At 38.4% G+C, this 121896-nt stretch overlaps 10 protein-coding genes across 11 annotated transcripts in view; 9 read left to right on the top strand and 1 right to left on the bottom strand.

The window, feature by feature from the left end:
• The window catches only part of LOC131459145 (putative gonadotropin-releasing hormone II receptor), a 7240-nt gene extending 6891 nt beyond the window's left edge, over positions 1-349 (top strand). For both annotated transcript variants that reach the window (XM_058628609.1, XM_058628610.1), the window contains one exon: positions 1-349. This exon is cut by the window's left edge and continues 1608 nt beyond it. The gene's annotated coding sequence lies outside the window, so the exon portion shown is untranslated.
• Positions 350-53361: 53012 nt separating this feature from the next.
• Positions 53362-54265, bottom strand: LOC131459697 (high choriolytic enzyme 1-like). The gene has a single exon (XM_058629754.1). The coding sequence runs from the start codon at positions 54139-54141 to the stop codon at positions 53362-53364; it is 780 nt and encodes a 259-aa protein (XP_058485737.1). The 5' UTR covers positions 54142-54265.
• An 811-nt stretch (positions 54266-55076) lies between these two features.
• On the top strand, positions 55077-55899 carry LOC131459684 (high choriolytic enzyme 1-like). The gene has a single exon (XM_058629726.1). The coding sequence runs from the start codon at positions 55117-55119 to the stop codon at positions 55894-55896; it is 780 nt and encodes a 259-aa protein (XP_058485709.1). The 5' UTR covers positions 55077-55116; the 3' UTR covers positions 55897-55899.
• A 1889-nt stretch (positions 55900-57788) lies between these two features.
• On the top strand, positions 57789-58674 carry LOC131459681 (high choriolytic enzyme 1-like). The gene has a single exon (XM_058629723.1). The coding sequence runs from the start codon at positions 57822-57824 to the stop codon at positions 58599-58601; it is 780 nt and encodes a 259-aa protein (XP_058485706.1). The 5' UTR covers positions 57789-57821; the 3' UTR covers positions 58602-58674.
• A 1764-nt stretch (positions 58675-60438) lies between these two features.
• LOC131459682 (high choriolytic enzyme 1-like) lies at positions 60439-61323 on the top strand. The gene has a single exon (XM_058629724.1). The coding sequence runs from the start codon at positions 60472-60474 to the stop codon at positions 61249-61251; it is 780 nt and encodes a 259-aa protein (XP_058485707.1). The 5' UTR covers positions 60439-60471; the 3' UTR covers positions 61252-61323.
• A 1765-nt stretch (positions 61324-63088) lies between these two features.
• LOC131459689 (high choriolytic enzyme 1-like) lies at positions 63089-63992 on the top strand. The gene has a single exon (XM_058629745.1). The coding sequence runs from the start codon at positions 63122-63124 to the stop codon at positions 63899-63901; it is 780 nt and encodes a 259-aa protein (XP_058485728.1). The 5' UTR covers positions 63089-63121; the 3' UTR covers positions 63902-63992.
• Positions 63993-65791: 1799 nt separating this feature from the next.
• Positions 65792-66604, top strand: LOC131459690 (high choriolytic enzyme 1-like). Its single transcript, XM_058629746.1, has one exon. It carries the CDS (start codon positions 65825-65827, stop codon positions 66602-66604), a length of 780 nt encoding a protein of 259 aa, XP_058485729.1. The 5' UTR covers positions 65792-65824.
• Positions 66605-68499: 1895 nt separating this feature from the next.
• LOC131459678 (high choriolytic enzyme 1-like) lies at positions 68500-69340 on the top strand. Its single transcript, XM_058629719.1, has one exon. The coding sequence runs from the start codon at positions 68530-68532 to the stop codon at positions 69307-69309; it is 780 nt and encodes a 259-aa protein (XP_058485702.1). The 5' UTR covers positions 68500-68529; the 3' UTR covers positions 69310-69340.
• A 3677-nt stretch (positions 69341-73017) lies between these two features.
• Positions 73018-97886, top strand: LOC131459468 (solute carrier organic anion transporter family member 3A1-like). Its single transcript, XM_058629339.1, has 10 exons — positions 73018-73616; positions 77087-77546; positions 88213-88311; positions 88481-88750; positions 88865-89029; positions 89141-89339; positions 90337-90472; positions 90593-90765; positions 92390-92454; positions 92643-97886. The coding sequence occupies exons 1-10, from the start codon at positions 73455-73457 to the stop codon at positions 93017-93019; spliced, it is 2106 nt and encodes a 701-aa protein (XP_058485322.1). The 5' UTR covers positions 73018-73454; the 3' UTR covers positions 93020-97886.
• A 4938-nt stretch (positions 97887-102824) lies between these two features.
• On the top strand, positions 102825-110564 carry LOC131459469 (COUP transcription factor 2-like). The gene is made up of 3 exons (XM_058629340.1): positions 102825-103883; positions 105643-106167; positions 108893-110564. Exons 1-3 carry the CDS (start codon positions 103391-103393, stop codon positions 109165-109167), a joined length of 1293 nt encoding a protein of 430 aa, XP_058485323.1. The 5' UTR covers positions 102825-103390; the 3' UTR covers positions 109168-110564.
• The last annotated feature ends 11332 nt before the right edge of the window (positions 110565-121896 follow it).

The raw sequence follows: 121896 nt of genomic DNA on the forward strand, positions 1-121896 counted from the left end.
TTTTAATGAAATGCAAAAATACTTTTTTTAATTATTGTACCTCATCATGCTAGGAGGCCACAAGGTTGGTGTTGTGGTTAGCGCGTTTCCTTTGCACCAAGAACACCCGGGAACAAGGGCCTTTCTGCGTGGAGTTTGCATGTTCTCCCCATGTGTGCACGCTTATTCTCCAGTTTCCCCCCCACAGTCCAAAAACATGCAGATACGAAGATTTGAAGACACTCTAAATTGACCATAGGTGTGAGATTTCATGGTTGTTTCTCTCTATGTGGGCCTGTGATGGACTGGTTGGTTGACAGCTGTTCTTTGTCAGCTGGATTTGATGGATGGATAATGCTTGGATCTTCTCTGTGCATAATCAATTAAAAAAAACATTTGATTGATTGAATCATGTCCCTAATTCTTTAATGAGCTAATCTCAATATTTATATCTCCTTTACATATTTGACGATGAGGATGTGTATATGGACGTGTACCAGCCTGAAGCTTACTTGAAGTTTACAGAGGAGAATGTGAAATCATGCATGGATTGCAAATATCATTTGTATATTAGTGTGATTTAAGCAGTGTTTAAGCATAGAGAGAGAGAGAGGTAGAGAGGGAGAGAGAGAGAGAGAGAGAGAGAGAGTTCTTGTAAATCCTTTGAATTATTACATATCAGGTTCCCTATAAATGTGGCATTAAAACTACTGAATCTATGTCATTATTGGTAGCAGAATGGAAGGAGAGAGGAACGAGTCGACACAATATCAAATCAAATATACTGTAACAAAGATCTGGGTGAAAGCATTTGACTGTGGTATAAATGTAGGAACAAGGTAAGGAGAAAAAGTATGGGAAATAATGTAGGTCACATATGAGAGTTGATCAGAAAACAGCAGGACTGCACGCAGAAACAAAGAACAGGAAACTGGATAAAAAAACAATATTGCCTTTGATCTGAAAGCTGAATACAAATTCAAAAAGCACCAGTTTCGTTAAAAGGAGCAACAGACAACCTCTGTGTCCCCAGCGGTTCCTGTTTGATGTCTGATGACGGAGACATAAAAACGTAGCAGTGGCAAGACACTTGATACTGGTGCATTACCATTTGACGTTTTTTCTAGGATACAATATAGTTTATTGTCCCATGAGGAAATTAGTTTTGGACTCAAATGCTGTGCACTTAACATAGACTTATGTGTATTTGTTGACACTCAACTGAGCAGGATAGCTAATTGTGGTTTTATTTGACCTTTATTTTACCAGACAAAACATGTGTAGGGGTATAAGAGAAGAGGGAGAAAACCACATTTACCGACATCAAACACATTCAACAGTAACACAAGTATCATTAAGAATTGCCTTTAGACGGCAAGTTCCAACCATTCGATGCAGCAAATGAAAAGGACAGTTGTAGTGTAATATTATTATTGTTATTGTGTTTTTTGTTTGTTTGTTTGTTAAAGACACCTCTATTTTTATTTGCCTTACATGGTGGGACACTGTCCCCATTGGCTGCTCTGATGAGTGATAACATGACACTCATGTCACTCATGGTCTCTGAGGACACTTGCAGGCTCAGAACATTTTTATCACTGATGTTGCCTCCTAGCAACCAGTCCCACTGAATTATCTGGAGAGTCTGAAACTAGGTCCCTGTCATCAGAGTGGTCCAGTGCAGCATCACTGGTGAAGGATTGACTCTGGTCTGATTAACTCAAACAATGAATCCATTAGTAACTGCCTACTAAATGAATTGCCTAAATTCATTTGAGGGATTTGTTTGTTTTGGTTTTAATAAAGGTTTAGTATTGAATTGAATTGGGAAAAAAGCTACTCCTAACAGTGTTTTGGTCTTAGCCAACATTCTTTTATCATCTGTCTCTCAGCTGAAGAACATAAACTCATTCACTGCTCTTTCTCCTCAGTCTTGTCCTTTCCTATCACATCACCTCTAGTGAGACAGGGACTTACTGTCTCATGGGTGTACCATCACGCTGGCCTTAGTTGTACACTCACATGGCAGAATAGTAGCTTGCACTGTTGCCTACTAAATTAATTGCCAACAGCAAGAAAGTCACTAGTTCAAATTCAGGTTTGATCAAGGGCCTTTCTGCGTGGAGTGTGCGTGTGTGTTTTCTCCAGGTAACTTCCTCCCACAATCCAGAAACTTGCAGAGATGTGAATGAGAGGGTGAATGGATCTTCATCTCATCATCTGTGTGTTGCCTATGCAATGGACTGGTACCCCTCATTTCACCCACTGTCAGCTGGGATTGGCTCCAGCCCTCTGTGACCCTCATATGGAGGATAAAGTGGTAGACAATAAGTGAGTAATTTAGAGTCTGTTTGATAGCTATGAATAGTTGTTTGGCCTGACCTTTTAGCGTCTGGTGAAATCACCACCGCTCCTGCTTCTCTCTCACGTTAGGTCGGCCAGGTCAGTCAGGTCAGTCAGGTCAGAAGGTGTCTTTTAGCGAGATAACAAGCTTTTTCATAGCAGACATGTTTTAGCAGGAAAAGCACAGGTGTTACTGATAACACCAACAACTGCTTGGCTCACTTCATGCACGCTAGACAATTGGTGCCTTCAAATGGGGTTGGTGCTTCCGTGATTGCGAGATGAGTCCACTGAACATCCCTCTTACATCATATTCATTGTACAGTAAGTGAACGTTTCTGAAAGCTCAGAGTTCAAGAGTTTGCAAGTTCAAGTTGAAAACATGTTTGAAACATTGCATGAGCATGGCTGTAGCTCTCTTACCTTTCTCTCTCTACTATGCGCGAGCAGCACCTTGTTATGCTGCGTTCACACCAAATCCGAATTTACTCTCCGCAGGATCACCTTAGTCTATTTCTGTTGCGGAAGTCTGCATATTTTGGCCGTAAGAGAAGACAGAAGTAATGGGCTTTTCTTTAGTTTTCACCGTCAACCATGGCTAATATCAGACACATTGTTGCACTCTTTTGGAAATGTCTGGAGACAACACCATCGAGAGCCAAACACAACTTGGTGAGTTCCACTGTTTACTTCAGGAGCTCCATATGGATGAGAACTGCTTCCAGCGGTACTTTCGCATGACCAGCAGATGCTCTGCAGCTGGGGCACAAAACGCCAGGAAATCCTGGCCTGGCCTCGTTACAAGCAAGTAAGTCGTCAAAATGAGCTGCTCATGATGAAATACTGTTTTCCTCCATCGTTGATAACTTGTTTTTGAGCACTTGTGTTCTCACAACTTTGAAGTTCACAAGTCTCACTTGGAAGCACCAAGTGTGACAGTGATCCAGAGGGTCACATGGATTCACACCTGTCTGCCATTGTTAGCTGAACTTCTTTATCTAACACTGGCAGACAGGTGTGTAAAGTCCATGTGCTCTCATTGTGTCAAATGAAGTACATTATCTCACAAGTGCATATATAATAACCTGACCTCTGTTGACTCTGCTTACTATCATGTTACGTATCTTTTTTTTTTTTTACAGGTATACTGTAACACTGTTGCCATGTGGAGCAGAGGCATCAACAGCATGCTGCTATTTCTCATGACAAAGTATGATTCAATTTCTTTGAATATTACCTGAAACAGTTTTTAACTTTATGCTGAGAGAGAAGAGTCTATAAAAAGGCAATTTCTTTTGTGCCAGCTAAACGGCTGCCTCTTTTTCTTAGCAAGAAAACAAATTTGAGCCAAACCTGCATTTGTTGCAGTTCAACCACTTAACTACACAAGCTGATGCGATTTCCTCTTGTCAAACATTGTGTCCAGATAAAGTGCGGCGATAGCTGAAACCCATTAAAGGCACTTTAGACAATAAACCACATTCGACCCCCAGATAAAATAGCCAAAATCAGTACTAACTTATTCTCTCATATCAATAAAGAGCAATTTTGGACACATCCATTGCGACTTTTTTTGAAAACAAACACATTTGAAGCTTGAAACTTTAAGTTTAATGTACCAAGATTTTTTATTTCTGCATATTTAACTGAGTGATTATTAATGGTACTATACAATAAGTATGAACAGTATTTATACTGAGGAAATAATGATGGAAACAAGGCAAAGAAAGCACATTCTTGCAGCATCTCCTCTACATAGATGGAGCCTAATAGAAGTTTGTTTTTGCTATAAACTGCAATATACTTAATGTGCTGATGTCTATACCCTCTATATTGCCTCAGTCAGTATGGAGAAGCTCAGCTGCAACAGCTGGACTGACAGGATGTCTAACAGCAAGGTTTTCCACTTTGTTACTTCTGTGATGTACACAGAATCATTAAATTAGTTTACTTATCATGTATTCTTGATCAAGCTTACATTAACCAGTAAGTCCGTGTTTAAAGGATAACTGTTCACTGGTTACGTTGGAGGTTCAGATCATTAATACAGAATATAATTAGCGATGAATAAATATGATAATACTGACTTCTTAACTGCTCTCGTTAACGATGTCTCTTGAGCAAAGACATCGTTGCTGAATGCATTTAGTGAAGGATGCCATCTATTCACTTCTCTCTTTCTCGGTCAGGCTTATTCACCGGTGAAAGTATCGAATGGATTCTTTAGAGAGATAAAGGAAGATAAACGTGAAGCCCTGAAGAGCATCCTCATCTCAGTGTGTATGAATTATTTATCTCATAATTAATCTTGGGTTGGTTTTGCTTGACGATGAGTGCAAAAGTCATAATACATTCATTAAACTCATTGAAATACAATTCTGTTACAATGACATTGAAATAAGACTTTCCATTTACTCTGAGTGTGGTAGATGTCATGCAGTAGCAACAATCAGGACAGATTGTCTGCCTTATCCCACATACAGACTGTAAAGCCCTTCGAGACTAATTGTGTTTGTGACGTTGGGCTATTTAATTTAAATAAAAACTGAATTTGATTAATTTAGTGCCTGTATTTATAAGAAAAGTTGTTAAAAGGATTATTGTTGTTATTATTAGTAGTAGTCGTATTAGTATTATTATATTATTATAAGTGATTTGACAGTGGAGTGATACGTGTACTTGAATTAGCATGTAAACAGTAAAGATACATTACTATCAAGTGGTTTCAATCATCATTATTTACTGTTAAGAAAGTGAAAAAATAAATCTAACGCCCATCTGATTTAAAAAAAAAGGTCATTCACATGGATGTTTTTAGCAAAAGGTCAGGGAGGGAGCATTATTGATGACACTTCTGTTTAGAATAATTGGTATCTAACCTGCTCACAGTTTGGCATTGAGACAAGTATTGGAGTTCAACACGTGACTCTATAGATAGTTTGCAGATTGACATCTGGCCGCTGCTGAGTTAAAATGTCTCCTGCAGCTTACCACTGAAAGACAATGTATATAGAGTGTTATGTAAAAATTGCAATATGATATAGAACAGCATGTGTTGAGGGATGAGGGGATGGGTTTCCAATTTCCTCTTGGTCTCTTAGGGGATTTGAAATAGTAACCTTGTGTCGTCTCTGGACCAGGATATGACAAAACACAATTCAATTTTAATAACAGAGTAGAGTCTTGGTAAGAAACTATCAATGCAGGCACAAATCATGAAAACAAAATGACACAGTACAGATATCAGTGTGAGGGTGATGCAGTAGGACAAACAGGTATGTTATGCTTTGCTGCCATCTGCTGTCACAAAGTACAACATGCAATCGTGTCAATCTAGTAGTTAGTTGTAATAGTAGTATACTGTATTATATATTAATAGCCTATTTTCTAGACGTTTTTGTGCATGCATGAAATTGTAAATACAATTCATGAAATTCAGTTCATGGGTTTCAGTTTGCTTTAAAATATCTCACTCTCCTGTTCAGTTTTTCTTTTAACTACTAAGTAACTAAGTTAAAACTAAGTTAAAATCCCCCACAACCAGTATGTTTTGATAGAGGCAAAATTTTTGACTCTTAGAGAACCCTTCCAGGTGACGAGCTCATGTTTGAGAGAATTCCAAGAGTGTTCAGGGCTGTCATCAAAGCAAAAGGTGGCTACTTTGAAGAATCGAAAATATAAAACATATTCTGGTTTCTTTAATACTTTTCTTTACTCATAATTCCATATGTGTTCCTTCATAGTTTGGATGTCTTCAGTAATCTACACATTGAGAAAAAACATTGAATGAGAAGGTATGTCCAAACCTTTCAATGGTACTATATATAAAAGTATTTTGTATTTCGCAAACACAGTCTAATAAAAAAGACGCAACAGCAGTCATGTGGTTTTACCTTTATTATGAACATTTGAGGCGTGTTGGTGTCATATGTTATGTGGTAAAAAAATTTTTATAATAGATTATAGTTGATTTTATTAATGACAAGGGAAAAAAGAACACAAACAGGACATTTAATATTAGCATTATTAGCAGCTGTAGAGTGTGTTGATCCTGCTGTCTCTGGCCGATCTGGACATTGGGGTTTGGGATGGAAGTGATTGTATCCCCCCGTGCTGGAGAGTAAAGGCTATTCTTCCATAGTGCATGATAGAGGAGGAGTTTTTGATGGGGGACAAAGCAGATCTTTGTCCTCCTTGACAGACCTAAGTTTAGTATGTTGTCCAAAATGGCTTAAAAATGTCATAGTCTAGTATGACTTCCAAAATCGCTCAAAAAAAGTCATAGTATCATACGTTGTCCAAAATCAGTCAAAAAAGTCATAGTATAGTCAGTCAGTCAGTCATCATCTACCGCTTTATCCTCAACCAGAGGGTCGCAGAGGGTCATAGTATAGTATGTCGTGCAAAATCACCCAAAAAGGTCATAGTATAGTATGTCGTCCAAAATGGGTCAAAAAAGTCATAGTATAGTATGTCGTCCAAAATCATTCAAAAAAGTCATAGGTTAGTAGGTCGTCAAAAATCTGTCAAAAAAGTCATATTATAGTATGTCGTCCAAAATTATTCAAAAAAGTCATAGATAATATTGTCGGCCAAAATCAGTGAAAAAAGTCATAGGTTAGTATGTGGTCCAAAATAAGTCCAAAAAGTCATATGTTAGTATGTCATCCAAAATCAGTCAAAAAAAGTCATAGGTTAGTATGTCGTCCAAAATCAGTCCAAAAAGTCATATTAGTATGTCGTCCAAAATCAGTCCAAAAAGTCATAGGTTAGTATGTCGTCCAAAATCAGTGAAAAAAGTCATAGGTTAGTATGTCGTCCAAAATCAGTGAAAAAAGTCATAGGTTAGTATGTCATCCAAAATCAGTGAAAAAAGTCATAGGTTAGTATGTCGTCCAAAATCAGTGAAAAAAGTCATAGGTTAGTATGTGGTCCAAAATCATTTAAAAAAAGTCATAGGTTAGTATGTGGTCCAAAATCAGTCAAAAAAGTCATAGTATAGTATGTCGTCCAAAATCAGTCAAAAAAGTCATAGGATAGTATGTGGTCCAAAATCAGTCAAAAAAGTCATAGGTTAGTATGTGGTCCAAAATCAGTAAAAAAAGTCATAGGTTAGTATGTGGTCCTAAATCAGTCAAAAAAGTCATAGGTTAGTATGTCGTCCAAAATCAGTCAAAAAAGTCATAGGTTAGTATGTTGTCCAAAATCAGTCCAAAAAGTCATAGTATATTATATAGTCCAAAATGTCATCTAAAATCACACCAACACATGTTCCAACCAGGGCTTAAACACGGGAATTCTTTGTCAAAGGTGAGCGTGTTAACCGCTACACCAACCTTGTGGAGAGATACTGCTGTATGTTGTTCTAAATAGCACCAAAACATCATAGCATAGTATGTCATGCAAAATCACTCAAAAAGGTCATAGTATAGTATGTCGTACATAATGGGTCAAAAAAGTCATAGTGTAGCATGGCGTTCAAAATTGGTCAAAAAGTCATAGGTTTGTATGTCATCCAAAATCAGTCAAAAACAGTCATAGGTTAGTATGTCACCTAAAATCAGTCCAAAAAGTCGTAGGTTAGTATGTCGTCCAAAATCTGTCAAAAAAGTCATAGGTTAGTATGTCGTCCAAAATCAGTCCAAAAAGTCATAGGTTAGTATGTCGTCCAAAATCTGATAAAAAAGTCATAGGTTAGTATGTGGTCCAAAATCAGTCAAAAAAGTCATAGGTTAGTATGTGGTCCAAAATCAGTCAAAAAAGTCATAGGTTAGTATGTGGTCCAAAATCAGTGAAAAAAGTCATAGGTTAGTATGTGGTCCAAAATCAGTGAAAAAAGTCATAGGTTAGTATGTGGTCCAAAATCATCTAAAAAAAGTCATAGGTTAGTATGTGGTCCAAAATCAGTGAAAAAAGTCATAGGTTAGTATGTCATCCAAAATCAGTGAAAAAAGTCATAGGTTAGTATGTCGTCCAAAATCAGTGAAAAAAGTCATAGGTTAGTATGTGGTCCAAAATCATTTAAAAAAAGTCATAGGTTAGTATGTGGTCCAAAATCAGTCAAAAAAGTCATAGTATAGTATGTCGTCCAAAATCAGTCAAAAAAGTCATAGGATAGTATGTGGTCCAAAATCAGTCAAAAAAGTCATAGGTTAGTATGTGGTCCAAAATCAGTCAAAAAAGTCATAGGTTAGTATGTGGTCCTAAATCAGTCAAAAAAGTCATAGGTTAGTATGTCGTCCAAAATCAGTCAAAAAAGTCATAGGTTAGTATGTTGTCCAAAATCAGTCCAAAAAGTCATAGTATATTATATAGTCCAAAATGTCATCTAAAATCACACCAACACATGTTCCAACCAGGGCTTAAACACGGGAATTCTTTGTCAAAGGTGAGCGTGTTAACCGCTACACCAACCTTGTGGAGAGATACTGCTGTATGTTGTTCTAAATAGCACCAAAACATCATAGCATAGTATGTCATGCAAAATCACTCAAAAAGGTCATAGTATAGTATGTCGTACATAATGGGTCAAAAAAGTCATAGTGTAGCATGGCGTTCAAAATTGGTCAAAAAGTCATAGGTTTGTATGTCATCCAAAATCAGTCAAAAACAGTCATAGGTTAGTATGTCACCTAAAATCAGTCCAAAAAGTCGTAGGTTAGTATGTCGTCCAAAATCTGTCAAAAAAGTCATAGGTTAGTATGTCGTCCAAAATCAGTCCAAAAAGTCATAGGTTAGTATGTCGTCCAAAATCTGATAAAAAAGTCATAGGTTAGTATGTGGTCCAAAATCAGTCAAAAAAGTCATAGGTTAGTATGTGGTCCAAAATCAGTCAAAAAAGTCATAGGTTAGTATGTGGTCCAAAATCAGTGAAAAAAGTCATAGGTTAGTATGTGGTCCAAAATCAGTGAAAAAAGTCATAGGTTAGTATGTGGTCCAAAATCATCTAAAAAAAGTCATAGGTTAGTATGTGGTCCAAAATCAGTCAAAAAAGTCATAGGTTAGTATGTGGTCCAAAATCAGTCAAAAAAGTCATAGGTTAGTATGTCGTCCAAAATCAGTCCAAAAAGTCATAGGTTAGTATGTCGTCCAAAATCTGATAAAAAAAGTCATAGGTTAGTATGTCGTCCAAAATCAGTCAAAAAAGTCATAGGTTAGTATGTGGTCCAAAATCAGTCAAAAAAGTCATAGGTTAGTATGTCGTCCAAAATCAGTGAAAAAAGTCATAGGTTAGCATGTCGTCCAAAATCAGTGAAAAAAGTCATAGGTTAGTATGTGGTCCAAAATCAGTCAAAAAAGTCATAGTATAGTATGTCGTTTGAAATCAGTGAAAAAAGTCATAGGTTAGTATGTGGTCCAAAATCAGTCAAAAAAGTCATAGGTTAGTATGTCATCCAAAATCAGTGAAAAAAGTCATAGGTTAGTATGTCATCCAAAATCAGTGAAAAAAGTCATAGGTTAGTATGTGGTCCAAAATCATTTAAAAAAAGTCATAGGTTAGTATGTGGTCCAAAATCAGTCAAAAAAGTCATAGGTTAGTATGTCGTCCGAAATCGGAAAAAAAAGGTCATAGGTTAGTATGTGGTCCAAAATCAGTCTAAAAAGTCATAGGTTAGTATGTCGTCCAAAATCAGTCCAAAAAGTCATAGGTTAGTATGTCGTCCAAAATCAGTCCAAAAAGTCATAGGTTAGTATGTGCTCCTAAATCAGTCAAAAAAGTCATAGGTTAGTATGTCGTCCAAAATCAGTCAAAAAAGTCATAGGTTAGTATGTTGTCCAAAATCAGTCCAAAAAGTCATAGTATAGTATATAGTCCAAAATGTCATCTAAAATCACACCAACACATGTTCCAACCAAGGCTTAAACACGGGAATTCTTTGTCAAAGGTGAGCGTGTTAACCGCTACACCAACCTTGTGGAGAGATACTGCTGTATGTTGTTCTAAATAGCACCAAAACATCATAGCATAGTATGTCATGCAAAATCACTCAAAAAGGTCATAGTATAGTATGTCGTACATAATGGGTCAAAAAAGTCATAGTATAGCATGGCGTTCAAAATCGGTCAAAAAGTCATAGGTTTGTATGTCATCCAAAATCAGTCAAAAACAGTCATAGGTTAGTATGTCACCTAAAATCAGTCCAAAAAGTCGTAGGTTAGTATGTCGTCCAAAATCTGTCAAAAAATTCATAGCATAGCACGTTGTCCAAAATCAGTTAAAAAAGTCATAGTATAGCATGTCGTCCAAAATCGGTCAAAATAGTCATAGTATAGCATGTCGTCCAAAATTGGTAAAAAAGTCATAGTATAGCATGTCGTCCAAAGTCGGTCAAAAAAGTCATAGTATAGTCTGTCGTCCAAAATCGGTCAAAATAGTCATAGTATAGCATGTCGTCCAAAATTGGTAAAAAAAAAAGTCATAGTATAGTATGTCGTCCAAAATCTGTCAAAAAAGTCATAGGTTAGTATGTTGTCCAAAATCAGTCAAAAAAGTCATAGGTTAGTATGTGGTCCAAAATCAGTCAAAGAAGTCATAGGTTAGTATGTTGTCCAAAATCAGTCCAAAAAGTCATAGGTTAGTATGTCGTCCAAAATCAGTCAAAAAAGTCATAGGTAAGTATGTCGTCCAAAATGAGTCAAAATAGTCATAGGTTAGTATTTCGTCCAAAATCAAACCAAAAAGTCATAGGTTAGTATGTCGTCCAAGATCAGTCAAAAAAGTCATAAGTTAGTATGTTGTCCAAAATCAGTCAAAAAAGTCATAGGTTTGTATGTCATCCAAAATCAGTCAAAAACAGTCATAGGTTAGTATGTCACCTAAAATCAGTCCAAAAAGTCGTAGGTTAGTATGTTGTCCAAAATCTGTCAAAAAATTCACAGCATAGCACATTGTCCAAAATCAGTTAAAAAAGTCATAGTATAGCATGTCGTCCAAAATCGGTCAAAATAGTCATAGTATAGCACGTCGTACATAATGGGTCAAAAAAGTCATAGTATAGCATGGCGTCCAAAATCAGTCCAAAAAGTCATAGGTTAGTATGTCGTCTAAAATCAGTCAAAAAAGTCATAGGTTAGTATGTCGTCGAAAATCAGTGAAAAAAGTCATAGGTTAGTATGTCGTCCAAAATCAGTGAAAAAAGTCATAGGTTAGTATGTCGTCCAAAATCAGTGAAAAAAGTCATAGGTTAGTATGTCATCCAAAATCAGTGAAAAAAGTCATAGGTTAGTATGTGGTCCAAAATCATTTAAAAAAAGTCATAGGTTAGTATGTGGTCCAAAATCAGTCAAAAAAGTCATAGTATAGTATGTCGTCCGAAATCAGTGAAAAAAGTCATAGGTTAGTATGTGGTCCAAAATCAGTCAAAAAAGTCATAGGTTAGTATGTGGTCCAAAATCAGTCAAAAAAGTCATAGGTTAGTATGTCGTCCGAAATCGGAAAAAAAAGGTCATAGGTTAGTATGTGGTCCAAAATCAGTCTAAAAAGTCATAGGTTAGTATGACGTCCAAAATCAGTCCAAAAAGTCATAGGTTAGTATGTCGTCCAAAATCAGTCAAAAAAGTCATAGGTTAGTATGTCGTCCAAAATCAGTCCAAAAAGTCATAGGTTAGTATGTGGTCCTAAATCAGTCAAAAAAGTCATAGGTTAGTATGTCGTCCAAAATCAGTCAAAAAAGTCATAGGTTAGTATGTTGTCCAAAATCAGTCCAAAAAGTCATAGGTTAGTATGTGGTCCAAAATGTCATCTAAAATCACACCAACACATGTTCCAACCAGGGCTTAAACACGGGAATTCTTTGTCAAAGGTGAGCGTGTTAACCGCTACACCAACCTTGTGGAGAGATACTGCTGTATGTTGTTCTAAATAGCACCAAAACATCATAGCATAGTATGTCATGCAAAATCACTCAAAAAGGTCATAGTATAGTATGTCGTACATAATGGGTCAAAAAAGTCATAGTGTAGCATGGCGTTCAAAATTGGTCAAAAAGTCATAGGTTTGTATGTCATCCAAAATCAGTCAAAAACAGTCATAGGTTAGTATGTCACCTAAAATCAGTCCAAAAAGTCGTAGGTTAGTATGTCGTCCAAAATCTGTCAAAAAAGTCATAGGTTAGTATGTCGTCCAAAATCAGTCCAAAAAGTCATAGGTTAGTATGTCGTCCAAAATCTGATAAAAAAGTCATAGGTTAGTATGTCGTCCAAAATCAGTCAAAAAAGTCATAGGTTAGTATGTGGTCCAAAATCAGTCAAAAAAGTCATAGGTTAGTATGTCGTCCAAAATCAGTGAAAAAAGTCATAGGTTAGTATGTGGTCCAAAATCAGTGAAAAAAGTCATAGGTTAGTATGTGGTCCAAAATCATCTAAAAAAAGTCATAGGTTAGTATGTGGTCCAAAATCAGTCAAAAAAGTCATAGGTTAGTATGTGGTCCAAAATCAGTCAAAAAAGTCATAGGTTAGTATGTCGTCCAAAATCAGTCCAAAAAGTCATAGGTTAGTATGTCGTCCAAAATCTGATAAAAAAGTCATAGGTTAGTATGTCGTCCAAAATCAGTCAAAAAAGTCATAGGTTAGTATGTGGTCCAAAATCAGTCAAAAAAGTCATAGGTTAGTATGTCGTCCAAAATCAGTGAAAAAAGTCATAGGTTAGCATGTCGTCCAAAATCAGTGAAAAAAGTCATAGGTTTGTATGTCATCCAAAATCAGTCAAAAACAGTCATAGGTTAGTATGTCACCTAAAATCAGTCCAAAAAGTCGTAGGTTAGTATGTCGTCCAAAATCTGTCAAAAAAGTCATAGGTTAGTATGTCGTCCAAAATCAGTCCAAAAAGTCATAGGTTAGTATGTCGTCCAAAATCTGATAAAAAAGTCATAGGTTAGTATGTCGTCCAAAATCAGTCAAAAAAGTCATAGGTTAGTATGTGGTCCAAAATCAGTCAAAAAAGTCATAGGTTAGTATGTCGTCCAAAATCAGTGAAAAAAGTCATAGGTTAGTATGTGGTCCAAAATCAGTCAAAAAAGTCATAGGTTAGTATGTCGTCCGAAATCGGAAAAAAAAGTCATAGGTTAGTATGTCGTCCAAAATCAGTCTAAAAAGTCATAGGTTAGTATGTCGTCCAAAATCAGTCAAAAAAGTCATAGGTTAGTATGTCGTCCAGAATCAGTCCAAAAAGTCATAGGTTAGTATGTCGTCCTAAATCAGTCAAAAAAGTCATAGGTTAGTATGTCGTCCAAAATCGGTCAAAAAGTCATAGGTTACTATGTCGTCCAAAATCAGTCTAAAAAGTCATAGGTAAGTATGTCGTCCAAAATCAGTCCAAAAAGTCATAGGTTAGTATGTCGTCCAAAATCTGATAAAAAAGTCATAGGTTAGAATGTCGTCCAAAATCAGTCCAAAAAGTCATTGGTTAGTATGTCGTCCAAAATCAGTCTAAAAAGTCATAGGTTAGTATGTCGTCCAAAATCAGTCAAAAAAGTCATGGGTTAGTATGTGGTCCAAAATCAGTCAAAAAAGTCATAGGTTAGTATGTCGTCCAAAATCTGTCAAAAAAGTCATAGGTTAGCATGTCGTCCAAAATCAGTCCAAAAAGTCATAGGTTAGTATGTCGTCCAAAATCTGATAAAAAAGTCATAGGTTAGTATGTCGTCCAAAATCAGTCAAAAAAGTCATAGGTTAGTATGTGGTCCAAAATCATCTAAAAAAAGTCATAGGTTAGTATGTGGTCCAAAATCAGTCAAAAAAGTCATAGTATAGTATGTCGTCCGAAATCAGTGAAAAAAGTCATAGGTTAGTATGTGGTCCAAAATCAGTCAAAAAAGTCATAGGTTAGTATGTGGTCCAAAATCAGTCAAAAAAGTCATAGGTTAGTATGTCGTCCGAAATCGGAAAAAAAAAGTCATAGGTTAGTATGTCGTCCAAAATCAGTCTAAAAAGTCATAGGTTAGTATGTGGTCCAAAATCAGTCCAAAAAGTGATAGGTTAGTATGTCGTCCAAAATCAGTCAAAAAAGTCATAGGTTAGTATGTCGTCCAGAATCAGTCCAAAAAGTCATAGGTTAGTATGTCGTCCTAAATCAGTCAAAAAAGTCATAGGTTAGTATGTCGTCCAAAATCGGTCAAAAAGTCATAGGTTACTATGTCGTCCAAAATCAGTCTAAAAAGTCATAGGTAAGTATGTCGTCCAAAATCTGATAAAAAAGTCATAGGTTAGTATGTCGTCCAAAATCAGTCCAAAAAGTCATTGGTTAGTATGTCGTCCAAAATCAGTCTAAAAAGTCATAGGTTAGTATGTCCTCCAAAATCAGTCTAAAAAGTCATAGGTTAGTATGTCGTCCAAAATCAGTCAAAAAAGTCATAGGTTAGTATGTCGTCCAAAATCAGTCAAAAAAGTCATAGGTTAGTATGTGGTCCAAAATCAGTCCAAAAAGTCATAGGTTAGTATGTCGTCCAAAATCTGTCAAAAAAGTCATAGGTTAGGATGTTGTCCAAAATCAGTCAAAAAAGTCATAGGTTAGTATGTCGTCAAAAATCAGTCCAAAAAGTCATAGGTTAGTATGTCGTCCAAAATCAGTCAAAAAAGTCATAGGTTTGTATGTCGTCCAAAATCAGTCTAAATAGTCATAGGTTAGTATGTCGTCCAAAATCAGTCCAAAAAGTCATAGGTTAGTATGTCGTCGAAAATCTGATAAAAAAGTCATAGGTTAGTATGTCGTCCAAAATCTGTCAAAAAAGTCATAGGTTAGTATGTCGTCCATAATCAGTCAAAAAAGTCATAGGTTAGTATGTGGTCCAAAATCAGTCAAAAAAGTCATAGGTTAGTATGTTGTCCAAAATCAGTCAAAAAAGTCATAGGTTAGTATGTCGTCCAAAATCAGTCAAAAAAGTCATAGGTTAGTATGTCGTCCGAAATCGGAAAAAAAAAGTCATAGGTTAGTATGTCGTCCAAAATCAGTCTAAAAAGTCATAGGTTAGTATGTGGTCCAAAATCAGTCCAAAAAGTCATGGGTTAGTATGTGGTCCAAAATCAGTCAAAAAAGTCATAGGTTAGTATGTCGTCCAAAATCAGTCCAAAAAGTCATAGGTTAGTATGTCGTCCAAAATCAGTCAAAAAAGTCATAGGTTAGTATGTCGTCCAAAATCAGTCCAAAAAGTCATAGGTTAGTATGTCGTCCAAAATCTGTCAAAAAAGTCATAGGTTAGGATGTTGTCCAAAATCAGTCAAAAAAGTCATAGGTTAGTATGTCGTCAAAAATCAGTCCAAAAAGTCATAGGTTAGTATGTCGTCCAAAATCAGTCAAAAAAGTCATAGGTTTGTATGTCGTCCAAAATCAGTCTAAAAAGTCATAGGTTAGTATGTCGTCCAAAATCAGTCCAAAAAGTCATAGGTTAGTATGTCGTCGAAAATCTGATAAAAAAGTCATAGGTTAGTATGTCGTCCAAAATCTGTCAAAAAAGTCATAGGTTAGTATGTCGTCCATAATCAGTCAAAAAAGTCATAGGTTAGTATGTGGTCCAAAATCAGTCAAAAAAGTCATAGGTTAGTATGTTGTCCAAAATCAGTCAAAAAAGTCATAGGTTAGTATGTGGTCCAAAATCAGTCAAAAAAGTCATAGGTTAGTATGTCGTCCGAAATCGGAAAAAAAAAGTCATAGGTTAGTATGTCGTCCAAAATCAGTCTAAAAAGTCATAGGTTAGTATGTGGTCCAAAATCAGTCCAAAAAGTCATAGGTTAGTATGTCGTCCAAAATCAGTCAAAAAAGTCATAGGTTAGTATGTCGTCCAGAATCAGTCCAAAAAGTCATAGGTTAGTATGTCGTCCTAAATCAGTCCAAAAAGTCATAGGTTAGTATGTCGTCCAAAATCAGTCAAAAAAGTCATAGGTTTGTATGTCGTCCAAAATCAGTCTAAATAGTCATAGGTTAGTATGTCGTCCAAAATCAGTCCAAAAAGTCATAGGTTAGTATGTCGTCGAAAATCTGATAAAAAAGTCATAGGTTAGTATGTCGTCCAAAATCTGTCAAAAAAGTCATAGGTTAGTATGTCGTCCATAATCAGTCAAAAAAGTCATAGGTTAGTATGTGGTCCAAAATCAGTCAAAAAAGTCATAGGTTAGTATGTTGTCCAAAATCAGTCAAAAAAGTCATAGGTTAGTATGTCGTCCAAAATCAGTCAAAAAAGTCATAGGTTAGTATGTCGTCCGAAATCGGAAAAAAAAAGTCATAGGTTAGTATGTCGTCCAAAATCAGTCTAAAAAGTCATAGGTTAGTATGTGGTCCAAAATCAGTCCAAAAAGTCATGGGTTAGTATGTGGTCCAAAATCAGTCAAAAAAGTCATAGGTTAGTATGTCGTCCAAAATCAGTCCAAAAAGTCATAGGTTAGTATGTCGTCCAAAATCAGTCAAAAAAGTCATAGGTTAGTATGTCGTCCAGAATCAGTCCAAAAAGTCATAGGTTAGTATGTCGTCCTAAATCAGTCAAAAAAGTCATAGGTTAGTATGTCGTCCAAAATCGGTCAAAAAGTCATAGGTTACTATGTCGTCCAAAATCAGTCTAAAAAGTCATAGGTAAGTATGTCGTCCAAAATCTGATAAAAAAGTCATAGGTTAGTATGTCGTCCAAAATCAGTCCAAAAAGTCATTGGTTAGTATGTCGTCCAAAATCAGTCTAAAAAGTCATAGGTTAGTATGTCCTCCAAAATCAGTCTAAAAAGTCATAGGTTAGTATGTCGTCCAAAATCAGTCAAAAAAGTCATAGGTTAGTATGTCGTCCAAAATCAGTCAAAAAAGTCATAGGTTAGTATGTGGTCCAAAATCAGTCCAAAAAGTCATAGGTTAGTATGTCGTCCAAAATCTGTCAAAAAAGTCATAGGTTAGGATGTTGTCCAAAATCAGTCAAAAAAGTCATAGGTTAGTATGTCGTCAAAAATCAGTCCAAAAAGTCATAGGTTAGTATGTCGTCCAAAATCAGTCAAAAAAGTCATAGGTTTGTATGTCGTCCAAAATCAGTCTAAATAGTCATAGGTTAGTATGTCGTCCAAAATCAGTCCAAAAAGTCATAGGTTAGTATGTCGTCGAAAATCTGATAAAAAAGTCATAGGTTAGTATGTCGTCCAAAATCTGTCAAAAAAGTCATAGGTTAGTATGTCGTCCATAATCAGTCAAAAAAGTCATAGGTTAGTATGTGGTCCAAAATCAGTCAAAAAAGTCATAGGTTAGTATGTTGTCCAAAATCAGTCAAAAAAGTCATAGGTTAGTATGTCGTCCAAAATCAGTCAAAAAAGTCATAGGTTAGTATGTCGTCCGAAATCGGAAAAAAAAAGTCATAGGTTAGTATGTCGTCCAAAATCAGTCTAAAAAGTCATAGGTTAGTATGTGGTCCAAAATCAGTCCAAAAAGTCATGGGTTAGTATGTGGTCCAAAATCAGTCAAAAAAGTCATAGGTTAGTATGTCGTCCAAAATCAGTCCAAAAAGTCATAGGTTAGTATGTCGTCCAAAATCAGTCAAAAAAGTCATAGGTTAGTATGTCGTCCAAAATCAGTCCAAAAAGTCATAGGTTAGTATGTCGTCCAAAATCTGTCAAAAAAGTCATAGGTTAGGATGTTGTCCAAAATCAGTCAAAAAAGTCATAGGTTAGTATGTCGTCAAAAATCAGTCCAAAAAGTCATAGGTTAGTATGTCGTCCAAAATCAGTCAAAAAAGTCATAGGTTTGTATGTCGTCCAAAATCAGTCTAAAAAGTCATAGGTTAGTATGTCGTCCAAAATCAGTCCAAAAAGTCATAGGTTAGTATGTCGTCGAAAATCTGATAAAAAAGTCATAGGTTAGTATGTCGTCCAAAATCTGTCAAAAAAGTCATAGGTTAGTATGTCGTCCATAATCAGTCAAAAAAGTCATAGGTTAGTATGTGGTCCAAAATCAGTCAAAAAAGTCATAGGTTAGTATGTTGTCCAAAATCAGTCAAAAAAGTCATAGGTTAGTATGTGGTCCAAAATCAGTCAAAAAAGTCATAGGTTAGTATGTCGTCCGAAATCGGAAAAAAAAAGTCATAGGTTAGTATGTCGTCCAAAATCAGTCTAAAAAGTCATAGGTTAGTATGTGGTCCAAAATCAGTCCAAAAAGTCATAGGTTAGTATGTCGTCCAAAATCAGTCAAAAAAGTCATAGGTTAGTATGTCGTCCAGAATCAGTCCAAAAAGTCATAGGTTAGTATGTCGTCCTAAATCAGTCCAAAAAGTCATAGGTTAGTATGTCGTCCAAAATCAGTCAAAAAAGTCATAGGTTTGTATGTCGTCCAAAATCAGTCTAAATAGTCATAGGTTAGTATGTCGTCCAAAATCAGTCCAAAAAGTCATAGGTTAGTATGTCGTCGAAAATCTGATAAAAAAGTCATAGGTTAGTATGTCGTCCAAAATCTGTCAAAAAAGTCATAGGTTAGTATGTCGTCCATAATCAGTCAAAAAAGTCATAGGTTAGTATGTGGTCCAAAATCAGTCAAAAAAGTCATAGGTTAGTATGTTGTCCAAAATCAGTCAAAAAAGTCATAGGTTAGTATGTCGTCCAAAATCAGTCAAAAAAGTCATAGGTTAGTATGTCGTCCGAAATCGGAAAAAAAAAGTCATAGGTTAGTATGTCGTCCAAAATCAGTCTAAAAAGTCATAGGTTAGTATGTGGTCCAAAATCAGTCCAAAAAGTCATGGGTTAGTATGTGGTCCAAAATCAGTCAAAAAAGTCATAGGTTAGTATGTCGTCCAAAATCAGTCCAAAAAGTCATAGGTTAGTATGTCGTCCAAAATCAGTCAAAAAAGTCATAGGTTAGTATGTCGTCCAAAATCAGTCCAAAAAGTCATAGGTTAGTATGTCGTCCAAAATCTGTCAAAAAAGTCATAGGTTAGGATGTTGTCCAAAATCAGTCAAAAAAGTCATAGGTTAGTATGTCGTCAAAAATCAGTCCAAAAAGTCATAGGTTAGTATGTCGTCCAAAATCAGTCAAAAAAGTCATAGGTTTGTATGTCGTCCAAAATCAGTCTAAAAAGTCATAGGTTAGTATGTCGTCCAAAATCAGTCCAAAAAGTCATAGGTTAGTATGTCGTCGAAAATCTGATAAAAAAGTCATAGGTTAGTATGTCGTCCAAAATCTGTCAAAAAAGTCATAGGTTAGTATGTCGTCCATAATCAGTCAAAAAAGTCATAGGTTAGTATGTGGTCCAAAATCAGTCAAAAAAGTCATAGGTTAGTATGTTGTCCAAAATCAGTCAAAAAAGTCATAGGTTAGTATGTGGTCCAAAATCAGTCAAAAAAGTCATAGGTTAGTATGTCGTCCGAAATCGGAAAAAAAAAGTCATAGGTTAGTATGTCGTCCAAAATCAGTCTAAAAAGTCATAGGTTAGTATGTGGTCCAAAATCAGTCCAAAAAGTCATAGGTTAGTATGTCGTCCAAAATCAGTCAAAAAAGTCATAGGTTAGTATGTCGTCCAGAATCAGTCCAAAAAGTCATAGGTTAGTATGTCGTCCTAAATCAGTCAAAAAAGTCATAGGTTAGTATGTCGTCCAAAATCGGTCAAAAAGTCATAGGTTACTATGTCGTCCAAAATCAGTCTAAAAAGTCATAGGTAAGTATGTCGTCCAAAATCTGATAAAAAAAGTCATAGGTTAGTATGTCGTCCAAAATCTGTCAAAAAAGTCATAGGTTAGTATGTCGTCCATAATCAGTCAAAAAAGTCATAGGTTAGTATGTGGTCCAAAATCAGTCAAAAAAGTCATAGGTTAGTATGTTGTCCAAAATCAGTCAAAAAAGTCATAGGTTAGTATGTGGTCCAAAATCAGTCAAAAAAGTCATAGGTTAGTATGTCGTCCGAAATCGGAAAAAAAAAGTCATAGGTTAGTATGTCGTCCAAAATCAGTCTAAAAAGTCATAGGTTAGTATGTGGTCCAAAATCAGTCCAAAAAGTCATAGGTTAGTATGTCGTCCAAAATCAGTCAAAAAAGTCATAGGTTAGTATGTCGTCCAGAATCAGTCCAAAAAGTCATAGGTTAGTATGTCGTCCTAAATCAGTCCAAAAAGTCATAGGTTAGTATGTCGTCCAAAATCAGTCAAAAAAGTCATAGGTTTGTATGTCGTCCAAAATCAGTCTAAATAGTCATAGGTTAGTATGTCGTCCAAAATCAGTCCAAAAAGTCATAGGTTAGTATGTCGTCGAAAATCTGATAAAAAAGTCATAGGTTAGTATGTCGTCCAAAATCTGTCAAAAAAGTCATAGGTTAGTATGTCGTCCATAATCAGTCAAAAAAGTCATAGGTTAGTATGTGGTCCAAAATCAGTCAAAAAAGTCATAGGTTAGTATGTTGTCCAAAATCAGTCAAAAAAGTCATAGGTTAGTATGTCGTCCAAAATCAGTCAAAAAAGTCATAGGTTAGTATGTCGTCCGAAATCGGAAAAAAAAAGTCATAGGTTAGTATGTCGTCCAAAATCAGTCTAAAAAGTCATAGGTTAGTATGTGGTCCAAAATCAGTCCAAAAAGTCATGGGTTAGTATGTGGTCCAAAATCAGTCAAAAAAGTCATAGGTTAGTATGTCGTCCAAAATCAGTCCAAAAAGTCATAGGTTAGTATGTCGTCCAAAATCAGTCAAAAAAGTCATAGGTTAGTATGTCGTCCAAAATCAGTCCAAAAAGTCATAGGTTAGTATGTCGTCCAAAATCTGTCAAAAAAGTCATAGGTTAGGATGTTGTCCAAAATCAGTCAAAAAAGTCATAGGTTAGTATGTCGTCAAAAATCAGTCCAAAAAGTCATAGGTTAGTATGTGGTCCAAAATCAGTCAAAAAAGTCATAGGTTTGTATGTCGTCCAAAATCAGTCTAAAAAGTCATAGGTTAGTATGTCGTCCAAAATCAGTCCAAAAAGTCATAGGTTAGTATGTCGTCGAAAATCTGATAAAAAAGTCATAGGTTAGTATGTCGTCCAAAATCTGTCAAAAAAGTCATAGGTTAGTATGTCGTCCATAATCAGTCAAAAAAGTCATAGGTTAGTATGTGGTCCAAAATCAGTCAAAAAAGTCATAGGTTAGTATGTTGTCCAAAATCAGTCAAAAAAGTCATAGGTTAGTATGTGGTCCAAAATCAGTCAAAAAAGTCATAGGTTAGTATGTCGTCCGAAATCGGAAAAAAAAAGTCATAGGTTAGTATGTCGTCCAAAATCAGTCTAAAAAGTCATAGGTTAGTATGTGGTCCAAAATCAGTCCAAAAAGTCATAGGTTAGTATGTCGTCCAAAATCAGTCAAAAAAGTCATAGGTTAGTATGTCGTCCAGAATCAGTCCAAAAAGTCATAGGTTAGTATGTCGTCCTAAATCAGTCAAAAAAGTCATAGGTTAGTATGTCGTCCAAAATCGGTCAAAAAGTCATAGGTTACTATGTCGTCCAAAATCAGTCTAAAAAGTCATAGGTAAGTATGTCGTCCAAAATCTGATAAAAAAAGTCATAGGTTAGTATGTCGTCCAAAATCTGTCAAAAAAGTCATAGGTTAGTATGTCGTCCATAATCAGTCAAAAAAGTCATAGGTTAGTATGTGGTCCAAAATCAGTCAAAAAAGTCATGGGTTAGTATGTGGTCCAAAATCAGTCAAAAAAGTCATAGGTTAGTATAAGGTCCAAAATCAGTCGAAAAAGTCATAGGTTAGTATGTCGTCCATAATCAGTCAAAAAAGTCATAGGTTAGTATGTGGTCCAAAATCAGTCAAAAAAGTCATAGGTTAGTATGTCGTCCGAAATCGGAAAAAAAAAGTCATAGGTTAGTATGTCGTCCAAAATCAGTCAAAAAAGTCATAGGTAAGTATGTGGTCCAAAATCATCTAAAAAAAGTCATAGGTTAGTATGTGGTCCAAAATCAGTCAAAAAAGTCATAGTATAGTATGTCGTCCGAAATCAGTGAAAAAAGTCATAGGTTAGTATGTGGTCCAAAATCAGTCAAAAAAGTCATAGGTTAGTATGTGGTCCAAAATCAGTCAAAAAAGTCATAGGTTAGTATGTCGTCCGAAATCGGAAAAAAAAAGTCATAGGTTAGTATGTCGTCCAAAATCAGTCTAAAAAGTCATAGGTTAGTATGTGGTCCAAAATCAGTCCAAAAAGTGATAGGTTAGTATGTCGTCCAAAATCAGTCAAAAAAGTCATAGGTTAGTATGTCGTCCAGAATCAGTCCAAAAAGTCATAGGTTAGTATGTCGTCCTAAATCAGTCAAAAAAGTCATAGGTTAGTATGTCGTCCAAAATCGGTCAAAAAGTCATAGGTTACTATGTCGTCCAAAATCAGTCTAAAAAGTCATAGGTAAGTATGTCGTCCAAAATCTGATAAAAAAGTCATAGGTTAGTATGTCGTCCAAAATCAGTCCAAAAAGTCATTGGTTAGTATGTCGTCCAAAATCAGTCTAAAAAGTCATAGGTTAGTATGTCCTCCAAAATCAGTCTAAAAAGTCATAGGTTAGTATGTCGTCCAAAATCAGTCAAAAAAGTCATAGGTTAGTATGTCGTCCAAAATCAGTCAAAAAAGTCATAGGTTAGTATGTGGTCCAAAATCAGTCAAAAAAGTCATGGGTTAGTATGTGGTCCAAAATCAGTCAAAAAAGTCATAGGTTAGTATGTCGTCCAAAATCAGTCCAAAAAGTCATAGGTTAGTATGTCGTCCAAAATCAGTCAAAAAAGTCATAGGTTAGTATGTCGTCCAAAATCAGTCCAAAAAGTCATAGGTTAGTATGTCGTCCAAAATCTGTCAAAAAAGTCATAGGTTAGGATGTTGTCCAAAATCAGTCAAAAAAGTCATAGGTTAGTATGTCGTCAAAAATCAGTCCAAAAAGTCATAGGTTAGTATGTCGTCCAAAATCAGTCAAAAAAGTCATAGGTTTGTATGTCGTCCAAAATCAGTCTAAATAGTCATAGGTTAGTATGTCGTCCAAAATCAGTCCAAAAAGTCATAGGTTAGTATGTCGTCGAAAATCTGATAAAAAAGTCATAGGTTAGTATGTCGTCCAAAATCAGTCCAAAAAGTCATAGGTTAGTATGTCGTCCAAAATCAGTCAAAAAAGTCATAGGTTAGTATGTCGTCCAGAATCAGTCCAAAAAGTCATAGGTTAGTATGTCGTCCTAAATCAGTCAAAAAAGTCATAGGTTAGTATGTCGTCCAAAATCGGTCAAAAAGTCATAGGTTACTATGTCGTCCAAAATCAGTCTAAAAAGTCATAGGTAAGTATGTCGTCCAAAATCTGATAAAAAAAGTCATAGGTTAGTATGTCGTCCAAAATCTGTCAAAAAAGTCATAGGTTAGTATGTCGTCCATAATCAGTCAAAAAAGTCATAGGTTAGTATGTGGTCCAAAATCAGTCAAAAAAGTCATGGGTTAGTATGTGGTCCAAAATCAGTCAAAAAAGTCATAGGTTAGTATAAGGTCCAAAATCAGTCGAAAAAGTCATAGGTTAGTATGTCGTCCATAATCAGTCAAAAAAGTCATAGGTTAGTATGTGGTCCAAAATCAGTCAAAAAAGTCATAGGTTAGTATGTCGTCCGAAATCGGAAAAAAAAGTCATAGGTTAGTATGTCGTCCAAAATCAGTCTAAAAAGTCATAGGTTAGTATGTCGTCCAAAATCAGTCTAAAAAGTCATAGGTTAGTATGTCGTCCAAAATCAGTCAAAAAAGTCATAGGTTAGTATGTCGTCCAGAATCAGTCCAAAAAGTCATAGGTTAGTATGTCGTCCTAAATCAGTCAAAAAAGTCATAGGTTAGTATGTCGTCCAAAATCGGTCAAAAAGTCATAGGTTACTATGTCGTCCAAAATCAGTCTAAAAAGTCATAGGTAAGTATGTCGTCCAAAATCAGTCCAAAAAGTCATAGGTTAGTATGTCGTCCAAAATCTGATAAAAAAGTCATAGGTTAGAATGTCGTCCAAAATCAGTCCAAAAAGTCATTGGTTAGTATGTCGTCCAAAATCAGTCTAAAAAGTCATAGGTTAGTATGTCGTCCAAAATCAGTCAAAAAAGTCATGGGTTAGTATGTGGTCCAAAATCAGTCAAAAAAGTCATAGGTTAGTATGTCGTCCAAAATCTGTCAAAAAAGTCATAGGTTAGCATGTCGTCCAAAATCAGTCCAAAAAGTCATAGGTTAGTATGTCGTCCAAAATCTGATAAAAAAGTCATAGGTTAGTATGTCGTCCAAAATCAGTCAAAAAAGTCATAGGTAAGTATGTGGTCCAAAATCATCTAAAAAAAGTCATAGGTTAGTATGTGGTCCAAAATCAGTCAAAAAAGTCATAGTATAGTATGTCGTCCGAAATCAGTGAAAAAAGTCATAGGTTAGTATGTGGTCCAAAATCAGTCAAAAAAGTCATAGGTTAGTATGTGGTCCAAAATCAGTCAAAAAAGTCATAGGTTAGTATGTCGTCCGAAATCGGAAAAAAAAAGTCATAGGTTAGTATGTCGTCCAAAATCAGTCTAAAAAGTCATAGGTTAGTATGTGGTCCAAAATCAGTCCAAAAAGTGATAGGTTAGTATGTCGTCCAAAATCAGTCAAAAAAGTCATAGGTTAGTATGTCGTCCAGAATCAGTCCAAAAAGTCATAGGTTAGTATGTCGTCCTAAATCAGTCAAAAAAGTCATAGGTTAGTATGTCGTCCAAAATCGGTCAAAAAGTCATAGGTTACTATGTCGTCCAAAATCAGTCTAAAAAGTCATAGGTAAGTATGTCGTCCAAAATCTGATAAAAAAGTCATAGGTTAGTATGTCGTCCAAAATCAGTCCAAAAAGTCATTGGTTAGTATGTCGTCCAAAATCAGTCTAAAAAGTCATAGGTTAGTATGTCCTCCAAAATCAGTCTAAAAAGTCATAGGTTAGTATGTCGTCCAAAATCAGTCAAAAAAGTCATAGGTTAGTATGTCGTCCAAAATCAGTCAAAAAAGTCATAGGTTAGTATGTGGTCCAAAATCAGTCAAAAAAGTCATGGGTTAGTATGTGGTCCAAAATCAGTCAAAAAAGTCATAGGTTAGTATGTCGTCCAAAATCAGTCCAAAAAGTCATAGGTTAGTATGTCGTCCAAAATCAGTCAAAAAAGTCATAGGTTAGTATGTCGTCCAAAATCAGTCCAAAAAGTCATAGGTTAGTATGTCGTCCAAAATCTGTCAAAAAAGTCATAGGTTAGGATGTTGTCCAAAATCAGTCAAAAAAGTCATAGGTTAGTATGTCGTCAAAAATCAGTCCAAAAAGTCATAGGTTAGTATGTCGTCCAAAATCAGTCAAAAAAGTCATAGGTTTGTATGTCGTCCAAAATCAGTCTAAATAGTCATAGGTTAGTATGTCGTCCAAAATCAGTCCAAAAAGTCATAGGTTAGTATGTCGTCGAAAATCTGATAAAAAAGTCATAGGTTAGTATGTCGTCCAAAATCTGTCAAAAAAGTCATAGGTTAGTATGTCGTCCATAATCAGTCAAAAAAGTCATAGGTTAGTATGTGGTCCAAAATCAGTCAAAAAAGTCATAGGTTAGTATGTTGTCCAAAATCAGTCAAAAAAGTCATAGGTTAGTATGTCGTCCAAAATCAGTCAAAAAAGTCATAGGTTAGTATGTCGTCCGAAATCGGAAAAAAAAAGTCATAGGTTAGTATGTCGTCCAAAATCAGTCTAAAAAGTCATAGGTTAGTATGTGGTCCAAAATCAGTCCAAAAAGTCATGGGTTAGTATGTGGTCCAAAATCAGTCAAAAAAGTCATAGGTTAGTATGTCGTCCAAAATCAGTCCAAAAAGTCATAGGTTAGTATGTCGTCCAAAATCAGTCAAAAAAGTCATAGGTTAGTATGTCGTCCAAAATCAGTCCAAAAAGTCATAGGTTAGTATGTCGTCCAAAATCTGTCAAAAAAGTCATAGGTTAGGATGTTGTCCAAAATCAGTCAAAAAAGTCATAGGTTAGTATGTCGTCAAAAATCAGTCCAAAAAGTCATAGGTTAGTATGTCGTCCAAAATCAGTCAAAAAAGTCATAGGTTTGTATGTCGTCCAAAATCAGTCTAAAAAGTCATAGGTTAGTATGTCGTCCAAAATCAGTCCAAAAAGTCATAGGTTAGTATGTCGTCGAAAATCTGATAAAAAAGTCATAGGTTAGTATGTCGTCCAAAATCTGTCAAAAAAGTCATAGGTTAGTATGTCGTCCATAATCAGTCAAAAAAGTCATAGGTTAGTATGTGGTCCAAAATCAGTCAAAAAAGTCATAGGTTAGTATGTTGTCCAAAATCAGTCAAAAAAGTCATAGGTTAGTATGTGGTCCAAAATCAGTCCAAAAAGTCATAGGTTAGTATGTCGTCCAAAATCAGTCAAAAAAGTCATAGGTTAGTATGTGGTCCAAAATCAGTCAAAAAAGTCATAGGTTAGTATGTCGTCCAGAATCAGTCCAAAAAGTCATAGGTTAGTATGTCGTCCTAAATCAGTCAAAAAAGTCATAGGTTAGTATGTCGTCCAAAATCGGTCAAAAAGTCATAGGTTACTATGTCGTCCAAAATCAGTCTAAAAAGTCATAGGTAAGTATGTCGTCCAAAATCTGATAAAAAAAGTCATAGGTTAGTATGTCGTCCAAAATCTGTCAAAAAAGTCATAGGTTAGTATGTCGTCCATAATCAGTCAAAAAAGTCATAGGTTAGTATGTGGTCCAAAATCAGTCAAAAAAGTCATGGGTTAGTATGTGGTCCAAAATCAGTCAAAAAAGTCATAGGTTAGTATGTGGTCCAAAATCAGTCAAAAAAGTCATAGGTTAGTATGTCGTCCAAAATCTGTCAAAAAAGTCATAGGTTAGCATGTCGTCCAAAATCAGTCCAAAAAGTCATAGGTTAGTATGTCGTCCAAAATCTGATAAAAAAGTCATAGGTTAGTATGTCGTCCAAAATCAGTCAAAAAAGTCATAGGTTAGTATGTGGTCCAAAATCAGTCAAAAAAGTCATAGGTTAGTATGTCGTCCAAAATCAGTGAAAAAAGTCATAGGTTAGTATGTCGTCCAAAATCAGTGAAAAAAGTCATAGGTTAGTATGTCGTCCAAAATCAGTGAAAAAAGTCATAGGTTAGTATGTGGTCCAAAATCATCTAAAAAAAGTCATAGGTTAGTATGTGGTCCAAAATCAGTCAAAAAAGTCATAGTATAGTATGTCGTCCGAAATCAGTGAAAAAAGTCATAGGTTAGTATGTGGTCCAAAATCAGTCAAAAAAGTCATAGGTTAGTATGTGGTCCAAAATCAGTCAAAAAAGTCATAGGTTAGTATGTCGTCCGAAATCGGAAAAAAAAAGTCATAGGTTAGTATGTGGTCCAAAATCAGTCTAAAAAGTCATAGGTTAGTATGTCGTCCAAAATCAGTCAAAAAAGTCATAGGTTAGTATGTCGTCCAGAATCAGTCCAAAAAGTCATAGGTTAGTATGTCGTCCTAAATCAGTCAAAAAAGTCATAGGTTAGTATGTCGTCCAAAATCGGTCAAAAAGTCATAGGTTACTATGTCGTCCAAAATCAGTCTAAAAAGTCATAGGTAAGTATGTCGTCCAAAATCTGATAAAAAAGTCATAGGTTAGTATGTCGTCCAAAATCAGTCCAAAAAGTCATTGGTTAGTATGTCGTCCAAAATCAGTCTAAAAAGTCATAGGTTAGTATGTCCTCCAAAATCAGTCTAAAAAGTCATAGGTTAGTATGTCGTCCAAAATCAGTCAAAAAAGTCATAGGTTAGTATGTCGTCCAAAATCAGTCAAAAAAGTCATAGGTTAGTATGTGGTCCAAAATCAGTCAAAAAAGTCATGGGTTAGTATGTGGTCCAAAATCAGTCAAAAAAGTCATAGGTTAGTATGTCGTCCAAAATCAGTCCAAAAAGTCATAGGTTAGTATGTCGTCCAAAATCAGTCAAAAAAGTCATAGGTTAGTATGTCGTCCAAAATCAGTCAAAAAAGTCATGGGTTAGTATGTGGTCCAAAATCAGTCAAAAAAGTCATAGGTTAGTATGTGGTCCAAAATCAGTCAAAAAAGTCATAGGTTAGTATGTGGTCCAAAATCAGTCAAAAAAGTCATAGGTTAGTATGTCGTCCAAAATCAGTCAAAAAAGTCATAGGTTTGTATGTCGTCCAAAATCAGTCTAAAAAGTCACAGGTTAGTATGTGGTCCAAAATCAGTGAAAAAAGTCATAGGTTAGTATGTGGTCCAAAATCATCTAAAAAAAGTCACAGGTTAGTATGTGGTCCAAAATCAGTGAAAAAAGTCATAGGTTAGTATGTGGTCCAAAATCATCTAAAAAAAGTCATAGGTTAGTATGTGGTCCAAAATCAGTCAAAAAAGTCATAGTATAGTATGTCGTCCGAAATCAGTGAAAAAAGTCATAGGTTAGTATGTGGTCCAAAATCAGTCAAAAAAGTCATAGGTTAGTATGTGGTCCAAAATCAGTCAAAAAAGTCATAGGTTAGTATGTCGTCCGAAATCGGAAAAAAAAAGTCATAGGTTAGTATGTCGTCCAAAATCAGTCAAAAAAGTCATAGGTTAGTATGTGGTCCAAGATCAGTCCAAAAAGTCATAGGTTAGTATGTCGTCCAAAATCAGTCCAAAAAGTCATAGGTTAGTATGTGGTCCTAAATCAGTCAAAAAAGTCATAGGTTAGTATGTCGTCCAAAATCGGTCAAAAAGTCATAGGTTACTATGTCGTCCAAAATCAGCCTAAAAAGTCATAGGTAAGTATGTCGTCCAAAATCAGTCCAAAAAGTCATAGGTTAGTATGTCGTCCAAAATCTGATAAAAAAGTCATAGGTTAGTATGTCGTCCAAAATCAGTCCAAAAAGTCATAGGTTAGTATGTCGTCCAAAATCAGTCTAAAAAGTCATAGGTTAGTATGTCCTCCAAAATCAGTGAAAAAAGTCATAGGTTAGTATGTCGTCCAAAATCAGTGAAAAAAGTCATAGGTTAGTATGTCGTCCAAAATCAGTGAAAAAAGTCATAGGTTAGTATGTGGTCCAAAATCATCTAAAAAAAAGTCATAGGTTAGTATGTGGTCCAAAATCAGTGAAAAAAGTCATAGGTTAGTATGTGGTCCAAAATCATCTAAAAAAAGTCATAGGTTAGTATGTGGTCCAAAATCAGTCAAAAAAGTCATAGTATAGTATGTCGTCCGAAATCAGTGAAAAAAGTCATAGGTTAGTATGTGGTCCAAAATCAGTCAAAAAAGTCATAGGTTAGTATGTGGTCCAAAATCAGTCAAAAAAGTCATAGGTTAGTATGTCGTCCGAAATCGGAAAAAAAAAGTCATAGGTTAGTATGTCGTCCAAAATCAGTCAAAAAAGTCATAGGTTAGTATGTGGTCCAAAATCAGTCCAAAAAGTCATAGGTTAGTATGTCGTCCAAAATCAGTCAAAAAAGTCATAGGTTAGTATGTCGTCCAAAATCAGTCCAAAAAGTCATAGGTTAGTATGTGGTCCTAAATCAGTCAAAAAAGTCATAGGTTAGTATGTCGTCCAAAATCGGTCAAAAAGTCAAAGGTTACTATGTCGTCCAAAATCAGTCTAAAAAGTCATAGGTAAGTATGTCGTCCAAAATCAGTCCAAAAAGTCATAGGTTAGTATGTCGTCCAAAATCAGTCCAAAAAGTCATTGGTTAGTATGTCGTCCAAAATCAGTCTAAAAAGTCATAGGTTAGTATGTCGTCCAAAATCAGTCCAAAAAGTCATAGGTTAGTATGTGGTCCTAAATCAGTCAAAAAAGTCATAGGTTAGTATGTCGTCCAAAATCGGTCAAAAAGTCATAGGTTACTATGTCGTCCAAAATCAGCCTAAAAAGTCATAGGTAAGTATGTCGTCCAAAATCAGTCCAAAAAGTCATAGGTTAGTATGTCGTCCAAAATCTGATAAAAAAGTCATAGGTAAGTATGTCGTCCAAAATCAGTCCAAAAAGTCATAGGTTAGTATGTCGTCCAAAATCTGATAAAAAAGTCATAGGTTAGTATGTCGTCCAAAATCAGTCCAAAAAGTCATAGGTTAGTATGTCGTCCAAAATCAGTCAAAAAAGTCATAGGTTAGTATGTCGTCCAAAATCAGCGAAAAAAGTCATAGGTTAGTATGTCGTCCAAAATCAGTGAAAAAAGTCATAGGTTAGTATGTCGTCCAAAATCAGTGAAAAAAGTCATAGGTTAGTATGTGGTCCAAAATCATCTAAAAAAAGTCACAGGTTAGTATGTGGTCCAAAATCAGTGAAACAAGTCATAGGGTAGTATGTGGTCCAAAATCATCTAAAAAAAGTCACAGATTAGTATGTGGTCCAAAATCAGTGAAACAAGTCATAGGGTAGTATGTGGTCCAAAATCATCTAAAAAAAGTCATAGGTTAGTATGTGGTCCAAAATCAGTCAAAAAAGTCATAGTATAGTATGTCGTCCGAAATCAGTTAAAAAAGTCATAGGTTAGTATGTGGTCCAAAATCAGTCAAAAAAGTCATAGGTTAGTATGTGGTCCAAAATCAGTCAAAAAAGTCATAGGTTAGTATGTCGTCCGAAATCGGAAAAAAAAAGTCATAGGTTAGTATGTCGTCCAAAATCAGTCAAAAAAGTCATAGGTTAGTATGTGGTCCAAGATCAGTCCAAAAAGTCATAGGTTAGTATGTCGTCCAAAATCAGTCCAAAAAGTCATAGGTTAGTATGTGGTCCTAAATCAGTCAAAAAAGTCATAGGTTAGTATGTCGTCCAAAATCGGTCAAAAAGTCATAGGTTACTATGTCGTCCAAAATCAGCCTAAAAAGTCATAGGTAAGTATGTCGTCCAAAATCTGATAAAAAAGTCATAGGTTAGTATGTCGTCCAAAATCAGTCCAAAAAGTCATAGGTTAGTATGTCGTCCAAAATCAGTCTAAAAAGTCATAGGTTAGTATGTCCTCCAAAATCAGTGAAAAAAGTCATAGGTTAGTATGTCGTCCAAAATCAGTGAAAAAAGTCATAGGTTAGTATGTCGTCCAAAATCAGTGAAAAAAGTCATAGGTTAGTATGTGGTCCAAAATCATCTAAAAAAAGTCATAGGTTAGTATGTGGTCCAAAATCAGTGAAAAAAGTCATAGGTTAGTATGTGGTCCAAAATCATCTAAAAAAAGTCATAGGTTAGTATGTGGTCCAAAATCAGTCAAAAAAGTCATAGTATAGTATGTCGTCCGAAATCAGTGAAAAAAGTCATAGGTTAGTATGTGGTCCAAAATCAGTCAAAAAAGTCATAGGTTAGTATGTGGTCCAAAATCAGTCAAAAAAGTCATAGGTTAGTATGTCGTCCGAAATCGGAAAAAAAAAGTCATAGGTTAGTATGTCGTCCAAAATCAGTCAAAAAAGTCATAGGTTAGTATGTCGTCCAAAATCAGTCCAAAAAGTCATAGGTTAGTATGTCGTCCAAAATCAGTCCAAAAAGTCATAGGTTAGTATGTGGTCCTAAATCAGTCAAAAAAGTCATAGGTTAGTATGTCGTCCAAAATCGGTCAAAAAGTCATAGGTTACTATGTCGTCCAAAATCAGTCTAAAAAGTCATAGGTAAGTATGTCGTCCAAAATCAGTCCAAAAAGTCATAGGTTAGTATGTCGTCCAAAATCAGTCCAAAAAGTCATAGGTTAGTATGTCGTCCAAAATCTGATAAAAAAGTCATAGGTTAGTATGTCGTCCAAAATCAGTCCAAAAAGTCATTGGTTAGTATGTCGTCCAAAATCAGTCTAAAAAGTCATAGGTTAGTATGTCGTCCAAAATCAGTCCAAAAAGTCATAGGTTAGTATGTGGTCCTAAATCAGTCAAAAAAGTCATAGGTTAGTATGTCGTCCAAAATCGGTCAAAAAGTCATAGGTTACTATGTCGTCCAAAATCAGCCTAAAAAGTCATAGGTAAGTATGTCGTCCAAAATCAGTCCAAAAAGTCATAGGTTAGTATGTCGTCCAAAATCTGATAAAAAAGTCATAGGTTAGTATGTCGTCCAAAATCAGTCCAAAAAGTCATAGGTTAGTATGTCGTCCAAAATCAGTCAAAAAAGTCATAGGTTAGTATGTCGTCCAAAATCAGTGAAAAAAGTCATAGGTTAGTATGTCGTCCAAAATCAGTGAAAAAAGTCATAGGTTAGTATGTCGTCCAAAATCAGTGAAAAAAGTCATAGGTTAGTATGTGGTCCAAAATCATCTAAAAAAAGTCACAGGTTAGTATGTGGTCCAAAATCAGTGAAACAAGTCATAGGTTAGTATGTGGTCCAAAATCATCTAAAAAAAGTCATAGGTTAGTATGTGGTCCAAAATCAGTCAAAAAAGTCATAGTATGTCGTCCGAAATCAGTGAAAAAAGTCATAGGTTAGTATGTGGTCCAAAATCAGTCAAAAAAGTCATAGGTTAGTATGTGGTCCAAAATCAGTCAAAAAAGTCATAGGTTAGTATGTCGTCCGAAATCGGAAAAAAAAAGTCATAGGTTAGTATGTCGTCCAAAATCAGTCAAAAAAGTCATAGGTTAGTATGTGGTCCAAGATCAGTCCAAAAAGTCATAGGTTAGTATGTCGTCCAAAATCAGTCCAAAAAGTCATAGGTTAGTATGTGGTCCTAAATCAGTCAAAAAAGTCATAGGTTAGTATGTCGTCCAAAATCTGTCAAAAAAGTCATAGGTTAGTATGTCGTCCATAATCAGTCCAAAAAGTCATAGGTTAGTATGTCGTCCAAAATCAGTCCAAAAAGTCATAGGTTAGTATGTCGTCCAAAATCAGTCAAAAAAGTCATAGGTTAGTATGTCGTCCAAAATCAGTGAAAAAAGTCATAGGTTAGTATGTCGTCCAAAATCAGTGAAAAAAGTCATAGGTTAGCATGTCGTCCAAAATCAGTGAAAAAAGTCATAGGTTAGTATGTGGTCCAAAATCATCTAAAAAAAGTCATAGGTTAGTATGTGGTCCAAAATCAGTGAAAAAAGTCATAGGTTAGTATGTGGTCCAAAATCATCTAAAAAAAGTCATAGGTTAGTATGTGGTCCAAAATCAGTCAAAAAAGTCATAGGTTAGTATGTGGTCCAAAATCAGTCAAAAAAGTCATAGGTTAGTATGTCGTCCGAAATCGGAAAAAAAAAGTCATAGGTTAGTATGTCGTCCAAAATCAGTCAAAAAAGTCATAGGTTAGTATGTGGTCCAAAATCAGTCCAAAAAGTCATAAGTTAGTATGTCGTCCAAAATCAGTCAAAAAAGTCATAGGTTAGTATGTCGTCCAAAATCAGTCCAAAAAGTCATAGGTTAGTATGTGGTCCTAAATCAGTCAAAAAAGTCATAGGTTAGTATGTCGTCCAAAATCGGTCAAAAAGTCATAGGTTACTATGTCGTCCAAAATCAGTCTAAAAAGTCATAGGTAAGTATGTCGTCCAAAATCAGTCCAAAAAGTCATAGGTTAGTATGTCGTCCAAAATCTGATAAAAAAGTCATAGGTTAGTATGTCGTCCAAAATCAGTCCAAAAAGTCATAGGTTAGTATGTGGTCCAAAATCAGTCTAAAAAGTCATAGGTTAGTATGTCGTCCAAAATCAGTCTAAAAAGTCATAGGTTAGTATGTCGTCCAAAATCAGCCAAAAAAGTCATAGGTTAGTATGTCGTCCAAAATCAGTCAAAAAAGTCATAGGTTAGTATGTGGTCCAAAATCAGTCAAAAAAGTCATGGGTTAGTATGTCGTCCAAAATCAGTCAAAAAAGTCATAGGTTAGTATGTGGTCCAAAATCAGTCCAAAAAGTCATAGGTTAGTATGTCGTCCAAAATCAGTCAAAAAAGTCATAGGTTAGTATGTGGTCCAAAATCAGTCCAAAAAGTCATAGGTTAGTATGTCGTCCAAAATCTGTCAAAAAAGTCATAGGTTAGGATGTTGTCCAAAATCAGTCAAAAAAGTCATAGGTTAGTATGTCGTCCAAAATCAGTCAAAAAAGTCATAGTATAGTATGTCGTCCAAAGTAACCAAAAAAGTCATAGTATAGTATATAGTCCAAAATGTCATCTAAAATCACACCAACACGTTCCAACCAGGGCTTGAACACGGGAATTCTTTGTCAAAGGTGAGCGTGTTAACCGCTACACCAACATTGTGGAGAGGTACTGCTGTATGTTGTTCAAAATAGCACCAAAACATCATAGCATAGTATGTCATGCAAAATCACTCAAAAAGGTCATAGTATAGTATGTCGTCCAAAGTCGGTCAAAAAAGTCATAGTATAGCACGTCATACATAATGGGTCAAAAAAGTCATAGTATAGCATGGCATCCAAAATCGGTCAAAAAGTCATAGGTTAGTATGTCGTCCAAAATCAGTCAAAAAAGTCATAGGTTAGTATGTCGTCCAAAATCAGTCAAAACAGTCATAGGTTAGTATGTGGTCCAAATTCAGTCAAAAAAGTCATAGGTTAGTATGTCGTCCAAAATCAGTCCAAAAAGTCATAGGTTAGTATGTCGTCCAAAATCAGTCAAAAAAGTCATAGGTTAGTATGTGGTCCAAAATCAGTCCAAAAAGTCATATTATGTCGTCTAAAATCACACCAACACATGTTCCAACCAGGGCTTGAACATGGGAATTCTTTGTCAAAGGTGAGCGTGTTAACCGCTACACCAACCTTGTGGAGAGGTACTGCTGTATGTTGTTCTAAATAGCACCAAAACGTCATAGCATAGTATATCATGCAAAATCACTCAAAAAGGTCATAGTATAGTATGTCGTCCAAAGTCGGTCAAAAAAGTCATAGTATAGCACGTCATACATAATGGGTCAAAAAAGTCATAGTATAGCATGGCGTCCAAAATCGGTCAAAAAAGTCATAGGTTAGTATGTTGTCCAAAATCAGTCCAAAAAGTCATAGGTTAGTATGTCGTCCAAAATCAGTCTAAAAAGTCATAGGTTAGTATGTGGTCCAAAATCAGTCAAAAAAGTCATAGGTTAGTATGTCGTCCATAATCAGTCAAAAAAGTCATAGGTTAGTATGTGGTCCAAAATCAGTCAAAAAAGTCATAGGTTAGTATGTTGTCCAAAATCAGTCAAAAAAGTCATAGGTTAGTATGTGGTCCAAAATCAGTCAAAAAAGTCATGGGTTAGTATGTGGTCCAAAATCAGTCAAAAAAGTCATGGGTTAGTATGTCGTCCAAAATCTGTCCAAAAAGTCATAGGTTAGTATGTCGTCCAAAATCAGTCAAAACAGTCATAGGTTAGTATGTCATCCAAAATCAGTCAAAAAAGTCATAGGTTAGTATGTCGTCCAAAATCAGTGAAAAAAGTCATAGGTTAGTATGTCGTCCAAAATCAGTGAAAAAAGTCATAGGTTAGTATGTGGTCCAAAATCATCTAAAAAAAGTCATAGGTTAGTATGTGGTCCGAAATCAGTGAAAAAAGTCATAGGTTAGTATGTGGTCCAAAATCAGTCAAAAAAGTCATAGGTTAGTATGTGGTCCAAAATCAGTCAAAAAAGTCATAGGTTAGTATGTCGTCCGAAATCGGGAAAAAAAAGTCATAGGTTAGTATGTCGTCCAAAATCAGTCAAAAAAGTCATAGGTTAGTATGTGGTCCAAAATCAGTCCAAAAAGTCATAGGTTAGTATGTCGTCCAAAATCAGTCCAAAAAGTCATAGGTTAGTATGTCGTCCAAAATCAGTCAAAAAAGTCATAGGTTAGTATGTCGTCCAAAATCAGTCCAAAAAGTCATAGGTTAGTATGTGGTCCTAAATCAGTCAAAAAAGTCATAGGTTAGTATGTCGTCCAAAATCGGTCAAAAAGTCATAGGTTACTATGTCGTCCAAAATCAGTCTAAAAAGTCATAGGTAAGTATGTCGTCCAAAATCAGTCCAAAAAGTCATAGGTTAGTATGTCGTCCAAAATCAGTCCAAAAAGTCATAGGTTAGTATGTCGTCCAAAATCTGATAAAAAAGTCATAGGTTAGTATGTCGTCCAAAATCAGTCCAAAAAGTCATTGGTTAGTATGTCGTCCAAAATCAGTCTAAAAAGTCATAGGTTAGTATGTCGTCCAAAATCGGTCAAAAAGTCATAGGTTACTATGTCGTCCAAAATCAGCCTAAAAAGTCATAGGTAAGTATGTCGTCCAAAATCGGTCAAAAAGTCATAGGTTACTATGTCGTCCAAAATCAGCCTAAAAAGTCATAGGTAAGTATGTCGTCCAAAATCAGTCCAAAAAGTCATAGGTTAGTATGTCGTCCAAAATCTGATAAAAAAGTCATAGGTTAGTATGTCGTCCAAAATCAGTCCAAAAAGTCATAGGTTAGTATGTCGTCCAAAATCAGTCAAAAAAGTCATAGGTTAGTATGTCGTCCAAAATCTGATAAAAAAGTCATAGGTTAGTATGTCGTCCAAAATCAGTCCAAAAAGTCATAGGTTAGTATGTCGTCCAAAATCAGTCAAAAAAGTCATAGGTTAGTATATCTTCCAAAATCAGTGAAAAAAGTCATAGTTTAGTATGTCGTCCAAAATCAGTGAAAAAAGTCATAGGTTAGTATGTCGTCCAAAATCAGTGAAAAAAGTCATAGGTTAGTATGTGGTCCAAAATCATCTAAAAAAAGTCACAGGTTAGTATGTGGTCCAAAATCAGTGAAAAAAGTCATAGGTTAGTATGTGGTCCAAAATCATCTAAAAAAAGTCATAGGTTAGTATGTGGTCCAAAATCAGTCAAAAAAGTCATAGTATAGTATGTCGTCCGAAATCAGTGAAAAAAGTCATAGGTTAGTATGTGGTCCAAAATCAGTCAAAAAAGTCATAGGTTAGTATGTGGTCCAAAATCAGTCAAAAAAGTCATAGGTTAGTATGTCGTCCGAAATCGGAAAAAAAAAGTCATAGGTTAGTATGTCGTCCAAAATCAGTCAAAAAAGTCATAGGTTAGTATGTGGTCCAAGATCAGTCCAAAAAGTCATAGGTTAGTATGTCGTCCAAAATCAGTCCAAAAAGTCATAGGTTAGTATGTGGTCCTAAATCAGTCAAAAAAGTCATAGGTTAGTATGTCGTCCAAAATCGGTCAAAAAGTCATAGGTTACTATGTCGTCCAAAATCAGCCTAAAAAGTCATAGGTAAGTATGTCGTCCAAAATCAGTCCAAAAAGTCATAGGTTAGTATGTCGTCCAAAATCTGATAAAAAAGTCATAGGTTAGTATGTCGTCCAAAATCAGTCCAAAAAGTCATAGGTTAGTATGTCGTCCAAAATCAGTCAAAAAAGTCATAGGTTAGTATGTGGTCCAAAATCAGTCAAAAAAGTCATGGGTTAGTATGTGGTCCAAAATCAGTCAAAAAAGTCATGGGTTAGTATGTCGTCCAAAATCTGTCCAAAAAGTCATAGGTTAGTATGTCGTCCAAAATCAGTCAAAACAGTCATAGGTTAGTATGTCGTCCAAAATCAGTCAAAAAAGTCATAGGTTAGTATGTCGTCCAAAATCAGTGAAAAAAGTCATAGGTTAGTATGTCGTCCAAAATCAGTGAAAAAAGTCATAGGTTAGTATGTGGTCCAAAATCATCTAAAAAAAGTCATAGGTTAGTATGTGGTCCGAAATCAGTGAAAAAAGTCATAGGTTAGTATGTGGTCCAAAATCAGTCAAAAAAGTCATAGGTTAGTATGTGGTCCAAAATCAGTCAAAAAAGTCATAGGTTAGTATGTCGTCCGAAATCGGGAAAAAAAAGTCATAGGTTAGTATGTCGTCCAAAATCAGTCAAAAAAGTCATAGGTTAGTATGTGGTCCAAAATCAGTCCAAAAAGTCATAGGTTAGTATGTCGTCCAAAATCAGTCCAAAAAGTCATAGGTTAGTATGTCGTCCAAAATCAGTCAAAAAAGTCATAGGTTAGTATGTCGTCCAAAATCAGTCCAAAAAGTCATAGGTTAGTATGTGGTCCTAAATCAGTCAAAAAAGTCATAGGTTAGTATGTCGTCCAAAATCGGTCAAAAAGTCATAGGTTACTATGTCGTCCAAAATCAGTCTAAAAAGTCATAGGTAAGTATGTCGTCCAAAATCAGTGAAAAAAGTCATAGGTTAGTATGTCGTCCAAAATCAGTCCAAAAAGTCATAGGTTAGTATGTCGTCCAAAATCTGATAAAAAAGTCATAGGTTAGTATGTCGTCCAAAATCAGTCCAAAAAGTCATTGGTTAGTATGTCGTCCAAAATCAGTCTAAAAAGTCATAGGTTAGTATGTCGTCCAAAATCAGTCCAAAAAGTCATAGGTTAGTATGTGGTCCTAAATCAGTCAAAAAAGTCATAGGTTAGTATGTCGTCCAAAATCGGTCAAAAAGTCATAGGTTACTATGTCGTCCAAAATCAGCCTAAAAAGTCATAGGTAAGTATGTCGTCCAAAATCAGTCCAAAAAGTCATAGGTTAGTATGTCGTCCAAAATCTGATAAAAAAGTCATAGGTTAGTATGTCGTCCAAAATCAGTCCAAAAAGTCATAGGTTAGTATGTCGTCCAAAATCAGTCAAAAAAGTCATAGGTTAGTATATCTTCCAAAATCAGTGAAAAAAGTCATAGTTTAGTATGTCGTCCAAAATCAGTGAAAAAAGTCATAGGTTAGTATGTCGTCCAAAATCAGTGAAAAAAGTCATAGGTTAGTATGTGGTCCAAAATCATCTAAAAAAAGTCACAGGTTAGTATGTGGTCCAAAATCAGTGAAAAAAGTCATAGGTTAGTATGTGGTCCAAAATCATCTAAAAAAAGTCATAGGTTAGTATGTGGTCCAAAATCAGTCAAAAAAGTCATAGTATAGTATGTCGTCCGAAATCAGTGAAAAAAGTCATAGGTTAGTATGTGGTCCAAAATCAGTCAAAAAAGTCATAGGTTAGTATGTGGTCCAAAATCAGTCAAAAAAGTCATAGGTTAGTATGTCGTCCGAAATCGGAAAAAAAAAGTCATAGGTTAGTATGTCGTCCAAAATCAGTCAAAAAAGTCATAGGTTAGTATGTGGTCCAAGATCAGTCCAAAAAGTCATAGGTTAGTATGTCGTCCAAAATCAGTCCAAAAAGTCATAGGTTAGTATGTGGTCCTAAATCAGTCAAAAAAGTCATAGGTTAGTATGTCGTCCAAAATCGGTCAAAAAGTCATAGGTTACTATGTCGTCCAAAATCAGCCTAAAAAGTCATAGGTAAGTATGTCGTCCAAAATCAGTCCAAAAAGTCATAGGTTAGTATGTCGTCCAAAATCTGATAAAAAAGTCATAGGTTAGTATGTCGTCCAAAATCAGTCCAAAAAGTCATAGGTTAGTATGTCGTCCAAAATCAGTCTAAAAAGTCATAGGTTAGTATGTCCTCCAAAATCAGTGAAAAAAGTCATAGGTTAGTATGTCGTCCAAAATCAGTGAAAAAAGTCATAGGTTAGTATGTCGTCCAAAATCAGTGAAAAAAGTCATAGGTTAGTATGTGGTCCAAAATCATCTAAAAAAAAGTCATAGGTTAGTATGTGGTCCAAAATCAGTGAAAAAAGTCATAGGTTAGTATGTGGTCCAAAATCATCTAAAAAAAGTCATAGGTTAGTATGTGGTCCAAAATCAGTCAAAAAAGTCATAGTATAGTATGTCGTCCGAAATCAGTGAAAAAAGTCATAGGTTAGTATGTGGTCCAAAATCAGTCAAAAAAGTCATAGGTTAGTATGTGGTCCAAAATCAGTCAAAAAAGTCATAGGTTAGTATGTCGTCCGAAATCGGAAAAAAAAAGTCATAGGTTAGTATGTCGTCCAAAATCAGTCAAAAAAGTCATAGGTTAGTATGTGGTCCAAAATCAGTCCAAAAAGTCATAGGTTAGTATGTCGTCCAAAATCAGTCCAAAAAGTCATAGGTTAGTATGTCGTCCAAAATCAGTCCAAAAAGTCATAGGTTAGTATGTGGTCCTAAATCAGTCAAAAAAGTCATAGGTTAGTATGTCGTCCAAAATCGGTCAAAAAGTCATAGGTTACTATGTCGTCCAAAATCAGTCTAAAAAGTCATAGGTAAGTATGTCGTCCAAAATCAGTCCAAAAAGTCATAGGTTAGTATGTCGTCCAAAATCAGTCCAAAAAGTCATAGGTTAGTATGTCGTCCAAAATCTGATAAAAAAGTCATAGGTTAGTATGTCGTCCAAAATCAGTCCAAAAAGTCATTGGTTAGTATGTCGTCCAAAATCAGTCTAAAAAGTCATAGGTTAGTATGTCGTCCAAAATCAGTCCAAAAAGTCATAGGTTAGTATGTGGTCCTAAATCAGTCAAAAAAGTCATAGGTTAGTATGTCGTCCAAAATCGGTCAAAAAGTCATAGGTTACTATGTCGTCCAAAATCAGCCTAAAAAGTCATAGGTAAGTATGTCGTCCAAAATCAGTCCAAAAAGTCATAGGTTAGTATGTCGTCCAAAATCTGATAAAAAAGTCATAGGTTAGTATGTCGTCCAAAATCAGTCCAAAAAGTCATAGGTTAGTATGTCGTCCAAAATCAGTCAAAAAAGTCATAGGTTAGTATGTCGTCCAAAATCAGTGAAAAAAGTCATAGGTTAGTATGTCGTCCAAAATCAGTGAAAAAAGTCATAGGTTAGTATGTCGTCCAAAATCAGTGAAAAAAGTCATAGGTTAGTATGTGGTCCAAAATCATCTAAAAAAAGTCACAGGTTAGTATGTGGTCCAAAATCAGTGAAACAAGTCATAGGGTAGTATGTGGTCCAAAATCATCTAAAAAAAGTCATAGGTTAGTATGTGGTCCAAAATCAGTCAAAAAAGTCATAGTATAGTATGTCGTCCGAAATCAGTGAAAAAAGTCATAGGTTAGTATGTGGTCCAAAATCAGTCAAAAAAGTCATAGGTTAGTATGTGGTCCAAAATCAGTCAAAAAAGTCATAGGTTAGTATGTCGTCCGAAATCGGAAAAAAAAAGTCATAGGTTAGTATGTCGTCCAAAATCAGTCAAAAAAGTCATAGGTTAGTATGTGGTCCAAGATCAGTCCAAAAAGTCATAGGTTAGTATGTCGTCCAAAATCAGTCCAAAAAGTCATAGGTTAGTATGTGGTCCTAAATCAGTCAAAAAAGTCATAGGTTAGTATGTCGTCCAAAATCGGTCAAAAAGTCATAGGTTACTATGTCGTCCAAAATCAGTCAAAAAAGTCATAGGTTAGTATGTCGTCCAAAATCAGTCCAAAAAGTCATAGGTTAGTATGTGGTCCTAAATCAGTCAAAAAAGTCATAGGTTAGTATGTCGTCCAAAATCGGTCAAAAAGTCATAGGTTACTATGTCGTCCAAAATCAGTCTAAAAAGTCATAGGTAAGTATGTCGTCCAAAATCAGTCCAAAAAGTCATAGGTTAGTATGTCGTCCAAAATCAGTCCAAAAAGTCATAGGTTAGTATGTCGTCCAAAATCTGATAAAAAAGTCATAGGTTAGTATGTCGTCCAAAATCAGTCCAAAAAGTCATTGGTTAGTATGTCGTCCAAAATCAGTCTAAAAAGTCATAGGTTAGTATGTCGTCCAAAATCAGTCCAAAAAGTCATAGGTTAGTATGTGGTCCTAAATCAGTCAAAAAAGTCATAGGTTAGTATGTCGTCCAAAATCGGTCAAAAAGTCATAGGTTACTATGTCGTCCAAAATCAGCCTAAAAAGTCATAGGTAAGTATGTCGTCCAAAATCAGTCCAAAAAGTCATAGGTTAGTATGTCGTCCAAAATCTGATAAAAAAGTCATAGGTTAGTATGTCGTCCAAAATCAGTCCAAAAAGTCATAGGTTAGTATGTCGTCCAAAATCAGTCAAAAAAGTCATAGGTTAGTATGTCGTCCAAAATCGGTGAAAAAAGTCATAGGTTAGTATGTCGTCCAAAATCAGTGAAAAAAGTCATAGGTTAGTATGTCGTCCAAAATCAGTGAAAAAAGTCATAGGTTAGTATGTGGTCCAAAATCATCTAAAAAAAGTCACAGGTTAGTATGTGGTCCAAAATCAGTGAAACAAGTCATAGGGTAGTATGTGGTCCAAAATCATCTAAAAAAAGTCATAGGTTAGTATGTGGTCCAAAATCAGTCAAAAAAGTCATAGTATAGTATGTCGTCCGAAATCAGTGAAAAAAGTCATAGGTTAGTATGTGGTCCAAAATCAGTCAAAAAAGTCATAGGTTAGTATGTGGTCCAAAATCAGTCAAAAAAGTCATAGGTTAGTATGTCGTCCGAAATCGGAAAAAAAAAGTCATAGGTTAGTATGTCGTCCAAAATCAGTCAAAAAAGTCATAGGTTAGTATGTGGTCCAAGATCAGTCCAAAAAGTCATAGGTTAGTATGTCGTCCAAAATCAGTCCAAAAAGTCATAGGTTAGTATGTGGTCCTAAATCAGTCAAAAAAGTCATAGGTTAGTATGTCGTCCAAAATCGGTCAAAAAGTCATAGGTTACTATGTCGTCCAAAATCAGCCTAAAAAGTCATAGGTAAGTATGTCGTCCAAAATCTGATAAAAAAGTCATAGGTTAGTATGTCGTCCAAAATCAGTCCAAAAAGTCATAGGTTAGTATGTCGTCCAAAATCAGTCTAAAAAGTCATAGGTTAGTATGTCCTCCAAAATCAGTGAAAAAAGTCATAGGTTAGTATGTCGTCCAAAATCAGTGAAAAAAGTCATAGGTTAGTATGTCGTCCAAAATCAGTGAAAAAAGTCATAGGTTAGTATGTGGTCAAAAATCATCTAAAAAAAGTCATAGGTTAGTATGTGGTCCAAAATCAGTGAAAAAAGTCATAGGTTAGTATGTGGTCCAAAATCATCTAAAAAAAGTCATAGGTTAGTATGTGGTCCAAAATCAGTCAAAAAAGTCATAGTATAGTATGTCGTCCGAAATCAATGAAAAAAGTCATAGGTTAGTATGTGGTCCAAAATCAGTCAAAAAAGTCATAGGTTAGTATGTGGTCCAAAATCAGTCAAAAAAGTCATAGGTTAGTATGTCGTCCGAAATCGGAAAAAAAAAGTCATAGGTTAGTATGTCGTCCAAAATCAGTCAAAAAAGTCATAGGTTAGTATGTGGTCCAAAATCAGTCCAAAAAGTCATAGGTTAGTATGTCGTCCAAAATCAGTCAAAAAAGTCATAGGTTAGTATGTCGTCCAAAATCAGTCCAAAAAGTCATAGGTTAGTATGTGGTCCTAAATCAGTCAAAAAAGTCATAGGTTAGTATGTCGTCCAAAATCGGTCAAAAAGTCATAGGTTACTATGTCGTCCAAAATCAGTCTAAAAAGTCATAGGTAAGTATGTCGTCCAAAATCAGTCCAAAAAGTCATAGGTTAGTATGTCGTCCAAAATCAGTCCAAAAAGTCATAGGTTAGTATGTCGTCCAAAATCTGATAAAAAAGTCATAGGTTAGTATGTCGTCCAAAATCAGTCCAAAAAGTCATTGGTTAGTATGTCGTCCAAAATCAGTCTAAAAAGTCATAGGTTAGTATGTCGTCCAAAATCAGTCTAAAAAGTCATAGGTTAGTATGTCGTCCAAAATCAGTCCAAAAAGTCATAGGTTAGTATGTGGTCCTAAATCAGTCAAAAAAGTCATAGGTTAGTATGTCGTCCAAAATCGGTCAAAAAGTCATAGGTTACTATGTCGTCCAAAATCAGCCTAAAAAGTCATAGGTAAGTATGTCGTCCAAAATCAGTCCAAAAAGTCATAGGTTAGTATGTCGTCCAAAATCTGATAAAAAAGTCATAGGTTAGTATGTCGTCCAAAATCAGTCCAAAAAGTCATAGGTTAGTATGTCGTCCAAAATCAGTCAAAAAAGTCATAGGTTAGTATGTCGTCCAAAATCAGTGAAAAAAGTCATAGGTTAGTATGTCGTCCAAAATCAGTGAAAAAAGTCATAGGTTAGTATGTCGTCCAAAATCAGTGAAAAAAGTCATAGGTTAGTATGTGGTCCAAAATCATCTAAAAAAAGTCACAGGTTAGTATGTGGTCCAAAATCAGTGAAACAAGTCATAGGTTAGTATGTGGTCCAAAATCATCTAAAAAAAGTCATAGGTTAGTATGTGGTCCAAAATCAGTCAAAAAAGTCATAGTATGTCGTCCGAAATCAGTGAAAAAAGTCATAGGTTAGTATGTGGTCCAAAATCAGTCAAAAAAGTCATAGGTTAGTATGTGGTCCAAAATCAGTCAAAAAAGTCATAGGTTAGTATGTCGTCCGAAATCGGAAAAAAAAAGTCATAGGTTAGTATGTCGTCCAAAATCAGTCAAAAAAGTCATAGGTTAGTATGTGGTCCAAGATCAGTCCAAAAAGTCATAGGTTAGTATGTCGTCCAAAATCAGTCCAAAAAGTCATAGGTTAGTATGTGGTCCTAAATCAGTCAAAAAAGTCATAGGTTAGTATGTCGTCCAAAATCTGTCAAAAAAGTCATAGGTTAGTATGTCGTCCATAATCAGTCCAAAAAGTCATAGGTTAGTATGTCGTCCAAAATCAGTCCAAAAAGTCATAGGTTAGTATGTCGTCCAAAATCAGTCAAAAAAGTCATAGGTTAGTATGTCGTCCAAAATCAGTGAAAAAAGTCATAGGTTAGTATGTCGTCCAAAATCAGTGAAAAAAGTCATAGGTTAGCATGTCGTCCAAAATCAGTGAAAAAAGTCATAGGTTAGTATGTGGTCCAAAATCATCTAAAAAAAGTCATAGGTTAGTATGTGGTCCAAAATCAGTGAAAAAAGTCATAGGTTAGTATGTGGTCCAAAATCATCTAAAAAAAGTCATAGGTTAGTATGTGGTCCAAAATCAGTCAAAAAAGTCATAGGTTAGTATGTGGTCCAAAATCAGTCAAAAAAGTCATAGGTTAGTATGTCGTCCGAAATCGAAAAAAAAGTCATAGGTTAGTATGTCGTCCAAAATCAGTCAAAAAAGTCATAGGTTAGTATGTGGTCCAAAATCAGTCCAAAAAGTCATAAGTTAGTATGTCGTCCAAAATCAGTCAAAAAAGTCATAGGTTAGTATGTCGTCCAAAATCAGTCCAAAAAGTCATAGGTTAGTATGTGGTCCTAAATCAGTCAAAAAAGTCATAGGTTAGTATGTCGTCCAAATCGGTCAAAAAGTCATAGGTTACTATGTCGTCCAAAATCAGTCTAAAAAGTCATAGGTAAGTATGTCGTCCAAAATCAGTCCAAAAAGTCATAGGTTAGTATGTCGTCCAAAATCTGATAAAAAAGTCATAGGTTAGTATGTCGTCCAAAATCAGTCCAAAAAGTCATAGGTTAGTATGTGGTCCAAAATCAGTCTAAAAAGTCATAGGTTAGTATGTCGTCCAAAATCAGTCTAAAAAGTCATAGGTTAGTATGTCGTCCAAAATCAGCCAAAAAGTCATAGGTTAGTATGTCGTCCAAAATCAGTCAAAAAAGTCATAGGTTAGTATGTGGTCCAAAATCAGTCAAAAAAGTCATGGGTTAGTATGTGGTCCAAAATCAGTCAAAAAAGTCATAGGTTAGTATGTCGTCCAAAATCAGTCCAAAAAGTCATAGGTTTGTATGTCGTCCAAAATCAGTCAAAAAAGTCATAGGTTAGTATGTGGTCCAAAATCAGTCCAAAAAGTCATAGGTTAGTATGTCGTCCAAAATCTGTCAAAAAAGTCATAGGTTAGGATGTTGTCCAAAATCAGTCAAAAAAGTCATAGGTTAGTATGTCGTCCAAAATCAGTCAAAAAAGTCATAGTATAGTATGTCGTCCAAAGTAACCAAAAAAGTCATAGTATAGTATATAGTCCAAAATGTCATCTAAAATCACACCAACACGTTCCAACCAGGGCTTGAACACGGGAATTCTTTGTCAAAGGTGAGCGTGTTAACCGCTACACCAACATTGTGGAGATGTACTGCTGTATGTTGTTCAAAATAGCACCAAAACATCATAGCATAGTATGTCATGCAAAATCACTCAAAAAGGTCATAGTATAGTATGTCGTCCAAAGTCGGTCAAAAAAGTCATAGTATAGCACGTCATACATAATGGGTCAAAAAAGTCATAGTATAGCATGGCATCCAAAATCGGTCAAAAAGTCATAGGTTAGTATGTCGTCCAAAATCAGTCAAAAAAGTCATAGGTTAGTATGTCGTCCAAAATCAGTCAAAACAGTCATAGGTTAGTATGTGGTCCAAATTCAGTCAAAAAAGTCATAGGTTAGTATGTCGTCCAAAATCAGTCCAAAAAGTCATAGGTTAGTATGTCGTCCAAAATCAGTCAAAAAAGTCATAGGTTAGTATGTGGTCCAAAATCAGTCCAAAAAGTCATATTATGTCGTCTAAAATCACACCAACACATGTTCCAACCAGGGCTTGAACATGGGAATTCTTTGTCAAAGGTGAGCGTGTTAACCGCTACACCAACCTTGTGGAGAGGTACTGCTGTATGTTGTTCTAAATAGCACCAAAACGTCATAGCATAGTATATCATGCAAAATCACTCAAAAAGGTCATAGTATAGTATGTCGTCCAAAGTCGGTCAAAAAAGTCATAGTATAGCACGTCATACATAATGGGTCAAAAAAGTCATAGTATAGCATGGCGTCCAAAATCGGTCAAAAAAGTCATAGGTTAGTATGTTGTCCAAAATCAGTCCAAAAAGTCATAGGTTAGTATGTCGTCCAAAATCAGTCTAAAAAGTCATAGGTTAGTATGTGGTCCAAAATCAGTCAAAAAAGTCATAGGTTAGTATGTCGTCCATAATCAGTCAAAAAAGTCATAGGTTAGTATGTGGTCCAAAATCAGTCAAAAAAGTCATAGGTTAGTATGTTGTCCAAAATCAGTCAAAAAAGTCATAGGTTAGTATGTGGTCCAAAATCAGTCAAAAAAGTCATGGGTTAGTATGTGGTCCAAAATCAGTCAAAAAAGTCATGGGTTAGTATGTCGTCCAAAATCTGTCCAAAAAGTCATAGGTTAGTATGTCGTCCAAAATCAGTCAAAACAGTCATAGGTTAGTATGTGGTCCAAATTCAGTCAAAAAAGTCATAGGTTAGTATATAGTCCAAAATGTCGTCTAAAATCACACCAACACATGTTCCAACCAGGGATTGAACACGGGTATTCTTTGTCAAAGGTGAGCGTGTTAACCGCTACACCAACCTTGTGGAGAGGTATTGCTGTATGTTGTTCTAAATAGCACCAAAACATCATAGCATAGTATGTCATGCAAAATCACTCAAAAAGGTCATAGTATAGTATGTTGTCCAAAGTCGGTCATACATAATGGGTCAAAAAAGTCATAGTATAGCATAGCGCCAAAATCGGTCAAAAAGTCATAGGTTAGTATGTCGTCCAAAATCAGTCTAAAAAGTCATAGGTAAGTATGTCGTCCAAAATCAGTCCAAAAAGTCATAGGTTAGTATGTCGTCCAAAATCTGATAAAAAAGTCATAGGTTAGTATGTCGTCCAAAATCTGTCAAAAAAGTCCTAGGTTAGTAAGTCATCCAAAATCAGTCAAAAAAGTCATTGGTTAGTATGTAGTCCAAAATCAGTCAAAAAAGTCATAGGTTAGTATGTCGTCCAAAATCTGATAAAAAAAAAGTCATAGGTTAGTATGTCATCCAAAATCAGTCAAAAAAGTCATTGGTTAGTATGTCGTCCAAAATCTGTCCAAAAAGTCATAGGTTAGTATGTGGTCCTAAATCAGTCAAAAAAGTCATAGGTTAGTATGTCGTCCAAAATCGGTCAAAAAGTCATAGGTTACTATGTCGTCCAAAATCAGTCTAAAAAGTCATAGGTAAGTATGTCGTCCAAAATCAGTCCAAAAAGTCATAGGTTAGTATGTCGTCCAAAATCTGATAAAAAGTCATAGGTTAGTATGTCGTCCAAAATCAGCCAAAAAAGTCATAGGTTAGTATGTCGTCCAAAATCAGTCAAAAAAGTCATAGGTTAGTATGTGGTCCAAAATCAGTCAAAAAAGTCATGGGTTAGTATGTGGTCCAAAATCAGTCAAAAAAGTCATAGGTTAGTATGTGGTCCAAAATCAGTCAAAAAAGTCATAGGTTAGTATGTGGTCCAAAATCAGTCAAAAAAGTCATAGGTTAGTATGTCGTCCGAAATCGGAAAAAAAAAGTCATAGGTTAGTATGTCGTCCAAAATCAGTCAAAAAAGTCATAGGTTAGTATGTGGTCCAAAATCAGTCCAAAAAGTCATAAGTTAGTATGTCGTCCAAAATCAGTCAAAAAAGTCATAGGTTAGTATGTCGTCCAAAATCAGTCCAAAAAGTCATAGGTTAGTATGTGGTCCTAAATCAGTCAAAAAAGTCATAGGTTAGTATGTCGTCCAAAATCGGTCAAAAAGTCATAGGTTACTATGTCGTCCAAAATCAGTCTCAAAAGTCATAGGTAAGTATGTCGTCCAAAATCAGTCCAAAAAGTCATAGGTTAGTATGTCGTTCAAAATCTGATAAAAAAGTCATAGGTTAGTATGTCGTCCAAAATCAGTCCAAAAAGTCATAGGTTAGTATGTGGTCCAAAATCAGTCTAAAAAGTCATAGGTTAGTATGTCGTCCAAAATCAGTCTAAAAAGTCATAGGTTAGTATGTCGTCCAAAATCAGCCAAAAAAGTCATAGGTTAGTATGTCGTCCAAAATCAGTCAAAAAAGTCATAGGTTAGTATGTGGTCCAAAATCAGTCAAAAAAGTCATGGGTTAGTATGTGGTCCAAAATCAGTCAAAAAAGTCATAGGTTAGTATGTCGTCCAAAATCAGTCCAAAAAGTCATAGGTTAGTATGTCGTCCAAAATCAGTCAAAAAAGTCATAGGTTAGTATGTGGTCCAAAATCAGTCCAAAAAGTCATAGGTTAGTATGTCGTCCAAAATCTGTCAAAAAAGTCATAGGTTAGGATGTTGTCCAAAATCAGTCAAAAAAGTCATAGGTTAGTATGTCGTCAAAAATCAGTCCAAAAAGTCATAGGTTAGTATGTCGTCCAAAATCAGTCAAAAAAGTCATAGGTTAGTATGTCGTCCAAAATCAGTCAAAAAAGTCATAGTATAGTATGTCGTCCAAAGTAACCAAAAAAGTCATAGTATAGTATATAGTCCAAAATGTCATCTAAAATCACACCAACACGTTCCAACCAGGGTTTGAACACGGGAATTCTTTGTCAAAGGTGAGCGTGTTAACCGCTACACCAACATTGTGGAGAGGTACTGCTGTATGTTGTTCAAAATAGCACCAAAACATCATAGCATAGTATGTCATGCAAAATCACTCAAAAAGGTCATAGTATAGTATGTCGTCCAAAGTCGGTCAAAAAAGTCATAGTATAGCACGTCATACATAATGGGTCAAAAAAGTCATAGTATAGCATGGCATCCAAAATCGGTCAAAAAGTCATAGGTTAGTATGTCGTCCAAAATCAGTCAAAAAAGTCATAGGTTAGTATGTCGTCCAAAATCAGTCAAAACAGTCATAGGTTAGTATGTGGTCCAAATTCAGTGAAAAAAGTCATAGGTTAGTATGTCGTCCAAAATCAGTCCAAAAAGTCATAGGTTAGTATGTCGTCCAAAATCAGTCAAAAAAGTCATAGGTTAGTATGTGGTCCAAAATCAGTCCAAAAAGTCATATTATGTCGTCTAAAATCACACCAACACATGTTCCAACCAGGGCTTGAACACGGGAATTCTTTGTCAAAGGTGAGCGTGTTAACCGCTACACCAACCTTGTGGAGAGGTACTGCTGTATGTTGTTCTAAATAGCACCAAAACGTCATAGCATAGTATATCATGCAAAATCACTCAAAAAGGTCATAGTATAGTATGTCGTCCAAAGTCGGTCAAAAAAGTCATAGTATAGCACGTCATACATAATGGGTCAAAAAAGTCATAGTATAGCATGGCGTCCAAAATCGGTCAAAAAGTCATAGGTTACTATGTCGTCCAAAATCAGTCTAAAAAGTCATAGGTAAGTATGTCGTCCAAAATCAGTCCAAAAAGTCATATGTCGTCCAAAATCTGATAAAAAAGTCATAGGTTAGTATGTCGTCCAAAATCAGTCCAAAAAGTCATAGGTTAGTATGTGGTCCAAAATCAGTCTAAAAAGTCATAGGTTAGTATGTCGTCCAAAATCAGTCTAAAAAGTCATAGGTTAGTATGTCGTCCAAAATCAGCCAAAAAAGTCATAGGTTAGTATGTCGTCCAAAATCAGTCAAAAAAGTCATAGGTTAGTATGTGGTCCAAAATCAGTCAAAAAAGTCATGGGTTAGTATGTGGTCCAAATTCAGTCAAAAAAGTCATAGGTTAGTATGTCGTCCAAAATCAGTCCAAAAAGTCATAGGTTAGTATGTCGTCCAAAATCAGTCAAAAAAGTCATAGGTTAGTATGTGGTCCAAAATCAGTCCAAAAAGTCATAGGTTAGTATGTCGTCCAAAATCTGTCAAAAAAGTCATAGTATAGCATGGCGTCCAAAATCGGTCAAAAAAGTCATAGGTTAGTATGTTGTCCAAAATCAGTCCAAAAAGTCATAGGTTAGTATGTCGTCCAAAATCAGTCCAAAAAGTCATAGGTTAGTATGTCGTCCAAAATCAGTCAAAAAAGTCATAGGTTAGTATGTCGTCCAAAATCAGTCAAAAAAGTCATAGGTTAGTATGTGGTCCAAAATCAGTCAAAAAAGTCATAGGTTAGTATGTTGTCCAAAATCAGTCAAAAAAGTCATAGGTTAGTATGTGGTCCAAAATCAGTCAAAAAAGTCATGGGTTAGTATGTGGTCCAAAATCAGTCAAAAAAGTCATGGGTTAGTATGTCGTCCAAAATCTGTCCAAAAAGTCATAGGTTAGTATGTCGTCCAAAATCAGTCAAAACAGTCATAGGTTAGTATGTGGTCCAAATTCAGTCAAAAAAGTCATAGGTTAGTATGTCGTCCAAAATCATTCCAAAAAGTCATAGTATAGTATATAGTCCAAAATGTCATCTAAAATCACACCAACACATGTTCCAACCAGGGCTTGAACACGGGAATGCTTGTCAAAGGTGAGCGTGTTAACCGCTACACCAACCTTGTGGAGAGGTACTGCTGTATGTTGTTCTAAATACCACCAAAACATAGTATAGTATGTCATGCAAAATCACTCAAAAAGGTCATAGTATAGTATGTCGTCCAAAGTCGGTCAAAAAAGTCATAGGTTAGTATGTTGTCCAAAATCAGTCCAAAAAGTCATAGGTTAGTATGTCGTCCAAAATCAGTCTAAAAAGTCATAGGTTAGTATGTCGTCCAAAATCAGTCTAAAAAGTCATAGGTTAGTATGTCGTCCAAAATCAGTGCAAAAAGTCATAGGTTAGTATGTCGTCCAAAATCAGTCCAAAAAGTCATAGGTTAGTATGTCGTCCAAAATCTGTCAAAAAAGTCATAGGTTAGTATGTTGTCTAAAATCAGTCCAAAAAGTCATCGGTTAGTATGTCGTCCAAAATCTGTCAAAAAAGTCATAGGTTAGTAAGTCTTCCCAAAATCAGTGAAGAAAGTCATAGGTTAGTATGTCATCCAAAATCAGTGAAAAAAGTCATAGGTTAGTATGTCGTCCAAAATCAGTCCAAAGAGTCATAGGTTAGTATGTCGTCCAAAATCGGTCAAAAAAGTCATAGTATAGTATGTCGTCCAAAATTGGTCAAAAAAGTCATAGTATATAGTATGTCGTCGAAAATCGCCCTAAAAATTCATGTTGTCCAAAATCACTCAATAAAATCATAGTATAGTATGTTGTCCAAAAAAGTTCTAGTCTTGTATGTCTTCTAAAATCACTCAATAAAGTCATAGTATTGTATGTCATCCAAAATCACTAAAAAAAAAAGTCGTAGTAAAGTATGTCTTCCAAAATCACTCAATAAAGTCATAGTATTGTATGTCATCCAAAATCACTAAAAAAAAGTCATAGTAAAGTATGTCTTCCAAAATAATTCAAAAAAGTGTTACGACATACAAGTGTTGTATGTCGTCCAAAATTGCAACAAAAGTCAGTTATGTTGTCCCAAAAGTCACAAGAAATGTCATAGTTTCGTAGGTCGTCCAAAATCGCACCAACATGACACTGTAGCTTTGCATTAATTCCCAGTTAGATATTCAATTTATTATTCAACCAGAATTCAGTTAAACCATTACACAAAAACATAAATCCAAAGACATCAGTATGGCTGTTGACATCTTTGTATAACATTTTCATGATATATGATTTTACAAAAACTCTATTGTGAGACACATCAAACACTCTTGGGTGACCCTTTGTGGCCACAGTGGCCCAACACTTAGTTGGCCTATGCTTTGGGTCAGCTCTTTGGCACATGTGTAATGGTGACAGAAAAATGACACCATCCATGTTTATATTGATCTCCTATGAGCCTTGTTGTCATTATGTCACTCTGCTGACCACTGGGATTGATGGGCTTTATGAAAAAAACTGATGACTTGATTCATGACACAAATAAACTTTAATATTCCATATCCAAAAATCATGAATATGATTTACCTTGTCACCATTGTGTTTAGTTTGCTATGACACAGGGATGTTTGCTATGACACACAACAACACAGGGCCACAGGACTGGACAGTATGAACTTCTATATCAAGCATTGATATTCGTCAATTAGGGGAACAGAAGTTTTCTGTTGCCTCTTTAAAGACAAACACCCAGCTTGTGTGTTATTTTCACCTATTAGTAATAAATAAATAATAAACAAATTAATATTAGAAAGAAATTAAATATTTCTTCATATTTTGGGTTTTAAACATTTCATATCGAGTTAAAATTGGCTCCATGCCCTCACAACGCAAGTGGTAGAGTTAATAGCATCATAATCAGTAAGTTGTAGGCAACTAATTATTTGATAAATGAAAAGTTAAAGAGAAAAAGAAAAGGTGACATCACAACACGGATTTTTAAGAAGTGAAGCTTCCTACCCAATGTATTATTATTTTATTTACAAATGTTTAACAATTATTTGGCCATCCTTCCTTTGCTCAATGATTGTATTTAGGTGAAGATGACTTCATGTATATATGAAAGTATACAGTAACAGCAGTCGTGTTGTTTTACCTTTATTTTTGAAATTTGTTGGGGTCATATATTCTGTAGTAAACTTGACCATTGTTTATCATAGATTATAGTTGCTTTTATTAATGACAGGATAAAAAGAACACAAACAGGACATTCAACATTAGCATTATTAGCAGCCATAGAGTGCGTTGATCCTGGTGATGTCCCAGCGTGACATGCCCCGCCTCTGGCCGATCTGGACATTGGGGTTGGGGATGGGAGTGATTGTATCTCTCCCATACTGGACAGTGAAGGCTGTTCTTCCATAGTGCATGATGGAGGAGTAGTCGTAGGGAGTGTTCAGGTTGTTGGTGTCCTGCTTGTAGAAGTTGTAGGCATTCTGTGGGTTAATGTACTCCCAGTTGATCTTGACATAGTTGTCACGGTCGCTCCTGGTCTGCTCATGCTGGAAGCCCAGAGCGTGGTTGATCTCGTGCAGGACGACACCGTGGTAGACGCAGCCCTGTCTGTTCAGAGAGAGCACCTGTCTTCCTCCCACTCTGCCCAGAGCGGAGAAACATCCAGCTCTGTTCTCGATGCTGATGTAGTCATACTCGTTCTGACGGGGGACAAAGCGGATGCAGGTACTGCTGTGGTAGACCTTCAGGGCAGAGTCGATCTTCTGCTTTTCCCAGCTGGTGAACTGACTGCTCACAGTGAATGGGATTGTCACCAGACCATTGTTTCCTTTCTTCCACTGGCAGCTCTGATACCAGCACTTCATGGCGTTTCTGGTTTTGGGAGCAAGCAGGTCACCTTCCAGCAGGATCTCATCTGTGGCGTTGTTGGAGGTTAGAATCCTGGTGGTGATGTCAACGTCGTCTTCATCTTCATTTCCTTCATCTTGGAGAGGATGAGCCTGAGAGAGGCCGAGCAGGAGCAGCAACAGCAGGCTGACAGTGGGAGTCATCTTCAGGTTTGGTCTGGAGGCTGTGGAGCTTCTGTGGAGAGACTCCTGATGATCTATGTTTGACTCAATGCTGTCCAGAGTCTTTATACTCTTCACAATAGGTGTGTCTACTGGAGGATTATGGGCTGGGGTCCACACTGTCAGGGCTAAATAATCATTGGATGAAAGGACTAAACAGAAAAACCTTTAAAAAAAAAAAGAAAAAACATGTATCTATGCCATCTTTTCTTTTTCTCTTTAACTTTTCAGTTGTCAAACGAATAGGAAAAATTTTGCCTATACCAAAAATTACTGATTATGATGAATTACACAAGTTACATAAATCATCCACCAGTCCATCAATTAATTAACTCTACCACCTATCCTTTGTGGGTTGTGAGGGCATTTCTTTGGTGAAAATGTGTGATAATAATTTCTTAATAAGTGAAAATGAAGTGCAAGCCAAGTATTTGTCCTTAAAGAGGCAACAGAAAATGTCTGTTCCCCTAATGATTTGTGCTTGATACAGTTTAAAAAGTTCATACTATAAAAAATTAGAAATGAGAAAATGAGAAACCAGATTAGCATCAAAGTGTATGCTCATTATGACAGCTGGGCAGTTTGTTACAAGGGAGGTCTCAAGGAAATATTACATTAGTTTAGATTAGATTAGATTAGATTGCTTCTTCAAAACAAAAACCAGGTCTAACTGGTTGAGGACCATGTAAAGTGTTTAAGGTAAAATCTTGCCTTGGTAAGCTTGTGTTCATCAGACCTACTGACCAACGATAACAAAACATGTTGAATCAGGAGGTTTGTCTGTGGAGTCCTCCCTGAAAAGGTTTATTTAGTGCTAACAGTTTGGACCCAACCCATAATCCTCCTGTAGACACACCTGTAGAGAAGAGTATAAAGACTGTGGACAGCACTGAGTCAAACATAGATCATCAGGAGTCTCTCCACAGAAGCTCCACAGCCTCCAGACCAACCCTGAAGATGACTCCCACTGTCAGCCTGCTGTTGCTGCTCCTGCTCGGCCTCTCTAAGGCTCATCCTCTCCAGGATGAAGGAAATGAAGATGAAGACGACGTTGACATCACCACCAGGATTCTGACCTCCAACAACGCCACAGATGAGATCCTGCTGGAAGGAGACCTGCTCGCTCCCAAAACCAGAAACGCCATGAAGTGCTGGTATCAGAGCTGCCAGTGGAAGAAAGGAAACAATGGTCTGGTGACAATCCCATTCACTGTGAGCAGTCAGTTCACCAGCTGGGAAAAGCAGAAGATCGACTCTGCCCTGAAGGTCTACCACAGCAGTACCTGCATCCGCTTTGTCCCCCGTCAGAACCAGTATGACTACATCAGCATCGAGAACAGAGCTGGATGTTTCTCCGCTCTGGGCAGAGTGGGAGGAAGACAGGTGCTCTCTCTGAACAGACAGGGCTGCGTCTACCACGGTGTCGTCCTGCACGAGATCAACCACGCTCTGGGCTTCCAGCATGAGCAGACCAGGAGCGACCGTGACAACTATGTCAAGATCAACTGGGAGTACATTAACCCACAGAATGCCTACAACTTCTACAAGCAGGACACCAACAACCTGAACAGTCCCTACGACTACTCCTCCATCATGCACTATGGAAGAACAGCCTTCACTGTCCAGTACGGGAGAGATACAATCACTCCCATCCCCAACCCCAATGTCCAGATCGGCCAGAGGCGGGGCATGTCCCGCTGGGACATCATCAGGATCAACGCACTCTATGGCTGCTAACAATGCTAGTGTTGAATGTCCTGTTTGTGTTCTTTTTATCCTGTCATTAATAAAAGCAACTATAATCTATGATAAACAATGGTAATGTTTACTACAGAATATATGACCCCAACAAATGTCAAAAATAAAGGTAAAACAACATGACTGCTGTTGCGTAATTTTTACGTGACTGTGTTTGAGATTAGAAAATACTTTCATATATACATGAAGTCATCTTCACCTAAATACAATCACTGAGCAAAGGAAGGATGGCCAAATAATTGTTAAACATTTGTAAAGAATAATAATAATAAATTGGGTAGGAAGCTTCACTTCTTAAAAATCCATGTTGTAATTATGTCACCTTTTCTTTTTCTCTTTAACTTTTCAGTTTTTAAAAGATTAGGAAAAAATGTTGCCTACAATTTACTGACTGTGATGCTATTACTCAAGTTAAATATATCATGCACCAGTTCATCAATTAATTAACTCTACCACTTTTCCTTTTTGCGTTGTGGGGGCATGGAGCCAATTTTAAGTTCATATATTTAAATACCAAAATATGAAGAAATATTTAATTTCTTTCTAATATTATTTTATTTATTATTTATTTATTACTAATAGGTGAAAATAACACACAAGAAAGATGTTTGTCTTTAAAGAGGCAACAGAAAACCTCCGTTCCCCTAATGATTAGTGCTTCATAGAGTTTAAAAAGCTAATACTGTACAGTCCTGTGGCCCTGTGTTGTTGTGTGTCATAGCAAACATACTGATGTACAAAAACACAATGGTTACCAGGTAAATAATATCCCCTATATTGTTTTGGATATAAAATATCAGAGTTACTTTGTGTCATGAATCAAGTCATCAGTTTTTTTCATAAAGCCCATCAATCCCAGTGGTCAGCAGAGTAACATCATGACAACAAGGCTCATAGGGGATCAATATAAACATGGATGGTGTCATTTTTCTGTCACCATTACACATGTGCCAAAGAGCTGACCCAAAGCATAGGCCAACTAAGTGTTGGGCCACTGTGACCACAAAGGGTCACCCAAGAGTGTTTGATGTGTCTCACAATAGAGTTTTTTGTAAAATAAATAATATATCATGAAAATGTTATACAAAGATGTCAACAGCCATACTGATGTCTTTGGATTTATGTTTTTTGTATAATGGTTTAACTGAATTTTGGTTGAATATTATATTGAATATTTAACTGGGAATTAATGCAAAACCACAGTCTCTATGTAAATGTGTATGTAACGGTTAAAATTGAAGCTAGGTTGAGAAGTGTTATATTGAATAAAGACGCCTGAGGCTAAAAAAGCAGTTAATCTCTCTTGAGCAATTTTTAGATGGTCCAGAACGATAGCTAAAATGTTTCACATCTGCTGTTAAGCCACACAGAAAGCATCTTTACACATGTTTCAGTTTTGGATGATGACATAAAAATGATACAGGTGTAACATCAGTCAGATTTAAGTTGGACTAAATAACACATTTGGTATAAACTGATTGTGTTTGTGACAATAAATCCCAGTGAGACATAGCACCAGTTTCATGGTTCTTTTGTGTCACAGAGCTGAGCCTCTAATATTTTCAAACATGAAAACAGTAAAAATCAGTCCCATATGTTGGCTAGCATCTCCCAATCACATAACTGGTTGAAGACCATGTAAAGAAGAACAATTTAGCCTTGGTAAGCTCGTGTTCATCCACTTACTGACCAATTATAACAAAAAATGTTGGATCAGTAGGTTTGTCTGTAGAGTCCTCCCTCCAAAGGTTTATTTAGTCCTAAGAATTTGAACACCAGCCCATAATCCTCCTGTAGACACACCTATAGTGGAGAGTATAAAGACCCTGGGCAGCACTGAGTCAAACATAGATCATCAGGAGTCTCTCCACAGAAGCTCCACAGCCTCCAGACCAACCCTGAAGATGACTCCCACTGTCAGCCTGCTGTTGCTGCTCCTGCTCGGCCTGTCTGCGGCTCATCCTCTCCAGGATGAAGGAAATGAAGATGAAGACGACGTTGACATCACCACCAGGATTCTAACCTCCAACAACGCCACAGATGAGATCCTGCTGGAAGGAGACCTGCTCGCTCCAAAAACCAGAAACGCCATGAAGTGCTGGTATCAGAGCTGCCAGTGGAAGAAAGGAAACAATGGTCTGGTGACAATCCCATTCACTGTGAGCAGTCAGTTCACCAGCTGGGAAAAGCAGAAGATCGACTCTGCCCTGAAGGTCTACCACAGCAGTACCTGCATCCGCTTTGTCCCCCGTCAGAACCAGTATGACTACATCAGCATCGAGAACAGAGCTGGATGTTTCTCCGCTCTGGGCAGAGTGGGAGGAAGACAGGTGCTCTCGCTGAACAGACAGGGCTGTGTCTACCACGGTGTCGTCCTGCACGAGATCAACCACGCTCTGGGCTTCCAGCATGAGCAGACCAGGAGCGACCGTGACAACTATGTCAAGATCAACTGGGAGTACATTAACCCACAGAATGCCTACAACTTCTACAAGCAGGACACCAACAACCTGAACACTCCCTACGACTACTCCTCCATCATGCACTATGGAAGAACAGCCTTCACTGTCCAGTACGGGAGAGATACAATCACTCCCATCCCCAACCCCAATGTCCAGATCGGCCAGAGGCGGGGCATGTCCCGCTGGGACATCATCAGGATCAACGCCCTCTATGGCTGCTAATAATGCTAATGTTGAATGTCCTGTTTGTGTTCTTTTTATCCTGTCATTAATAAAAGCAACTATAATCTATGATAAACAATGGTCAAGTTTACTACAGAATATATGACCCCAACAAATGTCAAAAATAAAGGTAAAACAACATGACTGCTGTTGTGTCAATTTACATGACTGTGTTTGAGATTATTAAAATACTTTAATTTATACATTAAGTCATCTTCACCTAAATACAATCACTGAGCATAGCAAGGATGGCCAAATAATTAACTTCACTACTCAAAAATCCATGTTGTAATTATGTCACCTTTTCTTTTTCAGTTATCAAAAGATTAGGAAAAAATGTTGCCTACACCTTACTGACTGTGATGCTATTACACAAGTTACATATATCATGCACCAGTTCATCAATTAATTAACTCTACCACTTATCCTTTTTGCATTGTGGGGGCATGGAGCCAATTTTAAGTTCATATATTTAAAAACCAAAATATGAAGAAATATTTCATTTCTTTCTAATATTATTTTATTTATTATTTATTTATTACTAATAGGTGAAAATAACACACAAGAAAGGTGTTTGTCTTTAAAGAGGCAACAGAAAACCTCCGTTCCCCTAATGATTAGTGCTTCATAGAGTTTAAAAAGCTAATACTGTACAGTCCTGTGGCCCTGTGTTGTTGTGTGTCATAGCAAACATACTGATGTACAAAAACACAATGGTTACCAGGTAAATAATATCCCCTATATTGTTTTGGATATAAAATATCAGAGTTACTTTGTGTCATGAATCAAGTCATCAGTTTTTTTCATAAAGCCCATCAATCCCAGTGGTCAGCAGAGTAACATCATGACAACAAGGCTCATAGGGGATCAATATAAACATGGATGGTGTCATTTTTCTGTCACCATTACACATGTGCCAAAGAGCTGACCCAAAGCATAGGCCAACTAAGTGTTGGGCCACTGTGACCACAAAGGGTCACCCAAGAGTGTTTGATGTGTCTCACAATAGAGTTTTTTGTAAAATAAATAATATATCATGAAAATGTTATACAAAGATGTCAACAGCCATACTGATGTCTTTGGATTTATGTTTTTTGTATAATGGTTTAACTGAATTTTGGTTGAATATTATATTGAATATTTAACTGGGAATTAATGCAAAACCACAGTCTCTATGTAAATGTGTATGTAACGGTTAAAATTGAAGCTAGGTTGAGAAGTGTTATATTGAATAAAGACGCCTGAGGCTAAAAAAGCAGTTAATCTCTCTTGAGCAATTTTTAGATGGTCCAGAACGATAGCTAAAATGTTTCACATCTGCTGTTAAGCCACACAGAAAGCATCTTTACACATGTTTCAGTTTTGGATGATGACATAAAAATGATACAGGTGTAACATCAGTCAGATTTAAGTTGGACTAAATAACACATTTGGTATAAACTGATTGTGTTTGTGACAATAAATCCCAGTGAGACATAGCACCAGTTTCATGGTTCTTTTGTGTCACAGAGCTGAGCCTCTAATATTTTCAAACATGAAAACAGTAAAAATCAGTCCCATATGTTGGCTAGCATCTCCCAATCACATAACTGGTTGAAGACCATGTAAAGAAGAACAATTTAGCCTTGGTAAGCTCGTGTTCATCCACTTACTGACCAATTATAACAAAAAATGTTGGATCAGTAGGTTTGTCTGTAGAGTCCTCCCTCCAAAGGTTTATTTAGTCCTAAGAATTTGAACACCAGCCCATAATCCTCCTGTAGACACACCTATAGTGGAGAGTATAAAGACCCTGGGCAGCACTGAGTCAAACATAGATCATCAGGAGTCTCTCCACAGAAGCTCCACAGCCTCCAGACCAACCCTGAAGATGACTCCCACTGTCAGCCTGCTGTTGCTGCTCCTGCTCGGCCTGTCTGCGGCTCATCCTCTCCAGGATGAAGGAAATGAAGATGAAGACGACGTTGACATCACCACCAGGATTCTAACCTCCAACAACGCCACAGATGAGATCCTGCTGGAAGGAGACCTGCTCGCTCCAAAAACCAGAAACGCCATGAAGTGCTGGTATCAGAGCTGCCAGTGGAAGAAAGGAAACAATGGTCTGGTGACAATCCCATTCACTGTGAGCAGTCAGTTCACCAGCTGGGAAAAGCAGAAGATCGACTCTGCCCTGAAGGTCTACCACAGCAGTACCTGCATCCGCTTTGTCCCCCGTCAGAACCAGTATGACTACATCAGCATCGAGAACAGAGCTGGATGTTTCTCCGCTCTGGGCAGAGTGGGAGGAAGACAGGTGCTCTCGCTGAACAGACAGGGCTGTGTCTACCACGGTGTCGTCCTGCACGAGATCAACCACGCTCTGGGCTTCCAGCATGAGCAGACCAGGAGCGACCGTGACAACTATGTCAAGATCAACTGGGAGTACATTAACCCACAGAATGCCTACAACTTCTACAAGCAGGACACCAACAACCTGAACACTCCCTACGACTACTCCTCCATCATGCACTATGGAAGAACAGCCTTCACTGTCCAGTACGGGAGAGATACAATCACTCCCATCCCCAACCCCAATGTCCAGATCGGCCAGAGGCGGGGCATGTCCCGCTGGGACATCATCAGGATCAACGCCCTCTATGGCTGCTAATAATGCTAATGTTGAATGTCCTGTTTGTGTTCTTTTTATCCTGTCATTAATAAAAGCAACTATAATCTATGATAAACAATGGTCAAGTTTACTACAGAATATATGACCCCAACAAATGTCAAAAATAAAGGTAAAACAACATGACTGCTGTTGTGTCAATTTACATGACTGTGTTTGAGATTATTAAAATACTTTAATTTATACATTAAGTCATCTTCACCTAAATACAATCACTGAGCATAGCAAGGATGGCCAAATAATTAACTTCACTACTCAAAAATCCATGTTGTAATTATGTCACCTTTTCTTTTTCAGTTATCAAAAGATTAGGAAAAAATGTTGCCTACACCTTACTGACTGTGATGCTATTACACAAGTTACATATATCATGCACCAGTTCATCAATTAATTAACTCTACCACTTATCCTTTTTGCATTGTGGGGGCATGGAGCCAATTTTAAGTTCATATATTTAAAAACCAAAATATGAAGAAATATTTCATTTCTTTCTAATATTATTTTATTTATTATTTATTTATTACTAATAGGTGAAAATAACACACAAGAAAGGTGTTTGTCTTTAAAGAGGCAACAGAAAACCTCCGTTCCCCTAATGATTAGTGCTTCATAGAGTTTAAAAAGCTAATACTGTACAGTCCTGTGGCCCTGTGTTGTTGTGTGTCATAGCAAACATACTGATGTACAAAAACACAATGGTTACCAGGTAAATAATATCCCCTATATTGTTTTGGATATAAAATATCAGAGTTACTTTGTGTCATGAATCAAGTCATCAGTTTTTTTCATAAAGCCCATCAATCCCAGTGGTCAGCAGAGTAACATCATGACAACAAGGCTCATAGGGGATCAATATAAACATGGATGGTGTCATTTTTCTGTCACCATTACACATGTGCCAAAGAGCTGACCCAAAGCATAGGCCAACTAAGTGTTGGCCACTGTGACCACAAAGGGTCACCCAAGAGTGTTTAATGTGTCTCACAATAGAGTTTTTTGTAAAATAAATAATTTATCATGAAAATGTTATACAAAGATATCAACAGCCATACTGATGTCTTTGGATTTATGTTTTTTGTATAATGGTTTAACTGAATTTTGGTTGAATATTATATTGAATATTTAACTGGGAATTAATGCAAAACCACAGTCTCTATGTAAATGTGTATGTAACGGTTAAAATTGAAGCTAGGTTGAGAACTGTTATAATGAATAAAGACGCCTGAGGCTAAAAAAGCAGTTAATCTCTCTTGAGCAATTTTTAGATGGTCCAGAACGATAGCTAAAATGTTTCACATCTGCTGTTAAGCCACACAGAAAGCATCTTTACACATGTTTCAGTTTTGGATGATGACATAAAAATGATACAGGTGTAACATCAGTCAGATTTAAGTTGGACTAAATAACACATTTGGTATAAACTGATTGTGTTTGTGACAATAAATCCCAGTGAGACATAGCACCAGTTTGATGGTTCTTTTGTGTCACAGAGCTGAGCCTCTAATATTTTCAAATCATGAAAACAGTAAAAATCAGTCCCATATGTTGGCTAGCATCTCCCAATCACATAACTGGTTGAAGACCATGTAAAGAAGAACAATTTAGCCTTGGTAAGCTCGTGTTCATCCACTTACTGACCAACGATAACAAAACATGTTGGATCAGTAGGTTTGTCTGTAGAGTCCTCCCTCCAAAGGTTTATTTAGTCCTAAGGATTTGAACACCAGCCCATAATCCTCCTGTAGACACACCTGTAGAGAAGAGTATAAAGACTCTGGACAGCACTGAGTCAAACATAGATCATCAGGAGTCTCTCCACAGAAGCTCCACAGCCTCCAGACCAACCCTGAAGATGACTCCCACTGTCAGCCTGCTGTTGCTGCTCCTGCTCGGCCTCTCTAAGGCTCATCCTCTCCAGGATGAAGGAAATGAAGATGAAGACGACGTTGACATCACCACCAGGATTCTGACCTCCAACAACGCCACAGATGAGATCCTGCTGGAAGGAGACCTGCTCGCTCCCAAAACCAGAAACGCCATGAAGTGCTGGTATCAGAGCTGCCAGTGGAAGAAAGGAAACAATGGTCTGGTGACAATCCCATTCACTGTGAGCAGTCAGTTCACCAGCTGGGAAAAGCAGAAGATCGACTCTGCCCTGAAGGTCTACCACAGCAGTACCTGCATCCGCTTTGTCCCCCGTCAGAACGAGTATGACTACATCAGCATCGAGAACAGAGCTGGATGTTTCTCCGCTCTGGGCAGAGTGGGAGGAAGACAGGTGCTCTCTCTGAACCGACAGGGCTGCGTCTACCACGGTGTCGTCCTGCACGAGATCAACCACGCTCTGGGCTTCCAGCATGAGCAGACCAGGAGCGACCGTGACAACTATGTCAAGATCAACTGGGAGTACATTAACCCACAGAATGCCTACAACTTCTACAAGCAGGACACCAACAACCTGAAAACTCCCTACGACTACTCCTCCATCATGCACTATGGAAGAACAGCCTTCACTGTCCAGTACGGGAGAGATACAATCACTCCCATCCCCAACCCCAATGTCCAGATTGGCCAGAGGCGGGGCATGTCCCGCTGGGACATCATCAGGATCAACGCACTCTATGGCTGCTAACAATGCTAATGTTGAATGTCCTGTTTGTGTTCTTTTTATCCTGTCATTAATAAAAGCAACTATAATCTATGATAAACAATGGTCAAGTTTACTGCAGAATATATGACCCCAACAAATGTCAAAAATAAAGGTAAAACAACATGACTGCTGTTGCGTAATTTTTACGTGACTGTGTTTGAGATTAGAAAATACTATCATATATACATCAAGTCATCTTCACCTAAATACAATCACTGAGCAAAGGAAGGATGGCCAAATAATTGTTAAACATTTGTAAAGAATAATAATAATAAATTGGGTAGGAAGCTTCACTTCTTAAAAATCCATGTTGTAATTATGTCACCTTTTCTTTTTCTCTTTAACTTTTCAGTTTTTAAAAGATTAGGAAAAAATGTTGCCTACAATTTACTGACTGTGATGCTATTACTCAAGTTAAATATATCATGCACCAGTTCATCAATTAATTAACTCTACCACTTTTCCTTTTTGCGTTGTGGGGGCATGGAGCCAATTTTAAGTTCATATATTTAAATACCAAAATATGAAGAAATATTTAATTTCTTTCTAATATTATTTTATTTATTATTTATTTATTACTAATAGGTGAAAATAACACACAAGAAAGGTGTTTGTCTTTAAAGAGGCAACAGAAAACCTCCGTTCCCCTAATGATTAGTGCTTCATAGAGTTTAAAAAGCTAATACTGTACAGTCCTGTGGCCCTGTGTTGTTGTGTGTCATAGCAAACATACTGATGTACAAAAACACAATGGTTACCAGGTAAATAATATCCCCTATATTGTTTTGGATATAAAATATCAGAGTTACTTTGTGTCATGAATCAAGTCATCAGTTTTTTTCATAAAGCCCATCAATCCCAGTGGTCAGCAGAGTAACATCATGACAACAAGGCTCATAGGGGATCAATATAAACATGGATGGTGTCATTTTTCTGTCACCATTACACATGTGCCAAAGAGCTGACCCAAAGCATAGGCCAACTAAGTGTTGGCCACTGTGACCACAAAGGGTCACCCAAGAGTGTTTAATGTGTCTCACAATAGAGTTTTTTGTAAAATAAATAATTTATCATGAAAATGTTATACAAAGATGTGAACAGCCATACTGATGTCTTTGGATTTATGTTTTTTGTATAATGGGTTAACTGAATTTTGGTTGAATATTATATTGAATATTTAACTGGGAATTAATGCAAAACCACAGTCTCTATGTAAATGTGTATGTAACGGTTAAAATTGAAGCTAGGTTGAGAAGTGTAACAATGAATAAAGACGCCTGAGGCTAAAAAAGCAGTTAATCTCTCTTGAGCAATTTTTAGATGGTCCAGAACGATAGCTAAAATGTTTTACATTTGCTGTTAAGCCACACAGAAAGAATCTTTACACATGTTTCAGTTTTCGATGATGACATAAAAATGATACAGGTGTAACATCAGTCAGATTTAAGTTGGACTAAATAACAAATTTGGTATAAACTGATTGTGTTTGTGACAATAAATCCCAGTGAGACATAGCACCAGTTTATGTTTCTTTTGTGTCACAGAGCTGAGCCTCTAATATTTTCAAACATGAAAACAGTAAAAATCTGTCCCATATGTTGGCTAGCATCTCCCAATCACATAACTGGTTGAAGACCATGTAAAGAAGAACAATTTAGCCTTGGTAAGCTCGTGATCATCCACTTACTGACCAACGATAACAAAACATGTTGGATCAGTAGGTTTGTCTGTAGAGTCCTCCCTCCAAAGGTTTATTTAGTCCTAAGAATTTGAACACCAGCCCATAATCCTCCTGTAGACACACCTATAGTGGAGAGTATAAAGACCCTGGGCAGCACTGAGTCAAACATAGATCATCAGGAGTCTCTCCACAGAAGCTCCACAGCCTCCAGACCAACCCTGAAGATGACTCCCACTGTCAGCCTGCTGTTGCTGCTCCTGCTCGGCCTGTCTGCGGCTCATCCTCTCCAGGATGAAGGAAATGAAGATGAAGACGACGTTGACATCACCACCAGGATTCTAACCTCCAACAACGCCACAGATGAGATCCTGCTGGAAGGAGACCTGCTCGCTCCAAAAACCAGAAACGCCATGAAGTGCTGGTATCAGAGCTGCCAGTGGAAGAAAGGAAACAATGGTCTGGTGACAATCCCATTCACTGTGAGCAGTCAGTTCACCAGCTGGGAAAAGCAGAAGATTGACTCTGCCCTGAAGGTCTACCACAGCAGTACCTGCATCCGCTTTGTCCCCCGTCAGAACCAGTATGACTACATCAGCATCGAGAACAGAGCTGGATGTTTCTCCGCTCTGGGCAGAGTGGGAGGAAGACAGGTGCTCTCTCTGAACAGACAGGGCTGTGTCTACCATGGTGTCGTCCTGCACGAGATCAACCACGCTCTGGGCTTCCAGCATGAGCAGACCAGGAGCGACCGTGACAACTATGTCAAGATCAACTGGGAGTACATTAACCCACAGAATGCCTACAACTTCTACAAGCAGGACACCAACAACCTGAACACTCCCTACGACTACTCCTCCATCATGCACTATGGAAGAACAGCCTTCACTGTCCAGTACGGGAGAGATACAATCACTCCCATCCCCAACCCCAATGTCCAGATCGGCCAGAGGCGCGGCATGTCACGCTGGGACATCACCAGGATCAACGCCCTCTATGGCTGCTAATAATGCTAATGTTGAATGTCCTGTTTGTGTTCTTTTTATCCTGTCATTAATAAAAGCAACTATAATCTATGATAAACAATGGTCAAGTTTACTGCAGAATATATGACCCCAACAAATGTCAAAAATAAAGGTAAAACAACATGACAGCTGTTGTGTCATTTTTACGTGACTGTGTTTGAGATCAGAAAATACTTTCATATATACATGAAGTCATCTTCACCTAAATACAATCACTGAGCAAAGGAAGGATGGCCAAATAATTGTTAAACATTTGTAAAGAATAATAATAATAAATTGGGTAGGAAGCTTCACTTCTTAAAAATCCATGTTGTAATTATGTCACCTTTTCTTTTTCTCTTTAACTTTTCAGTTTTCAAAAGATTAGGAAAAAATGTTGCCTACACCTTACTGACTGTGATGCTATTACTCAAGTTACATATATCATGCACCAGTTCATCAATTAATTAACTCTACCACTTATCCATTTTGCATTGTGGGGGCATGGAGCCAATTTTAAGTTTATATATTTAAAAACCAAAATATGAAGAAATATTTAATTTCTTTCTAATATTATTTTATTTATTATTTATTTATTACTAATAGGTGAAAATAACACACAAGAAAGATGTTTGTCTTTAAAGAGGCAACAGAAAACCTCCGTTCCCCTAATGATTAGTGCTTCATAGAGTTTAAAAAGCTAATACTGTACAGTCCTGTGGCCCTGTGTTGTTGTGTGTCATAGCAAACATACTGATGTACAAAAACACAATGGTTACCAGGTAAATAATATCCCCTATATTGTTGTGGATATAAAATATCAGAGTTACTTTGTGTCATGAATCAAGTCATCAGTTTTTTTCATAAAGCCCATCAATCCCAGTGGTCAGCAGAGTAACATCATGACAACAAGGCTCATAGGGGATCAATATAAACATGGATGGTGTCATTTTTCTGTCACCATTACACATGTGCCAAAGAGCTGACCCAAAGCATAGGCCAACTAATTGTTGGCCACTGTGACCACAAAGGGTCACCCAAGAGTGTTTGATGTGTCTCACAATAGAGTTTTTTGTAAAATAAATAATTTATCATGAAAATGTTATACAAAGATGTCAACAGCCATACTGATGTCTTTGGATTTATGTTTTTTGTATAATGGTTTAACTGAATTTTGGTTGAATATTATATTGAATATTTAACTGGGAATTAATGCAAAACCACAGTCTCTATGTAAATGTGTATGTAACGGTTAAAATTGAAGCTAGGTTGAGAAGTGTAATAATGAATAAAGATGCCTGAGGCTAAAAAAGCAGTTAATCTCTCTTGAGCAATTTTTAGATGGTCCAGAACGATAGCTAAAATGTTTCACATCTGCTGTTAAGCCACACAGAAAGAATCTTTACACATGTTTCAGTTTTCGATGATGACATAAAAATGATACAGGTGTAACATCAGTCAGATTTAAGTTGGACTAAATAACAAATTTGGTATAAACTGATTGTGTTTGTGACAATAAATCCCAGTGAGACATAGCACCAGTTTCATGGTTCTTTTGTGTCACAGAGCTGAGCCTCCAATATTTTCAAAACATGAAAACAGTAAAAATCAGTCCCATATGTTGGCTAGCATCTCCCAATCACATAACTGGTTGAAGACCATGTAAAGAAGAACAATTTAGCCTTGGTAAGCTCGTGTTCATCCACTTACTGACCAACGATAACAAAACATGTTGGATCAGTAGGTTTGTCTGTAGAGTCCTCCCTCCAAAGGTTTATTTAGTCCCAAGAATTTGAACACCAGCCCATAATCCTCCTGTAGACACACCTATAGTGGAGAGTATAAAGACCCTGGGCAGCACTGAGTCAAACATAGATCATCAGGTGTCTCTCCACAGAAGCTCCACAGCCTCCAGACCAACCCTGAAGATGACTCCCACTGTCAGCCTGCTGTTGCTGCTCCTGCTCGGCCTGTCTGCGGCTCATCCTCTCCAGGATGAAGGAAATGAAGATGAAGACGACGTTGACATCACCACCAGGATTCTAACCTCCAACAACGCCACAGATGAGATCCTGCTGGAAGGAGACCTGCTTGCGCCCAAAACCAGAAACGCCATGAAGTGCTGGTATCAGAGCTGCCAGTGGAAGAAAGGAAACAATGGTCTGGTGACAATCCCATTCACTGTGAGCAGTCAGTTCACCAGCTGGGAAAAGCAGAAGATCGACTCTGCCCTGAAGGTCTACCACAGCAGTACCTGCATCCGCTTTGTCCCCCGTCAGAACCAGTATGACTACATCAGCATCGAGAACAGAGCTGGATGTTTCTCCGCTCTGGGCAGAGTGGGAGGAAGACAGGTGCTCTCTCTGAACCGACAGGGCTGCGTCTACCACGGTGTCGTCCTGCACGAGATCAACCACGCTCTGGGCTTCCAGCATGAGCAGACCAGGAGCGACCGTGACAACTATGTCAAGATCAACTGGGAGTACATTAACCCACAGAATGCCTACAACTTCTACAAGCAGGACACCAACAACCTGAACACTCCCTACGACTACTCCTCCATCATGCACTATGGAAGAACAGCCTTCACTGTCCAGTACGGGAGAGATACAATCACTCCCATCCCCAACCCCAATGTCCAGATCGGCCAGAGGCGGGGCATGTCCCGCTGGGACATCATCAGGATCAACGCCCTCTATGGCTGCTAATAATGCTAATGTTGAATGTCCTGTTTGTGTTCTTTTTATCCTGTCATTAATAAAAAGCAACTATAATCTATGATAAACAATGGTCAAGTTTACTACAGAATATATGACCCCAACAAGCCTCAAATGTCCATAAAGAGTAGGAATCTTTACTACTTCTAATCCTCCATAATTAAAATAAAACATATACTCTGTGTCATGTTGTTGTCCTGATCAGAAATCTTTAAAATGAGACCCCACGACTCAATAGGATCACCTGGCCATCTGTAAATAAAGGTTTGAGAAAACTATTTTACACACATTTGGATGATGAAATGTGGCTCTAAATATCCCACTCATTGGTTTTGATCTCAAATATAAAATGAATGACTAATCCAATATAATTGTTCCTCTATTTTGACATATCGTTCCTTGAACTGGAAGAAGGGAGAAAGAGAGCATTTTTTTCACAAATCTTTTTATTAACTCTAAGTAATAATCATCAGCACGATCAGCTCTTCACAATGTCCCATTTTTACACCATGTTGTTGACAGAATGCTGTGCTGATCATTATATGACCTTTCCTGAAAGGTCAAGAGTGGAATGACCTTGAGTCTCTACATCAACATCATGACAGGAAACAGTTAAAAAACACAGCATTGCTCACAATATTCTCATGTCTGCACAACACAGACGCCTTGAGCCATTACTGGAGATGTACAAATGGCCACTTAAATGTGACAGTGAACAAGCTTTTTGGATGAATATTTACATGTGGAAAATATTGGTGCATTGCATTCTGTTGTTGGTGGGTTTTTTTTCAGAAAAAGATAATAAAGCAAACAGGACAAATGTGAAAGACAATCAATCAGATGACATAATGTGTGTACAAGTGCTGCGAAGAACACAGTTCCCCATTTGGCTGCCTGACTTAGGTTTTGGCATTCAGCATTAATGCTAACATCATTTACATCTGCATTTTGGCGATTTATCTGTTTGTTACAGGATAAATGCACAAGTGTGTGCGTTCTTCTTACAGTGGACCTTGTGATTATGAGGCATCCTAAAATAATGTCTTCAATCGGTTTGCACTGCATCAGCAGGTACTGTGGTAGGTCTTAAATCACCACGGCTACTCTGAATGACTCCATGAGAAATGGATGCTCACCCTGCTGAGTCCACACTTTGTCTGATAGATTGTGCTGCTTCAGATGCTATTGAATTTGTCCTGACTGGTCTAAAGAATATTGTGGAGCCAAAAGCTGCAGGGTGAGTGTTGAGTGAACTTGGCACTCTGTGCTCTCTTATTTCACGGTTATGATCGAGGATTTTCAGCCTGTGTTTTTTCACTGCTGTCATTTTCATTTCTTCAGCACCACAAACTTTGGAGCAGATGAACTGCATCATTCCAATCCATGACAAAAGAGAACACATATATTTGGACATCTTTTTTTTTTTTTATAAAAAGAAAAGGAAGCTGATGCAAGATAAATACATACTCACATTTTATGAAAAATAATAACACTCTTCCAACATTGACAGTTGAGATGAGTATTAATGATGGAAGAGAACCAAGTGACAGCTTAAAGCCTTTAAGTTCAAAAAGCCAGTGTGTGAAGACTTTTCAGGTAGAAGAGTTACAGCAGTGCAACACAGTGAGCTGCTGACGTGTGTAATAGAGTTCTTGTTTGGCAACTCCTGAATTTCTCACCACCCTAACACACTACAATCAAGCCTGTAACACCACAAAAACATAACAATAACAAGAGCACTCAGACAGCACAGAACACTTTGTCACCTGTGTTTTACATACCAGCACCTGAATGTTTTACATTTTGTTCCAATGGATCAAGAAGATTCCTACAGTTTTGCCCATTATAAGAAATAGGGATTTCTTGAAAATGTGATTTTTTTATGTCATCAGTGGGTAGATTCTTACCAAGGAAGGAACATATTTGGGTGATTACCTAACCATCACAAACTATTCAGATTAATCCCTCAAAAACTGTAGACAGGAAGTTGCTAAAAGAAGAAAAAACGTTCAGATAAGCCCATGCTGATGAAAACATGCCAGAAATAACACGGTAATCAAAGTAACATAACATGTTGAAGTGCTATGAGCTGCTTTGCTTTGGGCTGCAAATGAAAATTTAAATAAATGGGAATAAATGGTCAGTGCCAAGGTGATCAGTGAAGCCAGTATTTCAGTTTAAAGCGACACAATGTTCAATCTCAACGTTCAAATGATGTCTCAGGGTGAATGTCACCTCTGTCAAAGCCTGAGCATGGTCTGCATCACCTGTATTTGCACTATTTAACTTCTGGTTTTGGGTCTGTGCTATAAAAAGAACTATAACGTTCTATGTCACAGCACCACTGCCACCCCCCTCTCCCCTCACTTGAATGACAAAGTACAGGCGCAACAATTCATTCAGTATATGTCATGGCAGAGGCAGCACAAAAATTGAAGAGGGTTAAGGAGAGTGATAGAATAATGGCGCTTTTCCACTGCCCAGTCCCAGCACGGCTCAACTCCGGGTTTTTTTTGCTTTTCCATTAGCAATAGTACCTGATAGCTGGTACTTATTTTAGTACCTGCTCTTGCAATGCTCAGAGTGAGCTGAGCCGATACTATGTGTGACGTTGTCAGACTGCCGGCCACATTGGCAGAAAGTTGGCAGTGGAAGAATCATGAGTGCAACAGGCGACGCTGGAGTCAAACCAGACAATGCCGAACTGTAGATCAGTTAAAAAGACCTACAAATCCTGGACATGCGTTAATCTCAAACATTTAGCAAGGAAATTAAATATTTAACAGAGGAGTCCGGTGTATTTAGCGACAGCACTGCTGAAAGCAGCAATTGTGAGCAGCGAGCCGCACCACAACCCCTGCCTCTGTATTTCAATTCAGTGTCTGTGTCACTCAGGAAGTACTGAACGATTCTTTTTAATGAAGTGATCCTTATGATTCAGTACCCCAAAAATAACTGCTTTACCAGTCACCAGTTTGTGTGTCACATTTAAAAGAAAGTCACGGCAGTTTCTTGCCGCTGGGCTATGATGTCTCCGCCCACGTTTGAGGTACAAGGCCACGAGGTGAGGCGTGGCGGGACTGTACAGTAGTAAAGCGCCATACGAGACTGAACAAGGGAGAATCCTGGTCCGGCTTTTACTCTATAGTGTTTGCATTCGTTCTGCTAGCAGAGGAATACTTCGAAGGGTGACCTGGTCCTGTTACTGTTGGACTAATAAGTGTAAATAGTTTGCTTATCATCTACGTCCATCATGGTACAGTTCTGTTTGGTACAGTACAGTATGGTCCTGCTTGGTATCATTTGCTTGTCAACAAATGCACATGTTACCACAACACATATTATTTTACAACAATTGTAACAAACAATACCGTTTACCAACAGTGGGGGGAACCCAAGAGCAAATCCTACATTGTGTTACTTTAACATGTTGCCTTATTCTCCTGTGACATCATGATCTCTCTTTTTTTTTGACGTGATATGAAGTTCTTACATAATGTAAGTTAAAGCTAAAATTCTGCACAGGCAAAGTGACGAGAGAAAGAGAGAGACAGAGAGACAGAGAGAGTGAGAGAGACAGAGAAAAAGAGAGAGAGACAGAGAGAGAGACAGAGAGACAGAGAAAAAAAAAGAGAGAGAGAGAGAGAGAGAGAGAGAGAGAGAGAGAGAGAGAGAGAGAGAGCGAGAGAGCCGCTTTGGTCTGTGCATGGGAGGAGCGTCACAGCTTGGATGCGGAGCTTGTAGAACCGACACCACCATCACTGGTCCTGGGGTGGAGATCGTTATGCTGAGTGTGCGTGATGAAACAGCTGTAGCCTGAAGAAGCCGCCTCACAGGCCACAGCGACACTGTTACCTACGTACTTAGATGTGATGTAGGAGCTGACAGACACTGACTGCACACACGGTGAGAGAGAAAAAAGGAGAGAGAGAGAGAGAGAGCGCTGACGGACTGTGCGTAATCCTGTGACTGGACAGCAGTGCTTCTCTCACTGTCTTCCAGCACAGACGGGCCACTGACAGCAGAAACGCACTTCCTCTGCAGTGCAGCTCGTCACCACAGAGTCCGATGCGTTCCGCCGGACCCAACCAGGTCAGTTTCATGCCGTCCATGCCGACAGGAACCTGAGCTGAAGGATGCAGGTTAAAAACCAGATCTGCACAGAGCGGAGCAGCAGCACCGACGACCCGGAGCAGGAGGACAACCAGAAAAAGACCTCATGTTTCTCCAACATCAAGATCTTCCTGGTGTCGGAATGTGCGCTCATGCTGGCACAGGGAACAGTGGGCGCTTATTTGGTGAGTTTCCACAGAGATGTCGCTTATAGTCCGTTTTATCTCCGCTAACATCGCGCTGCTGAGGCAGCGTCCTTCAAACAGGCGCAGGTGCAGCGGGTTATAATAGCCGAGCGGCGCTTCCGCTGATGCGGCTAATAATCGTGTTATTGTGATCACATTAGAATAATCACATCATCCAGGAACAGCGGGACGCGGTGCTTTCACTGATTGATGAGCTGCTGCGTATTATCCATCAGGCCTTTGCAGCATCCGCACCACTCAGCACGTTGTTGCTGCTGGAGAATCTAATGTGTGTGTGTGTGTGTGTGTGCGCGCGTGTGTGTGTGTGTGTGTGTGTGTGTGTGATGGTCTGTCGGTGGGCAGGTTATGAAACACTGGTCAGGAAGAAGGTCCGGCCAGTCTGCAGCCACCTACAGGCCTTTGACACTGGAGGATAGAGGCCCAGTCAGAGATGACGTGATTACCACAGGAGAAGTGACTGTGTCACCCCTAAGGGCTTATATTTTCACCAGAAAGAATTCACAAACACTTTATTTACAGTGAGAGCTTGGTCAAAAATAATGTTGCTTAAAGGAGATGTAAGGTTATGAAGTGTTGCTGTTGTGGGAGTAGTGATTTATCTGTGTGACCAGGCCTGGCACCAGGAGTGATTGAGGGTCACCTTTTTTCAAAATATTAAATGAATGGATGTAACCACAGAACCCTCAGAAAGGCAAAATTACCTCAAATGGTAGAAATTATAGTATAACATTATTATTATTATTTTAAATGTCTTCGATTGGTAACCTAATGTAAGTGGGTTGTCTTAATGTATCCTTCTCACTTTAGTGTTACCAACTGAAGTTTTTTTTGTCAGGTATTTTCTTTTTTATTACTACTGTCTTAAAGTTAAATCAACATAATTGGAGAACAAAGAACATTTAGCACATCACTGAATATTGTTTTGTGTTGATGAATGATTTTAAGTCAACATGAGAAGGAGGAGGGACATCATTATGGATTTGTGGCATCATTTACTTCCAGAAATGGCCAAGCTACCTTCCTAAATCCATACCATTGTTTTGAGGATTCTTATTTTCCTCATTAAACCTAGTTGCCCTATAGAGAATGATAAGAGAATGGGACTGAAAGCACTTTTTTTTAATGATCTCAGGAAGTGAACACTAGAAGTTATGTTTTAGATGTATGGCAGAGTACAAACATGTATGGGAAATGTTGGCTGGGGGTTTGAGTCTCATCAGGCATAAATTTGTACGACCTTTACATTTCAAATGTGTTTTGCACCAGAACCAGTCTCAGGTTCAAAGAGCGTTAGTTTTTCCCTGCAGTGGAGCACCTTCTTTTAAAGTAGCATCCCAAACTAAAAGTGCATATTTGGCAAATCCCTCTGTAGACAAAAGCACTATAGCTGCACCTAAAATATTGTTTGTCATCATCTTTTATTCTCCGTCTCCCCCCCCCCCATGACGTGTGCTTTTTCAACAAATCAATTTAAGTAACTCGGAACTAAAAAACGTTGAATTCATCAGAATGAGAATGAAATGGGGTTTCTCTTTTGTCTGTTCTGTAAAGCTCCGACAGCAATCGCATATTCGCGGCAGACACAGCTGCATGTGAACTGGACTTTAAGTTAAAACGTGGCTGTTTCCCATCAGTATCCGGTATGAGGTCATGTACGTATATATGGTACATCTGCCATATTTTACTGACTGTAATTCAGGCACCTTTGATGGCTGAAACAGGCCAAGTACAGCATGACGTAGCTGAGGACAATCATGTCTCCTTCAGCATCAATATTGTTTATTTATATAAAAGCTTTTTTTAAATCATAAACATTCTCTATATTTAGTATAGAGTAAGTGGACAGTTGTGTTGCATCTTGCCTGGTCATGGCTTGAAGTGAAAGAGTTTATTAAACTTGCACTGTGCAGTTTATGGTGGGTAGATCAAAAACAAGGTTTTAAAAATAATTCAACATTTAATTTGGGGGTGCTGACTTAGCCGGTACACAGTTGACGTAAAGAAGCCGTTCCTCAGTGACTCACACCCAGAACACAGCTGGTATGATGTGCATAATGTAGCAGCTGCATTAGGTTTTTTTTTTTTTTTTTGCCTGAAGTCACACTTAAGCACTTATCTTTCTTTGCCGAGCTGGCAGCAGGTTAGCCTCAGGGTAGTTTAGGGAGAAAGTGGGAGAGTGTGGGGATGAAGATGTTAGAAGCAGATTGTCCCTCACAGAGGAGCCCAGCATCTGTGTGGCAGCAACAGGTTACTGATGTTGGGAGTGGCAGGTGGCCTTGTTTCTAGTCTGCTAATGGAAAAAGACATTATTATTAAAAAAAATATTTTCTACACAAACATAGAAAACTAGCCCTCTTGACTTTGCAACAAGAAGACCCGGGTTCATGACCCAGTCGGAACAAGGGCCTTTTTGCATGGAGTTTGCATGTTCTACCCGTGTATGCGTGGATTTTCTCCGGGTTCTCCAGTTTCCTCCCACAGTCCAAAAACATGCAATATGGGGATTAGGTAAATTGGACACTCCGTGGGTGTGAGTGTGAGAGTGGATGGTTGTTTGTCTCTATGTGTGGCCCTGTGATGGACTGCTGCCTATCACCTTATGTCAGTTGAGATTGGCACAGTGCCCCCCACGACAATCATGTGGAGGATGAAGCGGTAGAAAATGGATGGATGGATGGAAACGAGTGTGTACACTCACTGGCCACTTTATTAGATACACCTGTTTCACTGCAAGTCACTGCAAATATCTATTAGCCAACATGGCAGCACGTCATGTAGGCATATAGACACGGTTAAGACAAACTGCTGACGTTCCTACCGAGCATTAGAAGAGGTGAGAAAGGTCATTTGAGTGACTTAATATGGCATGGTTGTTGGTGTCAAATGGGCTGCTCCTTATGATCTGTATTTCAGAAACTGCTGATCTGTTGGGAATCTCATGCAAAACTATCCGTAGGGTTTACAGAGCATGATGTGAAAATATCCAGTGATCAGCACCTATATGGGGAAAGGGCACTGTTGATGCCAGAGGTTAGAGAATGGCCAGGTGGACTAATTGATATTGACTTATTATTTCTGTCATTTCGAACCAAATACCCCATGTAACAACCAAGAAGGCCATTTCTAGTACAACTGTTAAACCTTGAAGCTACAGTAGCAGAAGACTACACCACGTGCCAATCCTGCCGCTTCATTAGGGTTCCTGTGTACTTAATAAAGTGGCCAGTGATGGTCCAGCCTCTTGGAGTGTCCTGTATCGATGACGTTTATTTTACTTACTTAGAGTTTTTAATGAATAATTGTAGGTAACCTGCTCAAGGCCCCCTTTTACTGTTTATTTTGGGGTATCTAATAAAAGTAATTGAGTGTATAAACCTGCATTAAGAACTTAGTGACCTGGCTGAGTTGTAATCAACAGTTTGTCTCTCATCTCTCTCTCTGTGTGCCAGGTAAGTGTCCTCACCACTCTGGAAAGACGCTTCAACCTACAGAGTGCCGATGTGGGCGTCATTGCTAGCAGCTTTGAAATAGGCAACCTGGCCCTCATCCTGTTTGTTAGCTACTTTGGCGCCAAGGCCCACAGGCCCCGTCTGATTGGCTGCGGTGGGATCGTCATGGCACTGGGGGCGTTGCTTTCAGCACTGCCGGAGTTTCTCACCCACCAGTATGAGTACGAGGCCGGCGACTCTTGGCACGCTGAGGACGGCAGGGACATCTGCTCTAACATCTCCAGGTCAGAAAACCGAGACTCTGGGTTTAAATGTGGCAACAGAGCCAACACCAACATGATGTACCTCCTGCTGATCGGAGCCCAGGTGCTGCTGGGTATCGGAGCCACACCTGTCCAGCCACTGGGAGTTTCCTATATCGATGACCACGTCCACAGGAAGGACTCCTCATTGTACATAGGTGAGTCTGCTGAGCTAATGTACAAGACAAATTGTTGTTTTTATGATGTAACTAAACTCCAGAAACCAGACAATACTAAATATCTTTGTAACAGTAAGAGGAAGGAATTAATCATCTACATCTGGGTCAGTACCCACAGATGGATCATGGAAATGTTTTCATCACTCTCACTGAAAACAATGAGGACATGAGGAAATACAAATTGTAGCCACTTTACTAGGAATGGCACAACACTACTTTTTCATGTCTGATACTGATATCACAAACTTGATATGAGGCCGATACAGACATAATTCTCCAGCTGTGTAACAAATATTCTTCTCCCATAAGAACAAATAAACAGCCCACAACATGACTCAGCTAAAATACTGTTGCTGATTTTTATTTACATTTATTTACATCCCTACACTTAACAAAAGGCTCACCTAATAGAATCAACAACCACTTAAGTCTTTGGTGCCTTAGAATATGCTCACTGCTTTTGTCTTGCCTTTATCTTGTCTTGCCTTGTATGACTGTGAATGGAAATTGTGCAATTCTATATAAAAAAAAAATAGGCATCAGAAAAATAGAATTTAAATCTATTTAAATCAGATTTTTCAAAGTCCAATTTAAACATCCAGATTATGCAACCGAAAGTTGAGTTACTACTGCATTTCAGATCAGAGTCAGACTCAAGCTGGCCTGGGCGCTCCGGACACTTTCCAACCACTGGGTTAAATATGGAAATAGTAGAATAAGCCGGTATACTAAGAATAAGACAACAATGACAAAAATATGGCTAAATTCAAACCGGGACATGCGATGAACTGATAAGGAAGCCGATTTTATGCTCTTTCATTTTAAAGAATTAAAAATTGACTATCATTCAAAAGAATTGATTCCCTGTGAGTGATTGTATGCTGGAACAAGGGCAGTAGTCCAATAGAGCAGCATAGTCGAGCTTTCGCCGAATATGCAGCAGCATTAATACCATCTCACTGTGAATGTTTTGTAGCCTCTTATTTTAGTAAGTTGTGCATGGTTTGACAACAAAATCGGGGGAGTATGTGTATTAGGTAGATATCTAGGTATAAAATACCTGTTATTAACTATAACTCATTATTTAAAGAGCCTCTATTTCCTCTGACTTCGTGGCACTTGAGGTAAGCATTTCATTCCAAACTCCGGCAAACGTTCAGAGGCCAGCAGCAGAAACTAACAGGCTAACATAACATGCATTAAGGCCTGTCTACCTAAGTTGCCAAGGAAACAGTACAGAGAGAGGCAGGGAGGCTCTGTGCCATCCCTGTTCTTCTCACTGCTCAGCGACCTGCTAGTAACAGAGCTCCATCTGGCTGAAAATGAAGATAAAAAAAAAAATGCAACTAAATACAAAAGAATATAAAAATAATATGCTTACAATTTTGGCACAGAGCATAGAAGTGAATACTGAGCACTTTTATGTAAAAAATACATTGTTTGCTCTTTTATTAGCAGTGGTGGTATTTTTGATTTTCTTGCTATAGCAACCGATTCTGTGACTACGAATGAATAAAGTGAGTGTAATCACATTGAGGGCAGAAGGCTGATACTTCAAACTTGTACACTTTCCACACTTTCAACATCATGCAACACCTCCGACAACAAGTAACCACTGTGTACATGCTGTTAAAAAATACAAATCAAGAATATATTTGCTTGTTCTTGGCCGGTAATATTGCTCCTGCATGTGTTTCAGTACAGACCTCTTGAGGACTGAGAAGGTCTGTGTACACTCTCAAACAGCAGTGCTCAGAAAAGAGGAGAGGAGAGGAGAGGAGAGCAAACAAGGCTAGCATAGCACCCAACAACTCACCCTACCATCCTGTTTGGCTGGAGGCCAACTCATACCAGATGGCTGACGATATATGTTTGCTATTTTAGAAAACTGAAAGGAATTCACTGCACTTAACACAATATGCTGAATATGTAGTAATGGAAGTTTGGCGAAGGGTGGGGTACATTTGCAAGACCCATTAGGTGACCTGTCAAAACTTTTCCTTGAAGAACATCTGACACTTGTCCTTGTGGAGGTCATGTTTAAAAATTCACCTCGCTGGGGGATATACTGTAGCATGTTTGAACGACAAGCCCTAGTTGTAGAGATGTTTCATCCACAACTACAAACGTCAACGAGAACTCTGTCTAAAAGAGTGAATCTGATTGTGTTTGTCTATTTCTGATTGAACAGTAATGGAGTGGAGTCGACAGTCTGATACCACTGTTTACTGTATTTTTTCCTCAGCAATTTAATAACTTTCAATTTGAATTTTGTACTGATGTGCACTCCACAGTACAGAACGTCCCGTGTCAGTGCAGCGACGACTTCACGGGGGCCATTTCTTTCATAACATCCCACAAGCTTCTTCCTTTGACACTTACAGATATAATCCATTATTCTTTTTGTTTCCACCACCCCCTCACTGTACTGCTTTTTTGACAGTCCAGGCATGTTGATTGCCATGGTTACCTCCTACAGTGTGACTGCTGGGTCGTCTATTTTGGCTACGTTATTGCACGGCGCTCGGTCTGCATACAGTGCGTACAGTGCTTGTTACGTGCCGCTCAATATTTCAGCGTCTATTTTTTCCTAGTCTCAAGGCGTCTGGTGTGTTTGACGAGCTTGACGTGTGAAGACACGGATGCATTGTAAGAAGAAAAAAAAACGGACTAATGCGACGTGACAGAGCAGTAGTTAGGGCTTGTTTAGCGAACATCTAACCAGATTATTCAATATTAAAACAGCAGCTCTCCACAGGCTTACTAACAAACCATGTGATAGACGGAGAGACTGCTGTGTTGTGGCCACACCTTCACCTCACATGCATCAAAACTGCCTGAATGAGACTGGAAATAATAAAGAGTGTCCCAGCATGCACCTGTCCTGTATCTGCTCTGTCATTACTGCAGGCCTGTTCTTTCTTAAATGACACGTAGGTGTTCAAGCACTGTCCATCACCTCTGTGTGTCCAAATCAAATAGAAGGCTGTTAAAAATAAACAGATTTTATTTTTTCTTTCCGTTTGCTCACCGTCACTTTATTTTTGTATTTGAAAGATAAAAGACAGGTGCCGCATTGAACAGATACGGAGCATGCTTTGTTCCTTATTTTTGATCATCAAGTCAGTGAAAAACCATGACAGAATAATTACATTAATTAAACTAATGCGATTTGCATGAGGGAAAATAAAGTCCTCTTCCTGCTGTCAGGCCCTCTCCATCTGTCCTGTGTATCATACCAACGGAAACGTGGCAAGGAAGGAGAAGATATAAACATAAATATTTATTATTTTTTGTTATAGTTGTAGAATAGAAGTATTTTTATTTTCTTATAATTAACCCTTTAACACACAAAAAAACACTGTAGTTGTACATGAACACCAGATTTTGCATGTAAAACATATTTGAAATAACATTTGTTTGTGTTTTTCCAACTCTTTCCTCTTGGTGACAAAGACGCTGATTCGCCGGCTTCCTGCAACGGCAAGAGTGAAATTACCGTAATAACCACATCAGCTTTCAGAAACCGTTGGAATATTTGGAATATATTTCCAAATTGTCAGTGTTTAAGGGTTAAATAGTTTTTAGTGTGTTTTAGTGTTATTGGTTAATGAAATGGAGACCTATTTTATATGTTATACATATAACAGTTATTTCAATATTTTTATATGTTTTATAAGTGAACTCTTTAGCCAGTAATAATGATATTAGCTAGTTAACAGATTAGCACCTGCACTCGTTCCTGCTCACCTCTGTTCTGCCTCTCTCTGGAGTCACATGTCCTCTGTTTTAGGAGCTCATGCTCCCTGCACCTCTTTCTTTCTCTCCCTCTGTGCTGCCTCTGATCCTGATCCTTCTTGTCATCCTCCTCCTGTTCAGCCACTGCTGAAACTTGCCCGCGGTCCGTCCTCAGGGATGGAGGGGATAAAGACGGGGAGCAGTGGCAGACTTTTGCCCAAGCACCTAATGCAGAAGGACAAACCAAAGCCAAGTTTCAGCAGTGGGTTTACAGCTCACCCCTTCCCCTGACCTTAGACACTTGCAATCCTCAAACAGAGGAAGTATTCAAAGCAGTCAACAACAGCGACAATGAAAAATTATCAAACTGATATATGCACTGGTTCGCCTGCGTCACTGTGACCTTCTCCTGTAGGTCCATGTTCTCCAAAGTTGTCCTCATCAAAGAACATTTATCAATGTATTTTAACACAGGGGTTCAAATGACACATGTGCCGTCCAATTTCATTATCCTTACTGACTTACGGATAACATTCTGACTTTAACAATAATAATTTATTATATTTGAGGTAGTAAAAAGTAGGTTATACCTTAAGGCAACGCAGCTCCAGTGAAGAGGTGACCTCGTTCACCTCTGAGCCTGCTGAAGTGGGTTGTCCACCCTCTTTCAAACCAACAAACAAAATTAATATACGTAGCAAAATAAGCAGGTTTAGAGTGATAATCTGTAGTTTAATAATAAAAAAATAAAAATGACCTCTGTAAGGTAAACTCTGTAAACTCGAGTTTACCTTAAATCATCAAAGTTAAACCGTATACCAGTCTGGTGCTGTTTACTTCTGCGAGTTACTCACATGGTTACTCTTTTAGTAAAAATCAAAGTTTCATTACAATCATGTATAATATTAGCTAGTCGAGTGAATCAAACCTGTTACTTTAATTTAAACACAAATTCCTCCACTGGCATCCAATAACCGGCATCGGCCATCTTGGGCCCCATCACTGTTGGCAAAGAATTCTTGGATATTAACGCAGCCTGCGATTGAAGGAGTCGACGAATCTAGTCGAAAAGGGACAGGGTATGTCACAGTGTTGCAACGCATTTTTGACAAAAATCTGGACGACAAATCCACACTTTGGAGGATCCACACCCTTAAATGGGACACAGCTATAGTGGTGGGATTGTCTGCAGAAATCCCACTGATTAAACCACAGTTTTTGATTTTCCATCTGGTTTTGTTGCTCTACATAACAAAGAAATCATTAACACTGGATAGCTAATCATTTTAATCTTTGGAGTACACCATTTACATTATGGACCAAACAACTTATCAAGAAAATATTTGACAGATGAATTGATTAGGAAAATGATCACTAGTTTCTTGCAGACCTACAATCAATCCAGTAACTGACGGGTTATTTTCACTGCGTGCTGACTGACAGGCCAATAGACTTGGACCTACACTACAGTATCGTGCCATTCTTGGTATTTAGTTGACATTGCAGCAGCTGCATTATCTGCATATACAGTATGTGAGTGCATACAGTTGGAGTATATTTATAAAATTGCAAGTCAATGTCAATATTATAATGCTCACATGTCCTACTGTATACAACCAGCTGTGACCCATGATAGGAGGAGAAAATGGCCTCTCAGACCTTCCCACTCCTGAGCTGTGTGGACCATCATGTCCGGGGTGGATTGTAATTAGGTTATTGATTGTTGTCTGCTGCTTGACTGATACCCAAGGCAAAGGCAACGAAGCCTCCCATCTATTGTATCGCTCACAGAGCCTCGAAAAGAAACAGATTTTCAATTAGAGTATGCATTTGTGCATTTTTACAGTACAGTGCCTGCTTACCTCTTAATGGGATGCTGTGTAAATGTTTGTATCTTCCTAATGGAAGTGTAAATCTTGTTTTGCCTCACAATGTACATTCCTGTCTTTTGTGAGCACTGCCGGAACATTACAGTGCATTGACTGGGAAGGCTATTAAGAGGCCTCTAGTTTTATTTGGCTTACTTAATCTGCAAAAAAAAAAATCCTATATTCCTATATATATACAATGCAGTTTATCAACTGTATCGTAGAAAGACATAATCACGCATTGTGCCGTTTTTTTTTGGCCAATATCATGCTGCACAGCCAACGACAACAACAACAGCTGCAACAGACATGTTTAAAACCTGCAGCGGAGAGTCAAATGGCAGCAACAAAATCAGTAAGGTACAGTACAGAAATGTCCTGTATGAAATGAGCCTATGGAGCTGAAGGGGTCCAGCTGTGGGTCAGCATCTATTCCTGCCTCATATCTTAACCTCTATTCATAATGCGTATAATGAGGCACCGTGAAGCTGAAAGTCGAGAGTCCTCTGCAGCAAAACGTTTTCACTCCAGTGCAGCCATTACTCTTCCTCTGTAGGACAGCAGAGGAAGAAATGGACGCTGACTCAGCACACACTGTCCGTTAGGTCCGGCCCAGGTTGTTATATGTGTGCACTGTGCACCTTTTAGGGCTACCTTTGCCAAGATACAAAGTACCAGTGATTGAATATTGCCATAATGGAGTCTGAGTGAGTAATTATTCATGTGCTGGACCTGGCAGTTCAACCAGGTACAGGAGTCCTGTCTCACTGTATGACTTTGCCTCTGCTGCACTCCGTCCTGCTGCTGGTCATAGACCATAGAGGAGGGACAGACACCGCTTATCAGGTCAGGTTAAATTTCCATTGAAACCATTGTCAAATGAGTTCACACAATGCAGATAAAGCCTATCATGACTCCACATGACTCGCTCCGTGTTTGTCTTTGTAGCCGTGTTTACATCTTGTGTCACCAGACAACATTACCGCACTTCCCACGGGAAGCAATTCATCTTATGTGAAGACAGATGAAGGCCACAGCAACATTGTGCTAGTAAAGTGAGACAGCAGGGGGAAGTATGACACGAAAGGTTTCAGATGTGAATTTTACGGCTCAAAAAAAAACCTGGTCATCCAGCAGTTTGACAGAATGACCGCCCCCTGTGCTGCTGGTGTAAACACAAGCGCTCCCTAAGTCAGGTCTGATAGTAATGTTCCACACTGGGCCTGTTTTCATTTAAAAGATGCAGCATACATACAAATAATGTCACATTGTTTTCCAAACAGTGAATTATCAAGTAAAAGTCAACATTGATTTCTATTGTTTTTCCAACAACTGCTGTCATCTTTTAGAGGGGTCATTAAAGCAGATTGCATTAGCATATTTGATTTAGTATAGATTTTTTTTTTTTTTTGCTAGAAACTCCCCCTGACCCAATCTGGGATTAAAGGGGGAATAGGGGAATAAACTGCCAATACAGGACAAAGCAATTAAACATGTCACTCCGCTCAAAGCACAACCCACCACTAAATCAGGAGGGACTGTAAGGATCATACGTCTGTTACGACAATAAAGTATCGCACTGATACTGATACGGACTATCGTATTTGTGTTGTTGGTTTTTGACCAGTAAACATAAGCCCTTTTATACGCTGTAATATTCCTGTGATATACAGTATGTACTATGTTTGATAACAGACAAATACATATCGTTGATGTTTTATAGGCTGATTATTGCATTTTAGTATATTTAACCCTTTAACATAGTTTCTTAATTTTAAAGTGTTAAAACAGTATTTAAACATGCAGTAAATTGTAAATTACTTGGAAGTTATTCTGAAAAAAAACCCAGCAAAAGCACTTACAGGACATTCTCTGGTCCTTTTATGGTTAAAATAAGCACACAAAAAAAAGTCCAGATAGACATTTTGAGGGTTAGGCCGACATCAAAGTAATGAGGAAGAATATTTTTCACAGAAAGGAAATAACAAGAGAGAAGTGGCCATAATGAGCAGCATCTCATATAATGAGAAGAAGGCTTTGAATCAGTTATAGCATTTAGAGATGTAAATAATTCAGGTTCTTCATACACAGTAAGTTACTGATGTGGGATAAAAATGGCCCACGATACAGTTGAAAATGACTTTCATGGATTTCTTCCTATACAGTAAGTAATGGCTGAAAGAGAAGTGTCAGCACAGTTAGACGTCTAGTGAGCTGTTGGCCTGATGATAACGACACACAAGGAGGATCTGTCAGATCCTCTACACGCTCGCAGCTTTAGTGGAGTATCTCTGTCACACAGACAAAGACTGAGCTGCCAGAGCATAACACGGATAATGTATCTGACTGATCTGTATTTGTATCTCAAAAAAAAAAGATCTTGTTTCTTTGGTATTGGTAGTAATGAAAACCTAGGTCTAGTTGGGGTAAAGGTTTAGATCACACATTATCTATCGACAGTACATTTAATAGATACGATTTGTACGTTTTTAAATAGTCTTTTTATGTCTTTTAATCCGTTCCTAAAAATCACAATGCATTCATTAATCAGAGTTAGTTTTTAGAAAATAGAAAATGCCACATTCATTGCACATGTTTTTTCATTTACTTTTCTTTTTGAAGTGTCAAAGTAATAGAATCCATCCATCTTCTACAGCTTTATCCTCCACATGAGGGTCACTGGTGCCAATCCTAGCTGACATCGGGCAAAAGCATTATGGTATAACACTACAGAATATGTTATATCGTTTTATGAAACAGTAAATTAACTTTACATCGAGTTTAAAGCCACAGAACAGACTGTTGTGTCATCAAGGAAATGGCCTCAGATGTAAAAGCAGACTGGCATCAGTCCTGAATCCTTCTCCTGATTGGTGTCTAGCAGCTGTTGCAAAAGGATTATGAGTCGTCTCTTTCCCAGAATTCTTCCTAATCTTGCTGCTATTAACGTTATTTGCTTCTCTTATGAAGGCCATTTCCAGGACCTTTCATCGTCATGTGAATTTATAGATTTATAGATTAGACTGCACTGGCAGCCAACATTTCTGCTATGGTTTCATGTGCATGCGTGTGTTAAGTGTGTGCATGCATGCCAGCCTGCCCCCATCACATCCATTATAGATTAGCTGTGCTGCTGTGTTTGTCTGTGATTTGACCCCTAGTGGCAGGCAGAGCAGGAGAAAGGAGGCTGCTCATTGGCTGGTGGTTACGCTCACGCTGCTTTAACCTCATCCGTTAACCTGAACACACAGCCTCACTGGCATCAGTGACTCCACTGAAGTGAACGTAATGCAACTTTATCTCACTCAGAGAAACAGAGGATGAGTCTGCTTTTGTAGTTCAGTGATATGTAAAAACACGGCGTCTTGGGTTTTTTTATTTTTAATTTCAAATGCACTTTGTAATTCGTAGGATCGCCTTGTAACACTTGCCCCACATTCTGTAACAATACCGCTGTCCTGGATTAATACATAACAGCATGTTTGTTTGTTTTATAAAGAATTCAATTTAGTTGCACTGACTCCAAAATCGATTGCAAATGTGTATAAATGTCTGTAAAAATGTAAAACAAAAATCAGCAAAAAGCATTTTAGCTGAGTCATGTTTGGGCTGTAAACTCAGGTACTGACCATAATTTATAGTGCGTTTTTTTTCATTACCTACTTTTCTGGCATCTTTCTAAGGTTTGTTTCCTAAGAGGTGGAACACAAGTGGCCACAATATTACTTTTACAGATAAACTGGAATTGTTATCCATATAAAACGAGAAAACATAAAAGTCGTCAAAAAGTAGTTTAAAACTAAAAATATTATTGTTATTTATTTCACAAATATCCAACTTTGAGTCGGCTCACTGGAATCAAGCATAACATTCAACCACTAAACCACATTTTCTGTAAATTTTATGTAAATTACTATAATTATTATTATTATTATTATTATAATAATAATGTTATATAATCAATAATTTTAGGTTAAAGAGCTTCTACATACTGGTGTATTAACTGTTATGAAAACATGAAAAATTATTTTAATAATTACCAATGCTGTTAATTTAGGGCAGCTGTGGCTATTGGTGGTGGTCTAGTAAATGTTTAAATCACTGTATATTCATGGTGACCAGAAATCACATAAATCATAACCACATTTAATGTTGCTGACCAAAGCAGTTATGATTACAACCCTCACAGGGAAATGGATGCATCATTTGTTATGCTCCTGCTATGAAGCAGTGATGCTACGCCAGAACTCACTTTTTCAATTTATTTATTATTTCACTTTTTGAATCGCTTAATATCGATTACTGAATTAATCGTCGACTATTTTGATAATCGATTCATTTTGATGAATCGATTTGATGAAGGAAATAATTGTCAGATTAATCTTTTATAAAAAAATAATCATTAGTTGCAGCTCTATTCCATTTAACGCCAGCCTCACAATCACACACTGTCCTGTACTGCTTATTTGAAACCTGTCAGCCTCTGGGCTGTCAGCCGTGTCAGTGCCTCCCCATTGCTCTTACACCAACAGCCACATTTCCTGCTTGATTATTTATGATCCTGCGGGATAATCTAGTCTTGGATCAATTAACCTGTGCAACCTATGAGCTACCCCTCATGTGGAGAATAACGTGGTAGAAAATGGATCGATGGAACCTATGAGCAGCATATTACATCGACAGTGACGGAATCTGCCAGTGGGAGACATCTGGTAAAGTCCTTTGGCGTGGACGCAGAACCTAATCTTTCCTTGAATAGAATACACGCAGGTCTCAATCATATGGTGAATCTAATAACACAAGTGCTCTCATGGGAACAGAAGCTTGATGTTACGACATGTTTAATTAAAGGGGCTTGTTATGAACATGTTCCACTATATACAATGCTGCCCTCTGCTGAATCATCAATAGAAGTGCAGTTATTGTCAAAGTAAGTGAAAATGAATGTAGATTTTAGGAAACTAGCAGGGGAATATTGTATTTCTTCTATTTTATTTAACTGATGTTTGAATTTTGCTTTCTTCTCTACTGTCTTTCAGGTATTTTATTTTCAACATTAGTGTTTGGCCCGGCTTGTGGCTTCATCTTAGGTTCCGTCTGTACCAAAGTCTATGTTGATGCCGTCTTCATTGACACAAGTGAGTTGGTGTTTACTCTTAATTTACATTTAATTGCACATGTTATATTTGTGGTCATCCCACTGGGCTAAACACCATTCTGATTTTCTCTTAATGAGCAGTAAAAATGTTATCTCACATCATCATTTACATTCTATTCATTGTGCTAATTACGCTACCTTCTGTTTAGGTAAGCTGGACATCACCCCAGATGACCCTCGCTGGATCGGGGCATGGTGGGGCGGCTTTCTCCTCTGTGGTGCCTTACTCTTCGTGTCAGCTCTCTTCATGTTCGGCTTTCCCCAGGCACTGGACGAGCAGAGCATGGATGGTGTCGGGGAGAGTGAGCAGGCCATGCTGCCTCCTTCTCTGTCCATGGACTACCAGGGCTCTAAATCTAAAGCGACCTTTCATGGCTTTGATATGAACAGTGGACTCACGGTCTGTGAGCACCTGAGAGGTAAAGGGGAAACAGAGGGTGCAGAGGGGGGAAAATGATTAAAATAAACCAAAATTATGTATATGATTTTGAACCACTTTCTCTGTTTTCTTCTCCTCCTCTTCACCGACTCAGTCATCCCCCGGGTTACCAGGCACTTACTGTCTAATCCGGTGTTCACTTGCATCACACTGGCAGCGTGCATGGAGATCGCCGTGGTCGCTGGCTTTGCCGCCTTCCTCGGCAAATACCTGGAGCAGCAGTTCAACCTCACCACCTCGTCAGCCAATCAGCTGCTAGGTAGGCAAGAATAGTTTTGTCATTAAAAACAAACGAGGTAAAAAACAGCCAGATTAAAGTTATTATCAGTGGAATTTTAGGAAAAAAACATCTCTGTATTTCTCGCCCCAGGTATGACAGCTATCCCCTGTGCCTGTCTGGGTATCTTCCTCGGGGGGCTGCTAGTGAAGAAGCTGAACCTGTCGGCTCTGGGCGCTGTTCGTATGGCCATGCTGGTCAACCTGGTGTCAACTGCCTGCTATGTCTCTTTCCTCTTCTTGGGGTGCAACACTGGACCTGTGGCAGGGGTGACCGTCACCTATGGCAACGAGTAAGAGTGATAAGCTGCTCTCATGAATGAAGACTCAAGGCTTCTAGTAATACATGGGTCTTTCATTTGTTTGCTGTAAATGTGCTTGATTGCCATTGATATGCATGTTTTCTTCAGTTGTTTGTTGTTCGCCTCACATTAATAAATGCTGTGTTACTGCAGCATTTACAGGATTTTGAAAAAAAAAAACTCTCATCACTTTCTTGCCAAGAATTAGATGAGAAGATTGATACCACTTTCATGTCTATATGGTAAATAAGATTAAGCCAGCAGGCAGTTAGCTTAGCTCAGCATATACGCGGACAATACTCATCTCATTTAAGTCTTGGCAGTACACCAAATGTGCATTTTCCAAAATACTAAACTAGCCCTTACTTCCTGTGCATTTCTATGTCATGTGTAAGAGACTTTAAATCACAAAAGCCATAATGTCTGTCCAGTGTAGATTATTGAATTACTCATCCATTAGAAACAAAACAATCAATATAAGTGGGTATTAATGGAGGCCAAAAAAAAGGTTATGTGTTTTTGTGTTTCTCAGTTTTTAATTCTGATTTTAATATAAAATTAATATTTGTTGTAAAACTTAAAATGTCAGGAATCTATTTGTTTTACTGTTAATTTTCAGTATTCACTGGTAAAATATTGAGCCTATAGTGTGCTCCATTTAGACCAGATTGCAAAACTGGTCATCTGACCCACATACGGCATGGAATGATGGCACTTGGGCAGTCTGCTCCTGTTTTCCATATCTGGGCCACAAGCTGACCACTTAGCTGCCACGTGTCAGCCTCATGTCAGCAATTGTGCCAAATATTTACCAAAGGTGGCCCACATTTGTCTGAGGACGTTTGGGCCATATTTATTATTTATCACATGGACCACTTTTTGTCTGGGCCAGATAAAGACTTGCAGTGCTACATCATTGCCAAAAGTGGCCCACATGTGGATGCTATCTGGGTATTTTCTCTAGTGTAAACTTTGACCTCCTCCACAGGACATTGCAGTCATGGCAGCGGCCGGAGTCAGCATGCATCAGTAACTGTAACTGCTACACAGCATCAGTGAGTCCTGTCTGTGGTTCCAATGGCGTCACCTACCTTTCAGCCTGCTTTGCTGGCTGCACCAAACCAGTGAGTGACACAAGCTGTATAATGGTGTCTACAGCACACGTTCATATTGTGCAGCAGTCTTCACTGAGGCAGCAGAGAAACTAAACTCCAATCCCCCCTCTTAATCTGTCTTTGTGTCAGAACCTGACCAGCTGTACGTGTATATCCAGCAACAACGAGGAGGCGGTGGCTTTACCGGGGAAGTGTCCCAGTCCAGGCTGTCAGCAGGCCTTCCTCACCTTCCTGTGTGTGATCTGTGTGTGCAGCATGATCGGCGCTATGGCACAGACACCATCTGTCATCATCCTCATCAGGTATAACGCCCGTTATTGCATATTAGCTCCACAAGAGGGAGCCTTTGCCATGTATAGCTGTGAAAGGAAAAAGGATGGAGCCGCAGTCATTTTGGAAGTCCCAGTTGCACATGACACACGTTACATGACATGAGTACCGAAAACTAAACTAGGAATAAATACATACATCTTGTTCTCTTGCTCAAATCACATTGCAGAATTTCTCCATTGAACAAGAAAAACTCAGTGACAGAGGAAACTGGTGTATACTGCAATGCTCTTGTGTCACCAGTTCTGAAGTTGTAAGTGAGTGTCGGAGTAAAAAATTGAGACACACCTCTTTAAATTTGAAGTGAATCCCATTTGGCAGTTTAAAAAAGGCCTAACTCACCCCTAGTCTTATGGTTACTTGTGGCACATCTCCTTGTATCAGTGAGCAGTGGTATGGAGCACAGCACAGATCACTCTTGGTAAATTGCTGTGGAAATAATATACAACTCCTTATATGGACATCCTGTTGTTGAGTCAAAGTTCTGATTCATTTTATATCACATATTTATTTAGGGAGTAGCGATAATTGTGCACAAGTGACAAAATAGACCGTACAATTTTATTTTTATTTTTTTCATAAAAATGAGCCAAGCAAACTTTTGTGTGTGTGTTTTTATATAGTTGGTGAAAATTGGACGTGGGTTTTCTCCAGGTTCTCCTGTTTCCTCCCACAGTCCAAAAACATGCAATTTGGGGATTAAGTAAATTGGACCATAGGTGTGAATGTGAGAGTGAATGGTTGTTTGTCTCAATGTGGCCCTGGAGGTGGACTGGCGATCTGTCCAGGGTGTACCCCTCCTATCATCCATGTCAGCTGAAATTGACACAGCACCCCCCTCGTCCCTCATATGGAGGATAAAGTGGTAGAAAATGCATAGATGGATAATTTCCTCAGATTGCCTGTAGGTTGTGCTGAAAAAAAGGACATAAGGCCCTCTATACTGCACATTCTTATTTGCCTCTGTATTTACATTTTAACATAGTAAATTGAAAAAAGCAGCCTACATGGTCTGTGTTCTGAGGGTTAACCCCCGCACCCACAAAAACTGACGTGTGCCAAAACACTACAAGGCAAAAAAGATAAACACTTAAAAGGCTTAAGCCTTTGTTGACCCCAACAGTGGAAAGCAGTTATAGCCTATGAACACATACAGGACACCAAACCTACCCTCTAGTTACAAAGCTACCAATGCACTCCATCCATCCAATTCAGACAGCAGCACACACGCTGAGTAACGGCGACCTGCCTCACAGTAATGGCAGCACCACGCAGTTGCAGAACATACAAATCGGTCAATGGATTAATTGTTCCTGGGAACACTGAACCCAGGTGTTTCCAAAACATAATGACAAAACCACACCTTCTAGGTATTTGTAACACAAACACATACAGACACATAGCCAGCCCAGCAGCCAAAGGAGGTGGTGTCATAACAGCAGTGAATTATTATTTAACTGTAGTGGATGTGGCTCACAGGTCTGTGAGTGTGTAGCAGAGGAAACCCTTATCTGGATTGGTTGTTGGTCAACCACAGATGGCCACTTAACACAAGCGCAAGTGCTGTAACTCATCTCCGATGTTTCTCTCTTTCAGAACTGTAAGTCCAGAGCTTAAATCATATGCTCTTGGAGTTCTGTTCCTGCTCCTGAGACTTATAGGTAAGATACATTTAGTTCTCAATTAAGTCTTATAATACTTTTCAAAATAGTGTATTTCCTACACAATTTGACATGAATGTATATCTACACAGCCTGGTTGAAAGGAACCTCAATGGTCTGTCTGTGTAAATAGAAAGGAGAACTCAAATCCAATCTGACCTCCTGTCTGTTCACAAATCATCCTCCAGGTTTCATCCCTCCCCCTCTGATCTTCGGCATGGGCATCGACTCCACCTGTCTGTTCTGGAGCTCTGTGTGCGGCGAGAAGGGAGCGTGCATGCTGTACGATAACGTGGCCTACAGGCACCTGTACGTCAGCATCGCCATCGTCCTCAAGTCGTCGGCCTTCATCCTGTACACCACCACGTGGCAGTGTTTGAGAAAGAACTACAAGAAATACATCAAGAACAGTGAGGGCTACCTCACTCCCACCGAACTCTTTGCCTCTAACGTGACTCTGGACAATTTAGGCAAGGAAATCACGCAGAACCCTGCCAACAGGACAAAGTTCATATACAACCTGGAGGACCAAGAGCTGAGTAACAACATGGAGTCAGTTTTATAGTGGCGCTCTCTCCAGGGACTGCAGACTAGAACTATTAATGCTACTGACCTAATACGTTTCTCTGTTGTTGTACTGGTTTAGAAGAAAGTCCTGGGTAAGGGTTTTATTCTCCTTTCAGACTTAACAATAATTTCCCATTCACATTGCACTCAATTTTATCCGCTATAATTTTTACTTAAATATAATTTATCCAGTCTTTTTGGTTGTGCTGTTTTTTTTTCCTCCCTTGTTGACAAGAAAGAGAAAAGAGAGGAGAAATTAGACTTAAAACACCACCAGAGATTTTAAACGGGGGATGTTGATTTGCATCCAGGACAATTCTTCTACCAGGACATCAGGAGAGCTTTTCTTTACAGAAAGATTTAGTCACATTAGGTTGAGATGTAGCGCAGAATCAGGGCTGTGTGAGCGGCAGTAAACGGCCTGTTCATCAGTGGATCAGTGGACAGTTTTGTTTTCCTTTAGAGGGGAATATTTTCTCAGGTCTTCATGTTAAATAGAAAGAATGAGAGTTGATGTAACGTGTCCATCGTCAGATGCATTTTTAACTTGTTTTCAGAGCACTTTTCAGATGCGAAGAACACACAGTTGTCGCACAACTGGGATCTTTCCATTCAGGGAGTCTCACTTTAGGTAACCAGGCAGCCTCGCCACACATTTACACACTGGTGCCAATAACTCACCTACCCTCACTCTATTTTTATTATAATTAACCTAATTAGACATATATATATATATATATATATACAAAAAAATATCTATACACCAAACTGAACCAATCCATATCTGCCATTCTGCACTTGTGCAGTGACCCAGGCTCTAATATACTGAGTACAATGAAAAATTAAAACAACTATAAACCATATTTCCCAAAACAACTCAGAAGTTAACTGCAGTAATTTATTTTACATGTTTGTGACTTTGCATTTACAAGGTAGCTATACCCACGTGTCTCTCTTATTTGCTTTCCATGGAATTGGCCTGTTGTCGTTCTAGAGGACGTTTGTGGAAGGTAGAGGAGTGCCTGTGTGCAGATACGAGCAAAACCAACACTAATAGGGAGCATTGTAGGGAGCACTGAGCCACCACTTCCATGTGCACCACCAACATGGTTCACTGTTAAATGTGATGATCCCTTTACTGTGCTATGATAATGAATCCTAGACAAGCTTCTGAGACCAAATGTCTGTTTTACCGCCACAAAAGCATTTTTTTTCTACTTCACTCAAATCAGTTGATCATCTCCGTTACACATCTCCGTTATACTGTAAGGGTGACTTACAGTATACATATATATACTTCATCATACTCAAAATGAGTGAGGATAAAAAGGAATGATGTGGGGCCCGCTCACATCAGTACATGGAATTGCAACATTTATGAGAACGTTTATAATTTATAGTATAATTCTGCCTCTCATGTCACTGGGAGATGAAGACGAAGATGAAGAGATACAGTTTGACTTAGTGGTTTACTTCCACTCTTGGGGATGCCACCTTCAGCAGTAATGCATGGAATACATAGAAACACAAGATAAATACCATGTAGGGAACATTGTATAATAAGACTCTCCAAAAGGTACACGGTACAGAGCTGAGGCAGGCGGAGGCTGACGCTGAGAGCGAGCGAGCGCAAAAGGCATTTAAGTGGAACGCCAAGTCAACACAGTGGTGATAGTGGTGGGCTAGCTGTCGGCGGACACGGCGTAGCATGACGCAGCCAGAGTTAGTTCCTTTAACAGCATGCTGGTAATGCATGTGATGATAGAAAATAAATAAATAAATATTTAGTATGTCACAAAGTTGCACACACACTGTGGTTTGATGGACATGGTAGTGGTTAAAGACACATTTAACTCTAGTGGCCTGTAAATTCTATTTTTGACCACAGGAAAGCTTTATAATGCATACTGCATTGTGATGTTAACATTTAAAGAAAACAAACAAAAAAAAAACAAACTCAGCTGACTCATAATCACTCACACTGCAGTGACTGTCTTAATCTTACAGATGTTTTTCTATGGGATTCTGATTTCTGACATATACACTTTATATCGACTATATTGTTTTTTTTTCTTCCCTGCCTTACTTTGTAAGTATTTAATATGTTTTGCATCAAAAATATGGACGTTTTTGTCCAGCTTCTAACCATTGCAATAGATGTGTTTGCCACAGATGTTTAATCCATTTTGGGGTTTGACACAGGGACTTAAAGGAGTGTTTCAGCATTTTGGGAAACTTTCTTGCCAAGCGACACTGAACCCCGCGAAGTATCCCCGCAAATCGTCCCTTCCCCATAAACTTTTTTTTTTGCAGGTAATTAAATACAAAGTGTTAAGTCTTAAAAGTTGCTCGTGGATGGATTTTGTCACTGGATCCAGGCAAACTTTTCCTTCTGTTTTCCACCTTTGCCCTAAATTTAGCAAACCAGCTGCTGGCTACAGTTTCATGTTTACTGTACAGACATTAGAGTGGTGTCAGCCTTCACATCGCTTGGCAAGAAAATGAGTTTCCCACAATGTTAAACTGGAAGTTAGTTGCAGTTGCCTACTACTCTTTCAAAGGTTTCCACTGCTTGGTTTCATTTTACTTTAATCGTTATTTTTGCCTATTATGAGTGGAGATTAGAACTAAACCACTCAACCAACTCACAATGTATTTAGTTTAGCACCTCACTGAACCAATAGTTTGTTATTTAAACGTTGCCATGCACTGATGCTTTACATGGGACTGACGTAAGTGTCACATTAATGCTTGGCGGTAGTTGCTAATGTCGGTAAAGTGATGGTGATGTGATGTCCACCATTGTTGGGTGCACTTTGTCTGACAAAAAACACATTGGTCACAAGGAGAACAAGAGCTCTGTTTTGGACTGTGTAGATTTTGAACTAAATGTGCTGGAATATTTGCATATAAAGTTGGAAAGTTGAGCATTTTTCATATGCAACACAAGTGAAGAGACGCATGGGGGACAAAAAAAAATGCAATTTGGGGACACTTGATGTTGCTTCATTTAAAGTGAAAGAGAAGTGTTTCAGTTGACGCCTCCTGTGTTAGCATCAGGAAATCTATGGAGAGGAAACTATTGTTTGAGATCACTTCCTAATGGACCTATGTTTGAAAGAGAGCTATGCCAAACCACGCCAGACTAATATCTGCTGGGTTTGATGTTTGACAGAAAAAGCCACAGATTTTTTAGAGCTGCTTTGACACTTGAATCCTTACAGTGGAGGAAAATCTGGGCCTGGAACACTTTTCAAGCCCAAATTTAAATTATCCCTGGCAGGACATTTATTACAGACAGACATTATGCTGAGGTGTACAGAAAATACACAAATAAATATTAAAAAAAAAGGAAGCTTCCACATTTCTAATAGACAGGAGGATAATGAAACCCAACATTCCCAGCTGGTTTGCTGTTTCCTCCTTAGCGACTCCCAACAGGTGATGCTGTATTTTGATATCTGTAATGTCCAGTGTGTCATAATGCTGACTCCTCTGTACATAATAGTACCATACAAGTGCCAAAGTGACACCATAGAAGTGTTCTGTAACATCCTGCAGAGAACTTGTCTCAACACGCTGGAGCTCAGAGCAGATCGTATGTAGCCTTTCTGTGATATCCCTCCACTTACTTTCACCATATCATTGTCCCCAAAACATATTGCCTATAAAATATTGTATATTGGTCTAGAAAGCAGTATTTATTTAGGATGTAATAACTGTTAATATGTAGGACTTTTTCTACTAGTGAAGTTATAGTCTAATTTTGTCTTTCCATCTGTGGCAAAGCTAACTGGTTGTTGCTTTGCTCCAAATATGAAAACAATACTCGTCTTGAAACAAATTACACCACGGTTGAGCTCCAGCCCGACCTGGTGCGGTAATTATGGTTGACTGTAGTGAATCAGCCAAATTTCACAGATAGCAATTCCTGCACCTGTGCCTGGATATTAAGCTTCTACTCTTGAGACTTTGTGATGGAAGCCAATGTTGTGCCATATCAACCTGTGCACTGTAACATTCTACACGTACGAAGAAGAAGCCAACATATTGTAGGTCTGGTGTGCTGGCAAGTGGGACAGCACTTGCTTGACCATGTATTCACCTGCGGCGAAAGGACTGTTTCTTTTTGCACCTAAATGTGCTGGAGATGTTTTGCCTTGTGATGAGAAAACTGCTTATTTACACATCAGTTTTTTTTCTATAAATTTATTTTTCTTGTCATTTTTGTTTGATGACTTTGCCTTTTGGTACGAGCAGGTTGATCTTTGTAACAGATCTTTAGTGACGGAAGTATTGATATATGAAGAGTTTACTGCCAAATACTACAACATCTGTGGGAAAATATGTACTTATCTGCCAATATTGGAAGTGTTACCTGTAAATAAGTCCAGAATTACTTGGACCAGATTACTTTGTTGCCATTGTTAAGAGCAGTCAAGTTTAGTAGATGAAGGATGTTGTTTTGGATGGAAACTCTTCATATGCAAATAGATAAGCCTTTAGGCAGCATGTTGCCTTTTTTTTTCACAGTAAAACCATGTGCTAACCATGTTAGTGATGGTCTTAAAGTGTGTTTGCGTTTGTTGTGGGCGATAGTCATAATGTGAATTCCATGGCTTTCTGCATTGAGGGGACCTTTGTAGAGGGAAACGGGCAACAAAAGAAGAAAATATCACTTATACTTACAGAGTATCACAAAGACCTTCACCTTTGCGCGATTGCATCTTTGGGTTTGTTTTACGTTTTTCTTTTAATGACATAAATTTATATTCAAAAGCTTTATGTTCTGTATAATTCTTGGGAAATGTTACATGATTGTGTGTTCATTGTAAATACATTAAATATACTATTTTTGGTTTTAATATGACCTTTTCTGTGTGATCATTAACATCAAACCAAACGAAAGGACCATGTGCCACATGTTACTGTTTATTTTCCTTTAAATGGGAATGTGATTAACAAAACAGACATACTATCTATCTATCTATTAAATACCAAAAACTAGAGATTGAGATTACCACCTTAGGAAAATGTGTACTGACATCATAAATTAAGTAAAAAAAGTATGTTCTATCCCATCGAATTCCATGCAAAAATTAGTTATTTTTGCCCCCGATTGGCTTTTTAATATATAGCCAGTTCTATTTAACTTCAGGAGAATTTGGCATTTATATATATGTGCGTATATATATATGATGTCTAAGGTTATCAAACAGCCTTAGTTGCATGATTTCTGGTTACCTCTGTGTCAAATGTAAAGCACACTGCAAATGCACTACTTCATTTGTACACTAATGTATAGAACAGCTATAAATTCTGAGGCAAATCCTCTGTGAAACATCAGAATGAGGAATAAAATATTTCGTACTTCTAGATAGTTTGTTGTTTTTGTTTTTTTTTTGTTTTTTTTGTCACTGAAGGATCTGCTGTTGAATCTCTCCCCGTTCAGCAATTCCCATGATTGCAAGCTGCTTCACAATATCATCAAACTACTTATTGTTATTGTTTTCAAAATGAATATAATGAAAGACACCAAGGGGCAGAAATTACCTAGTTCCATGTGGTCAGATAGGGCGAAAGGTCACTTTTTCTTTTCACATCTCAATGCATACACAAAAGAAGATAAATCCTAACAGTGGTTTAATTATATATATATATAATGTCCTTGTGCTTTGCCATGACCTTTATACAGGCCTCTCTGCACAGCCACAACAGCCAGCCGAGATAATCGCCGTATTTATGGATCGACCACTGAATAACTTTGTACCAAGTGATGTACGTGTTCAGAGCCTGGTTGCCGTGTTGCCCTTACGCAAAAAGCTGGGGCTAAGAGCTCTGCTGTGTCTCGAGTGCAGATGGGCTCCTGCCAGGGACACGGTGCAGTGGGATGGAAAGCATGCCATTCCCTGTTTTGCTTGATGCAGAATGACCGTGAGAGGTTGTGTCATGTGCTGTGGATATTGACTCAATGATTTCGGACTTCACGACAAAAGCCTAAACCCGTGTGGGTTTTCTGTGCACTGACAGGGAAATGTGTCTTCCACTTGTCTTCACACTGACTGGAGGACTGTGCTGGACGGACATGTCTGCGTCCCGAAAGTCTCACCTCGTGACCCCAGAAATAACCTTTCCACAACCTTGCCTGTCTCTCACGCTCTGTTAGCCGTGGGTCTGACTGCCATCGAAACAATTCACTGAACTTCTTGGACATAGCTATGTATTACCGGTCTGTGGCCATGAACCTGTTTAGCATCTGCAACATGAATGACATGGCTGAGAATCCGGCCTTATGTGCAGCATATTATTCACTGTCACGGTGAGATGAAAGGTCAAGGCAAAGAGTAAGCACAGCTTGTACTGAAATGACAGCAAAAAGAGACAGAGCTTCAAGGCTGCCTCTGCACGGCGGTTCATCGAGGAAGCGAAATCACCATATGCCCTTCATTTGTTGTAAAAAATGATATTTGGGTTATCTCAGTGGAGACACGGCGAGTAACTGATGATGTATTTGTCTTAACACTGTATGCACGAGGATCATTCTGCATATTTGACTAATGCCTTGTCTCATGACGAGGCTGTGACAGCTGACCTGATTTACTGCAAGGTTTCCCACATTGTTAAATAAAAAATTCTAACTCAGTGACAACGGCCCAATTATCCCTTTCATGCAGAATAGGTCTGCACACAAAAGAGGATGTGAATTGCAAATCCGGTTGCCGACTATATGCTTGCTCTCCTCTCCTCTAATCTAATAATGTGATCCATCATTTTAACAGACAGCTCTACACCACAGCCATGGAAGAGTATTCCACAGAGGATTAATATTGTATATTAAACACAATGTTTGCATATCTGTATATAGTCCTGAGAGGCTCTGTGTGGAAAAAGACGTCACAATAATATATTTCAATGTGTCACCTCTTCCATTTGCACTGCCTGTGATAACACCTTAAGGAATATTTTCTTTATCATATCCTTTAAGTCTAATTTCTTGCCGGCTGTTTCTATAACTGTCCCGACTAACACATACACTTGACATCCATAACCGGTACATATGTTTCCTAGAAAGCGTGGAGCTCTGTTTTCAGTTTGGAGAAGCAGTTAAAAGTCTGTTTTCTCTCCTGCTCGGTGCAGTGGCACTGTTGTTTGAGGGATGGTCCTGTTGCAGACTCATCCATTACCCTGATGAGCCTGCAGCCCCTGCGCTATGACAACACAGCCACACGATGAGCGAGACAGGCGACTGCCACTATTTGTTCTGCTAAGGCATTCATCACACTAATTACCCACAGTGCCAAGCAGTTCCTGTAGCTTGGTGAAGCTTTGGCTGCTCATTTGGAGCCAAGGTGAGAAAGGGAAACCTCACATGAGTCTAAACAGGAGGCCATACTCCCCTTTTTCTTCTCGGGTTCTCTGCCACATAATTAGTTCAGCACTCCAGAAACTTGACAAATTGGAATGATGAATCTGGCTTCTATGAATAGACACAAATAAATGATCAATCAAAAATACAAGGCAGTGTCCTCAGCCTGAGGAAATGTGCTACCGTGAAGGACAAAAGAAGTGTTGTAACATTTGGCCCTCTCGTCTGATGGAAACGTGTGAGGAGTTTCATGTTTTTGTTGCATTTGCAGAAATATTGGTAAATCGGTGTAAAGAAGATGCTGCAAAAATATTACAATTATCATTTATTATCCATTAAACGGTTTCCAATTTCACTTTCGCAATGTCTGTTTTAAAGCATGACACGTGCAACCTGCCTCTTAAACTATTATTCTCTCTGAATGACACTCATTTATGCCACCTGACCTTGAAGAGACTTTTTTTGAGTTTTCATGTCTTTCATACAAACTGCTTTCTGCCATAACACAGCCATCTGAGCCAATGTAAGATCCAGGGCATCGCAACACTTCAGCACCTCCTCCCTGCACTGGAGGCAGATCTATAAATCGAAGAAAGTGTGAAACTGTCACACTGCTGCTAAAACTCTGTGGAAACATGCAAATGACACTGAAACCTACACACCCAGGTTAGTGGTGCAAAAATAAAAATATATGATTATAATAAATCATATATCATCAACAAATATGGACACATTTAGGTGACTGGTTTCACTCCCAAAGTACTGTAATGGCCACCATTTTCATCATCAAGTGAACTGTTCAACAGTCTGTCTCAAGAATCAAGAATCCTCATTTGCCATTTGTGCACACACACACAGTTCTTTTATGGTTTTTGCCATCAATCTCACAGTGGCAGGACAGAAGCGGTTATAAAACCTTGTTTTGTGGGTGACGGTGCTGTCAGCTCTACTTTTCCTCTGGTTGTATATGCTGTGTGTTTGTGCCTGAGAAGAAAGTGAGCTGGATGACGCATGTCCCTGGTGATGTTATTGGCTCTCTTCTTGCAGCATTGTGTGTATATTGTGTCAATGGATGGAAGTTCAGTCCTAGTTATTTTTCCTGCACTTCACTGGAGAGCCTGTCCGTCTGCCTGGGTGGTGTTGCCATATACCAGACAGTAATAGCAGTAGCGAGGATGCTCTCCACCAGTCCTCTGCAGGCTTGTGTGAGGGGGCAGCGGTTCACCCCAGCCTTCCTAAGCAGTCTGATGAAATACAGACGCCTTTGAGTCTTCTTCACCATGGCTGCTGTGTTCACAGTCCAGCTCAGGTTTGATGTCACGTGAAGGCCAAGGAACTTGTGGCTCTCCACGCTCTCCACCTCAGTCCTCCTGATGATGAGGGGTTTCTTTCTGAAATCTATCATTTCCCTCGTCTTGTCTACGTTGAGGATGTTCTCCTTACTATAGACAATGATGTTGGTGACCACAGCCTTGGTAAGGCTCAGAATGGTCGTGTCATCAGCGAATTTGACACAGGGTTTGCAACTCAGTTGCAAGGGTTTGCGACTCAGCTGGACACCCCGGGTCTCCTCACACAGTCCAAAAACATGCAATATGGGGATTAGGTAGATGGGACACTCTAAATGAGAGTGAATGGTTGTTTGTCTCTATGTGGCCCTGTGATGGACTGGTGAAGTGTCCAGGGCGTGACCCTGCCTGTCGCCCTATGTCAGCTAAGATTGACACAGTGCCCCCGGCCCCGTGACCCTCATGTTGAGGATAAAGCGGTAGAAGAAGATGGATGGATGGATAATACATTTTATTTATATGGCGTTTTCATGAACTCAAAGTCGCTTTACATTAAAAGCACAACAATGAAAAACAAAAAGACAAAGACAAATAAGTTGAAACCATTAAACATGGACGAGGAAAGGGACGAGGAAAGGTCAGAACAGTCCCGGATGGGTTGGGGTTTTTTGTTTTGTCACAATAGTTAACAGCAAAAACTGCCTGGCAAGCTAATGTTAGCTCGCACTATAATTTGACCATAGAAATATGGTTGTAGATAATAGATGATGAAAATCAGGTTTAAAGAGTGAGAGAGACTGAAAAATAATACAAGGAAAATAAAATAGAAAAGAGTTAGAGAAAGAGTTATTTAAAACAGAGGATACAATTTAACAAGAAAGGTCAGTGCAACATGAGACCGACTGCAAATTGTGAGAAAGCAGAAAACAAAAGTAGTACAATATGAAAACTACAATCTGTCAGACAGAGAGAGTAACAGCTATGTGCAATTTTCTTTTGGCACTATAGGTGGCATCAGATCTCTCTCCCTCTCTTTCCCTCTCTCTCTCGCTCTCTCTCTGTCCCCGCCCCAAAGAGAGACGTCACCAAATCACAGCCGTGACGTTTAGACGCTCTAGTCTCCTCATCCGTCCCGGAGTAAAGCATCATCCAAATCATCATCCATCACTCTCTCTTACATACACAAGCTCTCTCTCTCTTTCTCTCTCTCCCTCTCTCTCTCTCACTCCTCCTTCTGCTGTCTTTTTAGCGTAACTTGGAGTGATCGGGAGCGCAGGCAGCGTCTGGAGAGCCTGGTCACTGACGGAGGATCTGCTGCTCGCGCACGGTTTTCTCATTAAAGCTGGACACGGCGCCCAGAGAGGATCACATTTCTGATTTTTTTTTGGGGGGGGGGATACCGTTGTGGATTTTGTCTCACGTGTCTCCATGTTTCCCTCAGTGGATGTTTCTGTCGCTCTGTATGACGCTTTCTTTTTGGATGTTCCCCGCTCCGAGTCCGAAGCCATTTCTGTTGACTCTCCTTTCTTCACGCGTGACCATTTTATTACGTTATCAGACGCTGTGAGGCAGTGAGGCAGTGTTTGATTCTGTCTAACGATGCCGCGGTTTCCTTGAGTGTATTCTTGTAGTTCAGGCAGACATAACCCGTGCGTTAATTATCACATAAAAAAAGAGAAAAGTTGGGTGCGCAAAGTTTTGGTGACTCTCGATAATGGCTATGGTGGCGTGGAGAAGCGCCGAGGGAGTTGGGGACACGCAGGGGACCCTCACCTCCCCGGTGTCCCAGGTGGCACCTCTGTCTCTGCCCACGGCGCTGACGGGACACATGAACCCTGCTCCCTCTCAGGACATCAACCCGCCGGCAGCGCAGGGCGCACTGCCGCCGCCTAACGCGCCCGGCGCGAGCAGCGGCGCCGCGACCAACAACAACAACACCACCACGTCTTCTTCGTCCTCCTCCTCATCCATGGACAAACAGCAGAACCAGCACATCGAATGCATCGTGTGCGGGGACAAATCCAGCGGGAAGCACTACGGACAGTTCACGTGTGAAGGATGTAAGAGCTTCTTCAAACGGAGCGTGAGGAGGAACCTGAACTACACCTGCAGGGCCAACAGGAACTGTCCCGTGGACCAACACCACCGTAACCAGTGCCAGTATTGTCGCCTCAAGAAATGCCTCAAAGTGGGCATGAGGAGGGAAGGTACGCGCTTAGTTCAATGTCCACAGTGGACATGTTTGTCCTGTGTGTATAATAAGCTATAGCTGTAGCGCATGTACAGCATGTGACTGTGGATATAGTCATGTAGTGTTGCCATTGTTTGGCGCGAGCACATATTCATTCGGCCTTTTAATATTCATGTATTGTTTCATATTTGTCTCGGTAACTGTGCTGTGACCTCACGGTGGTGAGTGTGCAGCAGCAGCAGCAGCATGTTCAGTGTATTATTGTTGCCGTGTTTGCGTCACACGCGGCCATTGTGTCGCTCAAACCGCCACGAGCTGCTTTAAATGTCGCATGATAAAAATCAGTAACACAGCGGATACAATTTTGATTAAATGTCGATTAGTAGTCGTTTAAATCGTTTACTTGAGTTGAGAGTCGTGTTTGTGTGTGTTTGTGTGTGTGTGTGTAGTGTAGGCTATTCATTATTCATGTTATGTGTGGCGTACAGGCCCAACCTACTGTCCTTATTCCATTACCCACAGCCTCCAAAATAGCCCAGTGCATGACATTTGAGTTATATAAGAGGCACGTTTACTGTAAATCAACTTAAACTAAAATAAATTCAAATAAACATAAACACGAAGCCAGGCGTATTTTCTATACCTTGTTTTCAAAAGCGTCGTTGTGAAACATAAACACAATAATGTGACCTAAATTCCGTTGTTTCAAATATTTTCCATGGTTTTTACGGTGGGACAAAGTCAAACATAGTGAGCATGTTATATACGCACACATACACACACCATAGGCCTACAAGCTATATGTATTCAGTTGCATACTATTAGCTAATATTATAGGAAATTATAGTTTTTCGCCTCGAATTTAATTTAAAACTATTTTATTTATGTATTTATTTAAAAAAGAATGAAACATTTCATACGTCGCTGTCTACAGAAGCTGCCTAAAATGTATTGCCGTCTATATGGCATTAAGCCATTTTAACATTTAATGTCAAAATGAATATTTCAGATCATCACAATGACGTCAGATTGCGCCTTTAATTAAACTGTAGATTTCTGCAACATTATGACTCTCCATAATTTCAGTGGGAGATATGACTACAACACACTAGTACTACTACTTCTTGATATTTTAAATTCCTCTGTAGGACTAGGGATGCATTACCAATTTTAATGGACAGGACAAAAATGTGCATTTATCTGACATAGATATCATTTTTGACATAGATAATAACAAATGACCATATGTCTGCAGGGTCAGCGCACTTAACTGTGGTGGGTGGGTGTGTGTGTGTGTGTGTGTTCTCTTTAGGACCTTTTCTGGTATAAACACTGACCTTGTCAGGACCAGTAGTCCTTGTTTAGACCAAAACAGGGTCCTCATGCGCAATATCTCTTTCTCTCTTTTTCACTCAACTGCTGCCCCAAAAAAGAGCTGCATGTTTTTCTAGTTTGTTTCTCACTCATTTTTATTTTTATATTTATATTGATTATATATTATTCTGTTGTTGCTTGTTGTTTGATTATTGTATTTGATATACTGTACTGTACTTTAAGGGTAAACTCTCCAAATCCGTCATGTATACATGATATTAAAATGAGGCAGAACCTATCACGTTCAGTGCTTTGGAACAGTGCTTTGTTTAGAATGTCCATGAATGGATGTAAATGCAATGTCCTCAGAAGAATAATTCAGTATGCTGTTATTGTGATTGTTGTTGTTGTTTATTCGCTGCCTGTCACTTGATAAGGCCTACTGTGTTTGTGGTTTACAGCTGTGCAGAGAGGAAGAATCCCCCCTCAGTCTTACCACGGCCAGTTCGCTCTGACTAACGGAGACCCGCTGCAGTGTCACTCCTACCTGTCCGGTTACATCTCTCTGCTGCTGCGGGCCGAGCCCTACCCGACCTCCAGGTTCGGCTCCCAGTGTCTGCAGAGCAACAACATCATGGGCATCGAGAACATCTGCGAGCTGGCGGCCCGGATGCTCTTCAGCGCTGTGGAGTGGGCCCGTAACATCCCCTTCTTCCCGGACCTGCAGGTGTCGGACCAGGTGGCGCTGCTCCGCCTCACCTGGAGCGAACTGTTCGTGCTGAACGCCGCGCAGTGCTCCATGCCCGTCCACGTCGCGCCATTGCTAGCCGCCGCCGGCCTCCACGCCTCCCCGATGTCCGCGGACCGCGTGGTGGCCTTCATGGACAACATCCGGGTCTTCCAGGAGCAGGTGGAGAAGCTCAAGGTGCTGCACGTGGATTCCGCAGAGTACAGCTGCATCAAGGCCATCGTGCTCTTCACCACAGGTAAACCCTCCTTGACATCTTTGTAGGGACATGTCGCCTGGGTCCCACAACATAAAATGGCCTTTTCAAGGTTAATACCTGGTTTTAGGGTTAGAGTTAGAATTGAGTTTAGGTTAGGGTAGGGTAAGGGTTAAGGTTAGGCACTTAGTTGTGATGGTTAAGGTTGGGATAAGGGGCTAGGGAATGCATTATGTCAATGACGTATCCTCACTAAGATATAAAAACAAGTTTGGCCGTGTGTGTAGGCACGCGCAAACATGGAGGTCTGCTGCGTCATGACCCACATCTGATTTTATACACTGCAGTGTGACGTCTAAGTAAAAGAAGCTAGTAAAGAAAAATAAAAAATAAATACATTTTATGAATATGTGTCGATGTATCAACTTAGCGTCAGAGCTGCGGACAAACAACTGCTCATACGTTTAATACGTAAACAAAATAAACTGGTTTGTACCGGAAGTGAAAAGTAGCTAGTAGTAGATTAGCATTATTCATTAATTAATTCACAAATTCATCTTCTACCACTTTATCCACATTATATTTTCATAAAAATGCATACGTAGATATGTAGAACGCAAACACAACTAAGTAAGACAAATATAGAATTGTATGGTTTGCTGTTGGACATAAAAACAAACTGAACTGACCTTTTTAAAAGAAAGTGTCCAGTTTGTCGGGGAAACCATAACGTCGTTGTTGTCAGTGCATATGCAGAAAGAAAGAAAAATTGAATTTAAATATCACTGACCTTTTTAAAATTAAGTCTTAAAAAAAAGAAAAACATACAAAATGCTAAATAAAATAATAAATAAATAATATAATTGCAAATACGTAAACCCATAAGAGCATTATACAGAAAACAATGAAATCAAATGAAACCAATGATGATATGAAATATTGAATGAAATATGATTGAAATATTCACATGAATTACATAAAATAAATAAATAAGTGGAGCATACACTGAATAAACATTTATTTTGATTGTGCATTTATTGTTTGAATTTTTTTTATTATATAAAATGTACTGCATATATAACAGAGCTTGACATTTTTATATATAATAATTTTTCAGTGACATTAGTTGACTTTACAAACCCTGCAGCCTTTGAAACACTAAGAATCATCCAGTATACAAATGTAAATAGTGCTATTTGTTTTACTCTACTGCTAATGTGTTTTTTTTTATGTGAAGGAATAAAGCCGTTTTATAAATTAAATATTTTACCAAATTCACAAATGTGTTTTGAGGCTCCTTTTAGAAAGCAAATACATTATTTCATTTGGTTTACACCTAATTTTCCCCTTAGTCCCTGATGTCTGTCATTACTGTCACTGCATTGTCAAATCCATTAATTCAGTATTTTTGAATCAGTGGCATTGACTGATCCAGAAGACAAACAGCAGTAAGAATAAGATATAACACAGGTCTATTTCTGTCTGCATGAGGACATCTGAACACAATGTCCATAAACTGGGACACAGTAGCCGTTCTTTCACCTCGGCCTGCTGCTGCACACACTCGCATACATCTGCTGTGTGTGTGTGTGTGTGTGAGATAGAGAGTACAAATACTGTGTTTTTTCTCTTTTCTCTATATTCTGCTCATCTTTTTGGTTTTTTGTAAAGGGAGCAGTAGCACCATCTTTTATCCCTGATGGCAGCAGACACATGGACATCACTTTAACTCACCGACAAAGACAGATCTGCTTCTTATTCACTGCTGTTCTATCTTCTATTATTTTCCACCTTGTAGATTAATATTGAAGACATCAAAACTATGAAGGGACACGCATGGAATTATGTACAACAGAAATCCAGGATATTATTTATATTTTAGATTCTTCAAACTATACATAGGCCTATAGTCCAGCAATTTAGTTGTCGCCGATGGGCAGATGAATCATTTTAAGTAAAGAAAGGTAAATAAATAAGCAAAATTACCCAAAAACCGAGTGGAGAAGCATTTGAATCTTAGTGCAATAAATCAACGTAAACTGGCTTCTTGACAATAATAACTTAAATTTCTGAGGATGCAATGGTTTCCTTTATCTAAGTATAGTTTTAAAGGCTGTAATTACTCTGGACATGACAACTGAACCTGTGACCTGTGTCTGAGTAAAAACAGTGTCGGGGACTCTGGCAGCATGTTACCCAGCACATACTGTAGGCAGAGTTATTATACATGTTCTAAATATTTGGCTTTTAGTGTGAAAACTTTTGCCCCCTTTTCTTTAATATCTTACTCAAAGATGTGGAAAAACACATCAGAGTAAATCAAACTGTGCATTTATTTTATGTGTGTGTGTGTGTGGGGGGGGGGGAAATAATAATTAACCCACTGAGTTTCCTGTGTCCCTGTGTGTTGTGGCCACTATAGAAGCTGAACAATGTGTGGGAATCTGTTTTTTTTTATTTGTTTTTGCCAGATGTTGTGATTTGAGTCAGGATTACCATAAAAATATAAACTACTCAGATAACCTTTGCCTACAACATTCATGTATTACCTGAACAAACTTTTAGGATGTTTCATTGACAGTGAAGTATAAACTCTGGCATCTTCTCAATTGCAGCCTTTGTCATTTTCAACTGAAATGATCGATTGTTCAGCTCTCGTCACTCAGCTGAGAAGAAACTTGCCTGACTTATTTCAGTGCCTGATTTTGATCAGTTCTCCTTTTTTTGCCTGTTCCCTGTCTCACTCTTAACCTCTCTGTCTTTACAGATGCATGTGGTCTCTCAGATGTCGCCCATGTGGAGGGTCTGCAGGAGAAATCCCAGTGCGCTTTAGAGGAGTACGTGAGGAGCCAGTACCCCAACCAGCCCACCAGGTTTGGGAAGCTGCTGCTCCGCTTGCCTTCCCTCCGCACCGTCTCTTCCTCTGTCATAGAGCAGCTTTTCTTCGTCCGTCTGGTGGGGAAAACCCCCATAGAAACTCTGATAAGGGACATGCTGCTGTCCGGCAGCAGCTTCAACTGGCCTTACATGTCCATTCAGTAGAAGAGGAAAAGCTGCAGCGCTGCTGCTGCCGCAGAGGTCTCCCACCTCGAATAACGTCATTTCAGCTACTGCAGCTTAAAAAAAAAAAAGAGAGAAAGGTTGAATTGAACAAAGGAAATAAACACTGCCAGTGAAATTAGACAGTTAATTTCTTTTTCTTATTTTGTACATTTGTCGTGACACCAGAGGAATGATCTGATTTATGCTACGTTCCGTTCCAATGTGTCTAAAAATGAACCATTTTGGCAGCGAGGAATGATCCCACACCACTGGCAAACAAAAAAAAATGAAAAAAAAAAAATGACTGGCTGTGACAGACATTTTTAGTGTGCAGTCACCACTCGCAGTCTATGTTTTTTGGGGATTAACAAACGATATTTATTCGACCCTGTGTGTGTGTGTTTATTGTGCTTATAAATTATGTTATGGCTCCTCTTTTTAATGTTTTATATAACTGCAGGGTCCGTCTGTCTTGTGTCAATACGATTTTTTATTTCCCTTTTCATTTAGTTTCATACCTTCCAGACATGACATAGCACTTTGGACTAAAGGGATATTTCAGAATTTTCCCCTCGTGTTCCCACAGAAAGCTGAGATCACTGCTCTGTTTAAGTTACTTTTTTTTTTTTTATCTCCACATCATCAGCATTTGCTTGCACCAAGTAATGCATTACTTGTTAATCCGTGTGGTATCATTTCCAAGTGTTTTCAATATTACTTTCTACCAGAAATCCTCATTTCTCTTTTGTTTTGGGGGTTTCTTTGGCTTCTAAAATCTGTATTTAAAATGATCACAAACCCTGTTTCTCATCAAATGAGTGAAGTATTTTCAGCATTTCTTATGACGTAAACTGAGCGTTTATGATGGGCCTAAAAATATAGATTGAATGTTCAGTAGTAGTAAATGTATCTGATATTTTTATATTTAGGATTAACTCGTGCTACACTGAGCAGTAATGACGTCGCAGGATTAATGAGTGATGCATTACCACACACGTCCACGTTTCCAGGTCTTTTACACTGACTGTCTGACAGAGATTATGAAAGCACTGACTACAGTGTCATAATAAGATAAATTAAATATATACACAACTTCCCAGGTCAAGTCACAAATCTATTTCATTAGGATTCATGCATTTATGAGCCCAGGCTGCTGAATGGCACAATAGACCACTGCAGGGTATTGCTGAATTTAAAGTGTGTGTGTATGTGTGTGTGTGTGTGTGTGTGTGTGTGTTGTGCATGCATGTCCCTGTGTGTGTATGTGTATGTGTGTGAGTATTTGTTTACTTCTTTTTTGACAACCACTCTGATGTACTGTGAAAACATATTGGTTAACATATTCGTACCATATTAAATTATAACTCAAGATTTATAAATAAAGTGTATTTGGTTTATTTTGCCCATTTTACTTCTGTGGCGTTTATAACTTCCTCCCCCCTACACACACTCACACAAACACACACACACACTGTGTCCCGAAGACTGAAACTGAGAGCCATGGACGTTTGTCAGGCTCTCTGGAGCCTTTGTTTTCCGACTGCATTGTTGTCACTATTCAGACATTTTAATCAAACTAATTTCTCTCCACTAAGGCCTAATGTGTGTGTGAGGATTTATTTGATCGGCCTTATTTTAGGAAAACATTAATCTGTCTTTAGCTGTAACGCTACTTTGGTCTTGATGAGATAGTTGACTGTATAAAGCTTTATAAAACCTCATAAAAGCAGAACTTTATATCAGTTTTTTTTTAGCTGCAGGTTTTAGATCTTGTAATATGTGGTTATTCTTTTATGCAATTACTTGACTAAAATTAATTTACATAAACAATACAGGATGATATGATCTAAAAACTATTGAGTGAGAGAGAAACTGTTCCAAAAATAATAATACATAGTAAAAAAAATAGTCTACAGCTTCATCACTAACAAAACACCTTTTTCTTCTTTGGTATTTAGGACTGTACTGATTAGTAAAGGTGGTTAAACTGGGCAGAAGAGGGAGAGCAGAAAATGGAATTATAATCCTGTCCGTGTTGCCAGTTTGAGGGACAGAGGGGATTAAAGCAGCTTCTTTGCTTCTTAGCAGACAGCGAGCTAATGAGGGGCCCCTGAGTGTTTCTGTCACTGCAGTTTAAACTGAGGAGGGTGAAGCTGGCCGCTCCACGGCCCCGTGTTTCCTGAGTGGAAGGACTTAACATACAACAATGCAACTCTTTCCCACACATGTATAAGTCCGTGTGTGTGTGTGTGTGTGTGTGTGTAAGAGGAGCTGATTGACACCAGCCAATCAGTGTTCAACATGTTTGTTTTTTTCTTTAAAAAGAATTAAAGTTTATCGTGTCAATAAAGTTTCATCATTCAAATGAAAAAAAACCTAAGGTTGAGATCATGTTTTGATCTCCCGTTAATGAAGTTACAATGTTATGGCAGCCTTATACATGGTGGAACCTGGTTTGAAAAATAACAAAAGAAACACGAAAGAATAAATAAATATTTAAATAAAAATTACAAGAAGAAAAAATGTACAACCTAAAATCAACCAGGCAACTAATTCATATGAGTCCGAGTCTGTCCAATAATACTTAGTATCCACAATAAATGTTTGTTGTCATATATGTTTATTTGCGCTATATAGCGCCTGTTTATGTGTTAATGTTTGTGTTGACTGAGCAGAGAAATAACTGAAGATGAGCCGCACATACTTTTATGTCTTTAAATAAACCGATCTGATATTTTAGCTTTTGCAGACCTAACAAAAATCAAACGCTTGTAATCTAATATGAATTGAATAAATATTGAATTTCTTAAAGTCGCGACTGCTCTGCTGTTTGTGTCTTAAAGCAACAATGAGCACTAATGTTATCCGCTAACTGCAGCGCCATGCTTTTAAAAAGAAACACAATATATTTATTTATTTATTTTCCCGATGATTTTAAAAGAAAATAAAAGTACGGAAAATAAAAATAAAAACGTGTGCTTACAACTAGCTCACAAAAAAAACATTTTTTAATCCCTAAAATAGTTCTTATTTTTCTTTAAATAATTCTTTTCAGTGATTTATTTATTGTACTTTGGTTTGATGAACAGGCCGCAACATAGTTTGTTCCCCTTTCGCTTTTACAGTTCTTGTTTATTAATTTATTCATTTACACGTTACTGTTGTAGCGTGCTCGTATTTCTAACGAGAAAACGAATAACTGTTTGATTAATATAAATACACAGTTGAGTTGTTGTGATTATGGTTATTTTCAGTGCTATAATTTTCTTAAATGACTTTATCCCAAGTCGTCGCTGATGCACTGTAATTATCCTCCTGTCAGAATGTGTTACACAATATTAATATACATATAAATAACTAATATAAAAGTTAATTCCTCCACAGGGTTTTTTTTTTTTTTTTGCTGCTCTGCTGCAAAAACGATTTCCCTGCCATGTCATTACTATTTATTTAAGATTACACGGTTTTGTTTTCTGGAAAGTTTTAGTTGATGTATTTGCACTGACTAAATGTAAACAATAAAGCTCCATAGTGGTAATACATAATAATACAATGCAACATTTGTTACAGAGTAGGAAAACAAAAAAACAAAATATGTATATTTAATTTCTTTGATTTCGTTTTTTTTGTACAGTGTGTGTGTGCGTGAGTGGGCCTAACGAAAAAAGTATGTTGTGTTTTCTCTCCATGGCTCCTTTGATATTTACTGTGACTTATTTTGGATAATATGTCATGTAGTGGCCATTTTAAATATACGTTCCTGGATCTCTTTGAATTCATTCTTTCAGTATGTTTGTGCTTTAATTAATGAAGCATTTTAAGGACATCAAACCCAGAGTTTTGAACGGTGTCAGGTTCAGGAACTCGTGCTGTTTCATCTAAACGCCCTTTATTAGACTTACATTAAGAACAACAACAACAACAGTAATCTTCAGGAAATATTAACGTTCGTTTTTCCCAATAATCCTGTAAATAAATGATATTTAAATATGTTTTAAATGTCGTAAACGTTCGCGTGAGTCAGTGTAACTTTGAACGCCGTCATGGTGCGTTCAGGGGAATTAACAGCACTTTGCTGAAAAATGAAGCTGCATCGATCTGGAAGCTGTCATTAAAAAAGTATGTGTATGTGTGTGTGTGTGTGTGTGGAATTTAATAGGGTTTCCTCTTCAAATGCACAGGACTTTATGGGACTAGTATCATATCAAAGAAGATGCTCATTAAAAAAATCTTTTAAAGATGATGAGATGATCAATGGCTGCACATGACAATTGCAAGACACATGTCTGTCTTCTCTCATTTAGGAGAGGTCTCATTCAGTCCTTCACCATCTTCATATGGATACTTACATTACACACACACACACACACACACACAGGTTTGTGCAGCCTAAACAAAGCCTTATTTCCAGTGAATGTCTATCCCTAACCTCACCACAACTCCCATCTTAGTCCTAAACTTAAACGATTTCTCAGAAATCACGATCTCTCTCAGTAAGACCAGGTTTTGATCTTTCCCAGAAAATGTCCTCAAAGTCCTAAAGAGATAACAAATACAAGCCCGCACGCACACACACACACAAAGCAAGTATTTTCTTCAACCTTTATTTCTCTCTTCTATCCTCAAATTGCCCTTCTAATCCTGTTCTACATGTCAGACTGACATCACGCTGCTGTGCCTTCGTGCTCTTGATGTCTTCAACCTGACAGTGTGAATCAGGAGATCCCCCTGGCTCCCCACACTGACCTTTGACCCCAGACTGCCCTTTCCCTGACACTGGCTCCAGTAAAGTGAGGTGCAGAGACACGATGGTGGTGAGTTCATCCAGGAAAAGACGAACTGGAGCCGTGAGATTCGATAACAATCAGGCCGATTTTTTTCTTTATTATTTACCAAAACCTCCAAAACCTGGTGAGTGAGCAGGTCACATCATTAGTCATCACATGCATATTCATCATTGTTGATTTGTTTATTTGGTTGCATACTTGTCTCTCTGTCTGTCTATTAAAGGTAAATTGCTCTTGAACGACAAACTATAGTGTAATCTCCTTTTTTTTCCCAAGTACTGCTTTAAAATTGTGTCTTTTCTGTCAGCTGAACGCTGCGAATTTGCAGCGAGACGGGCTCGGCTCCAGCGATTGTGCCACACTTCAGTGAGCCCGTCTGACGCTGATGGAGATAAAATCTTAAAACAGTGAATAAGGGAAGGAGCCTGTCTGCCGAGGAAGCCCCTCGCAAAATATTTCAGCAACGAGGGAGCAGGGAGGTGGCGGCGGTGGGAGAAATGCACCAATCAAAAGGAGGACTGTACAAAGAGTGGTCTGCCGTTGCTAAGAGACAGATGCAGAGTAACCTCCATGAGAAACCTGACCATGACCCTCCTCCTCCTCCTCCTCCTTCTCACAAACAGTCTCCCTCTCCTCCCCAATTACCACTGAACATTAAAGCCCAGCTCTGTCACATTAAAGCTAAAAGTGGGGGTGGGGTTTGTCGTAAGATAAAGCTGCACAGAAGATCTTCTTTTTTAGCGCATCACAAACAAACCAGTTTTTTTTTTTCATGGATTTGAGACATGAGAGAATGAATGTGCAGCAGCAGGAAGGGTTGATGGTGGTGTGCTTTATGCCGGCTGGTGTATGGGTGGAGTTTTTCGGCTGGGACAAGAAGAGGGAGGTGGTGATGGGGGTGTGTGCGTGTGCACAGGCAGAGGGAATCTGTCAGACGAACGAACGAGAAGATGAAGATCTGACAGAGAGGTGGCAGGAGCTCAGTCTATACGAGGTCTGTCGATTAGTGCGTATGTGGTTGACAGGTGAAATCCCAGGGGAGCGTCTGTCACTGCAGTCTGCTGCCATGTCTACCACCACCACCACAACCACAACCACAGGAGACACACACGTATAGGCAGGGATGTGCAGCAGACATGGCAGCATCTCATTGGCCCAGTCTCCCACTCAGAGCCTAGATTAAAGCTTTATTGTGGACGGAGAGCAGGGCAAAAGTCAAATTAATCCCCTGCGTACTAATACATCAGTGATCTGTTGTTAAAACACTATCCAAACAGGCTTCCTGGAATGGGTATTACTCTAAATAAGGACACAATAGATTTACAAGTGCATGCAAAATAACATTTTCTGTTTGTCTTTGAAACGTCGCGGTTGCAGCACTCGCTGAAAAGCACAGGGATGCGAGGGCCTCTGCTGTTGCTAAGATCTATTAAGATGCAAATGGAAATTTTTTTGTATCTCAGAAAAGAACACTGCATGTGGCAAAGTGAAAAATTCATACTGTGATGAAGAAAAAAACACGTCAACAATTAACTCGTGGAAGCACTCAAATGAGAACACAAACCTCTGCCAAGGCTGCTCAGTTTCCTGCAGTGCTGAAACACTCCAACAACTGTCATTTAAAAATCACCACCAAAACTCAAATGCCATTTTTAATCCATGAGCCATAACCTACATCCTCATCCTCACTTCATTTAAAATCTGTCCTTTACTTTACTTGTGGGGCCAAAACATATTTTTGGAGTTAAAGTAAAGTCAAAGTTGGACGAATCCGGAGACAAGTGCGGAAATATCAATATTATGTGAGCTGCATGTTGAAGTGATACACGCTGTGTAAAGCAACTCTGTAACAAGGTTGTAAATAAACAGAAACAAAACATAATAAACATTAAGATTTTATTTCCATTCAGACTAAAAATGAGGGTCAGCGTCAGTCTAGCTTTCCACACACGCATTCTCTATTAGGGATAGGAATCACTGGAAAATCCAATACAATTCAAAAAGCCTATACAGGAGGCACGATGACTAGAAAAATAGTTCAATAATAAAAAATAAGTTGTGGAGTCTCATGCCCAGATGGATGAATATTAACACTATGGGACTGCACGTCACTGTCCTGAGCTCACAGCAGCAGATGGGCACATACAAAAGCACACACGCTTCATAAGTGACAGACAACCAAAGGCAATGTCTCCATCACTGTAATCAATATCCACTCATGTTTCATAGCATTTAGTTTCCCACTCTTTTTCCTTTTCTGATGCTGTTTTACAGCATACATTGCTGGATGTGCTGGAACTGTCATGTGATTGGTTAAACAGAAGAAATAACTTTCTGGTTCTCTCTTATGTCACTTGATTTGCATTATTGATTTGAAGGATTGTTATGAAATTGTTCATTGACAACACACAAATCAATTGCCTACCACAGCTCTCACAGTGACGTACCTGGAAAAGGCAGCTCTCCTTAGGTCAGTGTTTGCTCTCTCAGCTCCAGCTGCAGCAGCTTCCTGTTGTTACTGTGAACGAGAGAGTAGTGTCTGTCTCATCTTCCACACACATATACAACTACATAACATAAGCAGCCACCATATAAGTTATGGCTCAGTGTTACTGTCATCATCTAGTTACATACTTCATCATTTACATAATTATCAAAGAAGTGAGGCTGTTACATATTTTATCTTCACGCACAGAAGATAAAATATCGTTACGTTAGATCCATATCGGGAAAAACTACTTCAAAGTGTTTTTAATTAACAGCGGCAATGAGCGCAGCACAAGAAGCCCACTTGAGAAATTGATAAACACCCTGACAAAGTGTTTTAATTATTATACGAAACCACAGTGTGCTCATCTTCTGTGAAGTCCCTCAGAGGGAGTTGTATTGTTTGCAATAAACCATTAAAACAACAACTCATTTTGGTTCATTCACGCTTTCAAAGAACATTAACAGAACATTAACAGGTGACCATGTGTGGACGGTGGGGGAGTGGGTGGAGGTGGAGCGACGACTTTGAACGTTACACCCAAGCGTTCCCATAAACCTCAGAGGGAGCCGGGGGGGCGGGCACTCATGGGAACACTGGTAACCTGAAGAGTCATGGTGTCGGTGCGCTGACGCAGGGGAACCCCGTGTGTATGTTTCACCGCTGTGTTTGCTGTTTCCTACAGCATAGCATTGTTCCTATAATCCTTACAAAGACAGAAAGACTCCGCCGACCTCCTCAGCACTTGTAAATCATCTCGTGATCATTCATGGGTCACTGGAATATTGTCTGTGTGCTGTGACCTCTGACCTCTTGATCTTCCAGCTAATGGCTGTTTGTAATCGGGCTGAGTAGGGATTGTATCGCAGATGGCGGACACAAACTTAACTTACTTTTACTCAAAAGTTGTTTGACCTCCGTCGTGTTATTGCCTTTGCTCGTCTGATTTTGAGGAGCATAACTCAGAAAGTAAACAACCCATTTGAATGAAAATTAGAGGGGATTTAGGTCAAGGAAAAACGTGACTCACTTTTAGTGGTGATGCAGATTCAGAAACTGAGTGGCCTTGGTGGAGGTTTGTGTTTTCTCTAAAGACGGTTATGTGCTGAGATGTACAGGTTGAGAAAAACAACAAATCTTGTTTTTCTGAAAGTGATAGAAAATGTAGCTTTGTAAAAAGGCAACCCAGAAGCTTAATTTAAGAACAAATGCAACTTAAATCTTGTACAAATAATCAGGATTGTGAACTCACTAACTGCCCAAGCTGTTAGATTATAAACTATAAACTCAACATTTTTACAACTTAACCAACCAGTCAAATCACAGGTTACATCCAGAATCATATAATATAATATACTGTACTGTATGTACTTAACTTATAAAAGGTAATTCATATATTTTGCCATAATTAACACGCAAACTTCTACTTTATTGACAACTTTTATTGACTCTACCTTCAATTTTCTTATGAAATGGAGACTTTGGAGTAATTTGTTATACAATAAGAGGCAAAGAACAATTCATTTAAAATAGTCAATTAAATAAAGGGGAAAAACATTCCTCTTTATTTAATGTGTAGGAAACAGACATTTAAATAAAAGAAGAAATGCTCTTTTCACAACATTTATTCAACCCTTCTAAGGCAAAAAAATGCTAAAAAAAAAAAGAGGAATCCTTTCTCTTCTGGCTCCGAGTCATTAACCACAACATTAAAACCACTTACCCGTGTCTGCTATGATGATTCATTATAGGTAGATAATGCCTTAATCTTTTGGGAACCTCAGCTACTTTGAGTAACAGGAACTGCTTTTGTCACAAACAAACTATGTGATTAATCTGAAGGGATAATTAACAGCAGTGGTGACTGAACACTTCTTCCTCTCCATGCCAACCATTAAAGAAACGCCAGCGTGTCATAATTAGTCACATTCAATGGAGAGACTGTGGAATACAACAAATAAAGGACACTTCAGTCGAGTGGTTCGGTTTAGTAAGGAACGGGACGTTATTTTGCGTTTCCATGAGGAATATTATCGAAACACCCAGCCACAGTCAGACAATCAGCTGATTTGGCGAAAGAAAAACGTAACTCCCTTGCGACCGGTGTTTCTTCAACACCCACAAAGTTTAACGCAAAAAAGCCTGACCAAGGGTTTTACAGTTCTGTTACACTGCTGCAGACAATTAACGATGTATTAGTTACCTCTACTTAACTGATCAGATTCAGAAAGAACAATAAGCTTCATGTTTTGTTTTGTTTTGTTTTGTTTGTTTTACAGAAGAGCTCACACTGTGTGAACTAAGCTGTCAGATCACGTGTCTGCAAACAACAAACCAATGCTGTTACCTGTTTGATCGGATTTCATCAGGGCAAAACTTTAACTAATAAACACAGTCAATGACTTCTGTCACAGCCAGTCAGTTGGAACGAATCATTTCATCCTCATGACATGACGCCGGCAGTTTGAAACTTTTCCGTGTATTTGCAGCTTCTCTCTCTGCAAAGTATATTTGTGGGTTTTCTAAAGAGTAGAACACAGAGATGCACAGACAAGAGAGAGAGGGAGATATAGGGATAGTTGTCACACACACACACAGAGTGAGAGGCTCATAGAATTCCCTGTGGGCAGGCAGTGTGTGAGATCTGGGGCCCCGGGCCCTTTGGATGGCTCACGCTGAATGGATGCCCCGGCGAGGTGAGCAGGCTCATTGAGAACAGGTTACAAGGGGAAGGGAATGCTTTTGCGGTGCGTTTGGCCCCCTGACCCACTGTCCAACGTCTGGCTTGGCAGCTTTGAAACCCAACATATTTATTTGTAATGCTGTGAAGAGAGAGGGCGGAGCAGCTGTCAGAATAAAGTCATCGTCCTGCTGACAGCTTCATCTCGCGTTGAAGGGCAGCTATGACAGGCACACAATGTCGCTGCGTCAGGCCGCCCTGGGGCGAGGGACTGTCATATGTGGACATGCTGGAAATTTAGCAGCCACCTCCCCTCTCTCTCTCTCTCTCTCTCTCTCTCTCTTTCTCTCCACTTTCTCAAGCCCCCTTGAATTATTTCTTTGGCTCAGTTTGAAATGTTTTTCATCTTTGTGTACAAGGATGTCAGCAGGGCAACATGGGGGAGTTTCTTTGTAGTTTTCTCCACACGAAAAGCAAAATATCAGGCCGAGGACTTGTGTATTCGTAGACCACATTTACATGCAGTTCTGTCAAAAATAAATGATCTGTATTCCATGAGGTATCAGCTTCGTGAGACTCATTCATCATTTATATATTAGAAGCTAATTGCAGTCGATTTATAATCAGTAAAATGGAACGACGGCAGAGCAGCCCAGTGTGTGCACACGGCCTCCGCCGTGAAATTGCACTCGCAGTTCTCTGGGAGGTAAAGCGGCCGGCAGCTGGCATGTTAATACACATGGGCACTCAGCATCCTTTCATATCAATAAGTCATTATCTGAGCGGTGCCACTGAAACTGACATTCTGCAGACCTCAGTGAAGCGCCGACAAAGACTGGGGAGGGAGCAGTGGCTCAGTGCTGGCCCACTGCCCCTGTATGAGGTGTGATCCATGCCACAGTGAAAGCAGGACAATTGCCACTGAAGGAACCACTCAGACTGGATTTGCACTGCATTTCACACATGGGCTGCACGGGTGTTATGGTCTAAAAAGTCTAATATAATCCTAGATTATTTCCCAGACAGGGATGGAGGATCGCATCTCCCTCTTTCTTTACGGAAACGTCGCCAAACTTTTAATCTGTCTGGTTTATTTACTCGGGTTTTACACAAACACTGTCACTTTAATCAAGATGAATTGGCCGAAATTGGATGAAATGAGTTATGATTATTGGTTGATTCTTGAGTATAAAAGGTCAAGGAAACTCTACAATCATTGCAAAAATAACGTGTTCATCCTAATTGCAGTTATTTGCTTGGTTCACAGTAGTAGTTGGTTTTATACAGTAACTGTTTCTTTTTATGCTGATCCAGGAAGTGTAGTTAATTAAGAAAGTTTGAAGAGAGAACAGACAAATAAACCTGTATCTCTTTGCTTCACATCGTATTTTTGTCTTCATGTTTTATCTTGAATTCATGATTCTATAATATATTTTGCTGCTATAACACAAATAATTTCCTCCTTCCTCCATTCTATTCTATTCAATTCTATTCTAGTCACAGTAGTGCATACTTTAGGGAAGGATTATAAACTCTGGAAAAATGAACCTTGACAGCAATTATTGTACCAAACCAGCTACACAAGGTAACAATTACAAAAAGCATTTAATACTGGAGATGAATATGAATATTAAAATCGGTAAATCACAGAGATGTTATGCGTGTCCTGAAAGTGTTGTGTCGACTCGTGTGTTACACAGCAACGCCAAATCACCTTTGGCTGAGCACAGACGAACAGCTGCAGAGAGCAAACCAAACCACAACAGGCTGGTTTCGTTTTAGACCGTCATTAAATTAAAGTAGCTGATACGACCTGATACCAGTCATTTTATGATGTTGGTTTCCAATTTTTTTCTTGAAGGACCCGTATCTTTAGCATACTACAGTACATTTGAAATGATGATACAATTATTATATTTCAAAATATTCACTGCAAAGGGCCAAAAACAATCCAGAACACATTTTGTGGATATTTCTTCCCATTATATTTTAGGAACACATCTCTGTGTGGGTTATTATTTACTTCTAATATAATTGTCATACACACATTAAGAGTTCAAACTGTCCTTTTTCTGTTCTCTGTTCTCCTTTTTTGTTGTTTTCTCGTCAGTATTTCTTTTTTTATTATTAATTTTTATTATTATTCAAAAAAAAACAATAGATGAAGCCTTACCTAGACTGAGCCTGAGTCTACGAAGGTGTGACCTTTTCTGGAGGATGCAGCTAATGAGACACAGCTATGGTGTCAAGCTGAAAGTGTCCTAGAAAAGACATAAATAAAGAGGATTTTAGCTTCTCTTTACTCACAGAATGATTGTGTTGTGACATTAACTACCCACCATACACACGTCACCACTAAACCTCTCAGTGCCACACCTTTCCCCACCATCTTTTCCCCAATTACCGTCCATCTCTAATTGATATTTTCATATCTCTAATTGATATGAAAAATAACACAAGAAAGCTTGTTAATGGTGAACACAACTGTTCGAGACAAAAGGGCAAACATGACAAATCACACTATACAGCAGGCACGAGCAGAAGGCGACGCCTGGGCTGCAGCCAGTCAGTGTGTGTGTGTGTGTGTATGTGTGTGTGTGTGTGTGTGTGTGGTGGAGGGTATTTCACTCATCTATCATATTTCATCACTGCATCACACATTAAACTGAGCACTGGACCCCAAATCATCATTTCTCACAGTTAAACACACACCATGTGCAGGTTTCATGTATGAACATACAAGTGCAGCGAGTGGGTGGAGAAAAGCTGAATAA

Source organism: Solea solea, chromosome 5 (genome assembly GCF_958295425.1).
Source record: "Solea solea chromosome 5, fSolSol10.1, whole genome shotgun sequence".
Taxonomy (NCBI): domain Eukaryota; kingdom Metazoa; phylum Chordata; class Actinopteri; order Pleuronectiformes; family Soleidae; genus Solea; species Solea solea.

What these genes read in the sequence shown, in the direction of transcription:
- LOC131459681 (XM_058629723.1), top strand. Translation starts at nt 57,822, where the DNA reads ATGACTCCCACTGTCAGCCTGCTGTTGCTGCTCCTGCTCGGCCTGTCT.
- LOC131459468 (XM_058629339.1), top strand. Translation starts at nt 73,455, where the DNA reads ATGCAGGTTAAAAACCAGATCTGCACAGAGCGGAGCAGCAGCACCGAC. An exon ending in GGTCTGTGAGCACCTGAGAG is followed by an intron (nt 88,751 to 88,864) that starts GTAAAGGGGAAA and finishes TCACCGACTCAG; the next exon opens with TCATCCCCCGGGTTACCAGG. An exon ending in TCTGTCATCATCCTCATCAG is followed by an intron (nt 90,766 to 92,389) that starts GTATAACGCCCG and finishes TCTCTCTTTCAG; the next exon opens with AACTGTAAGTCCAGAGCTTA.
- LOC131459469 (XM_058629340.1), top strand. Translation starts at nt 103,391, where the DNA reads ATGGCTATGGTGGCGTGGAGAAGCGCCGAGGGAGTTGGGGACACGCAG. An exon ending in AGTGGGCATGAGGAGGGAAG is followed by an intron (nt 103,884 to 105,642) that starts GTACGCGCTTAG and finishes TGTGGTTTACAG; the next exon opens with CTGTGCAGAGAGGAAGAATC. An exon ending in CATCGTGCTCTTCACCACAG is followed by an intron (nt 106,168 to 108,892) that starts GTAAACCCTCCT and finishes CTGTCTTTACAG; the next exon opens with ATGCATGTGGTCTCTCAGAT.
- LOC131459682 (XM_058629724.1), top strand. Translation starts at nt 60,472, where the DNA reads ATGACTCCCACTGTCAGCCTGCTGTTGCTGCTCCTGCTCGGCCTGTCT.
- LOC131459697 (XM_058629754.1), bottom strand. Translation starts at nt 54,141, where the DNA reads ATGACTCCCACTGTCAGCCTGCTGTTGCTGCTCCTGCTCGGCCTCTCT.
- LOC131459678 (XM_058629719.1), top strand. Translation starts at nt 68,530, where the DNA reads ATGACTCCCACTGTCAGCCTGCTGTTGCTGCTCCTGCTCGGCCTGTCT.
- LOC131459689 (XM_058629745.1), top strand. Translation starts at nt 63,122, where the DNA reads ATGACTCCCACTGTCAGCCTGCTGTTGCTGCTCCTGCTCGGCCTCTCT.
- LOC131459690 (XM_058629746.1), top strand. Translation starts at nt 65,825, where the DNA reads ATGACTCCCACTGTCAGCCTGCTGTTGCTGCTCCTGCTCGGCCTGTCT.
- LOC131459684 (XM_058629726.1), top strand. Translation starts at nt 55,117, where the DNA reads ATGACTCCCACTGTCAGCCTGCTGTTGCTGCTCCTGCTCGGCCTCTCT.